Genomic DNA, 144,179 nt, shown 5'->3' with positions numbered 1-144,179 from the left:
GCGGCTGGTGAGACCTCCTTGAAAACGAACCAAGAAAACTAAAAATATTCCGAAATAAAAATAAAGAAAGAAGAGAGAAATCTTCTTAAAATGGCTGAAGGTAGAGTTGCTGACAGACCAAAATGAAATTGTTTAAAGAAATGTTGTAGGATATGTACATGAAGCATCCTATTAGTAATCCTAATATGGTTAGGTTTATCCATAGCAATACCATATTTAATGAGTATAGAAAGGAAAAATAATACAAAGACAGATGGAAAACTAGCTAACATAAAGGGAAATAGAGTAGAACTAGATGCATCAGATGAGTTAGAAAATCAACACACAGTAACAGATAATAGCACAGATCTAACTGTTTTCACAAAGTTATTGTTTGAATATGCATCTGCTCTGCTTAAGACTAAACTGTGTTTATACTAAATGCTAATACATAAATAATTATTTTGATTAAACAGGATTAGAGTAGACATAAGTGGTATACAGTGAAACAATTTTATTTGAATCTAACATTTTGTCTTTTTGACTTCTCTCTCAGTTTGTAATCGGGCCAAAAAATGAGAGACAATGTTAAACCCATGTGGCTAAAGTGCGCAGTCACAATAGAAAGAAACCCTGGAGTCATGATCACAAGTCTTGGAACCTGATCAAGGACAAACTTTTCTCATAGGCAGAAATATGACGGAACATCCTGAAGACTCAATGAACAAATTTATAAATGATATACAATGTTGATATTAATATGGGAAACGTGTGGGAATAATGCTCTTAAGAACAGTAATAAACTTATGGTGTGACGATCATTCCTTTGCTTGTCCAAATGGAACACACAATTTACACAAGTTGAAAGATCTGGGGTTGGAACAGATCACCAAAAGGTATAATTGGGATAGTTAGCTAAATGTAGTAGCCTGATCGCTGCCAGAACGCTGAAAGATCGCGAGATGCTGTCCGATTGCTGATCAATCCACTTGAAGCAGGCTTAGAATTTTCTAAAAAAAACTTAGGAACGAGATTGAGGAAGAGGACCGAGGAGGCGAGGGAACTAGGCATGTGATGCGAAAGATAGTCGGGAGGGAAACTGGTATCAGGGAGGGGTTTGACGCTGTTGTTAATCCAGAAGAGGTGATTCGTCCTGTCTTAATACTGTCCTGAACCTGTTACCTGATATTTCATGGGGTCCAAACTCTTGGCCAGAGGGGTCTGATCTCATACCATTCTAGGTAAATATAAATGTGTATTGTGTCAATGTGCCTTTTCTCTCTGTCCTCTCTTCTTTAGGTACTCGCCATTAAAATGTATAGTCTAATTTAGGTCACTGAACCGTATCTTTTCCGAATGATGGAGTTAACACTGTAAATTTGTACTTGATTCACTAATTATCTCAGATAAAATTTTAAACTTCAAACTGAGTCTGTGGTTATTCAATGAAATAAATAGCTAAAAGTTTTAATATCGTTAATTACCAACTCTATTTCAACAAAAAATAGATCCATGAGTAAGGAAGGCTTAGTAATCAAATAGGTTCAATTCATAGGTAAACGGACATATAGAAAAGCCCCAAATTGATCTCTGGCGGCGTTTTCATCAACCGATACAGTAAGTGAGAGTGGTTTATGGACCCGAATGTGTGTATTTTAGTGATACTTGTCAGCAGGTTCGTGTCTCGCTGGATCAATTGATCTGGTACCATGGGATAACAACTGTTTGATTGCATTCATGGAGCTGAGAAAAAAGCCTGTGTTACGCTCCAGCGCTAGGAATGCCTGCTTACAACAAATCCTTCTAACTATTTTGCTGTGAGCTAGAAGGTTGCTCACTCTCAGTACTCATACAGACTCATGGAGGTGTCCGTAGACCAGTTGCTTACTTCTCAGCTATCTTAGATCCAGTAGCTTCAGCGTGGCCCGGATGTCTCAAATCCGTTGCTGCAACATATGTCAGCATTGAAAGTTGTGAAAGTATTGTGATGGTTCATCCTCTTACTGTTTAAGTTCCACACTCAGATGAACTTCTGATGACAAGAACCAAGACACAGCATTTGACAAATAACAGACTCACACGCTATGAGCAGGTCATACTTGCCTCAGAGAATGTGACTCTAAAAAGATGTTCTGTATTTGTTAGACCTGGCATCCTTGGTGTAGTTTTCCCTGACTGTTTGCCTTTACCTCCTGTGTTTTTGATGCTGTGATGGATTTCGTTTTTGTTGGCTTAGATGCTTTAGGCACTTTGCCACTGCTGATTAATGTCAAAGTGCAAGTTCTCCCTGTGTGATTGGCATATTTAATTTACCATTAGGTCCCTAGTAAAGTGCTCTGAGTGTGCCAGTGCTGGTAAATCAAAGACTACTAGTGGGCCTGCAGCACTGACTGTGCCACCCACATGAGTAGCCCTGAAAAGATGTCTCAGGCCTGCCATGTGGTGTCTGTGGGCAGTTTGTTAACTGCCATGTCGACTTGGGAAGTGCACCCACTTGCCAGGCACTACCCTTCCCTTCTTACACATAGGACACCCCTATGGTAGGCCCAAGATACCACTCTGGGCAGAGTGCAGTGTATGTGAAAGGTAGGACATGTACAGGTGTGTGTAACATGTCCCAATAGTGAAATACTGCTGATTTCGTTTTTCTCTACTGAAAGGCCATCTTGCCCCATGGGTCTGAACGGGGAATGCTTTGTAACATTTTACAATCATATCTTTCCATAGGGATACGATAGGAAAATGGAGTTTGCTATCCCTGTATTCAGGACTTAATAACATATCTTTTATTAAAGATGGTTTTTAAATTGTGTGTTTAAAAATAGCACTTTCAGAAAGTGGCTATTTTCTTGTTTACCGTGTGCCTCAGCGTGTTTGTAGATTGACTGTCTGGTTTCAGTGTGACCGCGACAGAGGATGAGCATTCCGTGTGGACAGCCTCTGGGGGGGTTGAGGTGTGCCTGGCCCTTCCTGGATGACTCAGTCCTGAGCTGAATAGACCGTGGCTGCATATAGAGTGATTGGAGAAGATTTATCTTGCAGCTGAATGGAGCCTGTCTCCCTTGCACAATGCTGTCTCAAACTCCTGTGGTCATGCTGCACCAGTGAAGGTAGAACTGGTTTGAACTGGGCTCAGAGCCCCCTGCACAAAGAAAACAAAGACATTTTGGGTTATAAGTATCAGACCCAAAACCCCATACTGTTGATCATTCCTGGAATTCAAGAGGAACCTATGCCAAGGAGAAGAGCTGGAGAGACTGAGGAGAAGTACGGCCCTTACTGTGTGTCTAGGGTTGGACTGCAGTTGCTGTTTCAGCCAAAGAAAGGAGAAGGACTTTGCTGTATGCTGTGTCCCCTGCTTGTAGGAGATCTCCAAGGGCTTGCAGTGTGCTGGCCTCCTGTTCTAAAGACTCAGGGGCACAAAGACGTCACCCCCAAGTCCCCTGAACTCTGCTGGTGTGAGTTGTAGCCTGCCAAGAGTTGCCTGTGCCAGTTTTGGGCCTCTAGAGGTTGCTGCTGCTGTTTGAGAGCTGAAAGAAAGATGAAACTCAAAGGACTACCGGAATCTATGTATTGCTCTTTTTGCGGTTGTTTTTCCGATGCATCTCCACAGCGCGAACAGAATTTCCATGCATCGCTGCAGTGCCTGTCGCCGCTGCAAGAATCGACGCATCGAGGGATCGCGGCAGCAAAGGACCGATGCAGCGCCGGCAAATCCTGGATTTCCACGGATTGTACCTAGGCGGCAAGTTTGTCCGACGCATCACCTGGGGACCGGAACGGTCACGAAGAATTGATGCAACCCTTCCTCTGCGTGCAGCAGGACTGTCGCATTGCCTCCCCAAGGTCTCAGGAGTGTTGCATCTTTGTTTTCCGACTCTGTTTGGCTTGTGAACTTTGACGCATCTACAGGTACTTTGGTGAAAAGTCACGCATCCATAGTTTTCTATGGTACAAGTTCTTGAAACCTTTTGAAAGTCATATTTTTAACTGTGTATGTTGGATTTGTTTTTGTTTTGATCATGTTTAGTTTAGATAAAGATATTTTATTTTTCTAAACTGGTGTGGTGTCCTTTTGTGGTGTTTTCACTGTGTTACTGTGAGTGTTGGTAGAAATACTTTACTTATTTCCTTTGGGATAAGCCTACCTGCTCGTACCAAGCTACCAAGGGCGTGAGCAGGGGTTATCTAAAGTGTGTATTCCCCTTACCCTAACTAGAAGCAAGGGTCACTATTTGGACAAAAGTACCTACCTCTGTCAACTAGAGACCTCCATTTCTAACAGTATTGAATCCTGCTACTTTGATGCCACTTCCAAATGTTGATGATAAAGATTGTGAGGAGCATGACTGTCTCGATGTGACTGAACTTTGCATCAAACCGAGACCTGACATTGTTGATGAACCTCTGCCTGAATCTTATGAAATTTTCTTTGTAGATGGTTCATGCTTAAGGGACAATGTGGGTCATCTGAGAGCAGTGTTTGCTGTATGTACCATTTCTGAACTTGTGGAAGCTGCTTGTTTACAGGGAGTCCACACAAGTGGCTGAAATCATTGCCTTGACACGAACATGCCTGGTTGCTGATCAAATCCGAGTCACCACCTACACTGATAGCCAGTACGGATTTGGTGTGGTTCATGATTTCAGACAGCTATGATCACAGAGTGGGTTCTTAACGTCATCAGGATATTCCATCAGAAATGGGGACTATGTAAGACAACTGTTAGAATATTTGCAGGGTCCACAGGTGCAAGTGGTGAAGTGTGGTGCTCATGTGGTAAATATTTTACCGTATACTATTTTTCCATATAATTTCAGAAAGAAGAAAAGAATAGCTCAATCAAATGAGAGGCAGAGTCCGTGGTGTCTGAGTCATAAGGGCTTTAATCATCAAGAATGACTAAATGACTCGAGTCAATGGAGATCTAGTCCATCAATACAAGGGTTCGGGTATGCAATGATGGCAGGAAAAGATGTCAACGATTTATTCACAGTACATGACATATATAGTAAAATGACACAATAGTATTGAATACAGTAGGCGTGACAAGTGAAATGTATATGATAAGAACACATGTGCGTAACAAAAAGGCGTGTACGTGGGTGTGCACAGAGGCACAGAGGCGTGAACTAGAAACGTCACAGAAAAGTGTCATAAGTGGGTGGATGCTTAGAGAATTCTTGCGAAGTCAGCTGAAACCTATGGCCTGGATGCGCGCGCAGCTAATATGACGTGTGATTGACGTGTAACAGGAGGAAGCTAAAGGTCTGACTTTTAACACTAGTAGAAGAGACAGAAGTCTGGCATGTCAGATCGACCTGTCCCTATAATATATCTGATATCTAGTATTTGGAGGATGTTTAATCTAGAGGAAAAGGTCTCTTGGGCAGAGGCTACTCTATACTGAATGTTAGTGCGTGCATAGGTGTCTGCGTGTCTACGTGCGGAGCCATGGGCCCACTCTGGTAACGGGAACTGTAAATTACTTGCACGGAGACAGGGAGACTTGCTCTTTGCTCTGCAGCCGGGGATATGTTTACCTAAATCACTAGACAGGAATGTGTTTTCGAGGAGCTGAGCTGGCTACGCTGATAACTTGAAGGTAAAATACTGTTTTTGGCAGGCAGACCAGGCTGAGCCGGGCACCGCTCGCTTGGCAGGAAGTAAGGCAGAGGTCAGGGATGCATCTCCATGCTGCAGCTTTCAGAGGCAGAAGTGGCTTGAAGACAGAAAATCAGGGCCTAGCTCGGCAGAGCCAGGAAAACGTGAAAGTGCACCACACAAAGACGGTGGCACGGCACACTTAGGAACGGAATTATCGATCCATTCATGGTGGATCTGATAGAGGACATGTTAACGTTGGACGCAAATGTATTTGCGTCTTCAGATTCGGTCGTGGAGGGAAATTACATGTACTTGAAGTGTGTACATGGAGCCGTTGGGGTCTACGTTAGGGGACACAATTGACCATATAAATTCCAATTACCTCATTCCCTCCTTGTCCCCTACGGACCCTTCATGATATGTCTATTTTCATGAGACCATCAATCTGTTCATATAACACCATTTGCTCTTCTTTCTTTCTTCTGGAATGGGGACGTGCACTTGAATGGGGAACACAGGCTGTGGCGCACAAGCCGCAAATCGCTGGCCCACATTGTAAACATAGACAACAACTGAAGATTATGGCCAATATGATTCCTAGAAATGACAGGAGTTTCCATCCCCAGGCTGTTACTACACTCCAGAGCCAACCGGACCAAGTCCAGGAGCCTGGATTCTGGTGTATCAGATGAGCAATCTCGTGAAGTCGGGTAATGGCCTTATAGACTGATGGCGCATTATTTGGAATAAATACGCAGCAACTGGATCCGATGACTCTACAAGCCCCGCCCCTATCGGCCAGGATGACGACAAGGACAAGGCGGTTCTGAAGAACAACAAGTCTCATAGCAGACTGCTCCTCTGTTAAGTTGCCTAAAGCTGAAGTAGTCTCATTCACTACTGCTTCGAGTATTCTGGTTAATTTACGTATCAGTTTACTATTGGAGACAGTGCCTAGATAAGGAAAGAATCCTTTATTGAAATCTGTATATTGTTCCCATGTAGTTTCAGTCTGATCAACTATTGGGAGGTCTCTTCTGTGTCTGACAATATTAAGGCGGGAATTCCTGTGATAGTCAGATGGGGCTAGAAATACTGGTGGTAATAGGAATGCAATGAAACAGGTACCATCCCAGTCTGGAGGTAAACGGACATAAGCTGTCTGACCACATATAAAATAGGAATGTCGGGAAGTTTTGAAAGTAGACTTGCCTTGATCACTAAATTCGACCACAGTAGTACAGTCACTGTGACCTAGATGTACTGAACCATTCTTTCTGACACATAATACACCTTTCGCTGGTAGAACTGATATGGATAGCAAATCCGGGCTGGTTTCTGACTGAACATTTAGAATCATGAGGTTAAGTGTAAAATTGCCTAATCCATACACTTCGTTTTCTAGATCTGTCCCTGTCATTTGTGGAAGACCTTCTTCGTTCGGGAAACATGCTTTGTTCATGACTGTGTTCAGATTTCCCCATATCCAATTGCCTTGGGAAACCTTAGAGTCAGTGTCTATAGAAGATATTAAACTAAACCAGGCACCACAGGAACCATTATGTGTAAACGGGTATGGAAAGAGAGGCAGAGCTCCCTTGTAGTTCTGGTAGGGAGGGAGTCGGCCACATATCCAACAATCAGTAGCATTGTTGATCTGGTGTGAATGGTGTAACATACGAATGAATGTATTGTTGAGCAGCGCAAGTCGATAAGACAATTCGTGTGGGGGTAGAGCACTAAACGTGTGTTCTGCAGTGTTATTAGAAAAATGTGCAAGAGGAAAATACATATAAAGCATCCAACTTAAAGCAATAATCGTAAGACTCAGAAAAAACATAATAAGTAATGTGCAGACGCATCTGCTCCGGAGACTTTTACAATATTTTTGTTTCTTGGTCTCCTGTCTATCTCTCTCTCTATTTGGGTCTAACTTGTACATTGTCAGAACTGCCTAACCGCTTCACCCAGGGGGGGACTTAAACAATTAAACTGTCTGACTTACTAGACCTCAGTTTCTGGCGATACTCCTCTTGGGGAGTTTTCTCTAGAAGGGGAAGTTTGGTATCAGTCACTGGGACGTGGGAGTTCTGGGATTCAGATTTTGGCGGAAGTCCATGAAAGCGTTTGACGTGACTGGAGTGCACCCACCCCTTCCGCCCCTCGATTTTCACTGCAGTCCTTGTTGTTAACAAAACAATCTTCGGCTCCTTCCAGCGGGGCTCCAACGGGCTTGACCTGTCGAAGTTGCGCACGACGACTACATCGCCTGGTACCAGTTCATGGGGCTTCACCTCGGTGTTGTCTGGGAAGGCTGCCGCGACCTGTGAACGACATGATTGTAGTGCAGACATCAACGAAGCAAGGTAATCTGTCAGCATAGTACTATCAACATCAGTAATCTTTCGCGGCAGAGGCGTCCCCCACATATTAGGAGGTCTACCGAAGACCACCTCATACGGGGATAGCCCTGTCCTAGAGTGGGCTACCATTCTCATATAAAAAAGTGCAACTGGCAATGCTACTATCCAATCTACTCCCTTCTCTTTACACACTCTTGCAAGGCAAGTTTTCAGAGTCTGATTGTGCCGCTCCACGAGACCTGCTGCCTCTGGATGCCGGACACAGTGAAACTTCCACTGGTATCCCAATAGAAGAGAGACCTGCTTCATGAGTTCGGATGAGAATGGCTGACCGTTATCTGAATACACGACACGGGGCAAACCGTATCGAGGGAAAAACTCACGAACCAACTGCCTGGCAGTGGTCGGGGCAGTGTAATCTGGGACGGGATATGCTTCTGTCCATCGGGATAGGGCACAGACAACTACGAGGACATACTTAAATCCCCGGCATCTGTCCATCTGGATATAATCCATCTGGAGGACTTCAAAAGGATAGTCGGGAGGATGGAATCCACCTTGCTCTACGGGAATCCCTTTTCCTGGATTGAACTGACAACAGATCATGCAGGTACGCACTTTCTGTTTCGCTGCTGCTCGTAAATGCTTGTTGAACCAAAGATTCTGTACACTATCTAACATGGCTTTTTCTCCTAAATGTGCTGGACTATGTGCTGTATTAATGACAACTTGAACCATAGAGTCGGGAAGAAACCATGTGGTCTTTCCCTTCGTCATCCATCCTTGATCTGTCTGGACCCCTCCTTGTTCAGCCCATTTCTTTATTTCATCAGGAGTGGCATGTGTCTGTATGTCGATGACATCTTGTGTGGGGTCCCTAACTGTCATACAATGTGTCTGTGATGTTACATCTGTCTTGGTCATGTCCGTCGTTTGAGTATGAGTCAGTGCTGTATGCTTCGCTATTCGATCTGCAAAATCGTTGCCCTGAGAAATCTTGTCAGTGACTTTCATATGTGCCCTGCACTTCATGATAGCAATAGCTGTAGGCAAATGTATTGCTTCTAACAGAGCTTGAATGAGGGGGCCATGCTGTATCTTGGCTCCGTGAGAGGTCAAGAAACCTCTTTCTTGCCAGAGTACACCGAAGTCGTGAACGACTCCGAATGCATAATGTGAATCTGTGTATATATTTACTTTCTGGTTCTTGGCTCGTATACAGGCTTGGGTCAGAGCAATGAGCTCTGCTGCTTGGGCTGACAGGGTGTCAATGCGATGTGTTTCTATGACATCAGTTTCAGTGGTCACTGCATACGCGGCCACTAACTCTCCTGTACTCGTTCTTAGACATGAACCATCCACATAAAGTGTCAGGTCTGGATCGGGTAATGCGACATCTGTCAAGTCTTGTCTGGGTTTCGTAACTGTGTCAACTACATCCACGCAATCATGTGGAGTGGGGTCTATTGTGCTCGATGGTAAAAGTGTAGCAGGATTCAGTGTATTACAGCGTCTGATTTCTATGTGTGGCTGGAATAACGTCAATTCATAACCTGTCAGTCGTGCTATAGTCAAGTGTTGAGTCTGTGTTCTGTTTAAAAGAACCTCTACAGAATGTGGAAATTGATGTCCTAATACAATGGAGTCGCTTTGTCTGATTGCCAGAGCTGTAGCTGCAACTGACTTTAAGCACGCAGGCAAGGCCTGGGCTACTGGATCCAATGTGCTCGAAAAATAAGCACACGGTCTGTGTTTGTCTGCTTGTAACTGAGTGAGAACCGACAACGCTGTGCCATCGCGTTCTGTGACAAAAAGTGTAAAAGGTTTGGTGTAACACGGTGTCGCTAAAACTGGTGCTTGACATAAGGCTTACTTTAATTCGTCAAAAGCTTGTGTATGTTCATGAGTCCATGGGAGAACAGCCGAAGACGCTGCCTCCTGTGTTGTCAACTGTATGAGTGGTTTAGCTAGAAATGCATATTGTGGAATCCATTGTCTGCAATAGGAAGTGAGTCCAATAAAGGCTCGTACTTCTTTCTGTGTCTTGGGTTGCGGAAGATGTGCAATTAACTGAATTCGTTCAGGTGTCAGCTGCCTACCCCACTTGGTCAGCAAGTGCCCAAGGTACACCACTTGCTGGGCACAGAATTGTAGCTTCGAAGGAGACACCTTGTGTCCCTTGTCCGCCAAGAAAAGTAAAACTGTCAGTGATGCTTGTTCACATTCTGGTTCACTACGGGCGGTGATCAACAGATCATCGACGTATTGGAGTAGGGCAGTGTTGGCAGGCATACGAATACTGTCAAGTTGTCTTTTTAATGCTTGGCTGTAGATGCTGGGACTTTCTGTGAATCCTTGAGGTGCACGTGCAAATTTGAAGCTTCGGCCATTTAAACAGAATCTGAAAAGATATTGGCTTTCCGGATCAATGGGGACACTAAAGAAGGCGTTCTTGAGGTCAATTACAGTAAAGAACGTCGCTTCGGAATCAATAGCTGTCAATAGGGACGAAATGTCTGGGACCACGGGATATTGTGGTACAATGCATTTATTCAATTCTCGTAAATCGATAACTAATCGATAAACTGGAGGTGCATTTGGATCAGTACGTTTAAGAATTGGAATGATAGGGAAATTACAAACATTGGAGTCGGTTTCTACAACCACTCCTTGTGCAATGAGCTCGTCAATGATTCTCAGTAAAGCCACTACAGCATCTGGCGGCAACTTGTATTGTCGAATGCGTGGTAGTACTACTCCTGGCTTGAGTGTGACACGATATGGAGTAATGTGCATACAACCTACATCAGTGGGGCCTTTTGCCCATAAATGTGCAGGAACATTCTGTAACCTGGCATCAAAATCTCTCAATACATAATGGCCTTTGAAATCACGAAGGAACAATCTTACACCTTCCGGAGAACAACAAATTACAGCTCCTAGAGCTTTCAGGGTCTTTATACCAAGCAAGTTTTCTGGGCATGATTTCGTGAGCAGTAAATCTGTAGTACGGGACAATGGACCAACTGCAAGGGGAACAGGTTTCGATACTTCATTAACTATAGGCTTTCCTGAAAAACCAAGGGAAACATTCTGTGAGCCTGAGAGGGGTGCCCCTGGAACCTCGTCGTGACTGATGGTTGTCCTGCTTGCCCCTGTGTCAATTAAAAATTTTCTATCCTTCCCTAATACCTGACTGTGTACATAAGGGCCTTCTTGATCTACAGGAACCTCGATAAGGGGCAAGCCAACCTCCCTCTCTAGTCGGATTGCGCATACTGGTACATCTGCTGTGTGACATGTTGTGTTGCGGCAATGGGTTGTGGCTGTGGTACTGCTACGGTCTGTTGTGGAACCTGCATAGGCTGAACATTCTGTGGGACGTGTTGTTGGACCTGGTCCTGTCTAGGAGGACGCGGTCTTTCTTTAGTTTTACCTGTAGCTATGTTGTGCTTCAGGACTGCACAATCGTTTACATAGTGACCTGGCTGTTTACAATAGTTGCATATCCCTTTAACAGGAGCTGCTGAATTTGTATTATTGGATTGTGTCGTACCCCTTTTATGACTATCAAGTGGAACTGACTGAGCAACTAGTACTTTCATTTTCGTGTCTTTCATACGTCTCTGTTCGTGATCATGTTCTTCCCTGATTCTGTTCTGGTGGTACTGTAACATTTGTAACATTTGGGAAGGCGTATTAGCTTGCCATGTGCTCTCGACTTTCAGTACACGGTTCTTAACCTGGGGCAGGGAATTCTCGACTAATTTGGATACAAAAAGGTGTGGGTATGACTCGCTACTTGTTTTCAGGCCACTATTAATAATAAAACATTTCTCAAATCGGGAATAAAAATCACTAGTGTCTTCGTCGGGTTTTTGTTTGCAGGCTGAGATTGCATCCCAGTCCTCCTTTTTAGTTGCTAACAATCTTGGCAAAACCTGTACTAACAATCCTGGTAATGCTTTAGTTTTATCCCCAAGTCCTACACCTGGGGTTCGAGTCGTTTCTTCAGCTTCTAATGCAGCCCAATCAATCTTTTTGTCTCCCACCTCCCATTCTTTTTCCTTGAGTTTCTCGTAAATACCTGCAGGCAATAACACTTTCAATATTTTCATAATGTCGGGATAAGTGTAATCTCCCATGAGTAACATGTCTTTTATTTCACGATGGAAACCTGCAGGGTCTTTATCATGACTGGGCACTATTTTCTTCATTTCTAATAATTCCATTTTAGTTATGGGCGTGTATACATACACACGTGCAAAGGTATCATCAGGGTTCCGGATTGGATGTACTTCTCGTAAAGGATTCTGTTTGTCAAAGTGATATGGTTGCCTGACTGGGGGTGGAACGGAAACAAGATGTGGAGTCAAGAAAGTTCTATATTTGTGACGTTGTTCTAAAGTTGTTTCAATTAGATCGGTACCTAGACCTCTCCATCTTCTCAGGAGTAAGTCCTGTAATAAACTATATAACGGACCTGGATCAGATGCTTGGTTTTCATACTGTATAATGAGGTGTTGGGTCATGCATATACCAGCTAGTCGCTGTTCTTCTGGAGTAAGACTTAAAAATGTTTGCACTACTGAATCGTCTTTATATATGCTGTCATCTCCGGCCCACTGTACTGCGGAACGGGCTAGTTCCTGATCACGTAGGGTATTGAGTTCGTGATAACCTACCCTTTCTTTCAGTACTTTGTCAGTGATTTGGAATACATGTTCAAGGGTACATCGCTCTGGTATCGGGCAAAGGTAACGTTTCTTGTTTTCTAAACGAATGGGTCTATCGAAGGGCCTATCAAGAGGATACGGTCTAGGGAGTTTCTCTCTACCTACATATGCCACCATGTCTCTATTTGGTAATTGCGAGGTTTCTGCTGGATTCTCTGGTTCTTCCTCCTCTGAGGAGTCCTTATCCTCTGACCCAGAATGTCTTTCAGATTCTCGACGGGCATGTATTGCTATTATTTCTTTACGGATCTTTCTAACCATAGCATGTACACATTTCTCTTTATCATGTTTACCCTCCGAAATATTCTGGCTCCATCTGTTCAATCTATCCATTTCATCTTGTGGAAAGCCTGTCTGATCTTGTTCCCTTATCAAACAATTAACCAAAAATCGCATAATTAAACCTTTGTTCTCAACTTTCTGACGTGACATGGCTTCACCAACACATTCCTGTCTTTCTCCTGTTCTAATGAAATGATACAAATTGTCTAGATGGTCTGGCATTTCTGGTAGCAATTGCAAATAATCTGTAACACGTCTTAAACGTAGGGATGCTAACAACATGGGTCCTGTTTTACCAGGCACTGTGTCATATCTGCAATCTGTGAGCTGTTCTCTGAGCTTTTCCGCTGGGGCACCTTTAGGTGTTCGCGACATTGCGAATTCTCTCATTGTCACTCGTTGTAACTGTGGCGGGGTGCGATAACCTCCTGTAGCACCTCCTGAGGCGGAGGCTTGAGCATAATCTGGCTGTAGGGTCGGTATCTGCTGTGACGGGGTTGGAACCCGAACCGTGCCAGACCCAAAAGGATTAAGCGGGTGAATAGGGGGACCAACAGATACGGGTGCAGGAAGCGGTGCAGGAGGGGTCTGCTGTTGCAGACCCGGGGGCAGATGATCATGGGGTAGGTTATTGTCAGCAGGTGGTACATGGGCCGGTACATTGGTATATGCGGGAGCTACATCGTCTAAATAGGAGGAAAGAAAAATATCTGCTGTGGTCCTGTGACGTAATTTAGTCGGAACCAAGGGAGGGGGCAGATTTTTCGGTGTTTCCGGAGTCGCCTTGGGCAGGCCCTCGGCCAGGACTGGATACAGTCCCGTCATAATGGCATTACTCTGTCTGTCGTGTTGTTCCATTCTAACTCGTTCTCCTTCTTCTAGTAGTTCTTTTTTTCTTTGGCTTTTTCAGAATCCTCTTTACTTTTCTCTGCTTTTCTGAGTGCTTTCTCTGTCCGTGTATGTGATTCTTTGTGCCATAATTCAATGGCATCTTTCTGTGACTGTCTGGCTTTCTTTTTCCACAACGCTTCCTCTACTCTCATGATGCACTCGGCATCCCATGTCCCTGTAACGGGCCATCTCTGATTTTCTGCTAAGTCTTTCGTGTATTCCACCCACAAGTCGAGAAATAATATGGCATCTAAGCCGTGCTTGTGGTACATAAAATAACCAGGAGTGTCCCTGGGTGGGATGGGAACAGCTTCTTCAAGTATCCCTTTCCTAGTTCCTATCTGTCGCAATTTCGAGAATAAAGGCATCGCTACCTCGGTCTAGACACTATACACAATGAACACTGAGAAAAAAAAAATTGCGAACAATCACTCATACTACGACATTAAGACACATTGAAACATTATGAAAACAAACAACAATAACTTGATACCTAGATACTAGATGCACTGCTAAACAGTACAGATACACTGCTAAAACAGTGCAGACCGGGTCTGTGTACCCAAACCTGTCTTGACCGGACACAAATTAATGCACCCGTCTAGATGCGTCCCCAGCAACGGTACTCACCGGGAAGCACGGAACGGAAGGCCTCGGAAACTCGACTGGACTGGCGTCACTGCTTCTGCTGCGCACTACGCATGCGCCTCAACACTACTGGTGGGTCTCTCGATACCTCGGACACTGCTCTCTCGGCTGTGCTCTGGTTCGGATCCTCCGCACTCCTCACCGCCTCGTCTGGATGTCGGCCGCAGTCTCCGTCACCTCCGTAGGCCTGAGGGAGATACAGGAAATCCTGCAGATGCGCATGGGGTCCGTCACAGCTGTAGTCAGGGGCAAAGCCTGCGACGCATCGCCGGCGCGTGGGGTGGGGGAGGGGTCCCTTTTCGGGCGCCAAATTATGTGGTAAATATTTTACCGTATACTATTTTTCCATATAATTTCAGAAAGAAGAAAAGAATAGCTCAATCAAATGAGAGGCAGAGTCCGTGGTGTCTGAGTCATAAGGGCTTTAATCATCAAGAATGACTAAATGACTCGAGTCAATGGAGATCTAGTCCATCAATACAAGGGTTCGGGTATGCAATGATGGCAGGAAAAGATGTCAACGATTTATTCACAGTACATGACATATATAATAAAATGACACAATAGTATTGAATACAGTAGGCGTGACAAGTGAAATGTATGTGATAAGAACACATGTGCGTAACAAAAAGGCGTGAACGTGGGTGTGCACAGAGGCACAGAGGCGTGAACTAGAAACGTCACAAAAAAGTGTCATAAGTGGGTGGATGCTTAGAGAATTCTTGCGAAGTCAGCTGAAACCTATGGCCTGGATGCGCGCGCAGCTAATATGACGTGTGATTGACGTGTAACAGGAGGAAGCTAAAGGTCTGACTTTTAACACTAGTAGAAGAGACAGAAGTCTGGCATGTCAGATCGACCTGTCCCTATAACATATCTGATATCTAGTATTTGGAGGATGTTTAATCTAGAGGAAAAGGTCTCTTGGGCAGGGGCTACTCTATACTGAATGTTAGTGCGTGCATAGGTGTCTGCGTGTCTACGTGCGGAGCCATGGGCCCACTCTGGTAACGGGAACTGTAAATTACTTGCACGGAGACAGGGAGACTTGCTCTTTGCTCTGCAGCCGGGGATATGTTTACCTAAATCACTAGACAGGAATGTGTTTTCGAGGAGCTGAGCTGGCTACGCTGATAACTTGAAGGTAAAATACTGTTTTTGGCAGGCAGACCAGGCTGAGCCGGGCACCGCTCGCTTGGCAGGAAGTAAGGCAGAGGTCAGGGATGCATCTCCATGCTGCAGCTTTCAGAGGCAGAAGTGGCTTGAAGACAGAAAATCAGGGCCTAGCTCGGCAGAGCCAGGAAAACGTGAAAGTGCACCACACAAAGACGGTGGCACGGCACACTTAGGAACGGAATTATCGATCCATTCATGGTGGATCTGATAGAGGACATGTTAACGTTGGACGCAAATGTATTTGCGTCTTCAGATTCGGTCGTGGAGGGAAATTACATGTACTTGAAGTGTGTACATGGAGCCGTTGGGTTCTACGTTAGGGGACACAATTGACCATATAAATTCCAATTACCTCACTCAGGGAAAGGGAATTGATTTAGTGACTCTCTGGAATAGGTACGCCAATGTGGTTGCATATTTCGGTACTGAACAAGGATGCATTTTCACTGGAGAGAGCACAGAAAGAACCGAGGTCAGCATGATGTTATCCACAGCGAACACTTGGGCTGAGATCAAGCGTCTGCAGGGAGAACTATCAGAACAGGAAGAAGCTGTTTGGATTAAAGCAGGTTGTGAGAAAAGAGATGATGGTATTTGGGTTTCGGCTGATGGTCAAGCAGTGTTACAAGATGATTTATGAGCCCTATGGCAAGGCATATTCATAGAGCAGTGCACATTGGACAGGATGCCATGGTGCGAGTGTTCAGACAGACGTGGTTCAATCCACAGTTAGGTGCGTTTGCTGAAGCAGTGTGTCACAGATGTGTTACGTGTCAACATATGAATGCTGGAAAGAAAACTGTGGTTGCACTGAGTCACATTGGGAGATCTGGGGACCGGTCAATAGGATCCAGCTTGGTTTCATCAAGATGCCCAGGTGCAATGGACTGAGGTACAGTCTGGTTGTGGTGTGTGTTTTCTCTCGGTGTGTGGAAGTATATCCAACAAGGAGGTGTGATACAGTCACAGTAGCAAAGTTGTTACTTAGAGAGCTTGTACCTCTGTTCGGGTTTCCAACCTCATTGGAGTTGGACAGAGGAACACGCTTCCATAGCGAGATTACGAATTTGCTTTATGCTGCCTTACAAATTGATCAGAGACTGCACTGTAGCTACAGACCTGAGGCATCTGGCATTGTGGAGCAGATTAATGGAACTCTCAAGATGCGAATGGCAAAGTTGAGTTCATCCACATCTCTGAAATTGCCTGATGCATTTCCCCTGGTGTTGATGAGTACCAGTAGTATCCCCGATAGGAGGACAGGTCTCTTTCCACACGAGATCCTGATGTGGAGGGGGATGCATTTGCCAGCAGTGCCATCTACAGCCTTGATAAACAGATAATTTGATACTTGATTATTGCAAGGGACTGGCTGATGTGGTCCATTCTGTGTTTTACCAAGTTGAAGCTGCAACTGCACCGACCTCGAAGGACCTGTGCCACGACTTGTGCCCGGGTGACCATGTGCTCGTTCACAAGCACGTGATGAAGAGCTGCCTTGCTGCTCGGTGGTGAGGTCCATATCAAGTGATTCTGGTGACTAATATAGCTGTGAAGTGTGGAGGCTTGCCGAACTGGATTCATGCCTCCCATACCCACAGAGTTTTAGGACCCTTGGAAGAAACAGTTTGTCTCCCAGAAGAAAATACAACTGTGGTTGCAAGGCCACAGGAGAGGACAAGCCAAGCTGTGAGGGTTGCTGATGAAGCTGATTGCCCACCAGAGCAAGCTGAGGGGATCACAATACACAAGGCCCAGGTATTGACTCTGAGGGAGACGGTAACGTTGCGAATGGTACAGAGTCAGACTCAGCTGAAGGAACTTGTGTGGAAGATGGTTGGTGCAGAGAAGAAAAGAAGGGCTTGCAAGTGAATCGTGGCTTGTGAGATAGAGAAGGCTACACTTGAGATTGGCATCACAAAGAAATCTTGCCCCTAACTCTGAAACATCTGATTCAGAGCCGAGTGATGCAGAAAAAGCACAAGGGGAGCCGAGGTGGTCAAGAATAGCAAGAGTGCCCTGTCAGAGGTACGCTGTCCCAGAGTGGACGTATTTGAATATTTTATCACAGATGCCAGGAGCAGTGGGGACCGGGAGACTGAGGTCATCACGATTGGTCAGCAGAATCTCAGAACTGAAAATTGATATTAATCTAGTACTCCGTGGACTGGAAACAGAGGGGGTGCCTATAGTGACTGTACCAAGATCTCAAATATTGAGCAGAGTGCGAGTTTTGATTCTGCGAGATTTGTCCGTTCCAACTTTTGGAGACCAGACACCAGCACAGGACATTGCAGCTGTTCTTCTAGAGATTCTACAACATGTTATTATTGAAATTGGTTCTGAGCTCATGAGACAGTTGACTGAACTGCAAATTGTAACTAAAACTTGCTTTAACCCCTTTGCTGCGCCGCGAATTCCACTGCGGCGCGGGGGGGGGGTGGTGAGCGTGGTGCTTTGGTGCTCATGATGGCTCAACGCCATTCTGATTCACAGGCGACGTGTGCTTATGACAGCGTGGTTCCATCATGATCCCGCCCACTCATTAATTTGCCCGAACAGTCGGGGAAATAGTGCCGCCTGGGCGGAGCGGCAGAGGCATGACGGAACCACGCCGTCATGAGCACATGCCGCCCGTGACTCATGACGGCGTGGTTCCGTCATAAGCACTTAAAGGGCTAAAAGAAGATAACCTAGGCCCGAGTGTAGGAGGAACAAATTTAGGGACTTTCTGTATAAGACGAAAGAGGGCTAAGGAAGACTTTTTGAACTGTGTTAATAAAGGTGTAAGGAACTGTGAATTAATTTCCCGGACTTCAATGAACTGTGTGCAAACTGGTTGAACAGCAGTCAGAGGCAGAGAAAGGCACTTTGCGTTGATGCTCTTGCTGTGCTAAACCTACCATTTGGACATGGAGTCTGGAAATTTGACAGCAGTTCTAAGTGTGTGATAGTTATACTCATGATAGGAGTGATAATAGTGATAGCAGTAGTCATTATTGTGTCTGTAAAAATTTCACATGATGCAGTAGTTGAAGGGGTGGGAGTGCAAGGGACAACCAAACTTGTTACTTCTAGAACAAAAGAGGGTATCGTAGGAGCTGAAAAGGCTATGCTAGATCAGACTAGTTGTGTGGAACAAGTTACTTACCTTCGGTAACGCTTTTTCTGGTGGATACAGTATCTGCCTGTGGATTCCTCACCTTGTAAATATCTCACTGCGTCAGCAATGTTCGGAGAATTCTTTTGTAGCACACCGGCTTGGACGACGTCGTAGGAGCGCGGCATCACGCGCGACTCCGACTGACGTCACTGATTCCTTATTAGGCCTACGTCGGCATGATGACATCAGTTCCGTACTTTTTCCGTGCCTTCGAGGCACCCGGACGGACCAATGACAGTAGATATATACATATACAGTGTACACAGTACATGATAATCAAGATAACACACATAGTGTGAAGACAATGCATGAAAAACACAATATATATATACAATATAATATATCCTCACTATTAAGAGACAAGACATTTGGAATGGCCGATAAAGACAGGCGACAATCAGGAACTAGTTTGAGTTCTGACGCAATCTCCATGGATGGAAATGTACATCTAGGGTCGGATGTAACGTTTTTTTCCGATGAGATGCGCCTTATGATAGAGGCCAACGAGCAATCCATCAGAGGGCGAACACGATATCAAGGCCGAGGAGGAAGGGGAAAAGCAAAAGGCGAAGAGAGCGGCGATGGAAAAGCAAGCAATTCTGGAGTGGGAAACAAAAGCCAGATGCCCAAGAACAAGTAATGGATGCACAAAATAAGGAGTTAACGGTAATGAACTTATCTAATAGACAGTTATCTATAGATGAGGAAAAAGTTTTGCGAATAGGATTGACATTCTGTCCAGATTTACAATTTGATTATACACAAACACGTATAGACATGTACATGTTTGTCAGAAAGCTGAAGCTACATAAGATACAGTCAAATAGAAAACCTAGTCACCAGATACAAGACATAGTTGAAGTACAATCTGAAGTAGGAAATGATTTGCAGAATGCCCTAGAAAGCCTTCATGAAGAGGGTGCAGTAGATCTAACACAAACACATATGTTAACACCTATCACCCGGGAAAACACCCTAACATCCATAACTGGGACCCAACCCAACACTATAGTGACCCCTTTCAAACCTAGGTCTAGATATAGGCCACAATTGCCAAGGGACAATATTGATTTATTTCATGATCTGGTTGCGAACGACATGCTCAAACTTTTACATAAACCTCCAGCAAAGCATAATATACCATCAGAAATGAGAAAAGCCCTAACAAACTTAAAGAAGGATGACTCAATCCTTATCAAGCCCTCAGACAAGGGCGGTAACGTAGTCCTATGGGACAAGAAAATGTATGTTAAAGAGGCGATGAGACAATCGTCAGATGTTGCATGTTATGTTAAGGTTGACCATACCTATTTAGCCAAATTGCAGAACAGGGTACACCAACACATTCGTGAGTGGAATAATGACAAACTACTGAATTGGGACGAAACTAAGTTCCTAAATAATGAAAATCCTACCACGCCCACACTGTACCTACTTCCTAAAGTACACACGAACCAAACAGAACCCCCAGGAAGGCCCATTGTGTCCTCCATTAATAGCTTACTGGAGAATATATCTCACTACGTAGATTATTTTCTTAAGGACTATGTTAATGAACTTACATCACACATAGAGGACACTAAAGACTTCCTTCAAAAAGTAGAAAACATCAATTGGGAGTCCCATTTCTGGTTAGTATCCCTGGATGTAGAGAGTCTTTATACATCAATTAGACACACGGATGGTTTGAAGGCATGCAAGTACTTTTTTACAGGCAAGAAGTAGACATTTGGAAGCCCACTCTAAAATGCTGCTACAAATGATAGAGCTCTGTCTTGAAGAAAATGTGTTCCTATTTGATGGAACCTTGTACAAACAAATACAGGGCACGTCGATGGGCACCTGCTTTGCCCCCAGCTACGCCAACCTCCTGGTAGGCTGGTGGGAGGAGCAGGTGCTCAGGAACGACACCCTAGAACAATGGACAAGTAAGGTGAACATCTGGCTTCGTTTTATTGACGATATTTTCATTGTTTGGGAGGGAAGTGAAAAGGAACTACTGAAATTTGTGAATGTACTCAATTTGAACTGTTTAAACTTAAAATTCACAATGAAACACAGTCAGAGTACCATTTACTTCTTAGACATAAAACTAGGGATTGTTGAAAACCGAATTGAGACTGAAATCTTCAGGAAGGAAACAGCTGGGAACTCGGTACTACATTCAACCAGCTGTCACCCCCCGGTTTTAGATGGGCAATTCCCTTTGGCGAATTTTTACGTGCCAAAAGGAACTGTAGCTCCCAAGAATCCTTTGAGAGACACAAGAATGCAATGCGTGAGAGGTTTACTGTGAGGGGCTATCATCCTAATATGCTCAAGAAGGGTGAGGTGAGAGTTTCTCAGATTGACCGGAAAGATGCTTTATTCAGACCACCCATAAGTACGCAAAATACATCCAATGCCCCCATAAGACTTACACCACATACAATACTCGATCCCCCGAGTTCAGCAAGATTGTAAGGAAAAGATGGGATATCCTTTTACAGGACAAAACCCTGACAGAGAGATTAGGTCAACACCCATCAATAACCTACAGGAAGGGCAAATGCATCAAAGACTTAATAGTACAGACTCATATGGAAAAGAAAAAGCCATGGCTGGAGGCAAAGGGAGGATTCCACAAATGTGGAAAATGTAAGGCTTGCAGATACAGTACCAATGTGAGGGAGGTTTTACTCAGCAGGGTGAACAAAAAATGGAAGATAAATAAGAAAATCCTCTGTACCACAGACTTTGTAGTCTATGTAGTAACATGCCCTTGTGGCAAATGGTACATTGGGTCAACAACTTTTCCAGTCAAGAAGAGGATCCTGGAACATTGGCGTGCAATTACCAACAAGGATTTTTCTTACAGCCGGCCAAACACTTCCATACCCATCATGATGGGGACTGGACCAAGGCGAAATTCTTTGGCCTTGACTCAATTCCCAAACATGTGAGAGGAGGAGACAGACTGACAGCACTACATAGAGCAGAGTCCAAGTTCATCCTTCAGGCAGGCAGTATCGCCCCTATGGGGATGAACATTGATGAGGAAATGTATGTACATTTATAAAACAGCTTTTTCTGACCAAGGTCTTCCTCTGCCCACTTCTGGATACTCAGATTCCATGACAATCTGATTTTAAAATTTTATAATTTTTTGTTTATGTACTATTAAATGGATGTATTTTGGTGTATTGAAAGCAAACTGAGTACTTGGAAGACGTAGACCTAGATTGTAATTTGAGATACTGAGATGAGATTGTATTATATGTATATATTTAACCACTATGGTTACTTATGAAACTAATCATAACTCTTTTACCTTTACCTTTTCTAGAAACCGGGCTGTTGTTGGAGTGATAATGTGCATCACAGATAGAAGATATGGTTACGAGCACAACAACTCCACAAAATATATACATTAACAATAAGAGCACGGGCTAAATATTGACACTGATATAGATATTTTATTTTATTATCGTTTAATTTTGGAACTCTTAGTAATGAGTACAAAGGGCGCATCTCTACAGAAATGCAATTTTTTTTATATATACTGGAATCTTTATAGTTTATTGACTATTAGTCTTTACAATCTCAAAAGTTAATTTTGATCAATCAGACAAATGGTGGACATAGGAGAATATATATATACAGGGATATGGGACAAATTGTTTATTAGCTTGGATAAAAGATTGATTCACTATGGTACTATACCAGAATTAACCAACTTTATTTTACTCTCCATTTCCCTTTCCCTCTCTCAAAGACTTTTCCCCTGATCGTTCCCCCTTTCTCTCCGCCCCTCCCCCCCCCTTTCCCACCTTCTCTTCACCTCTTCCACTTATAACTTACGTTTTCTCTACTCTCTAAAAGTACTCTGTCCTCCAGACTGTGTATCTTGAGTTCTCAGAAGTGAAAATGAAATTGGGTACTACACCCGTTATTTCTTGTAAATAAAATGTAAACTTATCACAGTTCTGTTTGCTAAAATACACCACACACCTTGGAAATGTGCCTTATAAATTAATATGAAATGTATTTAATTTCTTAATGAAAACGGCACAATTGGGAACCCTGTGTGGAATTTAACACGGAGTCTCTCTTTCTTTTTTATTTCTTTGCTACCTACTTTAACTGCAAAATGTCCGTGGTGGTCATGTGACCAAGAGCCCGTTGGCTCGAAACGCGTCTGTTTTTTTGCCCAATAAACAAACCTTGAACGTACTGGCTGGTGTGGCTTGACATCTCTTCGGGAAACGAGTGGATTAAGTGGATATATATATATATATATATATATATATATATATATATATATATATATATATGAATGAAGAAACACTCCTGTTCCGTCAATAATCGGCAGAACCAAACAGGTCTGGACCTCCAGAAGTCTCTTACAATGTAGCGAACGTAGAGCAAAGAAGAATCACTCCTCAAGTGAGTTGCAGGATGACGATTTATTCAATAAAAAGACGACGCGTTTCCCTCCACTTGGGAGCTTAATCACATAACGCGCTCTGAAACTTAGGAACATTTATACTAAAAATAAAAGTGGGACAATACAAAAGAGTGCACGCCCTCCCTGCATAATTAATAGAAATGGTGGACAGACTAACTCATATGCAAGTGCATGAAAACGCAAACAGACCAATATTTACAGAGTAGGCTTACAATAAATCAGTGAATATGGCAATCAAATTAAGACAAAGTTTTTCCAATACATTTGTAATTAATTAAAAAACAAATGAAACTTTCAAGGAATAACGACATAGTGCCAGATAATGGAAAGAATCAAGAGTTATCATAATAATTAATTATAAAATACATTTCAAATGTTGCGACATAGTGTCTAAATAATCAATAGATAATATACAAGTGAAAAAAACACATATCATAGGCTGAACTGTCAGATTATTGTTAAAATCAAATTCATGAAATATGTACCGCATAATTGGTAGACTACCTCTGCAATAGAAAACCCCAAATTAAAGTTCAAAAAAATCCCCAAATGGATCAATGATTCCAAAATTCATGAAGGATTGCGTTTAAATAAAGAAATATGCTGTCTACACAAACAATAACGTAGAAAAAAGTGCAGTGCTGAATCATACATGAAGAAGAACACAAAAATTAAGGCTCTGACCCAAAACATAAAAAAATCTGAAATATATACACAAAGTGCACAGCAAAGTATGGTGACATGTTAATGACAGCTTGACTCGATCCTTTCAAATAAAATGTAGAAATGGCAAGACAAATCAGTGTATTGTAATATTCTTTCTACATTACTGAAAAATTACAATAGTCACCAGCCGGCGACTAAATCTGAAAAATCGCACCCAAGCTGCAGGCTAAGATGTGAAATAATGGAGAGTATATCAGCAGGCCTACCACCCATAGGATATTGGGGGACTCAAATTTAGACAATTACAGAAGCAAGTCTATAGAAAATTACTTAGGTCTTCCGTTAAGTTAAGGCCATTAGGGGCCTTAGTGTCTAAGGATAGTATGAAGTGGGATTCTTTCTGCCTGAGTAGCTTCATGCGGTCCCCACCCCGGCCGGGCTGAGGTACCGAACACAAAACAGTGTACTCAAAGTCTTTAAGTTTTTTGTCATGCACCGCCTGAAAATGCCTAGCTACAGGATAGTTGTTATCACTGTTGATGATTGCGCAAATATGTTGGAGAATTCGTTGGTGTACAGGGAGCTTGGTGCTCCCAATTCGTTCGAGATTACAAGTGCATCTCAATTTATATACGACGAATTCAGACCTGCAGGTTAGATATTCGCGAATAGGTATCGGTGTCTCACTAAATGCGGAGACATAATGCGTGCTGTTTTTAGCAAAGGTACAGGCACGGCAAGAGGTGCATTTAAAGAACCCTGTTTTGTTGACAAAAGTTTTTTTTAGGTGGAACTTCAGGCATCGGCCTATCTAGTGCATCCCGCATGGAAGGCGCTCTTCTAAATGTTATTGTGGGTGTGCTGGACAATAATGGTCCAAGGATAACATCCGTCAGGATTATGGGACATTCTGTACAGATGATACGTCTAATCTTGCGCTCCTGTGTACTAAAGGTAGTTATAAGTCTCACAGTGCATTCAGAAATTGGTGTATTGGAAACCTTAGGTGCAAGGAGTGTTTTGCGATCTATTGAGCATGCTTTCTGGAGGGCCTGTTCCAGAGTGTGATTGGAATAGCCTCTATTTTGGAAGCGCTGTTTTGAATCTTTAAGACAAAGATCTAATGAGTCTTTGTCACTGCAAATCCTGCAGATGCGTACAAATTCCACATAGGGGATACTACTGATGGTGTGGGACGGATGAGCGCTCCGAGCATGCAAAATTGCATTGCCCGCTGTAGATTTGCGGTGAAGACGGGTTTCGATTTTGTTGTTTTTGATAAAGATTTGGACATCAAGAAACTCATATATAAATATACATTTAAAGATTGCCATAAACTTAGATATAGAAGAGTGGACAACAGGAAGGCGGGTGGGTCAGTGAGGAATCCACAGGCAGATACTGTATCCACCAGAAAAAGCGTTACCGAAGGTAAGTAACTTGTTCTTCTTCTGGATACATCTGCCAGTGGATTCCTCACCTTGTGAATAGATTCCACAGCAGTCCACTCTCCTATATCAGAAAATCCTGGAGGACTGAACACGCAAAATGGCCGTCCCTCCTCACTTCGGTATCCAAGCAGTAATGCTTCGCGAAAGTGTGGATGGAGGTCCAAGTTGCCGCTCTACAAGTATCCTCTACAGGAACACCCCTAGACAAAGCAGATGTTGATGACTTTGCTCTAGTAGAGTGAGCTCTTATACCTTCAGGAGGCTCCTTACCCGCTAGGGAGTAGCAGATCTTGATGCATAGTATAATCCATCTTGAAAGTGTGCGCTTGTGCACAGCTCTTCCTTTTCTGCAGCCAGCAAACCCAACAAAGAGCTGGTCATCCACTCGATAGTCTTTTGTCCTATCAAGATAAAAGCTCACCGCCCTCTTAGGGTCCAGGCGGTGAAGTCTCTCCTCCTCCTTGGAAGGGTGAGGGGGGAGGATAGAAGGTAGGGAGGATAACAGACTGTCCTAGATGGAAGGGAGTTACCACCTTAGGCAGAAAAGCAGCCCTGGTCCTGAGAACCATTCGTTCAGCATGAATGGTCAAGAATGGGGGCTTTGAACTAAGAGCCTGAAGCTCACTTACCCTCCTTGTTGAGGTAATCGCGATCAGGAAGACCGTCTTAAAAGATAAGTCTCAAGGGACAGCTATGTAAAGGTTCGAAAGGAGAACCCATCAGAAAAGTAAGCCCCAAATTCAAGTCCCATTGAGGCACAATAAAGGGAGTAGGAAGAAATGCATTTGTTAGACCCTTTAGAAACCTCAAAACAACAGGAGATTTAAACAAGGACGGCTGATCCGGCAGACAGAGAAATGCCGACAAGGCTGAAAGATAACCTTTGACTGTAGCTATAGCAAACCCTTGCTGACCTAGGAAAAGAGCAAACTGAAGTATATTAGACAAAGAGCCTTCAAAGGGTCACTGGACTTCTCTCCACACCAAGTAACAAACTTAGACCATCTGTAAGAATAGATTGACTTAGTGGAGTCACGCCTAACCGATAAAATGACATCCACCACATCATGTGGGAGAGAAAAGGAATTCAGGTTGCCCCGTTCAATCTCCAGGCATGAAGGTGTAAGGTCTGAAGGTGGGGGTGTAGAACCTGCCCCTCCATCTGAGAGAGGAGATCTGCCCTGAGAGGGAGACGGAGCGGCGGGCACGAGGAGAGGTGGAGAAGATCTGTGTACCACACCCTTCTTGGCCAATCCGGGGCGACCAATATGACTTGGGCCCGGTCTTGTCGTATCTTCCTCAGAACCCGAGGAATGAAGGGTATGGGAGGAAACGCGTAAAGGAGTCTTGTGTCCAAACTCAACTGAAACGCGTCCCCCAAAGCTTCCTGCATCGGATACTGGAGACTGCAGAATGACAGGCAGTGAGCATTCTCGTGAGTGGCAAACAGGTCCACCTGAGGAGTTCCCCACGTCCGAAAGACGTAACAAACTACCTCTGGATGGAGCCTCCACTCGTGGTCGGCTGAGAACTGCCGACTGAGACTGTCTGCACATACGTTCAGACATCCGGCAAGATGATTTGCCATCAGACAAATCCGATGGTCCTGAACCCAGGACCAGAGACGCAGAGCCTCGCTGCGACCCTACTCCTCCCTGCTTGTTGACATACCACATTGCGGTGGTGTTGTCCGTCAGGACTTGAACCGACCGACCGCGAAGGGAAGGGAGGAAGGCCTTGAGCGCCAGACGTATCGCCCTCAATTCTAGAAGGTTTTTTCTTTTTTTTTTAAATCTTTTTATTATCATTTCATAGAAAAAGAACAACAAAGCTGTATTTAAACAACAGACAGAAACCAAAACGGACCATTCCACTACCGCATTCATCGTCCAAGTGATAATACATTATAATTATACAGTTTCTGCTCATACACACGTCACAACAATGAAGGTGGGGACTGGAGGGGAATACAATTCATCAATCTCATTAATCAGCAGTATGCTTACTTAAATAGTCCGTTAAATACTTCCAATAGTCTTTGGTCTAGAACGAGCAGGTAGTTATTCTTCGTACGTTCTTAATGTATCTTGACAATGAGTCATAACACATAGCCAATGTTTGGTAGTTGGCACATTTTTGCTTTCCCAGCACATGGAAATCCTACGTTTGGCTAACAATAATGCCACCATACAGTACTTTTGTTTTACAGCTCGGACCCCATCTAAGAGCCCCAGGAGACACACACGGATGTTACATTCAATATCACTTCCCACCATTTCTAACAGTGTTGACGTGACTTCCACCCAGTATGTATGAATTTTCGCACAGTACCATGCCAAGTGGATGAAGTCTGCCTGTTCAAAACCGCATCGTGTACAATTCGCCTCTGCTCTCAAACCACACTTATGAAGTCGCACAGGTGTATAATATACCTGATGTAAATATTTAAAATGTATGATTCTCAAATTGCCATTAGGCGTAAGCATTTGGATCATGGTGCAAGTAGTTTCCCAATCCCTCTCCGTGAGGGGAGACTCCAACACAGCATTCCACCTTTCCATTGCCCTGGATGTATTGCAGTTTATTTCAGCTTGTGCCACCGTATATGAACGGGAGACCAAGTGTTTGGTGTTTTGTGAAGTCAGAATGAGCTGCAGTGTATTTAAGTGCGGTGGCTAATTTGGGTAATTGGGGTATAGCTGCTTGATCGCCCTTTGTAGTCTGTGGAAAGTGAAACGGAATAGCAATGTTTGATTCTGTATGTACGCTAAGTCCTGCGTTGATATGAATACTCCGTTACAATATAGGTCACCCATTATTCCCATTCCCAGCTGTCATAGCAGACCCATACGCATATCTTCACCGGTTACTGATAAGTCAGGATGATGATGCAGTGGTAGAGCCGCGGCATCGAGCGGCAGCTTGTGTGCTAGTTGGCCCAATTGGCACCACGCTGCATTGGTAGCATCAATTGTGTTGATGTCTCTGTCGTGCAATGGTGGTCGGCGATGTGTGATTATTGCAGTCAAAGGTATTGGCATAGCGTCCCCTTCCTCAATAGCTGTGTGTGTCATGTATGGAATGTTGTGATACCAGTAGGTTGCATACTGCACTTGGGCACTTAAGTAGTATAGTAAAAGATTGGTACAGCCAAACCCCCTTTGGAGTAAGGTCAGAGTATTCAAGTCGACCCGCGCCTGTTTGCCTGACCATATCAATTTTAGTACTACTGATGTTATTCATTTGAATACTTCCCTGGAATGCTAAATGGGAATGTTATCGAATAAGTAGAGTAGTTTGGGAAGCATTACCATCTTTACTATCGCTATCCGGTCAGCGAGTGATAGTTGGAGTTGTATCATCTTTTAACTTTATCTCCCAGCGCATCAATTGCTCTACCGTAGTTTGTTCTGATGACCAGATCGGGATCCCTGTGGAACCACACCCCTAAGTATCGAATGGGATCTGTCTGCCACTTAATGGAAATTCCGCTGTGTGCAGCATGGTAGTGTCTGTTAGTAGGATAATGGATGATTTATCCCAATTTATTTGGAGTCCCGAGTGCCCCCCAAATTTAATGTATGTTCGCAACAGCGGGTCCAGATGCTGTTCCGGATCTCGGACATATAGCAACATGTCGTCAGCGTAAAGTGAGATATGTAGGGGACGACTTGGAAATTGCAGTGCGGAGGGTGGTGATTCTGCCTGACCTTACAAGCGAGTAGCTCGAGGGCGAGGGCAAACAGTAAAGGGGATAGAGGACATCCCTGCCTCGTCCCGAGTTCTATATTAAATGCCTCTGAAATATAACCATTCACTCTAACTCTCGCCATTGGTTGTGTGTATAGCAATTGTATCCATTGTATGAACATCCGAGGGAACCCCATCCTATGGAGCACTGTTATTAAGTAGGACCATTCGATAGAGTCAAAAGCCTTGGCGGCATCTAGCATGACCGCCACCGCCTTCGTGTTCGGGATCTGATAATGAGAGACTGCAAACAGTGTTCTGGTGTTATGTGTGGTAGCTCTAGATGGTATAAAACCAGATTTGTCCGGGAGGACCAAATTTGTCATAAGTGGTTGCAACCGTGTGGCGAGTATTTTGGCCAGAATCTTGGAATCTACATTTATTAACGATAGGGGCGGTGCGAGTCACACAATTCAGGGTCTTTCGCAGGTTTAAGAAGCGCTATTATCATCGCTTCTCGTAACGTGGGTGGGAAAATGTTTTCTTCAAAGGCTTCACCAAACATCTCGACAATATGTGGTGCTAATATGTCTCTATAGGCTTTGTAAAACTCACATGTGAACCCGTCTGGGCCTGGGGCCTTGCCATTTGGTAACGATTGGATCACCTCTGTAAATTCCTCCACAGTGATTGGGAGTGATAAATAGGCTCTTTGAGTATCTGAAAGCCACACAATGGCTACATCTTCTAGGTAGCGGAGTATTTCAGATGATGAGGCAATCGATTGTGATTTATATAATTTACCATATGTTCGTACAAATCCCTGCATAATGACCATTGGGTCTGTGCTTACTGTCCCATCTTCATCCCGTATCTGCAGTACAGTTTGGGATTTGCGGCCTTCACAAATTTTGGATGCTAGTACCCTGCCAGGGCGTCCTCCCTCTCCTTATGCTCTAGCTATGGGGCGTTTATGTATATATTTAACCTCATCTTTTGCAAAGGATTGGTGCTCCGTAAGTGTTTGCCTAAGTTCACTAAGAATTGAGGGTCTTGTGTTCTTTCATATTGATGTTCCAGCGAACGAAGGTTTGCCTCACACCGTGTTAGCTGCGTTCTGATATCTCGCAGAATCCCCACCGTAGTGATCATACAGACCCCTCGCAGTGTGGCTTTGAAGGCCTCCCACAGGAGGCACGCGTTATCCGTGGAGTGTTCATTCAACTGGAAATATTTTTTGATTGCCTGCTCTATGGTGTCTGCATAAACCGAGTCTGTAAGCGCAGTAGCATTAAGGAGGTGGTGTGTAATTGGGTATCTGGAGGGATAGTTTAATGGGGTTATGGTCCGAAAGAGTTTATGGCATGTGTTTTATGCTCATAGCCCATAGCAGCACATCCCTGGAGCCTAGCCAATAATCAATGCGAGACCAGCTGCCATGTGCTGCCGATGCGTGTGTCGCTTCATTAACACCTGGATTGCGCGTCCTCCAAATGCCTTGGAGTTGCATTTCCGTCATAATGTCGAGTACTTTTGCTTGTGCTTTTCTGTGTGGTTCGGTGTTTATGCCCGATCTGTCCAAGTGATCGTCGAGCGCTAGATTTAGATCCCCACCCCAAAGTAAAATTCTAAACTGGCTCCCTATGTAAGTGTTGCCAGACCTCATGGTAAAATTCCGGTGCATCAGTGTTTGGACCGTATGTATTGACAAGTGTCAGCCGCTGCCCGCGTAGTGTCCCCTTAACTATGATATAGCGACCTTGATCGTCCAGCACTGCATTCTCAATTTTGAAATTTGTTCCTTTTTTCACTAAGATTGTGACCCCCCTGGAATAAGAAGAGTACTTGGCGTTATGGACAGATTCCGCCCAACGTCGGCCTACCTGTGTGTGTGAATGCGGGGCGTTGTGCATTTCCTGCAATAACACAATATCTATGTGCCATCTGTCTAGACATGCAAATATTTGTCTTATTTTCTTAGGATTAGCGAACCCCCGTATGTTCCATGTAAGTAGATTTAAAGACTGTTTACTCGGTGTGTTCGTAGCCATGGTTACCGAAAGTGTACGTGATAGATTCTAATTGCATGGTCCCTATTTCAGAGCATAGTCTACTGTGCGCATAAGCAGATATTTCGATAAACCAAGAAAATTACCAATATTGCCACCTTACTTACTTGATGGATCACGGGTGATCCCTCGAATGACTGAATTAAACAGTGATTCTCAGTGAGCCAAGTATCAAACTGAATTGATTTTGTTTTTATTTTTTACTTAGATGCATTAATTTCAGTTCAATATGCAATCTTTTTGTTTTTTGGTTCAAGATACATAGGAACAATTCATTAGTTCCACAGTGAGCACAGATTTTTAACAAATAAGGACATGTACGAACAAAACTTTAAACGACAAAATAACGGCTAGCACTCGTCATTCATACCACACAAAACAATCAGGATATGATACATTTATATACAATCTAAACAATGTCACAATTCAGGTATGTACACAGCATTGGAAAACAGTAAGTACACAATGTAATCCTTTTTTAGAAAGATCAAAAAAGATCCTAATGCTGAATGGAGGTCTACGCGTTTCGATAACCCCTGATTGTGGGGAAATCTCATCAGGACCGTGTGCCTGTGAATGGAGAACGAGAAACGATCAGAATTGGGGGCAGAACCGACTTCTTCGCAACACTACAGAGTGAGAAGAGAACTAATCATACCTCTTAGTCGGTGACTTTGCTTTTGTGGTTGACACTGTTGGTAAAAAAGAGGTTAGTGTTAAACCTCTAAAAAGCCAGTGTCCAGGGGGCAATCTTTCAATCACACCAAAGAACACAATCACTCGTGTCTACTTACATCTTATTACGCCTACAGCGGCTGATGGTTGAACTTGAAAGGAGGTTAAGTTGGTACGGATAACTGTGGGGTGAAAGAATTGGGTTTTACTTCACGGAAGAAACAACTTTGTTTCTTGTATTGTTTGTAAGACAACAAATGGGGGACTTACTTTAACTCTTTTTTGCGCAGAAGTATTACGTGTCCCAAATCTTGTTTTTGCTCAGTTGCGTGCTCCAATTTTCTATGGATGGAAGCGGAGCGAGAGACAGTTGTTTGAATCTAATAAAACGGATCGTCTAGCTTGAATAGTGAACTAGCTTGTGCAGGCGTCTTACCTGAAAGCGTTGAGTACGCTGTCTTACTCGGGGGGTCTGCGCTATCGATCGCTGTTAACTTAGTCCAGTGACCGGCACCTTCCAGTCGGTAACTGAGCTCTCGTGTTTGAGCCGGTTTAGAAATCACTTCCTGGATCCCCGAGGGTTCTGGGGATTGTAGTTCCTTCACCCGTTGTTATGGAGACGGGCTGTGTTATAAGTGTAAATTACGGTGAATCTCGGTCTCTACGGGAAACAGCACGTTGAATCTCAGTTTTTTCCCATCAGTCTGTTACAAACGATAAAGTTCGGAGAGTTCATTTAGACCATTTGTTGCGGAGTTGAATTTGACTATCAACATTGCTTCCATATGAGATAGTTTCTCTTCCATGTCCCCACCTCTGGGGTCTTTCTCAATTTTGGCAATCACTGTCCATCTTAGCTCGTCAGCGGTATGTTTGTGTTTTATCCAGTGGTTCACCAGTGGGGCCGTTAGAACATTCTTTTTAATGCGAGATTTGTGCTGGGTGATGCGACATCGCACTTCTTGACTTGTTTTGCCGATGTAGATTTTATTACAGGGGCATTTGATCCCATATACTACAAACTTGGATTTACAATTTGTAAATTTGTCATGTTTCCACGAAATCTGTTTGTGCTGGAACAGATTCCCTTCCTCAGTGCTGGCACAGCAGATACAGGAGCCACATCTGTGGTGGCCTTGGATTGGTGGTAATCCAAGCATGGTGCTGATTGTTGGAGCGTTCGTTTTTACTGCCGCTCGGACTAAGTGGTTGGCTACGCTTTGGTCCTTTTTGAAGGCAAATAAGGGTTTGTCTTTTAGTGTCTCATCGATATTTTCTACTAGGTGCCAATTCTGCAAGATTGTTTTTTTGAATTCATTTGAGTTAGGGCAGAATGTGGAGACACATACCATCCTATTCTGGGGTGGTTTAACCTTATTCGTTAGAAGTGTATCTCGAGGAATCCACCATACTCTTTTCATTGTTCGTCGGAGCAGTTTGATGGGGTAGCCTCTTTGGGAAAGTCTTTCAGTCAATGTACCAGCATGTAGCATATATGCATCTTTATAAGAGCAATTTCTCTTGATCCGCAAGTATTGGGAAAAAGGAAGATTCTCTTTCAAGTTCCGCGGGTGACTGCTAGTGAAATGTAATGCCTTGTTTCTATCCGTGAGTTTTTTGAACAGTGTTGTGACCAGACCATCATCTGTCGGGTACACTTCGACGTCCAAAAATGCCATTTTGATTTTAGAGTAATTAATGGTGAATTTGATCTCTTCTGTTCTTGCGTTTAGCCAGAGGTGAAATTCTTTTAGTTCCTCTTCCGTCCCTTTCCATGTCATAAAGACGTCGTCGATATATCGACTCCAACTTGTAATGTTGTCTATGTATGGGTTCGACTGATAAACAAACTTCTCTTCATATAATGCCATAAAAAGTATGGCTAGCTCGGGCGCAAAGGGGCATCCCATGGCTACTCCGCTTATTTGGAAGAAGAAATCTCCATTGAAGTTAAAGAAATTCTTCCTTAGTGCTAGTGTGGCCAATTGCATAATGAATTCCGTTGGAACTCTTGGTGGTCTTGGTCGTTGGTCCAGAAAAAACTGTATTGCATCCAGTCCGTCACTCTGGGGGATCTGTGTATATAGTGAGCATACGTCCATCGTGACTAGGAAGTCTACATTTTGGTCAAATGGAATGGTTGGTAATTTGTTCATAAAATCAGTTGTATCTCTGAGGAAAGATTTGACTTCTGTCATAAAAGGTTTTAGAAAAAAATCAACAAACTTAGACACTGGTTCGAATAGTGACTCGCATCCTGAGACTATCGGTCTGCCCGGGGGATTTTGTTCATCTTTATGGATTTTAGGCAAAACATAAAACAACGGTATTCGTGGGGTGTTGCATTTTAAATATTCGAATTCCTTTTTGCCAATTATACCCTCCGTTTGTAACAGACTGATGGGAAAAAACTGAGATTCAACGTGCTGTTTCCCGTAGAGACCGAGATTCACCGTAATTTACACTTATAACACAGCCCGTCTCCATAACAACGGGTGAAGGAACTACAATCCCCAGAACCCTCGGGGATCCAGGAAGTGATTTCTAAACCGGCTCAAACACGAGAGCTCAGTTACCGACTGGAAGGTGCCGGTCACTGGACTAAGTTAACAGCGATCGATAGCGCAGACCCCCCGAGTAAGACAGCGTACTCAACGCTTTCAGGTAAGACGCCTGCACAAGCTAGTTCACTATTCAAGCTAGACGATCCGTTTTATTAGATTCAAACAACTGACTCTCGCTCCGCTTCCATCCATAGAAAATTGGAGCACGCAACTGAGCAAAAACAAGATTTGGGACACGTAATACTTCTGCGCAAAAAAGAGTTAAAGTAAGTCCCCCATTTGTTGTCTTACAAACAATACAAGAAACAAAGTTGTTTCTTCCGTGAAGTAAAACCCAATTCTTTCACCCCACAGTTATCCGTACCAACTTAACCTCCTTTCAAGTTCAACCATCAGCCGCTGTAGGCGTAATAAGATGTAAGTAGACACGAGTGATTGTGTTCTTTGGTGTGATTGAAAGATTGCCCCCTGGACACTGGCTTTTTAGAGGTTTAACACTAACCTCTTTTTTACCAACAGTGTCAACCACAAAAGCAAAGGCACCGACTAAGAGGTATGATTAGTTCTCTTCTCACTCTGTAGTGTTGCGAAGAAGTCGGTTCTGCCCCCAATTCTGATCGTTTCTCGTTCTCCATTCACAGGCACACGGTCCTGATGAGATTTCCCCACAATCAGGGGTTATCGAAACGCGTAGACCTCCATTCAGCATTAGGATCTTTTTTGATCTTTCTAAAAAAGGATTACATTGTGTACTTACTGTTTTCCAATGCTGTGTACATACTTGAATTGTGACATTGTTTAGATTGTATATAAATGTATCATATCCTGATTGTTTTGTGTGGTATGAATGACGAGTGCTAGCCGTTATTTTGTCGTTTAAAGTTTTGTTCGTACATGTCCTTATTTGTTAAAAATCTGTGCTCACTGTGGAACTAATGAATTGTTCCTATGTATCTTGAACCAAAAAACAAAAAGATTGCATATTGAACTGAAATTAATGCATCTAAGTAAAAAATAAAAACAAAATCAATTCAGTTTGATACTTGGCTCACTGAGAATCACTGTTTAATTCAGTCATTCGAGGGATCACCCGTGATCCATCAAGTAAGTAAGGTGGCAATATTGGTAATTTTCTTGGTTTATCGTTGTTGAGTTGAGGCTTGTCCTTATTGCCAGTTAGCCCAGACCCTGTTTTTGGTATTATTAAGCAGATATTTCAGCACAGTTACTGTCATCATCTTGGATTTCAGCAATACATCTCAAGTGGTTTGGTCCTTTGAATAAAACATAACCCCAACCCCTCCACCCCCTCCCACAACAGCAGCCCAATCCTGCTGAAGCCATACCCTATTTTTAACACCCCAATAGTACATAACTTGTGTGGGGAACACCCATGTAAGGGTCCGCCTAGGATGCACATCTCCATCCAAACGAATGGATGTGGACGGACTAACTTATCTGGAAACAACCTTTACGCCATTCTCAGCAATATAATTTGACTTAACTGTGACATGTGCTACACATCACGACTGACCAACGCATATCTCATAACGTCTCGTATTTAAGAACAGCTTGATACTATGACTTTCCTGCATCAACCCTACAGTACTCCATCCTCGCATATCTGGATGATAGACTGGACATTTTCGGTACTGTCGCTGAGGGCAATCTACTACATCGTTTTAAGTTTAGACAGTATGTAACCCCATCAGGACGTTGCCGCACATTCCTACAAATCCTAATAGCCTGAAACGGCCTCTCTGTTCCGAGTCCGTGAGGTATCTGCATTCCACCAGCATTTGTCGACAGTCATCCAGCAGATGGCAATGTCAAATTCAGCAGATCTGCAGCCTTTTTAATTACCACATGGTAGGGAGCCACATCTTTAGAAGGAGCATCAGACACCGTGGCTAACTCCCAATCAGTAGCAGATCATCAAAATAATCCTCCTGTTCTTGACGCTCACCTTCCTCAAATTCAGCTTCCCTATAACTCTGCTCCTCCAAAAGGTGCTGTGCTTCACGCCTCGACCTCTCTCTTCGAATCAACGTCGTCGGATCCGGTATCGACTCCGAAGGCGCCAGAGCCAGCGTCGAACGTGAAGCTGGAGCTGGCATCGAACATGGAGCTGGAGCCGGCTTCGAATTTCGAGTTGGATCTCGAGGTCGGTCCGGAGAAGGTGAAGCCGTAAACGGCGTCGATGATTTCGGCGGCGCCGATAGATGCCAAGGTAGAGCCGGAGCTGGCACAAACGGCAGAAAAGGCGCTGGAGCATAAACTTGGGGAACCCCCAAATTGTATGCCAAAGGACCCATGGGACTAGCCGGTGCTCTAGAGGGGTACATGGCTCTCGCATAAACACCATACATGGTGTTTAAAAAATGCAAAGGATGCTGTCACGGACCTGGAAAAGGAGGAGACGAACCCACCGGCTGCTCCTGAGGAGGCTGCACTGGAATCGACTCCTCTTGTTCCTCGGGTTGGTGTACCGGAGTCGTCGAGCCTTGAGGAACAGGAAACTCTTCCTCCTCATGTTCAGAAGACTGAGACGGACCCGGAGACGGATTCGACACCGGAGCCGGTGAATGCTACTGCAACTCCAAAGGCAAGGCCTCACCTTCAGGATTCAGATCTGGAGAGGGAGTTACCATGTCCCTCAGATGCCTTCTAGGAGACGACTTCGAATCCGACTTCGTTTTCGAATCCAATCCTGTTCCCGAATGGTGCCTTGAACTATGCTTCCTTCTCTTAGATGATCTGGAAACATGTCCTGAAGTTGACTTCGAAGCCGATCTCGACCGGGACCTCGACCTCGACTTTGACTTCGGGCGTCTCGATCTCGGCCTCGAACTCTTCCTGGCTTCCTTACCCTTTAATTTAGCAACAAGGAGGTTTGCCTCACGTTCACGAAGAGCCTTCGGATTCATCTTCAAACAGGATCGGCAACCCTTATATACCAAACAACAGCAAAGATCTGAAGAGGTATATAAGTAACATCACTGAGATTCATTATGTGGTGCATGATTTGGCCATAGAGGGCGTTTGGAACAAGGTTGGGAATGGTTTTAGAAAGATTGGAAGCTGGTTTGCCAACCTTGATAAAGGAATCCTTGGTTACATATGGAAGTCCATCATCATATGGGTGGAGTGATAGGTGAATGGGAGGGATTGTGAGAAGAGACAGTAGTGCAAATATGTACATCAGAAATCAATAATAACTACCTATCCAGCCAGATTCCGGGCATATACATCAATGACAAATCATAACATAATTGCAGATACACACTCTATGTCATTGATGTTTGACAATAAAACAAAGCAGTGTTGACGTTTCGACCGGTATATAAAACTGCAAACTTTGCGCCTTGGGGTTGGGGGTCTTTATCAGGACCGATGTGAAGGAGGGTAGTGGGCACCTAAGGAAAATAGGATGAGGTTAATGGGGTGGTGCGGCAGAAATTAACCTATCAATGGGTCATGCTATTTAAGATCATTTACCAGTAAAAGACAGCGAAAGAACTCCAGACTGGGTATAAGAATGCTGGGCCTGGAGAGCTCCTTTGAGAGAGAGAGGAGATAATGACGAAACTACTAGGATCTATATTCCAAAATGCGGATTGTGGAGTATAAAAGCAGAAGCTCACATAAAATGTACTCCAACTTATTCACAGATGATCGTGGTTAGTGGTATGTAGGCCAAGGTTGATCAGTAACCTATGGATGAAAAGAAAGTATAAATCAATGCATTACATTGTAAATGAGCAACTTCGTTAATCAATTGCAAACAAATGTTAAAGGTTACATTATTCAAAACACAACTGCCACGTTTACTTCTTTACGTGGCATGTAATAATTCGATAATTTCACTTTCACATGTTATTACCAAGTACATCCTAATAACCAAATGTTAACACAACAAAGGAATAAATATAGGTGCAGACTACTCGTGATTATGATGCACCCACTCATGAAACAAGTCTGACCCTGATATACTAGAGGTAATCTGACATAACGCTAACCTTAGATATATGATGGTATTAATTGCAAAATTCTGACAATGGGGTATTGTAGATACATTTTAGCATCAGGGGACACGCACAGCATATACGGGTCACCAATGACAAAATGCCGACCTAGCTCAATTGAGGTGATTTTTAACATAAGGGAGTATCCATAGCACAGTCTGAAAACAATGGGGTGTACTCCTCGAGAGTGTTAGGTTTCATTGGCTTGGCACACCTTGAAATATGAATGAGTGCCCATTTTTATCAAATTTATGTGAAAATTATGCCTTTTATTACATTATTTGCTACCATTTAAAAAATATTTCTGTGTAAGAGAACTCCCCATGACCCATGAGCCCACCGCAAAGAGGTCTGACTCCCAACAGTTCACGGTAAGCATTATATTCCACCTACCTTCAAAGATTATTCTACCACCCTAATATAGGTGGTTTCTAAAATGGCGATTTATCTGTGCTGCGTTCTACTAAGTATGCAGTTATAACAGAATTTCAGTGATGTAAATTACTGTAATGTCTTTAGGGTTAAGATAATAAGTTTGGGTGGTGAACTCCGCTGCACTCATGGAGTTCGCAGAGTTTTCCACACTCCGCGTTATGCTGTGCTCTCTGAGTTTTTTACTCGCTCATGCTTGGAAATATCACGTTGGCGAACGCGGAAAATCCACCTCCCGGTGTGAATTTTCCTAATTCGCCTTCGTCAATGTCAAGTTGGCGAACACAAGCGTGGGAAATCAACCTAACGGGGAGATTTCTCAACGCGGGTGGGTAGATTGCTCACTGTGGGTGGCCGTGTATGCTCGCGGCGAGAAACGCTCCGTTCGCGTTGAGAAAGCTCCACCTGCCACTGAATATTACAGTGATCAGCATTTTTCTAATGCACTCCGTAGCACGGCGGAAGTGTTTTTGCACTTCGTGGAGTTCCCCTATGCGGAACTCATCGAACTCTGCCATGGCACATCTTCAGGGGATATTCAGTAACCCCGGGTGGAGACCTCCACTCAGCCCAAGGTGATTTGCCCATGGAGATTTGCCTTCTCCGCGTTCCGTGTAGAAGGCAAATCTCCGCACAATCCGAAGCGGAGCGGAGTTGGCCAGCCCCTGCCTCCACCCTCCCAATGAGAAGTAAGATAACAGTAATAAAAAATAAACTTAAAACCACTGACAACTTTACCTGGCGTCCCTTGGCTGCCGTCCTCCTCTTCCTCGCTGTACTGGTAATCCTTAAGAAAACTGCGCATGCACATGCACTTGTGCATTTCTCTCAAGAAATTCGCAGGCACGCACGTAAGCGCATTTTTCTTAAACATTATTAGTATGGCGAGGAAGAGGAGGAGGGCAGCCCGGATACGCCGCGGTAAAGAGGTAAGTGGTTTTAAGTTTATTTTTTATTACTGTTATCTAACTTCTTAATGGCGGGTGGAGGCGGGCGGCATAGCGGAGCTCAATGGAGCTGCACAGAGTTTGTTTGCAACTCCGTTGACCTGCACGTAGCCCTGCTACACACACTACACCCAGAGGTTAATATTTAGGACCAAAGGTCATCCCATCACTGCCTCTGATGTAATTAAAGTCAAAGAGTTTGTGATGTCACTTCCGTTACCCCTAACATTTTGTTAAATAGACGTCCATGGGAAGAACACCAAAATTAGCTGTATAAGAGTGTCTGAACATATCAGAAATCTTTAGAAAGATAAAGCATTCGGGGAACGTCCCCCAATAGAAAAGAAGAAAATCAAATCAAATTATATCAAATGAAATGCATAGAATCCTAGCAGGTAGCATTAGCCAATGACACAAAATGTTTCTGGAAGATGGTGACCTGAGGATTCGCAGGGGTGTTGTTGGGGGATCGAGGGGGTGTCGCAGGAAAATAAAAAATTAAAGAAATAAAATTAAACTTACCTTTCTGCCGGTCCCGTGTCTTCTCTGCTCCGGCCCTCCTACCTCCGACAGGAACAGGAAGCAGGCAGCTAGGGTCCCTCCCCTAAGCCTATTACAACGCTGCAATGCAGTATTGTGATTAGTCGGGACGGCGCCCAGCCAGGGGATAGTGTAATGGGCATGTTCTCAGATGGGCAGAGTGCGCATGAAGGGTTTGGGAAACCCCACTGCTTTCTCACATTGCGAGAAAGCAGTGGTGTGACGCTCCTCCCCCGTAGTGGTAAAGAAACACGTTTGTCTATATTGTCTAGAGTGGAATATAGCATTAAGGAGATTCAATTCTCTGCATTAACTTCTACTTGTGCAAAGAGCAAACCTTTTTGAAAATTTACCTGCAGCTGTTTTCCTTCAACTTATATATAATAATCATCATGAGTCATTCCATGCCCTACTTGAAGTGCTGGAGGCACTATTATGGTTTGACACCACGTGATGACCTTTGACTATCATCATTTTAATTGACTTTGGTGTTTCATTTACGACATCCTGCATATGCCTTTTTCCCATGAAGGTTTAATTTTGCAGTCTTAAAATGGGAGCTGTCACAGAGTAGAACAGCTTGCCAAGAACAGAAAATGAGGAATGTGCATTTGAAAGCGTTAGAGAGAGGTGTGGAATGTACTTTTTGGTCTCAAAGTGCAGGGTTATGAGTTGTGGTGCTCAAATGTGCATTATGTTGTACATTGGGAAGAATTATGAAGTTCTTATTATTGGCTTTGACATGGCCTCATGTCATCTTGATTTTTGACTCTGTTTTGCTCTGTGCACCCAGACAGGCCCCCAGATGGCCATTGTGATGCGTGGCTGTTTATGTGTGCATATTCAGTTTCCAGTGGCTATGGTCATTTGAGGTTTTTTCTTTGTGAGTCCGAGTGCACAGCCAAAGTAATTATTTTATGTATTTAGTGTATATATCTTTCTGATTTCTTGCAGGACCTCCAGTATTATTTGCTGCTTGTTTATTTATTATTATTATTCATGCAATTAACAGTTGCATCTGCAAAGTGTGTTGTTACTGATACATAAATATATATATACATGGCTCCCCCTCACAAGATACCTCAAGCGCACATTCGAAGCGCAAAAACGTACCCTACTACGATGTTTTGTCCTGCTGCATTCTGGTAGCTGTGGTCTCACATTGAAGAAAAGGAGGGGGTTCGCGATTTGCGTCCCCGTCTGCTGCACTGCTTTTTAAATGAGGAACCATTCCTCGTGCGTGAAGTTATTCCAGCTGAAGTTCAACAGTATAATCAATAGTATTCCACAATTTTTTCAACGTTCTCATATTTCAAGTGTACTTCAAAAGTGGATCACTCCGGAGACAGCCAGGTGGTGCTTAAAATGTTTTATTTGGCATTTTCAAATGTCTGATGTTGCCGAAGCTTTTACACAGACATGTGCTTCCAACATTATTACGAACAAACCAGTATTATCACCCAATGCATTTCGAACTTTTAGTTCTTCTTCAGGGGTACTGAAAAAAAGAAATAGAGGGCCACATCAACCAATATATAAAAGTAACAAATTCAATTCATTGAAAAAATACAGATAAATTCATCACCGTTCAAAAAAACATCTCTTAACCCACAGTAACCTTTACCGAGTATGCAGTTTAATCACACAATGTTCGCAGCGGCCCCTTCGATTTAAACTTACCCTCGTGTATACACATAGCTGAATTCAAAGACTTAATCCGAATAATGTACTCTCCCCACACCCCTAGTTGGTCTTAAAGTCAAGCCGCTAAATATAGGTGTAAAATGTACCTGGTCATACACAAAAAGCCGGCGGCTTGTAGCGAGTCTTTTTCCTTCATGTGCCATGAGCTTAGCAAAAGTACCATCAACCCAAGGTTCCCCTCCTCACTTGTTCTTGAATCCTCAACCCACGTGTTTACCCGCCTATTCCTTAATTACCATCACGTGATCTGGATCGGTCTCCGTGTGTGTTTTTTGCTAGAAAAACTACCTTTCCCACCATGCACCAACGTTTTTCAACAAAACCCGCATGCTCGAAATTAACAAAAAAGATTTTTGAACAAACATAATCACCAATTTGTGAAATCATAAATATAAATGATCGCTATATACTAAACAGTATGTTTACGGACATGCAAATGAACCATAATACAATAACACGTAAGTTCAACGAAAAATAAATGAAATGCAATATCAGCTCTAACGTAGAGTAAACGTGGTCCATATTTGATGTTATCATCTGCGTTGTGTTTGGACGTATAGCTGCCTCCTTAGCGAAAAAGTCCTTCCGAAGATTGATTTTCCAGAAATGAGTCAAACAATTGGGGTGCACACAGCTTGTGGGACAAAACTGTTTGCTGAACGAAATTCATAAATATATATATACATGGCTCCCCCTCACAAGATACCTCAAGCGCGCATTCAAAGCGCAAAAACTTACCCTACTACGATGTTTTGTCCTGCTGCATTCTGGTAGCTGTGGTCCCACATTGAAGCACAGCTGCTGCAGGTCAACAGGGTTAGCTGCTCCGCTATTAATGGGAGGGTCTACTAACTTTTGAGGAGGGATACGGTGCATTCTGTTGGTGCACAGCGTCTGAGGAAGGCTTTTGTAACTGAACTGCGCCGCAACGTGAATTAAAGGTCTCTGATGGAACCCCAGCTGTGTCCTTGGTCTACTTCAAGTAAAGTGGTCTTTCTATTCATATATATGTCGGGATCCTTGTCCTGATGGGTCGCCCTAGCATGAGTGTGGCAGGACATTTTCCGGTGGTGGCGTGCGGAGTGGTCCGATACGCTCTTAGTACTTCGTTCAAAGCTATTTGCAAGTCTTTCTTTTCCAATGTGGCCTGTTGAAAGGTCTTTTTCAGGGTGGCCATGAACCTCTCAATGGTGCCATTGGCTTGGGGCCACAACGGTGTAACCTTTCTATGTCGAAAGTTTAGATGCTTCGCAAATTCACTGAATTCATGGCTATTGAAAGGAGGACCATTGTCTGTTTTGAGTTCCTTGGGCACGCCCCATGCGGCAAATACTTCGTCCAATACAGCAATTGTGCTGGAGGCGTTGGTGGAAGACACAAACTGAGCTATATGGAATCTTGAGTATTCGTCCATGATAGCCACCACGTACCGGCCTGATTGGAGGGGTCTATAGAAGTCCATGGCGAGTACTTGCCATACCCCTTCAGGCAATGGAGTCATTTGAAGAGGAGCTGGAGGCTCTCCCGACTTCACCAGTTGAAATTGGGGACAGTCTTTCAAGGTGAGCTCAACCATTTCATCGAGTTGCGGGAACCAGACTCTCTCCCTTAAAGCTCTCTTTGTGGCAACCACTCCCCGATGACCTTCATGCGCGAGGTTGACCACTCCTTGACGTAGCTGCCTCGGGATGACAATCCAATGGTCCCTCAGCAGGAGCCCCTCTGAGGTGGTTGACAACTCGTCACTGACATGTCAGAAAGCTTGTATTTCCTGACGTATTTGTGGGTCACTCGTTTCGTCCTCGCTCTCATGTCTCCAGCGATGTGTGCGCAGTCGGCGCACTACCTTCTGAAGGATATTGTCCTGCGCCATAGCGTCCTTGATCGCTTCTAATGGGACTGCCGTGGTCGGGCTACACCTACCACAAACTGTATATATTCCTCAGCCATCGATGGATGTGATTCATGGGATGCTTGGGGATGTCTGGACATGTAGTCCACCGGATTCTCACCTTTCCCGGGTTTGTGAATAATGGTAAATGTGTACTCCTGCAACCTCAGACCCCATCTTTCAATGCGAGGCGGCATCTTGGCTTTGGGATTGCTGAAAATGGTGACAAGGGCCTGGTGATCCGTGATCAGGGTGAAATGTTTGCCGAAGATGAACACATGGAAATGTTCACAAGCCCACACGACCGCTAGGCTCTCCTTCTCGGGCTGAGAATAGGCCTTCTCAGTGTCAGAGAGGCTGCGGCTGGCGTATGCCACGATGTGACGCCGCTCAGTGTCGTTGTCATATTGAGTTAAAATGGCACCCAGACCCACTGGACTGGCATCCACTGTTATCTCCGTCTTCCTTTTGGTGTTCAAATAGGCCAGATTGTTCGCTGATTCCACCGCTTGCTTAATTTCTTGGAAAGCCCGCTCACACTGAGGGCTCCACACAAACGGTTGTCCTTGCTTCATAAGGGCACGTAGGGGGTGACTGGTTGTTGCATAGTCCTTGATGTATCTGGAGCAATAGCTGGCCATGCCCAGGAATGATCTGACATCGCTGACATCTTGAGGGCTCTTGGTGGTGTTGAGCCACTTTCTCGGGGTCGGGCTTCATTCCAGCCCCTGAAAACACGTGACCGAAAAACTTGAGAGTGGACTGATGGAATTCACACTTGTCCTTGTTCAAAGTTAGATTCGCTTCCAGGAGAGCATGGCACACTCGATCCAGGGCTTTGTCGTGTTCTTGTGTGTTTGATCCATACACCAGTATGTCGACACTGTAGTTTAGGGAATTCGGGATATGCCTGATGGTTTGGCGTATTACCTCTTGAAATATTTCCGCTGCGGAAGAGATTCCGAAACTCAGTCTTTTGTAACAAAATAGGCCCAGATGGGTAGCAAATGTTGTAATGTATCTTGATTTTTCATGCAACTCCAACTGATGGTATCGCTTGTTGAGATCTAGCTTTGAGAATACCCTGGCTCCATTCAGTGCCGCTATCATGTCACTCAGGTGGGGCCCTGGATGCCGCTCCCGTTCTATGGCTGTGTTGGGAAGCCTCATGTCCACACACAACCGTACCTTCTCAGGGGTACCCTTTTTGGGGACAATTACAACTGGTGACACCCATGGTGTGGGACCGTCCGTTTTTTCGATAATGTCCGCTTGAAGCAGTTCCTGAATCTCGTCCTCTATCACCTGCTGAAGGTGGAAAGGTACTCGCCTTGGGTGCTGAGCAATAGGGCGCACTTGGTCGTTTATGTGTAGGCGAATCAGGCACTTGTTCATCTTGCCGAGTCCGCTGAACAGCTTGGGAAACTTCCGGACAATGTCTGGATTGTCATGTACCCGGTATAGTATTTCAACCAGTCTGAGTCTCTCTGCCGTGGGCAAACTGAGGAGGCAATCAGCTTCCGGTCCCTCAATGACGTGGATATTTGCCGGTACTGCTGTGGACTCATGTTTGAGCGTCGTTGCAAACTTGCCCAGACAGGGAAGTGGTTTTTTCGCCATCCAGGTAAACAACCTGACATGTGCGGGACTCAGTACAGGCGGGGGTCTCATCTTGTTGTATTCTGTCACGGGCATGTAGTTTAATGATGCCCCACTATCAAGTACAAATTTGGTGGCATGAGTCCCCACTTCGATATCTAGCGGAGGATACTTTTTTAGTTGATCCGGGTCAGCCACCATACATATATATTCATCCGTGTATGTCGTCTCTCGAGAGTTCCACCTCGATTCCCTCGACAGTGACCTTCTGGTCCATTGAGATCTGTGAGATTCTTTGCTGGAATGTGACGAGCCAGACGACGACAGTGCTCGGTCTTGCACAGCTTTCACATGGTGTCGCTTTCCTTCTGGTCGAGATCTGGTTGTCTCGCTCCTTCTCTCCTTGTTGTACACTCCACACATAATTTCAAAATGGTTCATACGCCCACATTTCCGGCACTGTTGGCCCATTGCTGGACGCTTGTGCCCACGCTTGTGCCTACGCTTGCCTGCACTTGTTATCCAGCCTAACGCTAGCGCTATTGTGCCTGCGCTTGATTAGTATTATTGGTGTGTGCGCTAGTATTGTATCCTCGTTTGGTGCGCTTGCATTGATAAAACGTCTCGCTAGTTGCATATTTGCTGCCTTGTCTGTATTTTGACTAGATCACATCTGCCTGACTGGACCGGCGACTCTGCCCACCCCAACCCCATCGTCCTTGCTTCCGCTTTGGCTGCTATCTTGTTGTTGTTGTTATTGTCCCAGCCTGCAGCTCCACCCCGCATCCCGCCTCCCAGCTGACCACCCCTCGCAGCGACGTGCAGCGGTCACGCGCAGTGATCGCGCCCCATGCGCGCCGAAGGTGCGCCAAAGGTAAGCCCGTCTACGCCCATCTACGCCCGTCCGCGCCTGGACCGCGCCCAGCGCCAGACCCCCTGGCCCCCGTCCCACCCACCCCACCCGCATTACATACGCCGCCTCCACCCTCCTAGCCCTTAACCCCGGCCGACTCTCCGACTGCGCTCAAGCCGCCCCCGGACACACCCATGGACCCTTCACGTGCAACTCCTGCAAGTTTGACGGCACCAAGACCAACTCCACATCCACTAACACCAAACAGAGACCTGACACCAACCACCTAAAATGCATCCTGCTCAACACCCACTCGGTCCACAAACACGCCATCGACCTCTGGAATCTACTAGACACCATCTCCCCAGACGTCGCCTTCCTAACTGAAACATGGATGAACGCCTCCTCATCCCCAGACATCACCATTGCCATCCCGGAAGGCTACAAGATCATCCGAAAAGACCGCAACAAGCAAACAGGAGGAAGCATCGCTATTGTCCACAAGAATTACATCCGCATCTCAACCAGCTCAGACGTCAACCTCTCTAGCGCCGAGCACCTTCACTTCCAGATCCACACCGACCCCAAGACCACACTCAGAGGCACCCTCCTCTACAGGCCACCAGGACCCCGAGCACAATTCAGTGAAGACATCACTGACTTTATCACCCCACACGCCCTCCCCTCCAAGGACTACATTCTACTGGGAGACCTCAATTTTCATCTGGAAAAAAGTAACGACAGCAACACCACCGCCCTTCTGGACAATCTCGCCAACCTCGAACTCAAACAACTTGTTAATACCCCCACTCACCTCGCAGGTCACACACTCGACCCTATCTTCACCTCCAGCAAACATATCTCCTTCAGTCACACCACAGCTCCCTATTGGACGGACCACAGCTGCGTTCACTTTATCTACAAAAAGACCACAACCCACAACCATCCTCAACCTACTCTGCGAAGAAACTGGAACAAAATCACCATCGACCAGATCTCCTCATCGCTTCTTCAAAACCCCCCTGCCCACTCATCGAACGCCAACCAAGCAGCCATTAACCTCACTCAATGGCTAACCAACAGCGCCGACAACCTAGCACCCCTGAAAAAACGTCAAATCAAACAAGGCAACAAAAACGCCCCCTGGTTCAACGATAATCTTAAGAAATCCAAGAAACTCTGTCGCTCCCTTGAGAAGGCCTGGAAAAAAGACCCAAACACCAGCACCTGAGACGCCTTCAAAAACGCCACCCGCATACACCACCAACTGATCCGAACTGCCAAGAAAGCCGCTTTCAAAGACCGACTTGACAACAACGCCCACAACAGCAAGGAATTATTCAACATCGTCAAAGAATTCACCAACCCCACTGCCAACTCCAACGACATCACTCCCTCTCAAGACCTCTGCGACTCCCTAGCTTCGTTCTTCCACGACAAAATCGCAGACATCCACAACAGCTTCGACAACCAACCCGGAGACCAACCCACCCAACCTTCTGCCACACCTTCACCCCCCTTGAACATCCTTAATGACTGGAACCCAATCTCCACGGATGATACCATCCGCCTGATGAACTCCATCCACTCAGGATCCCCCACAGACCCATGCCCTCACCACATCTTCAACAAAGCAGATTCCATCATCGTACCCCACCTCTAGGGGTGGGCGGAAAATCCGTTCCGCTCGCGGATTTTGCGGATTTTCGGGAAATCCGCAATCCGCGAGATTTGCGAATCTCCCGCAAAATCCGCAAATCCGCGAGCAGCGGATTTGGCTCGCACTGCTCGCACTGTTCGCGTGAGTTCGCGCCCCGCGAATAAGTGCGAATAAGTGCAAAATTGCAGAAATACGCTCTTAGCAAAACTGAAAGTAACTACTTACCAGGTTCAAAAGTTCAGGCTCATCATTAGTAGCCATTTTCTGTAGTGCTTCCTGAGGGGCCCCTCCAGAGTTCAGTTGCAGGTTGCAACTATTATGTGACCCTGCTCTGAACCTCAGAATAGTTACATATATGCCACAAAGGTCCTGAATTACAGCTAAGGGAGACAAGCAGGAGCCAGGCTGGAGGTTCAAATCCATTATTCAGCCCCTAATTCATTATTGTCAGTTGGGGCAGGGCAGGTGTTGTAACTAATTTTGCAACAATGAAAGCACTTAGCAAGTTCAAAAGATCACTAATCAGGAAGCACTAAGGAAGCAGGTGCCAGCTAAAAAAATATTCTGTGACACATTAATCAGCCCCAAATTAATTCAGGTCACTTGAGGCAGGGAAGGTGTGCTTGTTGCCACAATAATGTACACTGACTGGACAACCAGAGGGTGCTGTGATGAAACAGAGGGTGGCATGGGTGGGCCAGAGGGTGGCATGAGTAGTCAGAGAGTGGCAGTGGTGACAGAGAGTGGCAGTGATGAAGAAGAGTGTCCCAAACAGGCTGGACACGTAGAAACAACAAGTTCGCGAAACTTGCGACCCGACAGGTAAGTTCGCAATTTGCGACATTGTACAAAACCCTCGCGAACTGGCAGAAACCCGCGCAAACACAAAAAAAAAAAAATCCGCAAATTCGCGGAAATTCGCGGATTTTGCGGATTGCGAATCCGCAAATCCGCAAAATTCGCGAACGCGAGATCCGCAAAATTCGCTCATGCTTACCCACCTCCGAGATGTCATCAACTGCTCCCTCACCTCCGCCACCTTCCCTGATAGCTGGAAACACGCCGAACTCAGCGCCCTTCTGAAAAAACCCACAGCTGACCCCACCGAACTCAAAAACTACCGCCCCATATCACTCCTTCCATTCCCGGCCAAAGTCATCGAGAAAGCTGTCAACAACCAGCTCGCCGCCTTCCTCGAAACCAACAAATCCCTCGACTCCTCACAGTCCGGCTTCCGAGCCAAACACAGCACTGAGACCGCACTCATCGCAGCAACAGACGACATTTGAACTCTACTGGACAATGGTGACACCGTCGCCCTCATCCTCCTCGACCTCTCCGCAGCCTTCGACACAGTGTCATAGCACCCTGTTACAACGCCTCAGAAACATCGGAATTCAAGGAAAAGCACTGGAGTGGATCACCTCGTTCCTTGCCGGAAGAACTCAGAGAGTCCGCCTCCCACCATTCAAATCAGAAGCCACTGAAGTCATTTGCGGCGTGCCACAAGGATCTTCACTCAGCCCCACCCTCTTCAACGTATACATGAGCCCCCTCGCGGCCATCGCACGTCAACACAACCTCAACATCATCTCCTACGCTGATGACACTCAACTGATCCTCTCACTCACCAAAGACCCTAACACCGCCAAAACCAACCTACATAAAGGAATGAGAGAAGTAGCCGAGTGGATGAAGCACAGCCGCCTGAAACTGAATTCCGACAAAACAGAAGTCCTTATCTTAGGTACCTCCCCCTCCGCCTGGGACGACTCGTGGTGGCCAGAATCCCTTGGAAAAGCACCCATCCCAACAGACCACGCACGAAACCTGGGCGTCATTCTGGACTCCTCACTCTCGATGACCAGACAAGTCAACGCAGTTTCATCATCTTGCTTCAACATTCTTCGCATGCTCAAAAAAACATTTCGCTGGATCCCCACTGAAACTAGAAAAACGGTCACCCACGCACTGGTTACAAGCCGCCTGGACTACGGAAACACCCTATACGCCGGTACCACCGCAAAACTTCAGAAAAAACTCCAACGCATCCAGAACTCATCAGCCAGACTCATTCTAGACATTCCGCGTAAAGATCACATTTCTGGTCACCTGAAAAACCTCCACTGGCTCACCATCAATAAGAGGATAACATTCCGCCTTCTAACCCACGCACACAAAGCACTTTACGAACTTGGACCCGAATGCCTCAACACACGACTTTCCTTCTACACCCCCTCCCGCCAGCTACGCTCCTCCCACCAAGCCCTTGCTGCTGGACCTCGCATCAACAAAACCACCATGGGAGGAAGATCCTTCTCCTACCTGGCGGCTAAAACCTGGAACTCACTTCCCACTCACCTTCGCCTCACTCAGAACCACCTAGCATTCAGAAAGCAACTTAAAACCTGGATATTCAACAAGTAACTCCCCACCCTTCTCCAAGCGCCTTGAGACCCTCTGGGTATGTAGCGCGCTATATAAATCACTGAATTGAATTGAAATTGAATTGTGTGGAAAGTCACATCTGTAGCATTTCCGTGGACGTTCTGGCTTTTTGACGTAGTTCGATTTCTTTTCTCCTCTTCTTGATTCATAGCGTCGGTGACTTCGGTGTGAGTGTCGGGACGCTGGACGAGACCTTCTCTGATGATCACCTGATCTTCTCTGACTGCTGGAGCTTTGAGTCCAATATGCTTGCTCTTTTTTTTCTCCCCTGCCTGCCTCCATGTTTTTTGCGTGCTCTTCCGCCTGGTCATATACCCTCATCATTTCCTCAATCTCGTCGAGATCATGGCTCCTTCTTAGCAATCGCCTGCGGAAGGTCTCTGAATGACAGCCTTCAATGACTCTCAGTCGGATGGCATCTTCCGTTGAAAATGAGTCAAAATTGCAATACTGCGACAGTTGGCGCAGTGGTGAGATGAAGGTGCTCATCATTTCACCTTTGTCCTGAAGTGCCTGATGAAACACGTACCTCTCGTAGTCCACATTTCTTTTGTGCACAAACTTCCTGTTGAGTGCATCACGCACCTTATCATAAGTCCCTTTGTCATCCGTCGGTAATTCTTTGATTACCTTCCCAATCTCTTTGCCAACAAGATTGCGGAGTGCAATTAGTTTGTCTCTGTCTCCTGTGACTTTCGACCCTTCTAGGTAATCTTCAAAATCCTCCAGCCACTCTTGCTACCGAGGACCCATACTTCCGCCCACCACCAGGGTCAATGGTTCCGGGGGGCGTAGATGTGAGACGATGGGCGCGACAGGGGCAGCCGCAGCTGCACCACCTCCGTTCTGGGTGGTGAATTCGACATGGCTGGGCTGAAATGCTAACAACGCACTTGTATTCTGACTAGTGCTCGCTTTTGCAATGTTCACTGCTTGTTTCTGCAACTGTCACTTTTCTTTCTTTTTTTCACTTGCACTTGCCAATGCTTGTTTTGCACTTGTCAATACTTGTCCCATACACTCACCAGTGCTTGTTTGGCAATCATCACTACTTGTCCTTGCACTCACAAGTGCTTGTTTTGCATCTATCAATGCTTGTTTTTGCCTTTTCAATGCTTGTTTCAGCCTCAAACTTGAGATGCCTGACTTCAAAATGGCCGCTCTTGCACTTCACAGGGGTGTCCTTCACAAACCGCCTGCCTCTAAGATGGCTGCCACACAGACTCTCCGCTCTCACGAGGTTTAGTTGCAATCATTATTTTGCTCGCCGGGCTTCATTCAGGACTCACCACTGCTGCTTCCACAGGCCCCAGGAGTTTCTCGGCCTTCTCCACACTCCTTGGCTCCCACGAACATCCAGGTGAGCTCAGGGCTTTTTTCCGACTCGTGTCGCTGCACGGGTGCTATTCCTCACGCATCGGGGGTGAGCTCCGACATCGGCGTTTTCCTTTGTGCGCCTGTCTGGGGTGTCTACGCTTCTCCCCGCATTCTCCCCTCTTCACAGCTTCAAGGTAGGATCGGGGTGCGCTCCCGACTTCCTCCTTTGTAGCGCACGGCTCGGTGCGCACCAGGAATGCACTCCCGGTTTTTTGGCGCGAACTCGCGCTCGATTTGAATTCCTGGCAGCTCACGGCCACACTTTCAGCAAGGCTCCACGCGATCACTAAATCGCGGAGCGGGGCACTCACCGCTGGCCTTTATTTGCAGGCGGCGGCTTCGTCAGGGCTCACGTGTCCTGCAGACAATCTTCACTTCGTGGTGCCCAGGGACAGGACGCTTCTTCTGGGGTTCTGGGGTGATTATCTTCACATCCCACCCTCGTCGCCAGTTGTCATGTCGTGACTGCAATAACGACATACAAATATATCTTGTTTGTAGGAGCTTTATTACTTGCTTCCTATCGTGTCCCTGTCCCTACTCTAACTGCCCCTTTCCTGTTACTGCTCCTCCTCTTCCTCCAACCCTGAAACTCCTCCCATCCCAACTACTAGAACGTGTACAACATCACAACATCTAGGGTCATAAGTAATAGATCAGGACCCCACAGCAAGTTATCAATTTTCCGAATGAAATCAGCAGAATCCTGCACATAAGAACCCAGTCCTTTCACCCAGTCTTGCAGAAAGTAATCGATATATTTGGAGACATTTTCCAAGGAACTGTTGATGGCTGAGATTATGGGGCGACCAGGGGGATTTTCACAGCTTTTATGGATCTTCGGGATCAAGTAAAAGGAGGGTACCACCAGGTGCTCTTTCTTTAGAAACCGAAATTCATCCTCAGTGATGACCCCCCACTTCTCCAAGCCTGGAGCTTTGCAATTTGATCCCCCCCATGCTGTTCTCAAAATATTCATGTTGCTCTTCCTATAGCATGTAGTGTCCCCAAGTTGGGCTTCAGCCTCCGCCAAATATTGATCACGGGGCCATAGCACCACATTGACACCCTTGTCAGCTTGTCCCACCATTACCGCATTATCTGAGTCCAACTGCTAATCTCCTGAGGCTTGAGCCGGGAGAAGTAACTGCACTATCAGTATTTTGCCTATCTATTTATAGAATTTTGAGGCTGACAGCATATTCCGATTTGGGAATTGTATTTTAAAAATCGCCAAATTTTAAACTGTGGTTTGGAGGGGACTGGGACCCAATTACAGTATACTATTACTTACAAGTTGTTGAAGGGCACAAAGGGGCCTTTTGGTGTGATGTCAAAACATTAAGGGAGTGAATTGACTCCAGTAGCTGCCCGGACGGTCGCCATCTTAGGTGGTCCAGAGTCAGCGCTCTAGCCTTTTTCCCGGAAACACATAAAAACGGGGCTGGCGCGACCGCGCAACCCCTGCTAATCTCCTGAGGCTTGAGCCGGGGGAAGTAACTGCACTATCAGTATTTTGCCTATCTGTTTATAGAATTTTGAGGCTGACAGCATATTCCGATTTGGGAATTGTATTTTAAAAATCGCCGAATTTTAAACTGTGGTTTGGAGGGGACTGGGACCCAATTACAGTATACTATTACTTACAAGTTGTTGAGGGGCACAAAGGGGCCTTTTGGTGTGATGTCAAAATGCTAAGGGAGTGAATTGACTCCAGTAGCTGGCCGGACGGTCGCCATCTTAGGTGGTCCAGGGTCAGCGCTCTAGCCTTTTTCCCGGAAATACACATAATCAGAGATGGCGCGGACGCGCCGCCAGCGCGCCAAAGACGGGCCCGTCTGCGCCCGTCCGCGCCTGGATCGCGCCTAGGGCCACAACACCTGTCATTTTTAGTACAGATAAGCTACCCACCATTGCTTAAACTAAAGACGAGCTACTACGGATGAATAACGTGGTCAGAAGCTCAGATTGCTCCTGTCTCTCGTTATACGAAAACACGATAGACAACCCTTTATATTGCACACACTGTAAGATTCCCCTCCCAATACCCATGTTCAGTAAAATAAAGATTAAAACAGGGAAGGAAACTAAGGTTCGGAGGATTAACTCGACCCAGACTATTACAGGGATCCTCATAAATGCGCGATCTATGATCAAACATAGTACGGAATGCGCTACCCTGATTGAAGATTCAGGGGCTAAAGTAGCATTTATTACAGAATCCTGGACGGATGATGCTTCCAGTCCGGATATAGTTAAAGCATCACCTCCTGGCTTCCTATGCCATCCAGTTAATAGGCAAGGCAAGAAATGTGGGGGGTTGGCAATAATCTATCACAACTCCATTAAAGCGATGTTTAAAACTATTACTAAAGGGGGCTGCGAAGCTGTGAGCTTCCTCACAAGGAGAATTTTAGAGGAGTTCTGTTATATCGGCCACCTGGACTGAGAAAAGCCTTTATTGATTTAGTGTGCAACCTGATGGAGGAAGGTATAAGTGACAGATCCTTCTCCATATTGGGTGATTTCAACTTCCATCTGGATGACCCTACAGATTTGGACACAAAGGAGCTACCCGATCTCATGCTCGGACTTGCTCTCCCACAAATAGTAAAAGGAGCCACCCACATAGCGGGTCACACGCTGGATGGGATCTTCTCAAACTACTCACAGCTAACGATGATGGATGTACACCCTGTAGTCTGGTCGGATCATTCAGCTATCCGTGTCTGTGTAGAGAGTAACAATAACATAAAAACAACAACTAAAATCAGCTACTCCCGTGCATGGAATAAAATTGAAGCAAAAGAACTGTCCGATTTACTGGAATCTTCTCTGCCTTCTCTATTAGGTGAGGTAGATGTAGTTATTACCAGCTTCAATGATTGGATTAATAAAGCCTGCGACAAGCTCGCCCCCATAAAAAAATTTGAGGGTAAAAGAACCCACCCCTCAGCCCCTTGGTACACCCCTAACTTAAAGACGCAGAAATGTTTATGTAAACACTCAGAGCGGGAATGGAGAAAGAGTTATAAGACCGAGGATAAAAATAAACACAAAATTTGCCTACGGGTATATAAGCAACTGCTGATGACATCGAAGCAAGAATACTTCGCAGCACAAATTAAGTCAGCAGAAAACTCAGAAAAGGCACTCTTCAAAATAGTCTGTCAATTAGTTAATCCCTATTCTTCTAAAATACCTGAGAGCCAGGAACTCTGCGATAAAATTGCTAACTACTTCCTGGAAAAAGTTGAATACATTTTCTCAACTTTTAATAATGCTAATAAGTCGTCCCACGACTCAGGTACGGATTTGAATTCAACTTCACAAACAGACCACTTACTAATGAAATTCCCATTGCTGAGTAACACAGATATGACTACCCTTTTGCATAACTTAAAATCTGGCTCCCCATACGACCCATGCCCGATCAAAATTGACAAAATGACCCCTCAGGCAATTACATCAGTGCTGACTCCCCTCTTTAAAAGGGTTTTGGAGGAAGGTGTCTTCCCAGCACATTGGAAGACGGCCTCCTTGATCCCGCTACTAAAGAAACCAAATCTGGATCCTACAGATGTACGGAACTTCCGACCCATTTCCCGGCTACCTTTTCCTGCCAAAATGCTAGAGAAATGGATAAACAAACATTTGAGTAGCTATTTGCTAGAGGCAGAGATGCTTGACTGTACCCAATATGGCTTTCGGGAAGGCCATAGTACAGAGACTGCTCTCCTTAAATCAACAGATGAGATTAGGAAAGCACTGGATCAAGGGGGCAAAGCAGCAATGATTGTGCTTGATCTCTCCGCAGCGTTTGACACGGTCCATCACTCATTGTTGATGGACCGTTTGTCAGCCTGCGGAGTAAAGAACTCCGCCTGGAAGGTTTTAGAATCTTTCCTCTCTGGGCGTAAGCAGATAGTAGCTCTCGGAGATTTCTGCTCAACCCCTTTTCATCTGCTCTGTGGGGTCCCTCAGGGATCATCACTAAGTGCAACCCTATTTAATGTGTATGTATCACCCCTGGCCCCACTAATAAGATCTTATGGGTTCCAGCTTACATTTTATGAGGACGATACACAGATAGTTGTCTCCCTCCTCCCTGGTTCAGAAGGAGTGGTTTGCCACAAGCTACACGATTGTATGGAAGCAGTCGGACTTTGGATGGCCAGCAAATGTCTGAAACTAAATTCAGATAAAACTGAGGTCATCCTATTCGGTAACGACATAAGCACCTGGACCTCAAATTGCTGGCCTAACTCCTTGGGTCCTCTTCCTGTTCCTTCTACACAGGTGAAGAACCTTGGAGTCTAACTGGATGATAGATTGTACATGAGGAAACAAATCAACGCAGTGGTTTCTTCTACAATGTTCACTATTAGAACCACTAAGAAAGTTCTCCCTTTTCTGCCTAAGGAAAGTCGGCAGACGGTGGTCACGGCACTGGTCATGTCTAGACTTGATTATTGCAACAGCCTCTATTTAAATATCCTAGAGAGGCTGTTGCAGAGGCTACAGCTGTTGCAGAACACAGCTGCCAGGCTGATCGTGGGCCTACCTAAAGTCTCTCCCATCTCTAGTGAAATCTGTAAACTTCATTGGTTATCGGTACGACAACGGATACATTTTAAATCTTTGTGCCTTGTCTTTAGATCGCTTCAGAAGCAGGGTCCATTATATCTGCAGGACCAATTGCAAAGGTACTCACCATCCAGATCTTTGCGCTCATCAGGGCAAAGATTAGTAACCGTACCACCGGTGAAAAAGGCTCGCTGGGGTGGTAAGAGATTTGTGGTCGGAGCAGCAAAACTCTGGAATCAGCTCCCCACACATCTGAGATGCTGTACCGAATTACTACCCTTCAAAAAATGCTTAAAACCTGGTTATTCTAGACTCTTCCTCCCGATAGTGTATGTTACCTTTTCTCATGGACAGCAGACAGCGCCAGGACACCCTCGGGTAACAGTCGCGCTTTACAAATTAATTAACATAACATAACATATATATATGTATGTATATATATATATTTATATCAATTACCAGATCCTCGAACCACCTACGACCAGAAAAGCCGGCGAAGCAGAAGAAGAGACCACAAATAATTGGCAAGATGTTCCGTTTTATTTCTTTAGCCAAGTTTGTCAAAGATGACGCATTTCGGGCGTGAAAAGACCTTTATCACACAACCGCCACAGCAAACAATTTTCTTTTTAAATGCTTAGTTTGTGTACTCCCCCCCAACACCATGTGACTGCATCATGTGATCATCAACAGTGAGGAAATACTACACTTAAAACGACATATACAACCATTTTTTAAAAGGCATTTGAAGGTATGTGAAATTGGTTACACTCACACATTGTATATAACTCTCAATTATTGCTGTATAAATACAGATATTTGATACAATATATTTGTAAATATATAAATGTGGGGCAACAAAATTTTCAATCTCTGGAATTACTGTATAAATACATATAATAACTTGAGGCATTACAAAACGACCAGACATATGAATAAAATGTATAAATCCAAATATAAATATTAATATAACCATACACAATATCCATGTCTTCTGTATAAATACAGTATTCACTTCATTACCTCATGCTATCTTAAAACCAAAGAACCAATAACACGTTTTAATTTACCAAGTCTAACAAATTTGTGTATTTGTCATATCAAGTGCAATTTTCAGCTAGACATTGATTTACTGTGCAAAGAACTGTGCAAAATATCTATGTAAAATAATTATTCTAAAGTGCAAACAGTCTGATAAATAACATCTATTAATCACATATTCAACAACAATGAATCCTAATATCCAGGATAAAATATTGTTAAAAATATAAATAGTGTTTTAAAACTTTATCATTTACGGTAAAAATGGTACAAAAAGAGGAGATAAAATATGTAGTACAAAAAGGATTCTAATTTGATTATTTACATAATTTATATTTACAACAATATAGAAAGAAATTTGTCAAAACAAAATTCATTAATGTGTATTCTCCATATCATTATTAATCTTTTATCATGAAATTAGGGAACCTATGTTTCATGAGGAGAATTACAATCAATCCATCAGTACCAGTAATTCAGTAACAGCATTACTTATATCAATCGAAAAACATTTGTTATTAGAAAATCTCAAACTGACTAAGAATCTATGAGCTAACAATAAAATTAAATTACATAAAATTGTGCAATTCTTCTGTGTTGTTTAACCCGTTAGGCCACATGCTATCAAACTCTAATATCATTTTAGTTTCAAGTTGGCACAATTGCGCTCACAGTTCCCTCCCCTACGAGGTTTGGGGATAGCCCCCACCACAAAATATTTGAGGCACGCTACATTATGACATCTTTTAAAGTGTCGTGCAACGGGGTAGGCTGGGTCAGAATGAAGAATTGCCCGGAGATGCTGTAAAATCCTGATGTGCACCTGTAGCTTGGTCAATCCACAGGTGCACGTCAGGACATACACAGCATACTCCGTTTTACAATCATAGCTCCCAGAGATTGCCACATTCTGTAGACTGAACGGGGTTCCAAAATGAGTGGTATTAATTCCAAACTTGCAGGCTCTGCAACTGGAACATTTACGGAACCCTTTAGCAGGCATTAACCACATATTATTAGAGATCGTGTCTGGGCTGCTTTTATCTAGTATCCTCCCCATGTTGTTAGTTTTTCTAAAAGTTACAATAGGGCAACTAGATAATCTAGATCCAAGTACACTGTCAGTTAAGAGAATCGGCCACTTTTTCTTGACAATGGCTCGAATCTTCTTATCCTCATTGCTAAAAGATGTTATTAATCTACAGTTCTTTTTACCTGGAGAAGTGTGGCTCACTGGTTAGAGGAGGCAGACCTGGAAGCAGAGGTCAGCCCGGGACCAGGGTTCAATTCTCGGCTCAGCGGGGTCTTGAGCCCTAAAATGTCCATGAACTCGACAATTCTCGCTCCGGTGCCTACTCGATTCACGGGTTCACACTCTGCGACTCTGGGCAATAGCTTGCTTAATCTCCACAACGGCCCCTCACGGCGGGATGCCTGGCTTTCACCTTGCGGATACCCTGCTGGGGTTATCTCACAGGGGAATACCAGGACGGGTTCCCTAAGCAAGCGCTTAGAAACCGCTCGGTGATTTGCGCTATATAAATTCCTGTACATTTAACCAACTCTTCTCTCGTGGCATTTTCTATTGCAGGGGTCACATTGATAGGATATTTGATATCAAAAAGGCTTTCTCTGGATCTTAATTTTGCCTTCTTGATTGCTTCTTGCAATAATTCCTCAGAATACCCCCGTGCTCTTAGCCGTGCCATCATTTCTTTGAAGCAACCTACAAAGTCTCTCTCAGTACTACATATACGCTTCAGTGTTAAAATCTCTCCGTAAGGGATACTTGCAATTAGATTCTTAGGGTGCAGACTTGTGGCATGGAGAGTGGCATTTCCAGCCGTGGATTTCCTATGTAATGTAGTCTCAATCTTTTTATTTTTGATATAGACTTTCACATCAAGAAATTCTGCACAGGTTTTATCAATGTGGGAAGTGAATTTAAGATTGAGATCATTTTGATTTATGTCCTCCACAAAAACATGGGCTTCTAATTCATCTCCCTGCCATAAAATAAAAATATCATCGATATAGCGGAGATAACAGATAATTTTTTCTGGATACCGTGTCCTTTGCTGTTTTTTTAGGACCTGTTCCTCCCACCAGCCAACATGAAGACACGCATAGCTGGGGGAGAAACAAGAACCCATTGCCACACCTCTAAATTGTTTATACAACTCCTTTCCAAAAAGGAATAAGTTGTTATGTAGGCACCACTCAATAAGTTTGATTTTTGCTTTGTTATGTTCATAGAATTCGACTGATCTTTTTGCCAAAAAGTATTCAATAGCCATCATTCCCTGTGTGTGATTAATACTAGTATAAAGTGATTCAACATCGAGTGTTATCAATAACATGTCATCACTCCAGCATAGATCATCAATTTTAGTTAAAAAATCACTTGTGTTCTTTACATAACTTGGTAAATCTTTAACAAGATCTTGCAAGAAAAAGTATATATACCAACTCACTTGTTCCCCGGCACTCTTAATGGCAGATTTAAAAGGCCTCCCGGGAACTGGCGTAATTTTCTTGTGAATCTTCGGTATTAGGTATAGCACAGAGAGGACCGGAAACTCATTATTCATGAACTTAAATTCGTCATTAGAAATTAAACCCTCCCTGCGCCACAGTGATAGTTGTTTAAACAGGACTTCCTTAGCTTTAGTATACTCCTTGTGAGTCGTTTTCTCGTAGCATTCGTTGTCACCCAATTGTCTAATGGCCTCTTTAATGTAATCCTTCTTTGGCCAAATCACCAAATTTCCTCCCTTATCAGAGTTTTTTTTATTACAATCGCAATGTTGTTGCAAAGTTTCTTCATCAGGTTTGCATATTCCAATTTTTTAAAATTAATTTTCTTACTCTTTTTGCTTTTAGTATGTTGATATAGATGTTTAATATCATTGATCACACAGTCATTAAATATATCAACTGCGTCCTTAGGCATCAAAGGAAAAAACTAGATTTAATTTTGTACGGACTCAATCCTGCTCCTTTTTGAGTCATGTTAATTTTATATATATATATATATATATATATATATATATATATATATATATATATATATTCAAACACAAGTTTGCCTGTTAGAGAGGGGACCACACGCAGGAGAGTGATTTTCTTGCTTTAATGGTTGACAGGAGGCCTTTCTTACGACTCGTTGCACAGCAATAAAATGAGGCAGTCCATCCCGACGCGTTTCGTGCCAGGTCGGCACTTCTTCCTGGGGTTGTGGGCTGGAAACAGTGGAGAAGGCAAACGATGACCAACACTCCTTTTCAGGTGAATGATGATTCGTACCGCCCCAGTGGGCGTGGCCACCAACATGGCCTGATGGTACATGTAGTGCTGTTTGTTTGTCTCAAGTGAGTCGTTGCTTTTCACCACAGCTTGTAAAATAATTAACTCCCAAGTGGGTTTGTTGTGTCAAGTTCGTCGCACAGAATGCCGCTTACTCCCATCAGCCGCGCTCTCCTGTCCCAAGGCTGAAGCGACGGTTGGCGCTTCTGCAGGACTGCGCGAAGCGCAGCGGGATCCTCTCGTGACCCAGGCAGAGCCACAACAAATTCAAACACAAGTTTGCCTGTTAGAGAGGGGACCACACGCAGGAGAGTGATTTTCTTGCTTTAATGGTTGACAGGAGGCCTTTCTTACGACTCGTTGCACAGCAATAAAATGAGGCAGTCCATCCCGACGCGTTTCGTGCCAGGTCGGCACTTCTTCCTGGGGTTGTGGGCTGGAAACAGTGGAGAAGGCAAACGATGACCAACACTCCTTTTCAGGTGAATGATGATTCGTACCGCCCCAGTGGGCGTGGCCACCAACATGGCCTGATGGTACATGTAGTGCTGTTTGTTTGTCTCAAGTGAGTCGTTGCTTTTCACCACAGCTTGTAAAATAATTAACTCCCAAGTGGGTTTGTTGTGTCAAGTTCGTCGCACAGAATGCCGCTTACTCCCATCAGCCGCGCTCTCCTGTCCCAAGGCTGAAGCGACGGTTGGCGCTTCTGCAGGACTGCGCAAAGCGCAGCGGGATCCTCTCGTGACCCAGGCAGAGCCACAACAAATTCAAACACAAGTTTGCCTGTTAGAGAGGGGACCACACGCAGGAGAGTGATTTTCTTGCTTTAATGGTTGACAGGAGGCCTTTCTTACGACTCGTTGCACAGCAATAAAATGAGGCAGTCCATCCCGACGCGTTTCGTGCCAGGTCGGCACTTCTTCCTGGGGTTGTGGGCTGGAAACAGTGGAGAAGGCAAACGATGACCAACACTCCTTTTCAGGTGAATGATGATTCGTACCGCCCCAGTGGGCGTGGCCACCAACATGGCCTGATGGTACATGTAGTGCTGTTTGTTTGTCTCAAGTGAGTCGTTGCTTTTCACCACAGCTTGTAAAATAATTAACTCCCAAGTGGGTTTGTTGTGTCAAGTTCGTCGCACAGAATGCCGCTTACTCCCATCAGCCGCGCTCTCCTGTCCCAAGGCTGAAGCGACGGTTGGCGCTTCTGCAGGACTGCGCGAAGCGCAGCGGGATCCTCTCGTGACCCAGGCAGAGCCACAACAAATTCAAACACAAGTTTGCCTGTTAGAGAGGGGACCACACGCAGGAGAGTGATTTTCTTGCTTTAATGGTTGACAGGAGGCCTTTCTTACGACTCGTTGCACAGCAATAAAATGAGGCAGTCCATCCCGACGCGTTTCGTGCCAGGTCGGCACTTCTTCCTGGGGTTGTGGGCTGGAAACAGTGGAGAAGGCAAACGATGACCAACACTCCTTTTCAGGTGAATGATGATTCGTACCGCCCCAGTGGGCGTGGCCACCAACATGGCCTGATGGTACATGTAGTGCTGTTTGTTTGTCTCAAGTGAGTCGTTGCTTTTCACCACAGCTTGTAAAATAATTAACTCCCAAGTGGGTTTGTTGTGTCAAGTTCGTCGCACAGAATGCCGCTTACTCCCATCAGCCGCGCTCTCCTGTCCCAAGGCTGAAGCGACGGTTGGCGCTTCTGCAGGACTGCGCAAAGCGCAGCGGGATCCTCTCGTGACCCAGGCAGAGCCACAACAAATTCAAACACAAGTTTGCCTGTTAGAGAGGGGACCACACGCAGGAGAGGGATTTTCTTGCTTTAATGGTTGACAGGAGGCCTTTCTTACGACTCGTTGCACAGCAATAAAATGAGGCAGTCCATCCCGACGCGTTTCGTGCCAGGTCGGCACTTCTTCCTGGGGTTGTGGGCTGGAAACAGTGGAGAAGGCAAACGATGACCAACACTCCTTTTCAGGTGAATGATGATTCGTACCGCCCCAGTGGGCGTGGCCACCAACATGGCCTGATGGTACATGTAGTGCTGTTTGTTTGTCTCAAGTGAGTCGTTGCTTTTCACCACAGCTTGTAAAATAATTAACTCCCAAGTGGGTTTGTTGTGTCAAGTTCGTCGCACAGAATGCCGCTTACTCCCATCAGCCGCGCTCTCCTGTCCCAAGGCTGAAGCGACGGTTGGCGCTTCTGCAGGACTGCGCGAAGCGCAGCGGGATCCTCTCGTGACCCAGGCAGAGCCACAACAAATTCAAACACAAGTTTGCCTGTTAGAGAGGGGACCACACGCAGGAGAGTGATTTTCTTGCTTTAATGGTTGACAGGAGGCCTTTCTTACGACTCGTTGCACAGCAATAAAATGAGGCAGTCCATCCCGACGCGTTTCGTGCCAGGTCGGCACTTCTTCCTGGGGTTGTGGGCTGGAAACAGTGGAGAAGGCAAACGATGACCAACACTCCTTTTCAGGTGAATGATGATTCGTACCGCCCCAGTGGGCGTGGCCACCAACATGGCCTGATGGTACATGTAGTGCTGTTTGTTTGTCTCAAGTGAGTCGTTGCTTTTCACCACAGCTTGTAAAATAATTAACTCCCAAGTGGGTTTGTTGTGTCAAGTTCGTCGCACAGAATGCCGCTTACTCCCATCAGCCGCGCTCTCCCGTCCCAAGGCTGAAGCGACGGTTGGCCCTTTTGCAGGACTGCGCGAAGCGCAGCGGGATCCTCTCGTGACCCAGGCAGAGCCACAACAAATTCAAACACAAGTTTGCCTGTTAGAGAGGGGACCACACGCAGGAGAGTGATTTTCTTGCTTTAATGGTTGACAGGAGGCCTTTCTTACGACTCGTTGCACAGCAATAAAATGAGGCAGTCCATCCCGACGCGTTTCGTGCCAGGTCGGCACTTCTTCCTGGGGTTGTGGGCTGGAAACAGTGGAGAAGGCAAACGATGACCAACACTCCTTTTCAGGTGAATGATGATTCGTACCGCCCCAGTGGGCGTGGCCACCAACATGGCCTGATGGTACATGTAGTGCTGTTTGTTTGTCTCAAGTGAGTCGTTGCTTTTCACCACAGCTTGTAAAATAATTAACTCCCAAGTGGGTTTGTTGTGTCAAGTTCGTCGCACAGAATGCCGCTTACTCCCATCAGCCGCGCTCTCCTGTCCCAAGGCTGAAGCGACGGTTGGCGCTTCTGCAGGACTGCGCGAAGCGCAGCAGGATCCTCTCGTGACCCAGGCAGAGCCACAACAAATTCAAACACAAGTTTGCCTGTTAGAGAGGGGACCACACGCAGGAGAGTGATTTTCTTGCTTTACAGGAGAGCGCGGCTGATGGGAGTAAGCGGCATTCTGTGCGACGAACTTGACACAACAAACCCACTTGGGAGTTAATTATTTTACAAGCTGTGGTGAAAAGCAACGACTCACTTGAGACAAACAAACAGCACTACATGTACCATCAGGCCATGTTGGTGGCCACGCCCACTGGGGCGGTACGAATCATCATTCACCTGAAAAGGAGTGTTGGTCATCGTTTGCCTTCTCCACTGTTTCCAGCCCACAACCCCAGGAAGAAGTGCCGACCTGGCACGAAACGCGTCGGGATGGACTGCCTCATTTTATTGCTGTGCAACGAGTCGTAAGAAAGGCCTCCTGTCAACCATTAAAGCAAGAAAATCACTCTCCTGCGTGTGGTCCCCTCTCTAACAGGCAAACTTGTGTTTGAAATTGTTGTGGCTCTGCCTGGGTCACGAGAGGATCCCGCTGCGCTTCGCGCAGTCCTGCAGAAGCGCCAACCGTCGCTTCAGCCTTGGGACAGGAGAGCGCGGCTGATGGGAGTAAGCGGCATTCTGTGCGACGAACTTGACACAACAAACCCACTTGGGAGTTAATTATTTTACAAGCTGTGGTGAAAAGCAACGACTCACTTGAGACAAACAAACAGCACTACATGTACCATCAGGCCATGTTGGTGGCCACGCCCACTGGGGCGGTACAAATCATCATTCACCTGAAAAGGAGTGTTGGTCATCGTTTGCCTTCTCCACTGTTTCCAGCCCACAACCCCAGGAAGAAGTGCCGACCTGGCACGAAACGCGTCGGGATGGACTGCCTCATTTTATTGCTGTGCAACGAGTCGTAAGAAAGGCCTCCTGTCAACCATTAAAGCAAGAAAATCACTCTCCTGCGTGTGGTCCCCTCTCTAACAGGCAAACTTGTGTTTGAAATTGTTGTGGCTCTGCCTGGGTCACGAGAGGATCCCGCTGCGCTTCGCGCAGTCCTGCAGAAGCGCCAACCGTCGCTTCAGCCTTGGGACAGGAGAGCGCGGCTGATGGGAGTAAGCGGCATTCTGTGCGACGAACTTGACACAACAAACCCACTTGGGAGTTAATTATTTTACAAGCTGTGGTGAAAAGCAACGACTCACTTGAGACAAACAAACCGCACTACATGTACCATCAGGCCATGTTGGTGGCCACGCCCACTGGGGCGGTACGAATCATCATTCACCTGAAAAGGAGTGTTGGTCATCGTTTGCCTTCTCCACTGTTTCCAGCCCACAACCCCAGGAAGAAGTGCCGACCTGGCACGAAACGCGTCGGGATGGACTGCCTCATTTTATTGCTGTGCAACGAGTCGTAAGAAAGGCCTCCTGTCAACCATTAAAGCAAGAAAATCACTCTCCTGCGTGTGGTCCCCTCTCTAACAGGCAAACTTGTGTTTGAAATTGTTGTGGCTCTGCCTGGGTCACGAGAGGATCCCGCTGCGCTTCGCGCAGTCTTGCAGAAGCGCCAACCGTCGCTTCAGCCTTGGGACAGGAGAGCGCGGCTGATGGGAGTAAGCGGCATTCTGTGCGACGAACTTGACACAACAAACCCACTTGGGAGTGAATTATTTTACAAGCTGTGGTGAAAAGCAACGACTCACTTGAGACAAACAAACAGCACTACATGTACCATCAAGCCATGTTGGTGGCCACGCCCACTGGGGCGGTACGAATCATCATTCACCTGAAAAGGAGTGTTGGTCATCGTTTGCCTTCTCCACTGTTTCCAGCCCACAACCCCAGGAAGAAGTGCCGACCTGGCACGAAACGCGTCGGGATGGACTGCCTCATTTTATTGCTGTGCAACGAGTCGTAAGAAAGGCCTCCTGTCAACCATTAAAGCAAGAAAATCACTCTCCTGCATGTGGTCCCCTCTCTAACAGGCAAACTTGTGTTTGAGATATATATATATATATATATACATATGAATGTTGTTTTTTTTTTTTTTAATTTTGAAAACCTTTATTGAAGTCAGAACACACAGCTATTCAGCCTGACATCCCGAAGGCAAGGCAGCAGAAGTAACAGGAGAGAAATAGTGTCAAACAATTGAGACATAGTCATTGAAGTTTAATTTTATATTAAGGTAATTGCAACAACAAGGCGCCCGCGGGCGCGAAAGCGGCATTGGGAATAGTGCGACGCTGGGTGTCAGGGATGGGTAGGGCAAAAAGGCAGGGAAACGTACATCAAGGATAGGTCGCAGAATGGGAAGGAGGAGGGAGGGGGAAGGTAACAGGAGAATACAGTACAATAGAGCTCAGTTGGCATCACAGGCTAGGGAGACACACTATCATGCAGGCTGACTGATTCAGGCGGTAAGCACACATCTCCCCTGTACTCATTCCATGCTCCCCAAATTTTAGTCCAAGTTCGAGGTTTCCCCCTGGCCACATAGACTGTCTTCTCCCTGAACATGCACCAGTCCATGTTGGCCTTCCACTGTACCAGCAGGGGGGCCTCAGACGCACCCCACTTCTGGGCTATGTCCCTCTTAGCTACCATGTTCCCAAGGGTAACCCACCTAGTCTGCGCAACGTTGTGATCAGAAGGCTCCCATACGTTCAGAAGGCATCGACGGGCTTCAGCGTGAGCAGCCACGCCAGTCACCTCCTCCATAACGCGGTGCACTCTCCTCCAGTAGGAGGCGATCACCGGGCAGTCCCAGAGGATGTGCAAGAAAGTGGCAAGAGCTCAGCAGCCCCGACGACATAGACCATCAGGCGAGAAACCCATACGCATTAATCGGGGTCCTGTCATATACACCCGGTGCAGGATCTTAAATTGCATGAGGCGAAGACGGGAAGAAATGGCAACCTCCTTAGGGGAGGAAACTGCGCTCTGCCAATCCTCATCATCCAATTCAAGACCATCCGCCACCCACTGGTCTCTCAAACTAAGGAGGAGGTCCGTGCGCACGTTGATAAGTTTTTTATATGAGAGGGAGATTGCGCTGTCCGGCATGTGCCCATCTAGTATCCTGTCTTCCAGGGGGGAGCTCTCAGGAATGACGCCGTCCGGCGGAGAGGCCGAGAGCAGCGCGTGTCGCAGTTGAGCGTAGCGAAAAAACTCAGTCGCGCCCAGCTGGTATTCTGTTTGCAACTGGGGGAAGGTCTTAATTGAGCCCCTGGAGAGCATATCATCAACCCTACTGATGCCGATAAGGTCCCACTTATCAAATCCCTTGGTGTGCCATAGTCTACCCAGGATGTCCGAATCAAAGAGGGGAGTGAACCTCGTGAGTCTGCCCTGCCACCCTTGTGCCTTAGTAATCGCCCGCCAGGTGCGGACCGCAGTCCGGGTGGGGCCCGTCAACCGTCGGTCAAAGGACTTCGAGTATAGGGCCCGATAATAGTTACCATCGCCCATCAGCCATCTGTCCATGGCATAGCCGGCTCCCCATTGGGCCATAGAATCCGTGGTTGAGGGCAGCTAGCTGAGAAGACCAGTAGTAGCGGCGCACATCTGGGAGGGCGATGCCACCGTCGTACCAGGGGAGTGTGAGTTTGTGGAAGGTGACCCGGGGCCGACCGTCCCAGAGGAGGGTCCGGAGAAGGCCCTCAAGATCACGAAAATAGCGCGCCGGGACCGGGTCCTGAGCGTTTTGGAGCGCGTATAGGAACCTGGGCAGGGCCATCATTTTGAATAGAGCGGCACGGCCAAGAAGGGAGAGCGGCAGTTTACGCCAGCTGTCCACATCACGTCGTAACCGCTGAAGAGGAGGGAGGAGGTTGTTATCATGCCTCAACTTGGGATTACCAGAGATGTAGATGCCCAGGTATTTGAAGCCGCGCGTGGCGATCTGAATCCTGCAGCCTCTGGGGAGACGTGGAGTATCCCCCTTGAGGACATATAGGGAGGACTTGGCCCAGTTGATAATCAGGCCAGAGTACCGCCCAAAAAGTCTGATCACATCACAGGCCACAATAAGGGACCTGCAGGGGGAAGTCAGATAAAGCAGGATATCATCGGCGTACAGGGAGACCCTGTCTTCGAAGCCAGGGGCCCATGTAATGCCTCGCAGGTCAGGATGCACACGCAATAAAGCTGCAAGTGGTTCAAGGGCCAATGCAAACAGAAGGGGCAACAGGGGGCAACCCTGTCTAGTACCCCGACGTAGGGGGAAAGGCGCCGACAGGCGACCGTTGACCGTAACATTAGCCATCGGGTCCACATACAAGAGCTTAACCCAGCTCACAAAGACGGGTCCGAACCCGAGTTTGGTCAGCACTGCCCAGAGGTAGGGCCATTCGAGCGAGTCGAAGGCCATAGTGGCGTCGAGAGATGCCAGGACAGCCGGCTCTTCGAGAGTGTGGGCCCTGGCCATGACACCATGGAGGCGTCGCAAATTGAGGGCGGTGTTCCGGTGGGGGATGAATCCCGACTGGTCGGGATGAACGAGGTCGCTAATGACGCCAATCAGTCGGTTGGCGAGCAACTTGGCGAGGACCTTGGGCTCCACGTTAAGGAGAGAGATAGGACGGTACGATCGACAGACGTCCCGTGGCTTACCCTCCTTGTGGATGACCACGATGGTTGCTAGTCGTTGATCCAGGGGGAGACAGCCTCTCTCAAAAGACTCTAAGAACATTTTACGGAGGAGCGGGGAGATCGCGTCCGAGCGGATTTTATACAATTCCACCGGTATGCCGTTAGGCCCGGAGGCCTTTCCGGTACGCAGGGAGCGGATCGCAAGGTCAATCTCATCAGCGGTAATGTCTCTATCCAGGTCCGCTCTCTCCTCCTCGGAAAGGCAGTGCAGGTCAATATCCGAGAGGAAGGCCGATGAGTCCGCCTCCGAAAAATCCAAGGCAGACTCATAGACCCCCTGAAAATAGCCAGCGAATGAGTCAACGATAGCACTTGGGTCCGTAAGAACTACACCGTCATCCCCGAGGAGTTCGGGTACCACACGGCTGGCCAGCTCCCGTCTGTCCAACCAAGCCAGCAACTTCCCGGCCTTATCGCCCACGTCGTAGATGCGGCCTTGCTGTTCCTTGGCTAGAGCGAGTGCGGCATTCGTGGCCAAGGCATGGTATTCTGCCTGTTTCAGCGAGAGGGTATGCAGGACAGAGGGGTCCGGCTCGGGCCCCAGCTGGGCCTCGAGTCGCAGGACCTCCTGCTCAACAACCAGCATATCAGAATCCCTAGTACGGCGGGTCTCAGCGATGAGCGCCTGGGCCTCGCCACGGAGCACCGTCTTGAAGGCTTCCCAGAGTGTCACGGCCGACCTCACCGAGCCCACGTTCTCGGAGAAATAAAGATCAATGGCTTTGGCCAGGAGGGAGCAGGTTTTGAAGTTCCGGAAATACCACGGATTGACCGCTGCCGGTCGCTCCGACAGGACCACCCCAAAGTCAAAGGAGACCCATAACGGGGAGTGATCGGAGATGCCCCGCGCCAGGAAGCGGGCTTCGGAAACGGCCAGCGCATCCGAAGCCAATGTGAGGACATAGTCGATGCGAGAAAGGCTCCCGTGTGCACCCGATAGGAAGGAAAATTGGCGGAGCGTAGGATGTAGAAGTCGCCACCCGTCTACCAGACCCATGGACTCGAGAAAGGACGGCAGCCACATCTGCGGGCTACGTAGGTCGCGGGGCGGTTGGCGATCAAGCTGACCAGAGCAAACTGAATTAAAGTCACCCCCACTATCAACCGGCCAGCCGGCATAGACAAGATGGCACCACCAAGGTCCTGAAAGGTACTAGATTGGAGCCCCGGAGGGACATACACAGAAAACAACGTGAGGGAACGCCCTTCCCATCTACCAGCCACGGCGGCGTACCGCCCCCTGTCATCAATCAAGGTGGTCTCTATCTCTAGGGGAAGGGACGCGCGCACAAGGATGCCCGCCCCTCGGGAGCCGGAAGAGAACCCCGAGTGCGCCACCATTTTGTAACCCTTACGGTTCAGAGCTTTACAAGCGTTGCCCACCAAGTGCGTCTCCTGAAGAAGGACAATATCTGGCATGTGCCGTTTAATCAGTTGAATCACCACCCCTCTCTTGATTCGGTCACCCAACCCGTTAACATTCCAACTGAGAATTCTTAACATCCTACCCCCCATCCCCCCACTGCCCGTCCCACCCAACGCCCAAAGACACCCGCATCAAAGACAGTTCAGGAGCACCAGTGTCCCATTGCCACACAAGAGAGAGAAAGGAAAAAACAACACACAAAATAACTGTACCCAACAAACCCCCCACCCTGCACCCCTGCAATAGACTAAAAAGCCCCCCAACCAGCAGTGTGCCTGTCGCCCCATTAACTACTCTACGAAAGACCCAGAGGAGTAAGGAATCCCCGTGAAATCGTCCCGCCACCCACCATGTAAATGAAGGAGAGATCATTAAGTAACAAGGCACCAGTCCGGCGGTCATTCGAGGCGGGAGTAGCATCAGCTCCTAGTTCAGTCTTGCTGCTCCGCTCCACCCGAGGCGCCTCCAACTTCATCTTCTTGCTCATCGCGAGCAGGTGAAACAGTGTCCAGCCATTCACTGACATTTTCAGGATAGTCAAAAAAGAGGGCACGTCCCTTGTGTTCAACACGGAGTTTCGCAGGGAACATCATTGAGTACTTGAGACCCAAGTCTCTGAGGCGTCTCTTCACCCCCGCGTAGCTTAGGCGCTGACGCTGCCCCATCCTGGTGAAGTCCGGATAAAAGTGCACCTCCGCATTTTGGTAGTGAAGTGGTCCGTGCGATCTGGATGCTTGAAGGATCGCGTCTCGGTCCCTGAAGTTGAGGAGGCGCGCCACAATCGGTCGCGGCGACGCTCCTGTTTTCGGCGGTCCCCCCGGTACACGATGGGCACGCTCCACTGAGAAAAAATCACTTAGTCCAGAGGGAGCCAAATGAGTCTTGACCAAGTTCTCCACAAATAGGTCAGCTGCGTCATTCTCGGACCCCTCCGGTACCCCTACTATGCGGACGTTCTGCCGCCTGGCTCGCCCCTCAAAGTCCTCCAGCCGCCTTGAGAATAGATCAGCGGTCGTCCGCAGGTTGCGGACCTCAGTTTGTAGCTCGGAAACATCCGAGGTTAGGCTGGAGGTCTTGATGTCGAGAGCCTTCACACGCTCGTTGGTCCTGCCCAAGTCGGCCCTAATGAGGGTGATATCAACAGCCATGGAGTCCACTTTATGAGTCAGGGTCTCGTGCTGCTGCTGCATGTCGGCACGGAGGCTAGTAATGGCACCCATGATGTCCACGAGGGTGGGGTCCGATCCATCCGGCGGGCTCGTCGATGGGGTCCCTTTAGAGACGGCCCCTGATGTAGGTGGCGACTTAAGATTCACATATCGCTCCATGCGATTGTTCTGGGTTTGCGATTTGCCCCGACCACCTTTATTCGATGCCCTGTCCGGATCACCTCTGCCCGCCATGATGGGTACGTGAGAACAAAGGCGAGGTGGCAACAGGTCCGGGTCCACAGCCGAGAGGCAGACAGATCAGGAAGGCAAGACCAGGGTGCCGAAGGCTCAAGCAAGAGCTCAGTTACTTCACCAACGAGGGCGGCAGGCGGGCACTACGCAGTCTGATCGTGCGAAGTGACGAAGTCCGGAGGGACAATGGCACCGTCACGGAGCGGATTTCAGCTCGACGTAACTTCGCTCAGGATCCACCGATTCGGAAGCCGATTGCAGTTCCCACCTCAGCAGGCCACCAGCATTGCAATTCCACCAATGTGGACCAGGATTTCAGGCAAGATAGTTGCGGTGGGTCGGACGGTCCACAGAGCTCCGAGCTTACGCGGCCATCTTGGTCGCCCGCGAAGCTCCTCCCCATATGAATGTTGTTAATTCGACATCAGGAAAAGCCTATCTGTTAGATAGCATTGCATAAATAAAACCCCAAGCCTTATTCTAAAAAGAGAGTCTTTGATGGGTTCCATTTTGTAAAGTGAAACCCCTTTCTAGGTGTTGTCGTGTTATATGTCTCCTGCTTCTACGTGTTTGAGCAACCGTGTAAAAGTGGCATTTTGGGAGGGCAGGGCAAGACACTACTCCTTCGTCTAAATGGGTTATCTCTACTCTTCTACTACATCTTTGACCTTAGGGAATTCTTCTTAATTGGTTGTATTAATTGTTTTCATTACTTCAATCTCTTTTATTTCTTGGCTTTAACACAATTAATCACTTATCGATGTAGCTGCTTTCAGTTTCAAGTTTAAATAATAATGATTGTCAAAGTGTCAATTGTAATATTTATTTAAAATATTTAGTTTTAATCAATGCTGTATGTCAGTGTGGATGTCATACAAGTTCAAGCAACTTAGAGGTCAATTCATCTGGACTTTGATCTGAACCATTTGGCACACTTCTCACATAGCAAGTCCATTCAGGTGTTGAATACCTTCTACAACAGAGTTCTTCAATCTGAGGGGCGCGCCCCCCGGGGGGGAAGGGGGCGCGCCACCATCTCAGGGGGGGTGCGCACTCCAATGCAATCTGACCTTCATGCCCATGCTTTTGTCTTGCTAACTCTCCCAGGAGGGGGTTAATTGATAGCGCTGAAATCATGCTTCAGCTGCAGTGGGAGGCAGGATGTCTCCTCTGCTAAAACCGAAACTGTTCCTTCACTCTTTCGATATTATAGCAGACTACTGCAGCTGAAGCATTTCAGCTCTATGAATTAACCCCCTCCTGGGAGAGTTAGCTGTTCACAGAGAGGAGACAAAGTTTCCAGCAATGTTTTAAAGCATGGGCAAGGTGGGCTCCGGCCCAGGGCACCAGCCTTTCAAAAGAGGGGGGGGGGGGTGACTGAAAGAGCCAGCTCTGTTCTACAGAGTCTTGCCCTCATGACCTTGACATTTTTTTAAACATGTTGTAAATAGCATTTTAACATCTTTCATTTTTAATGTTTAAGAGTATATCACAGACATTTTGCAGACAAAATGTGTTTATGCGTCATGCAACATCCATATGAAAAGTTAATTTTAGATCAATACACCATGTGACTGCATCATGTGATCATCAACAGTGAGGAAATACTACACTTAAAACGACATATACAACAATTTTTTAAAAGGCATTTGAAGGTATGTGAAATTGGTTACACTCACACATTGTATATAACTCAATTATTGTTGTATAAATACAGACATTTGATACAATATATTTGTAAATATATAAATGTGGGGCAACAAAATTTTCAATCTCTGGAATTACTGTATAAATACATATAATAACTTGAGGCATTACAAAACGACCAGACATATGAATAAAATGTATAAATCCAAATATAAATATTAATATAACCATACACAATATCCATGTCTTCTGTATAAATACAGTTTTCACTTCATTACCTCATGCTATCTTAAAACCAAAGAACCAATAACACGTTTTAATTTACCAAGTCTAACAAATTTGTGTATTTGTCATATCAAGTGTAATTTTCAGCTAGACATTGATTTACTGTGCAAAGAACTGTGCAAAATATCTGTGTAAAATAATTATTCTAAAGTGCAAACAGTCTGATAAATAACATCTATTAATCACATATTCAACAACAATGAATCCTAATATCCAGGATAAAATATTGTTAAAAATATAAATAGTGTTTTAAAACTTTATCATTTACGGTAAAAATGGTACAAAAAGAGGAGATAAAATATGTAGTACAAAAAGGATTCTAATTTGATTATTTACATAATTTATATTTACAACAATATAGAAAGAAATTTGTCAAAACAAAATTCATTAATGTGTATTCTCCATATCATTATTAATCTTTTATCATGAAATTAGGGAACCTATGTTTCATGAGGAGAATTACAATCAATCCATCAGTACCAGTAATTCAGTAACATCATTACTTATATCAATCGAAAAACATTTGTTATTAGAAAATCTCAAACTGACTAAGAATCTGTGAGCTAACAATAAAATTAAATTACATAAAATTGTGCAATTCTTCCGTGTTGTTTAACCCGTTAGGCCACTTGCTATCAAACTCTAATATCATTTTAGTTTCAAGTTGGCACAATTGCGCTCACAGTTCCCTCCCCTACGAGGTTTGGGGATAGCCCCCACCACAAAATATTTGAGGCACGCTACATTATGACATCTTTTAAAGTGTTGTGCAACGGGGTAGGCTGGGTCAGAATGAAGAATTGCCCGGAGATGCTGTAAAATCCTGATGTGCACCTGTAGCTTGGTCAATCCACAGGTGCACGTCAGGACATACACAGCATACTCCGTTTTACAATCATAGCTCCCAGAGATTGCCACATTCTGTAGACTGAACGGGGTTCCAAAATGAGTGGTATTAATTCCAAACTTGCAGGCTCTGCAACTGGAACATTTACGGAACCCTTTAGCAGGCATTAACCACATATTATTAGAGATCGTGTCTGGGCTGCTTTTATCTAGTATCCTCCCCATGTTGTTAGTTTTTCTAAAAGTTACAATAGGGCAACTAGATAATCTAGATCCAAGTACACTGTCAGTTAAGAGAATCGGCCAATTTTTCTTGACAATGGCTCGAATCTTCTTATCCTCATTGCTAAAAGATGTTATTAATCTACAGTTCTTTTTAACTGGAGAAGTGTGGCTCACTGGTTAGAGGAGGCCGACCTGGAAGCAGAGGTCAGCCCGGGACCAGGGTTCAATTCTCGGCTCAGCGGGGTCTTGAGCCCTAAAATGTCCATGAACTCGACAATTCTCGCTCCGGTGCCTACTCGATTCACGGGTTCACACTCTGCGACTCTGGGCAATAGCTTGCTTAATCTCCACAACGGCCCCTCACGGCGGGATGCCTGGCTTTCACCTTGCTGATACCCTGCTGGGGTTATCTCACAGGGGAATACCAGGACGGGTTCCCTAAGCAAGCGCTTAGAAACTGCTCGGTGATTTGCGCTATATAAATTCCTGTACATTTAACCAACTCTTCTCTCGTGTCATTTTCTATTGCAGGGGTCACATTGATAGGATCTTTGATATCAAAAAGGCTTTCTCTGGATCTTAATTTTGCCTTCTTGATTGCTTCTTGCAATAATTCCTTAGAATACCCCCGTGCTCTTAGCTGTGCCATCATTTCATTGAAGCAACCTACAAAGTCTCTCTCAGTACTACATATACGCTTCAGTGTTAAAATCTCTCCGTAAGGGATACTTGCAATTAGATTCTTAGGGTGTAGACTTGTGGCATGGAGAGTGGCATTTCCAGCCGTGGATTTCCTATGTAATGTAGTCTCAATCTTTTTATTTTTGATATAGACTTTCACATCAAGAAATTCTGCACAGGTTTTATCAATGTGGGAAGTGAATTTAAGATTGAGATCATTTTGATTTATGTCCTCCACAAAAACATGGGCTTCTAATTCATCTCCCTGCCATAAAATAAAAATATCATCGATATAGCGGAGATAACAGATAATTTTTTCTTGATACCGTGTCCTTTGCTGTTTTTTTAGGACCTGTTCCTCCCACCAGCCAACATGAAGACACGCATAGCTGGGGAGAAACAAGAACCCATTGCCACACCTCTAAATTGTTTATACAACTCCTTTCCAAAAAGGAATAAGTTGTTATGTAGGCACCACTCAATAAGTTTGATTTTTGCTTTGTTATGTTCATAGAATTCGACTGATCTTTTTGCCAAAAAGTATTCAATAGCCATCATTCCCTGTGTGTGATTAATACTAGTATAAAGTGATTCAACATCGAGTGTTATCAATAACATGTCATCACTCCAGCATAGATCATCAATTTTAGTTAAAAAATCACTTGTGTTCTTTACATAACTTGGTAAATCTTTAACAAGATCTTGCAAGAAAAAGTATATATACCAACTCACTTGTTCCCCGGCACTCTTAATGGCAGATTTAAAAGGCCTCCCGGGAACTGGCGTAATTTTCTTGTGAATCTTCGGTATTAGGTATAGCACAGAGAGGACCGGAAACTCATTATTCATGAACTTAAATTCGTCATTAGAAATTAAACCCTCCCTGCGCCACAGTGATAGTTGTTTAAACAGGACTTCCTTAGCTTTAGTATACTCCTTGTGAGTCGTTTTCTTGTAGCATTCGTTGTCACCCAATTGTCTAATGGCCTCTTTAATGTAATCCTTCTTTGGCCAAATCACCAAATTTCCTCCCTTATCAGAGTTTTTTTTATTACAATCGCAATGTTGTTGCAAAGTTTCTTCATCAGGTTTGCATATTCCAATTTTTTTAAATTAATTTTCTTACTCTTTTTGCTTTTAGTATGTTGATATAGATGTTTAATATCATTGATCACACAGTCATTAAATATATCAACTGCGTCCTTAGGCATCAAAGGAAAAAACTAGATTTAATTTTGTACGGACTCAATCCTGCTCCTTTTTGAGTCATGTTAATTTTATATATATATATATATATATATGAACAGAACCCCTCCTGAGCAGAGAGCAGAGGCCACAACAGGGAAAACCTTTGGAAGCAGCTTTATTTTCTCTTTTTCTCTTCAAATGGCGAATGCATTTCGGCTGCTGAAACAGCCTTCCTCAGCGCCCAATAGCAGGAGGTTCTTGGCAAGCTGCTGGTAAGTCCTGCCTCCTTAGTTATAGTCACAGGTTCACTCCGCCCCTTTGTGTGTCAGCTCACCTGGTGTGATTCCGGTATCCTTGTGGACTGCATTACCCAGAATCCAACATCTTGTTACCAGGTAGGTGACGTGAGGGTTATGTTGCAATTTGAATCTTGGTATTGCACGGAGGTGCACGGTCTAAATATCCGCACAAAAGAACCAATGTCCCGCTACAAAATTCTTTTGGAGTGCGCTTCCTCCGGTCCCCGTTTGCCACTTCAACCTTTCAGTCCGGACATGTGTAGAGGGGACAGCTTGCCGTTGCGCACCGTCCTGGATGAGGTCTGAATACCTCAGCACTCCTGCCCTCTTTAGTTCCGTGCTTCAAGGCAGACTCGGAAATTCCATTACCATGGAAGTAAGACGAAGGCACAGCCGTGTCAGTTTTTTCTCCGAGTCTTTTTGGGAAGTGGAGGCCTCTGTAGAGCGTCCCTGACAAACGCTGAATTTATGAACAGAACCCCTCCTGAGCAGAGAGCAGAGGCCACAACAGGGAAAACCTTTGGAAGCAGCTTTATTTTCTCTTTTTCTCTTCAAATGGCGAATGCATTTCGGCTGCTGAAACAGCCTTCCTCAGCGCCCAATAGCAGGAGGTTCTTGGCAAGCTGCTGGTAAGTCCTGCCTCCTTAGTTATAGTCACAGGTTCACTCCGCCCCTTTGTGTGTCAGCTCACCTGGTGTGATTCCGGTATCCTTGTGGACTGCATTACCCAGAATCCAACATCTTGTTACCAGGTAGGTGACGTGAGGGTTATGTTGCAATTTTAATCTTGGTATTGCACGGAGGTGCACGGTCTAAATATCCGCACAAAAGAACCAATGTCCCGCTACAAAATTCTTTTGGAGTGCGCTTCCTCCGGTCCCCGTTTGCCACTTCAACCTTTCAGTCCGGACATGTGTAGAGGGGACAGCTTGCCGTTGCGCACCGTCCTGGATGAGGTCTGAATACCTCAGCACTCCTGCCCTCTTTAGTTCCGTGCTTCAAGGCAGACTCGGAAATTCCATTACCATGAAAGTAAGACGAAGGAACAGCCGTGTCAGTTTTTTCTCCGAGTCTTTTTGGGAAGTGGAGGCCTCTGTAGAGCGTCCCTGACAAACGCTGAATTTATGAACAGAACCCCTCCTGAGCAGAGAGCAGAGGCCACAACAGGGAAAACCTTTGGAAGCAGCTTTATTTTCTCTTTTTCTCTTCAAATGGCGAATGCATTTCGGCTGCTGAAAGAGCCTTCCTCAGCGCCCAATAGCAGGAGGTTCTTGGCAAGCTGCTGGTAAGTCCTGCCTCCTTAGTTATAGTCACAGGTTCACTCCGCCCCTTTGTGTGTCAGCTCACCTGGTGTGATTCCGGTATCCTTGTGGACTGCATTACCCAGAATCCAACATCTTGTTACCAGGTAGGTGACGTGAGGGTTATGTTGCAATTTGAATCTTGGTATTGCACGGAGGTGCACGGTCTAAATATCCGCACAAAAGAACCAATGTCCCGCTACAAAATTCTTTTGGAGTGCGCTTCCTCCGGTCCCCGTTTGCCACTTCAACCTTTCAGTCCGGACATGTGTAGAGGGGACAGCTTGCCGTTGCGCACCGTCCTGGATGAGGTCTGAATACCTCAGCACTCCAGCCCTCTTTAGTTCCGTGCTTCAAGGCAGACTCGGAAATTCCATTACCATGGAAGTAAGACGAAGGCACAGCCGTGTCAGTTTTTTCTCCGAGTCTTTTTGGGAAGTGGAGGCCTCTGTAGAGAGTCCCTGACAAACGCTGAATTTATATATATAGTTCTCAGGAACTTTCCGTTCGAGAGCGTCTTAGTCTATTTCAGTGCGGATTAACTGGCCCAATTCACCATGTCGGCTGCCGTGATAAGGAATAGGGAACAGGCAGCCGAATCAGTATTTGTCACCCCGGCTGGGGGGGCAACGGCATCGACATCTGCAACTGCCAATGTGGGTAATACTAACCCAAATGCAAGAGAGCTTTTCCGCAAAATTGAGAAATTATCTAAAAAGGAAATGTCCAAGTGGTGGGAAAACAAATCTCTTTCCATGTACCTGGAGGTGGGACGAGTTCCACGCGGCCTCCGGATCACCCTCGCACCCAGCTATGAAACGCCTGATCCCCGCATGCTAGAAGAATGGGCCAAAACAAACCTGGAATCGTCAGCTAAACTAATGGCCATTCTAATTAAGTATGCGGAAAGCGACAGAATAAAAATTCAGGCTGAGATAGAAAACGCTGAAGCCGATTTGTTAATGCTGGGTGAAGATGAAGCAACAACCAAAAAAATGAGAGAGGAAATGGAAACAAGATTAAATAAAGAGGAGGAAATTATATAAAAAAACGCAAAGCTTTTAAATTTGAGAGGGATAGGCTTGACTATTTAAACGGACATATTTTTACATTTGCACGGAGGTTCGAGAAAACTAAGAGCCAACAAAAAACTATAAATGAAACTCCTTCAACTATGAGGGGAGGTGCAAGCTCGGCTTCATCTATTAGCCTGAGCTCGACAGAAGGCAGTGATATGGACCAAAGGAATACTCCATTGGGGTTTACAGCGCTCACGCCAGCCCAGGAAGTAAGCCGCCTGTGCGAGGATCGACGAGACACACTGAGGCCAAGAGTAAAATTTTCCCAAACAAACAATATGCAAATCGGAAACGCCGTGAACGGCGCCGCTGCCACAAAATCAACTGGCTCAAACAAAACAAAACCGAAAAAATGGAACAAAAAACGGGGACAACAATAGGGGCTCCCTCTGTGATCAACTTGACAGATACCCCATTGACTGCCGATGAAACCAAGATATTAAGCCTAGGCCTCTCATTTTGCACGCCAAGAAACTTTGACTATGCGGGCACTCGTATGGATACTTACCGCTTTGTAAGGAAGCTAAAACTGACAAAACATTTTCGACTACAGCCTTGTCGGAAAGATGCTGAACCCATCACTGCAAGTCCCTCTCTCCTAACACCCTCTTTTGAAGAAATTTGGGCATTGCAAAATGAAGGACAAACCCTGGCTGACAATGATTTGGCTGGTCCAACCAGGATGACTCCCTTCAAACCCAAATCCACATTCAATCCTCTCTCGCTTCATGATAACCTGGACATTTATCAGGAATTAATTGTGGAAGATCTTAAAAAACTATACACCAAAACAAATAAAAAAAGTCAAGTAATTGCACGCCAAAATCAACGCTACAATACTCTGATTAAAAAACTCAAATCAGATGAGAACCTAATAGTAAAACAAGCGGACAAGGGTGGGAATATTGTCCTGTGGAGACGTGAACAATACATTGCTGAAGCAGAAAAACAATTGGGAGATAAAGCCTGCTATCGCAGATCTAACATTGTGACAATCAAACTGGCCTGGAAAGATATGAATGAAAAACTTATGGCCTGGCGAAGCAGTGGACTATTATCTATGGATGAATTTAAATTCCTTAAAACAGATTTCCCAATAATCCCGACATTTTACCTGCTACCAAAAGTCCACAAGGACCCACTTAACCCCCCTGGGAGACCCATAATATCTGCGATTGGCAGTGCAACAGAGAATGTATCACGGTATATAGATTTCTTTTTGCAGGAATGGGTAAAGAGTTTGGACTCATATATCAGGGATACAACTGATTTTATTTGTAAATTGTCCCAATTGGAATGGAAAAGTGAGTACCTGTTGATGACATTAGACATTTGCTCCCTGTATACTTCGATTAGGCATTCTGATTGGTTGAAGGCTGCACAATTTTACCTTGACAAGCGCCCCCCACAACATGCAAACCATACTAGAATGCTCATGGGAATGCTGATCACCTGCCTAGAGCAGAATTTCTTCACATTTGATGGCCAGATCTACCAGCAACTAAGGGGTGTGGCCATGGGATCCTGCTTCTCCCCCAGCTTCGCGTGTCTACACATGGGGCTGTGGGAGGAGCAGGTCCTCATGGGGCAGCACAGAAATACGGCCGAGCAACACATTGTTCTCTATCTGAGATACATTGACGATCTCTTCCTCATATGGAGGGGCTCTCAAGATAGTGCAAGGGCCTTTATTGATAATTTAAATGTGAACGAACTGAACTTACAATTCACCTCATCCATCAGTGATGTATCTGTGAACTTTCTTGATGTTGAGGTATATGTTGAGCACGGACTTATTCAAACTAAATTGCACAGAAAAATAACAGCAGGCAACACAGTGCTGCACGCCTCCAGTAACCACCCCTGCCACCTTATTCGTAGCATCCCCTACGGGGAAATGCTACGCCTCAAGAGAATCTGTAGCACTGAAAGAGAATGCACTCTTGCACAGAGCCTTAGCAAGAAACGATTCCTAGAGAGGGGGTATGGCAACAATATTGTTGATGAAGCAATTAAAAAAACTACTAAGTTCACAAGACAGCAAACTCTAGAGCATCATCCAGTCTCTACCACAGAGCAAGGTGAAACACAATGCAGGGCCATTATCACCTACAGTCAGCAGCATGCCGAAATCCGCAGAATATTCACAAGAAATTGGAATCTTATACAGGGGGATCCTGTTATAGGCGGGTTGGTAAAAGGGAGACCTGAAATTACCTTTAGAAAGTCACCTTCACTAGGCAGTGCCCTGGTTAGTAACACTCTTGAGGTCCCAAAGAAATGGTGGGAGAAAATTACAGGCTTTAAGAAATGTCAAACTTGCAAGGCCTGTAAACATGCAATAAACAAAACCCACTATCAAAGTCCTTTTCAGGAAAAGCCTACTACGATAAAACAAAAGCTAGGATGTAAAACTGAATTCGTAGTCTACATTCTGTTATGTCCATGTGGTCTACAGTATGTCGGCAGCACTCGGCTGCCGGCACACAAACGCATCCTACAACATCTAAGAGCCATCACGGGGAAGGACCAATCCTATCCTGTTGCCAGACACTTTGAAAGTTTACACAACAGTAATCCAGACCTTTTACAGTATTACCTGATAGATTCAGTCCTGCCCCTCAAACGAGGAGGGGACAGAGATGGCAAGTTGCGCCTCCTGGAAACGCGCTATATATTAGAGCTTAATAGCAAACAGCCAGGAGGGCTCAACAGTAGTGAGGACCTCTACACATGCTTATGAAACAACATCAAGGGTCCACTATTAGTTGTGATACATGTATGCATATCTTAAATACTGATTCGAATACCTGAAAATCTAAAATTTTGTCTATTATGATTTTGTTGATTTCTGACACTAGCACTTTATACACTATTTAAATACAACCCTATAGGAGTTTCCATATTTTGTGCATTATTCATACTTCTTACTATGGATGATTGATAGATATTTTTCGCTCACTTTGGGCAAGATAACAAATCACAGTGTAATGTTTACATCCAATCTTTCCCTGACTTATGTGCAATACCAACGTAATAATGAATTCCATACTGGCTTTTAGACAACACAATTTTATTGTTCTAAATGAAATGGTTTTTATAACAGTTTTCCTTTTTTTAATTTTTTAAGGAAATTAACAATATTTATGCTATGTATATATATTAACTTCATATTTATGACGTGTATATATATTTATGTCTTTTAAGAAAAACGACTTTTTCTAGATATAGACTGTATTATATTTATGTGTTTGCATATTTTGCACATCAATACGACCTTCGCACTACAATTTAGTGTGGGAAGCAGGGATCCTTTTGAATGTTTTAAAATAGGGCACTATGCCCAACATTACTTCCTGTATTGCTACTGTGACTTTAAGAATGTATGACTGTGCACTGGTCACATGACCACCCAAACTATATATGTCACCTCCTATTTTCCTTGCATGACATGTGATCAAGCCTCGGCTGAGGCGAAACGCGTCATGACGACTGGTGGGCTGCACATTCACAATAAATTGCACTGAAACTGGAAACGCGCTTATCTGGTGGCTTTATTCTCCTTTTCCGAGTTGGTTCGTATGCATCGTTTGAACTCTGGAAACTCGTAGAAAATATATATATATATATATATATATATATATATATATATATATACATACATATGAATGTTGTTAATTCGACATCAGGAAAAACCTTTCTGTTAGATAGCATTGTATAAATAAAACCCCAAGCCTTATTCTAAAAAGAGAGTCTTTGATGGGTTCCATTTTGTAAAGTGAAACCCCTTTCTAGGTGTTGTCGTGTTATATGTCTCCTGCTTCTACGTGTTTGAGCAACCGTGTAAAAGTGGCATTTTGGGAGGGCAGGGCAAGACACTACTCCTTCGTCTAAATGGGTTATCTCTACTCTTCTACTACATCTTTGACCTTAGGGAATTCTTCTTAATTGGTTGTATTAATTGTTTTCATTACTTCAATCTCTTTTATTTCTTGGCTTTAACACAATTAATCACTTATCGATGTAGCTGCTTTGAGTTTCAAGTTTAAATAATAATGATTGTCAAAGTGTCAATTGTAATATTTATTTAAAATATTTTGTTTTAATCAATGCTGTATGTCAGTGTGGATGTCATACAAGTTCAAGCAACTTAGAGGTCAATTCATCTGGACTTTGATCTGAACCATTTGGCACACTTCTCACATAGCAAGTCCATTCAGGTGTTGAATACCTTCTACAACAGAGTTCTTCAATCTGAGGGGCGCGCCCCCCGGGGGGGAAGGGGGCGTGCCACCATCTCAGGGGGGGTGCGCACTCCAATGCAATCTGACCTTCATGCCCATGCTTTTGTCTTGCTAACTCTCCCAGGAGGGGGTTATTTGATAGCGCTGAAATCATGCTTCAGCTGCAGTGGGAGGCAGGATGTCTCCTCTGCTAAAACCGAAACTGTTCCTTCACTCTTTCGATATTATAGCAGACTACTGAAGCTGAAGCATTTCAGCTCTATGAATTAACCCCCTCCTGGGAGAGTTAGCTGTTCACAGAGAGGAGACAAAGTTTCCAGCAATGTTTTAAAGCATGGGCAAGGTGGGCTCCGGCCCAGGGCACCAGCCTTTCAAAAGAGGAGGGGGGGGGTGACTGAAAGAGCCAGCTCTGTTCTACAGAGTCTTGCCCTCATGACCTTGACATTTTTTTAAACATGTTGTAAATAGCATTTTAACATCTTTCATTTTTAATGTTTAAGAGTATATCACAGACATTTTGCAGACAAAATGTGTTTATGCGTCATGCAACATCCATATGAAAAGTTAATTTTAGATCAATACACCATGTGACTGCATCATGTGATCATCAACAGTGAGGAAATACTACACTTAAAACGACATATACAACCATTTTTTAAAAGGCATTTGAAGGTATGTGAAATTGGTTACACTCACACATTGTATATAACTCTCAATTATTGCTGTATAAATACAGACATTTGATACAATATATTTGTAAATATATAAATGTGGGGCAACAAAATTTTCAATCTCTGGAATTACTGTATAAATACATATAATAACTTGAGGCATTACAAAACGACCAGACATATGAATAAAATGTATAAATCCAAATATAAATATTAATATAACCATACACAATATCCATGTCTTCTGTATAAATACAGTTTTCACTTCATTACCTCATGCTATCTTAAAACCAAAGAACCAATAACACGTTTTAATTTACCAAGTCTAACAAATTTGTGTATTTGTCATATCAAGTGCAATTTTCAGCTAGACATTGATTTACTGTGCATAGAACTGTGCAAAATATCTGTGTAAAATAATTATTCTAAAGTGCAAACAGTCTGATAAATAACATCTATTAATCACATATTCAACAACAATGAATCCTAATATCCAGGATAAAATATTGTTAAAAATATAAATAGTGTTTTAAAACTTTATCATTTACAGTAAAAATGGTACAAAAAGAGGAGATAAAATATGTAGTACAAAAAGGATTCTAATTTGATTATTTACATAATTTATATTTACAACAATATAGAAAGAAATTTGTCAAAACAAAATTCATTAATGTGTATTCTCCATATCATTATTAATCTTTTATCATGAAATTAGGGAACCTATGTTTCATGAGGAGAATTACAATCAATCCATCAGTACCAGTAATTCAGTAACAGCATTACTTATATCAATCGAAAAACATTTGTTATTAGAAAATCTCAAACTGACTAAGAATCTGTGAGCTAACAATAAAATTAAATTACATAAAATTGTGCAATTCTTCCGTGTTGTTTAACCCGTTAGGCCACTTGCTATCAAACTCTAATATCATTTTAGTTTCAAGTTGGCACAATTGCGCTCACAGTTCCCTCCCCTACGAGGTTTGGGGATAGCCCCCACCACAAAATATTTGAGGCACGCTACATTATGACATCTTTTAAAGTGTCGTGCAACGGGGTAGGCTGGGTCAGAATGAAGAATTGCCCGGAGATGCTGTAAAATCCTGATGTGCACCTGTAGCTTGGTCAATCCACAGGTGCACGTCAGGACATACACAGCATACTCCGTTTTACAATCATAGCTCCCAGAGATTGCCACATTCTGTAGACTGAACGGGGTTCCAAAATGAGTGGTATTAATTCCAAACTTGCAGGCTCTGCAACTGGAACATTTACGGAACCCTTTAGCAGGCATTAACCACATATTATTAGAGATCGTGTCTGGGCTGCTTTTATCTAGTATCCTCCCCATGTTGTTAGTTTTTCTAAAAGTTACAATAGGGCAACTAGATAATCTAGATCCAAGTACACTGTCAGTTAAGAGAATCGGCCAATTTTTCTTGACAATGGCTCGAATCTTCTTATCCTCATTGCTAAAAGATGTTATTAATCTACAGTTCTTTTTAACTGGAGAAGTGTGGCTCACTGGTTAGAGGAGGCAGACCTGGAAGCAGAGGTCAGCCCGGGACCAGGGTTCAATTCTCGGCTCAGCGGGGTCTTGAGCCCTAAAATGTCCATGAACTCGACAATTCTCGCTCCGGTGCCTACTCGATTCACGGGTTCACACTCTGCGACTCTGGGCAATAGCTTGCTTAATCTCCACAACGGCCCCTCACTGCGGGATGCCTGGCTTTCACCTTGCTGATACCCTGCTGGGGTTATCTCACAGGGGAATACCAGGACGGGTTCCCTAAGCAAGCGCTTAGAAACTGCTCGGTGATTTGCGCTATATAAATTCCTGTACATTTAACCAACTCTTCTCTCGTGTCATTTTCTATTGCAGGGGTCACATTCATAGGATCTTTGATATCAAAAAGGCTTTCTCTGGATCTTAATTTTGCCTTCTTGATTGCTTCTTGCAATAATTCCTTAGAATACCCCCGTGCTCTTAGCTGTGCCATCATTTCATTGAAGCAACCTACAAAGTCTCTCTCAGGACTACATATACGCTTCAGTGTTAAAATCTCTCCGTAAGGGATACTTGCAATTAGATTCTTAGGGTGTAGACTTGTGGCATGGAGAGTGGCATTTCCAGCCGTGGATTTCCTATGTAATGTAGTCTCAATCTTTTTATTTTTGATATAGACTTTCACATCAAGAAATTCTGCACAGGTTTTATCAATGTGGGAAGTGAATTTAAGATTGAGATCATTTTGATTTATGTCCTCCACAAAAACATGGGCTTCTAATTCATCTCCCTGCCATAAAATAAAAATATCATCGATATAGCGGAGATAACAGATAATTTTTTCTTGATACCGTGTCCTTTGCTGTTTTTTTAGGACCTGTTCCTCCCACCAGCCAACATGAAGACACGCATAGCTGGGGGAGAAACAAGAACCCATTGCCACACCTCTAAATTGTTTATACAACTCCTTTCCAAAAAGGAATAAGTTGTTATGTAGGCACCACTCAATAAGTTTGATTTTTGCTTTGTTATGTTCATAGACTTCGACTGATCTTTTTGCCAAAAAGTATTCAATAGCCATCATTCCCTGTGTGTGATTAATACTAGTATAAAGTGATTCAACATCGAGTGTTATCAATAACATGTCATCACTCCAGCATAAATCATCAATTTTAGTTAAAAAATCACTTGTGTTCTTTACATAACTTGGTAAATCTTTAACAAGATCTTGCAAGAAAAAGTATATATACCAACTCACTTGTTCCCCGGCACTCTTAATGGCAGATTTAAAAGGCCTCCCGGGAACTGGCGTAATTTTCTTGTGAATCTTCGGTATTAGGTATAGCACAGAGAGGACCGGAAACTCATTATTCATGAACTTAAATTCGTCATTAGAAATTAAACCCTCCCTGCGCCACAGTGATAGTTGTTTATACAGGACTTCCTTAGCTTTAGTATACTCCTTGTGAGTCGTTTTCTCGTAGCATTCCTTGTCACCCAATTGTCTAATGGCCTCTTTAATGTAATCCTTCTTTGGCCAAATCACCAAATTTCCTCCCTTATCAGAGTTTTTTTATTACAATCGCAATGTTGTTGCAAAGTTTCTTCATCAGGTTTGCATATTCCAATTTTTTTAAATTAATTTTCTTACTCTTTTTGCTTTTAGTATGTTGATATAGAGGTTTAATATCATTGATCACACAGTCATTAAATATATCAACTGCGTCCTTAGGCATCAAAGAAAAAAACTAGATTTAATTTTGTTCGGACTCAATCCTGCTCCTTTTTGAGTCATGTTAATTTTATATAAATATATATATATATATATATATATATATATATATATATATATATATATATATATATATATATATATATATACATACATATGAATGTTGTTAATTCGACATCAGGAAAAGCCTTTCTGTTAGATAGCATTGTATAAATAAAACCCCAAGCCTTATTCTAAAAAGAGAGTCTTTGATGGGTTCCATTTTGTAAAGTGAAACCCCTTTCTAGGTGTTGTCGTGTTATATGTCTCCTGCTTCTACGTGTTTGAGCAACCGTGTAAAAGTGGCATTTTGGGAGGGCAGGGCAAGACACTACTCCTTCGTCTAAATGGGTTATCTCTACTCTTCTACTACATCTTTGACCTTAGGGAATTCTTCTTAATTGGTTGTATTAATTGTTTTCATTACTTCAATCTCTTTTATTTCTTGGCTTTAACACAATTAATCACTTATCGATGTAGCTGCTTTCAGTTTCAAGTTTAAATAATAATGATTGTCAAAGTGTCAATTGTAATATTTATTTAAAATATTTTGTTTTAATCAATGCTGTATGTCAGTGTGGATGTCATACAAGTTCAAGCAACTTAGAGGTCAATTCATCTGGACTTTGATCTGAACCATTTGGCACACTTCTCACATAGCAAGTCCATTCAGGTGTTGAATACCTTCTACAACAGAGTTCTTCAATCTGAGGGGCGCGCCCCCCGGGGGGGAAGGGGGCGCGCCACCATCTCAGGGGGGGTGCGCACTCCAATGCAATCTGACCTTCATGCCCATGCTTTTGTCTTGCTAACTCTCCCAGGAGGGGGTTAATTGATAGCGCTGAAATCATGCTTCAGCTGCAGTGGGAGGCAGGATGTCTCCTCTGCTAAAACCGAAACTGTTCCTTCACTCTTTCGATATTATAGCAGACTACTGAAGCTGAAGCATTTCAGCTCTATGAATTAACCCCCTCCTGGGAGAGTTAGCTGTTCACAGAGAGGAGACAAAGTTTCCAGCAATGTTTTAAAGCATGGGCAAGGTGGGCTCCGGCCCAGGGCACCAGCCTTTCAAAAGAGGGGGGGGGGGGGGGGGGGGGGTGACTGAAAGAGCCAGCTCTGTTCTACAGAGTCTTGCCCTCATGACCTTGACATTTTTTTAAACATGTTGTAAATAGCATTTTAACATCTTTCATTTTTAATGTTTAAGAGTATATCACAGACATTTTGCAGACAAAATGTGTTTATGCGTCATGCAACATCCATATGAAAAGTTAATTTTAGATCAATACAGGACCTCACATATGAGAAATGGGAGGGTGTGACAGAGATTATTTGCAGTAATGTTAGTGAACTCCTGTTGTGTTACATTCTGAAAACACACATCACTATCCCTGAATATCAGATGTACACACATTTACTAATTGACCAAAGAAGGCATGAAAGAGCTGAGACTGAATCATAAAATCAAAGCTGGTCAGAACTGGGGCCCCCAAAATACATTTGGCCCAGGGCCCCCCAAAATCCTTAAAACGTTACTGAAAGTTTCTCTTAAAATTACAAAGGCAGGCGCTCAAAATGCCAACCAGCCACGTGCTGTTTAAACAGCCTGCGAATTGCTTGTCTTGATACTAAATAGTATGTATTCATGCACTACTATGTATTCAGGGCTGGCTTTAGCACTAGTGGCGCCTGGTGCGAGAATCATTTTTAGTGCCCCCACACCCCAGGACTGCCTCCTCGGATTCTCTCACTACCACCAGGCATATGTGCTATTCATAAGTTAATTAATAAGTTATTGCTAAACACAGTGCCTCCCCATGAGGTCGGCGCCGCATCCATAGGTCAAGCATTCTAGTAAAAACCATTTGCGCACATTTTATTTTGGAAAGTGGTGTTTTGAGCTGTGTAATAAGCCTCTGTAATTTCACCACACCCACTCACAAACCTGCAGTTTACTAAACACTCTTATTGTATTGAACATTATTTTCTGGATATACCCGGAATATGCGCGTGGCGGGTGGATTCCAGAAATTTACGTCAGTTGGTGGGGGGCCCAACATCTAAAAGAATTCAGCTAGGGGGGCTCCGCCTACAAAAGTTTGAAGACCTCTGTTCTACAAGGTACTTTTGCTCTCTTGGATCTCAATTGTGTCTGCAGATCTTCTGTTTCACTTATAATGCTGGATTCTGTTTCTTCGATGATTGCTGGGGGTATACGTTTGTTTGACACACTTGATCTTAATCGGATTCTACCACTTGCTTATTCAAATCTCCAAAATGGTCTTCCTCCTCTCACACTCATTCCTTCATCTGGGTCGTTCAATTGCTCTTGTAATACATTTTTTCAGTTAGTATTTTCACACCACTTTGTGATATTTCAGGAGCTTGTACTTGTGTGCAATCTTGCTGTTCTTCAACCCTCTCTTGTTCTTCTGAATGTACTGTCAAAGGTGCTCTCTGATTTAGCTCAAAGAACATTATTTCTTCATATCAAAACCTTACTCTCGGAGTATGCGATGCATGCAACCAGTTAGGTATCCCAGCACATTTGTAAGCAGTGTTTGTGATTAGTATGACTTGGAAGGGACCTTTCCACCTTGGCTCCAAACAGGAGTTCACACATTCTTCTATATCAAAACGCAGTCCCCAGGGCTAAGGTCTCTGCTACTGGTTTGGCAGTGACAGTACCAACCTGGTGAGAAACAGAGCACACCACTTCAGTATCAAGTCATCTGTAATGTTCACAAGCGCATTTGAAGGTACAGCAGGCAGTATCATTGCATGACCCATGATGATTTCATGAGGTGTTAGTCCTGTTCTCCTGTCAGGAGTACTTAGAACATTCATCAGAACCAATAGTAATGCATCTGGCAATTTCAGAGAAGTGGAAGCACAAACTTTAGCTAATCAGGACTTCAAGGTTCATTTTACTTGCTCCACTATCCCAGATTTCTGTTCCACTTGAAGAGCCACACACAGCATTCTCAAGACTGTATTATTAAAATGAGTCCCTTGGTCTGACTCCAGAACACCTGGAAATGCCTCATCAGCTCCAGACATCACCATAGCCATCCCGGACGGCTACAAGATCATGCGAAAGGACCGCACCAACCAAACAGGAGGAGGCATCGCCATCGTCCACAAGAACTCCATCCGCGTCACGACCAGTTCAGACGATAACCTCACTACCGCCAAACGCCTTCACTTCCAGATCCACACCGACCCCAAAACCACACTCAGAGGCACCCTCCTCTACAGGCCACCAGGACCCCGCACACAATTCAGCGAAGACATCACTAACTTCATCACCCCACACGCCCTCCCCTCCGAGGACTACATTCTACTGGGAGACCTCAATTTCCACCTGGAAAAGAGCAACGACTGCAACACCACCACCCTTCTAGACAATCTCGCCAATCTCGGACTCAAAGAACTTGTAAGCACCCCCACCCACTATGCAGGGCACACGCTTGACCCTATCTTCACCTCCAGCAAGCACATCTCCTTCAATCACACCACAGCTCTCCATTGGACGGACCACAGCTGCGTTCACTTCAACTACAAAAAGACCATGATCCACAACCGCCCTCAACCAATTCTGCGAAGAAACTGGAACAAAATCACCACCGACCAGATCTTCACATCGCTACTCCAAAACCCTCCTGCCAATTCATCGGACCCAAACCAAGCAGCCATCAACCTCACACAATGGATCACCCACAGCGCCGACGAATTAGCACCCTTGAAACACCATCAAATCAAGCAAGGCAGCAAAAACGCCCCCTGGTTCAACGATGACCTTAAGAAACCCAAGAAGCTTTGTCGTACCCTTGAGAAAGCCTGGAAAAAAGACCCAAACACTATCAACCGAGCCGCCTTCAAAAACGCCACCCGCAAACACCACCAACTAATCCGGACAACCAAGAAATCAGCATTCAAAGATCGACTAGACAACAACGCCCACAACAGCAAGGAACTATTCAACATCGTCAAAGAATTTACCAACCCCACCGCAAGCACCAACGACATCACTCCCTCCCAAGTCCTCTGCGTCTCCCTAGCTTCATTCTTCCACGACAAAATCGCCGACATCCACAACAGCTTTGACAACCAACCCGGAGACCAATCCACCCCACCCACCTCCGAACCAAAACCCCCCTCGACCAACCTCTAAGACTGGGACCCAATCACCACTGATGACACCATTCGCCTGATGAACTCCATCCACTCAGGATCCCCAACAGACCCATGTCCCCACCACATCTTCAACAAAGCAGACTCCATTATCGCACCCCATCTCCGAAACGTCAACAACTGCTCCCTCAACTCCGCCACCTTCCCGGAAAGCTGGAAACACGCCAAACTCAGCGCCCTTCTGAAAAAACCCACAGCAGACCCCACCGAACTCAAAAACTACCGCCCCATCTCGCTCCTCCCATTCCCTGCCAAAGTCATTGAGAAAGCCGTTAACAGCCAGCTCGCCGCCTTCCTCGAAACCAACAAATCCCTCGACTCCTCACAGTCCGGATTCCGAGCCAAAAACAGCACCGAGACCGCCCTCATCGCAGCAACAGACGACATTCGAACACTACTGGACAACGGAAACACAGTCGCCCTCATACTACTTGACCTCTCCGCAGCCTTCGACACAGTCTGTCATAGCACCCTTATACAACGACTCAGCAACATCGGAATTCAAGGAAAAACATTGGACTGGATCATCTCGTTCCTCGCCGGAAGGACGCAGAGAGTCCGCCTCCCCCCTTATAGATCAGAGGCCACCAAAGTCATCTGCGGCGTACCACAAGGATCATCACTCAGTCCCACCCTCTTCAACGTATACATGAGTCCCCTCGCATCCATCGCGCGCCAACACAACCTCAGCATCATCTCCTACGCAGATGACACACAGCTGATCCTCTCCCTCACCAAAGACCCAAACACCGCCAAAACCAACCTACACGAAGGGATGAAAGAAGTAGCCGAATGGATGAAGAACAGCCGTCTAAAACTGAACTCGGACAAAACGGAAGTCCTCATCTTAGGTACATCCCCCTCTGCCTGGGACGACTCTTGGTGGCCACCGGCCTTAGGAAACGCACCCATACCGACGGACCACGCACGTAACCTGGGCTTCATCCTGGACTCCTCACTCTCGATGACCAGACAAGTCAACGCCGTATCATCATCATGTTTCAACATCCTACGCATGCTCAAAAAAAGATTCCGTTGGATCCCCACCGAAACAAGAAAAACGGTCACCCACGCACTGGTCATAAGCCGGCTGGACTACGGAAATACCCTGTACGCCGGAACCACCGCCAAACTTCAGAAAAAACTCCAACGCATCCAAAACGTCTCAGCCAGACTCATATTAGACATTCCCCGCAAAGATCACATTTCCGGTCACCTGAAAGACCTTCACTGGCTCCCCGTCAACAAGAGGATAACGTTCCGTCTCCTCACCCATGCACACAAAGCCCTCTACGAACTTGGATCCGAATGCCTCAACACGCGCCTAGCCTTTTACACCCCCACCCACCAGCTGCGATCGTCCAATCAAGCCCTCGCCGCTGTTCCGCGCATCCACAAAGCCACCATGGGGGGAAGATCCTTCTCCTACTTAGCGGCCAAAACCTGGAATTCCCTCCCCATCCACCTCCGCCTTACACAAAACCAGCTATCCTTCAGAAAACAACTAAAAACTTGGATATTCGATAAGTAAAATTCCCCCCCCCCCCTTCCTCAAGCGCCTTGAGACCCTCTGGGTATGTAGTGCACTATAGAAGTGTTGACTTGACTTGACTTGACTTGAAATCCATACATTGGTATAAGTTCACACAACAGCAGTGTAGCTACAGTGAGACTATAATTTCTCCGTGTTGGATAGGCTTCACCCATCAGGAGAAAATGCACACTATGACCAGGACGTATCTCAGCCGGTTACATACAGGCATGTCGGTAAAGTCTAACTGCATTGTATTAATGGTCCACCCGATCTTTCTACGTGATACATGGTTACTGGTGTTCTCCTTCCTGCATTCATCTGTAAACATGCTACTCATCTGTGGCACAATTCTTATGCTAGGATTCTCAATTGAGGATTGAACCAATTTTTATCTAAACAACCTAATCATTGCTTCTCTTCTGATGTGTAGGGCCATGGAAATGTTATGTCATGGGAAACAAACTGTCAGGCAACACTGGTCATCATCAGCTGAAACCAAATGGCATGTTCTTCCTTAACACAACTTGCTTTGACCCAGCTTTATTGTTCTGCTTCTGAAACCTCCTCTTGCAACCTCTTAATCTCTTCCCAAGTGTCAGCTACTGACAACAGCATAGAAAATGCAGTGTCCTCTTCAGATTCAATTGCATATTCTCAGTTAAATGTGTAAGCCACAAGTGTACAACACGGGCAACTTTCTCTGTTAATTAATTAATTTCGAATTGTGACATAATCGTTGCTGTTTCTGAGTGCTACACACATGACTCTTGGAGAAACTGCCAAGCATCCAAAAATTCTTTCACATATTCCCCATTTCTAATGTGGGAACCTACTTATGTCACGAACCCCCTTTGTAACTATAACAGTCCAAAGTCATGGAACACACCAAAGCCACACTATCTATAAATATAGTCACTCTCATTTGTGCTGAAAGACAACATGCTCTCTCGTAAGAGCAGTCAATTCTGCCCCTTGTACAGAGGTAACACCTTGAAGCCATGAAGCTTCTACCACTATTTGAAATGTGCAGACTGAATAAGCTGCTCTCAACGGTCCCTCATCGTTTTGTAATCATGAGCTGTCCACAAAGATGACATATTTGGACTCATGCAGAGGTTTATCGTTTATGTCTGGTCTCGGCTTGGTGCAGAAGTTCATAACATCTAGAAAATCACGCTCAACCCTAGCCTCATCAATTTCATTTTCATGTAATGGCAACAAGGACGCTGAATTCAGCATGTGACATCTTCTGTATATTACATTTTTCTGCTGCAATTATCTGTTGTTCATACTTTGCATGTCTGCTGTTAGTCAAATACTGTGTTTTCGTTCAAGTAAGCAAAATGTCTAAAGAATGAGGTACCATCACTTTAAGAAGTTGTCCGATCACTATGCTCTCACACCTCTTAGTACTGACACCAACTGCTGCAACTGTTTTAAGACATAGATTAAAAGGTGGCACTCTTAGGAAAATTGCATTTGGATTTACTGTAATTCAGACTGCTACCAAACCTTTGATCAGTCTGATGTCCTTCCCTGAACAGTCACATATCTCTGGGTTCACTGTATCTTTCAAATCAGAACGCTAATTCTCTATTTTCCACACTGGATACAATGCTGCAGCTATCCCTTGTCAGGACATTTTAAATTCAACATCTTCATCATGCGATTGGAATTCAACACCAACCGGTGTGCAGTAAATAGCGCAATTTAACTTGCACAAAAGATACGAACAGATTTACAGGACTTCAATCACAAACTACAAATTGATGATTCTCCTCAAATAAACCTATTTTACATGCATTTTCTCTAAAACAGGATTAGTTATTTGCTTATTTGTAACACTTACAACTTGGATCTTCTTTCCAGAGAGGGTTAGGTCTGGTACTTCTGCTGTTCTAACAATGGATCCGGTAGCTTTGGTGTCAATAAGAAATGACACTTGGTGGCCATTACCTTCTCCTTCTAGAAATGGTCCACTTCAGTCTACCTCTAAGACTATGCCAAATATGCAATCGTCTCGCCCCCTCAGGCACCTTCATTGGGAATTGTGAGAAAAAAAACTCTCGTTTTCCATCATGTGGAACTGTAGGAATGGGTTCTGGTTTTGAAATGGATTTGGAGTTGCTCTTGGTACTTGAAGCCCTTGGAGCTTGCTGAACCTGCCTCATAGGAACTTCCAATTGTGCTGCCATCTGTATCTGTTATACAGGCACCTGAACTGGAAACATCTGTGTCTGTGTTTAGTTTACTGTCTGCATTTGCCCCTCTCCACTCACTCTAGTCGGATTCAATCTACATTCCCTCTTCCAATTCCTGATTTTGTTAGAAAAGTGTTAAGTCGTTGACTTCTTTAATGTTGCAATGTCTATCCCAGAAGTCGGATCATTCAGAACACCTCTACCTCTACCCTGTGAAACATCAACTCCTCCGTGAGCAACTTCAACTCCAGCTTGAAAACCAACACCTTGTATTCCACAAATGTTTCCTCCATGTGACTGTTTCTGGAATATTTTCTGAGCTAACTTAGTCTGTCTGAGTATAAACTTCTCCTTCAGTCTTTTCTGCTTCATTTCTTGCTCATCAATACAGTATTTTGCATACATCAGGATTTCGTCTAAAGGTTTAGTCTGCCAGCAAATCACATTTTGCTTTATGTGCATACTGATCTCTGGTCGCAACCCAAGAACAAACTGTGACACAAAACTACCTCAGGGTTTTCTTGTCCACTCTACTTTTTAAACAACTGTAACAATATCTGGCAATAAGAATGCACAGATTATTGTGCCTTTTAAGTAGTTCTCTTGATTTTCAGCCAATTAATGTCTCTGGCTGAAACTTTTACTTTCAAAAAGTTAATCACCTCATCGTACTTAGACATGACTACAAATGAGGATACACGAGTATGGGTATCTCTCTGAGGTTCTGCACATGGCCTTTGTAGAGCTATTTTACACCCGGCCCACAAATCTCTCGGTACTACAATGTCAAAGAAAGTATTCAAAACTGTCCACAAAACCTTTGAAGTTTTAACAAATCTGTCAACTTCTGTATACCAATGAGCAGGAGTTTTCCTCATGTTCAAAAACATTGTCTGTAAATATTGCAAGATCCCCTCAACTCCGAAAAAACACGCAAATACCCACCATCTGGTAACTCCCTCATAGAAAATGTAAATGCTTCATCTTTATGTGGGGGTGCAGGTGGTGGTTTACTATCTGCTACTGTTGCATCTGAAGGTTTATTTTTCTTTTACAATTTCTTTGGTCACTTGTTTCCTAACCTGCAAAACCACTCCATTTGCAGGTGCATTTTACCTATTCCGCATTATGAAACCTCATCCCTGAAGATCGCATTGTCATAATTGCTTCATGATTTAGTAATGCCCCAAAGCTTCTTTATAATGGAACACTCTTTGAAAGATCCACTGTAGCACTATAAGTTGTATCACTGTCAGTATTTGTTGTATTGACCACATATGGTGGTGGACGCGAAGCCAATAAAGCATCCAGAATATCATCCTCTGAATCACTATCAGTGTCTGCTTTCTTTACAGATTCTTCTTCATTTCCCTGTTTCTGATTCTTTTTTGTCTTTTCTGTGGTTATAACTGGGTACAATCTATCTCCCTTGATTATACATTTTCTCCACCTCTGCTGCACAGCTCTCTTTGTCCTATTCTGATATTTCTCTTTAGCATATGCTGCTTTCTCCCATGCATTTAGTGCTTCATTTGTAAGGACTTAGCAGGGAGTTTCAACCCTTAAAATTTCTCCCTTAAATGTTTAATAACATTTAAATCAAATGTACCATATTGTGGAAATGTAAATGGACCCTCATTCTCAGTAATCGTGCACCATTGACAAAGCCACGAACATGTATGAAGCCCTACATTTGTTGCTATACATTCAGCTGACATACCTTCCGGTAGTGCCTCTTCACCTTCCTGAACTGGAATTCTTACATCACCCCTCATCAAATCTTTAAGGGTTTTGCAATATTTCAACAAATAATGTGCAGTGATCAAATTCAAATGTAAATGTTTTAGTCCTGTTTTTAATTCTGTATATGTGAATCAGCTTTCTCCAATCCTGTTACAGCTTAATACTTGATGACTTCAAGAACTTTAAAGGATGTCTGAGAGGCATAGCATTATGGATGAATAAAAACAAGCTAAAACTAAAGGTAGGAAACACAGAGGTGATGCTCTTTAGAAAGGGCCCAGCGCCAGCACCAGATTTATTGTGGCCGTCTGAAGTGGGCCCACCTCCTACTCCAGCCACAAATATTAAAAATGTAGGCGTGAAGTGGGAAGCTGATCTTTCATTTTCGGCCCAAATTCAGCAGGTCTCTGCTACTTGCTTTAGCAAACTGAGAATCCGAAAACTTTTATATTTCCCCCCAGAAGACTGCCGCAAATCCGTAGTCCATGCCACAGTGACATCTAGGCTAGACTAGACTACGCAAATGGACTTTATCTTGACCTACCTAAATATTCGATTAAACTCCTCCAGATGGTGCAGAATGTGTCTGCGAGACTGATTAGACGCGAACCTTTTTGGCATCATGTCTCTCCGCATCTACTCGAACTTCACTGGCTTCCAGTAGCCAAAAGAATCAAATTCAAGACCATGACTCTGGCCTACCGGGCCTTAAACGGAAAGTGCCCTGGATACCTTAAACATAGGCTATGTTGTTATAAGCAAAATCGGTTTCTACGTTCAAACTCACAAAATATGCTTTGCACCCCCACTTTGCGAAAGCCTGCCTGAGTGGTAGATCGTTTGCAGTGAGGATGGCCAAAATGTGGAACGCCCTGTCTGGGAATCTCCACAAAGCTGATTCAGAGAACTGCTTCAGAAAAGCGCTGAAGACATGGCTCTTCAGGCCCGACTAGGCTAGGGAGTAATGTTTGGACTTCTATGCGCGGAATGCCTGCTGGTAAAGTGCCGGGACACCTCTAATTGAGGTAGCTGTTTGCACTTTATAAGTTTCAGTATTATTATACTCGCCAAACAATCTCAGCACATTGCATCACAACAACAGGACAGTCCTAGCGCAGCTCTGTCATCATCAACCAATAACAGCCCAACACTAATAACAGACCAAACGCAGCGCAATACATTAGGACACACTTCTCACTCCTCGTGGCAGTTCACACTCCTTTAGACTTTTTCTTGTACCCAAATTCTACAACTCTAAGCAAGCATAATACACAAATAACGTTTCTCTGCTCTACTAAAGAAATTCATTCATATAAGAAATAGGATTTTTACACCCTCCGACTTCCCCACTCCTATGCACACACACACACACTATTGAAATGCCGACCAGCTGGAAATCACTCTAATTGATATAGCTTCCCCTTTGTGGAATAGGCTCCACTAACACCAATCAATATTAATACAATCACAACAAATGTTATATTCCTATCTCAATTGTGTATCTCATGAATCTGTACCACAAATCTTAACGGACAAATAACACCACAATTTTAACTGTTAATCCACCACTTCAACCGCCTTTAAAACTGAGACTCCATCAATTTTTAAGTTCAGTCTTTGGGCTGAAGGACATGATCATTTCTAAACGAGGACGAATTGTTTCAGCTCCTCTCTCGCAAAAGAAACCATACTCTACAACCCCTACTGAAGCACGGGTTCTCACGTTCACTTACACTTCAATCATCAACTCTGCATACATGTCAATGGGTCTTTGATGTTGACAGAAATGTAAGGAGCTGAAGTCAATCTAAAGAGGTATCAATTATTTAATTCAGTTCAGTTAATAAAGAGAGTTAGTGCGAGTTAAAGGTCTTTTATTTTCAAATCTTTTAGTTATATATCCTTTTAGTAATTATTATTTTCCAAGTCGCTTCAAAGGTTAATATAATGAATCAATATTTGATCAAGGTAATCAATATATAAATTAATAATGCAATCAATACAATAATGCAGCAAGCTAATTCCACAAAGAAACTTCCTAATTCTTAACAAATCAATTTAAATGCAGGAAGGAATAAAAGGTGGCACGCATGAAGGCTCCCGACAAGAGAATCATGCATACAAACAAAGCTTTAGCATAATAAGCTGGAAAGTTTTTTCAGATCAAATAACAGCAGATCAAGAAAAAACCTAAGACTTCTCACAAAGAGATGTCTAATAAAACTCAGTAAAGAGTCTCCTCAAAGGGAGTATGGGATAAGGGACACACACCTACTGCTCTAACTAGTCTAAAAACATGCACTGATATAAATACATATTTTCTATGTTCCAACATTAATATTCTATCTTCTTCATGTTGACCAATCAGATTTCAGCATGCTCCTGGGAACAGGTTTAATCCCCATCTTCTCACTGGAGTACAATTATCTTTTAACCTTTTCCTTTAATAATGTGGCACATTCTTTCTTGTTTTCCAAAAACGTCCCATGAATCAACCCTTCTATCAGTCATTTAATACAAACAAGTGTCTATTCACTAGCTAATAAAGAGTAGCTTCCGAAATTGTCTTCTTATTCTTAAATGGCATCCTCGGTTGTCAAATTAGGAATCAAGGCTTCATTTCTATGTTACATGCCTATAGTTTTTAGGTATGGTTGCCTTCTACAAATTATGCATTTATCACACTTCATGTTTAAACGTACGCTTTGCACAATATTTTTTAGAAAAGCATTTTGCAAATAACTAAATTCGTGGCAGCACAATAATCAGTGTAATAGACACCGAAACCAACATTTTAACCAGTAAAATCTTAAAAAATATCAATGAGAGGGAACATCATGAAGTCACCCTTCTTATGTATCAAGGAGGATTCACAGCCTCTACCATCTACCATTCTCTACCATGGGCCAAGTCTTCATTTTTCTGGTGTCGAAATACACAAAAACCAAGAAAGGTTACCTCTGCGCCACTTTTCTGGTTTTTGCTTCAACATTTGACCATAAGGACAGGAACATTCACTAGGCCAAACGCTGGAAAAACAAAACCTATACCCTTTCTTTATCCTACTCATCAAGAAGCAACACAGACAAAAATGCACAAGTGAGAAGGTTTAAAGGGATAGCTGGCTCCAAAATTTCTATTTAAATCTGGGCTCAAGGTTGCTTCCTGGCTCCATTTTTGCTCATCATATACATAAACGACCTATTGCACTCACCTATAAGGCATGCTGTAGATGCTCCAAAATCCGAGCCTCCTGAAGAAATTGAGATGGACCAATATCAAATAGAAAAACAAATCATTAACTGCAATGTAGCGCAATAGCATCAGAATTTGGTGCTCATAAAAGAATCATAACTTCTCGTTGATACATTAATAATCTAAATCTTCGAAGCACAGTCCAAAGCAAATGATGGTTCGGTTATCTACAGAGTCTCAGAAAAGTTTGATGTAGGGAACAAGGACAAGATAAGGAAAATTAGGGAGAACAAGGGTTAGCATCTTAGAAGCTCAGCAAAGTGTCTTCAGTGGGTCAGGAATAAGCATTTGCCTAAGCCACACTTAGGACAAAATTCAAAGTAAACACAGAAGTCTAAACCTCAAAGTCCATTCCAATTACAACAGATTGTCCCACACTGGACATGGGAACAACATCTTTTTCACACACCCAGGTCCGTAAAGAATAGTCCTTTCATTTGCTCTTTGGTGTCCCCTGTACTTTCATCAAGGTCTGCTTCTCAGGTTATGTATCTATCTCTAGTACAGAAATGTCTCTATTCTAAACTAACAATGTGTGTGACTACCTGCAAGAAAGTAATGTTAGCAGAAACCGGAAAATAGTATTTTATGAAATGCAGCATGATGAAATACAGGCCTAAACTATAAAGTCATTTTGGGTGGAGACAGCATTAACCTCACTGGTAAGGGCTGCTAATCTACTCCGTACCTTTGGTGGTGAACGCACCAGAAGCTGAACTTAGATGTTGGGCTCCACCTTTGCTACTTCAGCCATGGCCTGAATCTCACAATATGCAGCTATGGTATGCCGACGGGAAATTTCTGCCCAGCCTGTGCATTTGTAATTCCGATTCCACAGGATCCAGAGAAAATGCATAATTCTGTCATTAGGACCCAGAATTATCATTCAGAATTGGAATTACCGGTTGTAGAGTTTCCGCACTTTTTTATTTTTACTTTGGAGACCATTTTAACCTTTGAAAACATTCTATAGATAAGTAAAAATTAATTCCTGATATTTTTATTTTTCCCATTTCACAGACGACATTCATTGTCCAAACTCTGAACCCACCCTGTTGGCAGTAAGTTTTTTACAATTGTTACTGAATAAGGATGTATGCTGCAGAGTAGGGTGTTTTCTTAAAACAGCTTTATATTGTTGTAAATGTTGACATTTTAAATAATTATTTTTGCGCTTATTGTTTTATCGATATTTGAATTTATTTATGTGATTTTATCACTGACTTGGGCTTTCAAATAAATAAAGCTGATGATAATGAAATGCCATTGATGTTATCAATGATGTAATAGACCATGTCATGAGTGTAGTGATATACATTATCATAAGCATGATAAGGTAATTTGATGGAATATCAAGTAGTATTAGTTAAGTGGATATTTCTATTCGAACTATGCATATTTCAGTATGAATTCAAAGATACTACGATCAGCACGGGATATGAAGAAATAAGCCATTACTATACAAGTAATCATGTGATCAATGCTTTCCAAAAGAATTTGCAAATGTGCACTGAGATATAAATGTGTGCAGATAAAGGGAGTACAAACAGCAAATTGAAATAAAATGTGAACCAACACAATAAGACAAATAATGATGATTTAAAATTGTGGACATTATTCATGTTGCATGCACTAGTTTAATCAATGCACATGGGTCTTACAGTGCACCACAACCCTGACATGAAACATGCACTAGTGTATTGGTACACACATGTCTTATAATGCCCCACAACCCCGACATGTTACATGCACTAGTATTATCAATACACACAGCTCTTACAGTGTACCACAACTCTGACTTGTTGCATGAATTAGTATGTTAATACACACAGCTCTTACAATGCAACACAACTCTGCAGTTATGGCCGGCTTAGGTAAGCACGCTGGGGTGGAACAGGGTGCAACAGGAGGGAGGTAGGGAGGAAGACAACGGAATATGGTATTATTTACTTAATTATACCTTTTCCGTCGTATGTCGACTTCCAACACACCTCCCACCCGCTCCACCGTGTTTACCTGTACCGGCCGCCACTGGAACTCTGACATGTAACATGAACTAGTATATCATGACACACATCTCTTACAATGTCCCACAACCCTGATGTTTAGCATGCACTAGTATATCAATACACACTACTCTTACAGTACAACATTTTACATGTTCTAGTATATCAATGCACACGGCTCCTACAGTGCACTACAACCCTGACAAGTTATATGCACTAGTATATTGATACACCAAGGTTTTACAGTGCACCACAACCCTGACATTTTACATGCACTAGTATATCAAAACACACAGCTCTTACAGTGCCCCTCTACCCTGACATGTTACATGCACTAGTATAATCAATACACATGGGTCTTACAGTGCACCACAACACTGTCATACTACATACATTAGTATATCAATACACACACATCTTACACTGCACCATAACACTGACATGTTACATGCACTTGTATAATCAGTACACACATATCTTGCAATGCCCCACAACCCTGACATGTTACATGCACTAGTATTATCAATACATATTGCTCTTTCACTGCACCACAACTCTGACATGATAAATAAATTAGTATATCAATACACATGGCTCTTACAATGCAACACAATTCTAATTTTACATGCACTAGTACATCATTACACACACTTGTCTTATAATGAACCACAGACCTGACATGTCACATGCACTAGTATATTGATACATACTGCTCTTACGACTAGTATGTCAGTCAACACACATCTCCTACAATGTACCACAATCCTGACATGTTAGATGCATTAGTATATCAATACACACAGGTCTTACATAGCACCAGAACCATGAAATGTTTCATGCACTAGTATATTAATACTCATGGCTCTTACAGTGCACCACAACCCTGATATGTAACATACACTAGTAAATCAATACACACAGCATTAACACTGCAAAATAACCCGGACATGTTACATGTAATATTGTATCGATACATACAGGTCTTACAGCTGGCCACAACCCTGACATGTTACATGCACTAGTGTATCAATGCACACGGGTCTTACAGAGCTCCACAACCCTGACATGTTACATACACTAGTATATCAATAGAGATTTCAGCTCTTAAAGTGCACCAAAGCCCTGACATATAATATGCACTTGCATATCGATACATACAGCTCTTACACTGCACAACAACCCTCACATTTACATTCAGTAGTGTATGTTACATACACTAGTATATCGATGCACACAGATCTTACAGTGCACCAGAACCCAGACATGTTACATACACCAGTATATCGATACACACAGCTTTTGCAGTGCACCACAAACATGTTATATGCACTAGTATAATCAATACACTCTGGTGTTACAGTGCTACTCAAACCTGCCATGTTACATGCACTAGTATAATCAACACACATGGGTCTTTCAGTGCAGCACAACCCTGACATAGTGCATGTACTGTTATATCATTGCACATGGGTCTACAGTGCACCACAACCCTGACATGTTACAGACACTAGTATATATCCTTACATACGGCTCGTGCAGTGTACCACAACACTGACATGTTACATACACTCATCGATACACACAGCTTTTGCAGTGCACCACAAACATGTTATATGCACTAGTATAATCAATACATTCTGGTGTTACAGTGCTACTCAAACCTGCCATGTTACATGCACTAGTATAATCAACACACATGGGTCTTTCAGTGCAGCACAACCCTGACATAGTGCATGTACTGTTATATCATTGCACATGGGTCTACAGATAAAAAGAAAAAAAAACTGAATTCAAAGATACTACGATCTGCATGGGATATGCAGAAATAAGCCATTACTATACAAGTAATCATGTGATCAATGCTTTCCAAAAGAATTTGCTAATGTGCACTGAGACATAAATGTGTGCAGATAAATGGAGTACAAACAGCAAATTGAAATAAAATGTGAACCAACACAATAAGACAAATAATGAAGATTTAAAATTGTGGACATTATTTTCTATTGAGTGCAGGAGAAGTGCACGGTCTAGTTGTTAGGTGACTGAAATTGACGAGGAACTAGCTTCACTATATGTATGTGAAATGAACAGTGGAATCATGGTCCAGTTGAATGCGTCAACCAAAACGCGTTGGGCCATGTCAGTGTAGTTGCTATAATTATGTATAATTTTTATTTAGTATTTTCTTTTTACCCACACAATGTAACTAATTAGGAAAGTCTGCTAATCATCATACCCCTGAAGTGCCGCTGTTCTATATCCAGTCTGCTCATCAGGGAGATAGGTATATATAATTATATGCATATATTTAGAGAAGTTGGTTACAATACATATATTTATCACTTTTTTGGTGATTCAAAAACATATATAAAAAATATTCACTAATCATATGTTTATGCTTAATATATATGCATTGAAGTATAAAAAAATGTTTAAATTAATCTCAGCCACTGATAATCACTCAGATCGCACCGTGTCCAATGTTATTTTGTACACCATGCAACCTCAGTTTGGACTCAACCATTTGCAACTTGTGGGTTTATGGATTTTTTCTATGATGATACATATTTATTGTTGTGTCTAAATAGGACTATAGTTATGGTGAGGCTTTTCCACCCCAGTGATGAGAACTTTTGTGGCTATTTGGAGTACTTAGATCTTCATAACTTTTTCCGCATAAGGGATCCATGTCAAATTTACATCCTTTTACCTCCCAACATCATGTGGATTCTAAAGGTACCCAGTGTTTGTGAATTCCCATCAAGGGACTCAGAAAATAGTCTAAAATATATCTAAATTGTGGGTTTTTGGGTGACAAAAGTGTTTTGCAGGTGTCTGGATTTTTTACTAAAAATGGCATCAATACAAGATTTGCTATGCTAAAACCACGATCTACCCAGCTTTCAGGAACTTGAGGAGCTGTATAAAAATATAATTTTTTTAGCAGAGTGTTGGCTTATTTCTAAAAGGTAGCACATTTCTCCTAATTCTAATGTTGTTGCTTTCATCCTACTTTCAGTTTGTGGTGGAATCAGGTGTGAAAGTTATACGTTTCTAAAAAGTAGACAAAATTCTGAATTCACAAAAAGGAAATTTATGAAGCTTCCTTAAGGCTTTCTCAAAGAAAGTTTCTGTTGAAATAAAAATAAAAAATTGAAAAATGGGCAGGAAAAAAACATCAGTGTGTGACAATGTATTCATGTGTAACTTCGCTTTAACATGGCCACTTTGTGAAAGAAATACACTGGTACGGTAATGCACTAATCACCCGTGAGGATATCCAGGCCCTCTCCAGCAGGTGTGTGAGGTCAGCCCCGGGGGTCTTACTGGAAAAGCCAGGTCTTCATCTTCTTGGGAAAGTCAAGGAGAGGAGGAGGCTCTGTTGTGTAGTGGTAGGTCATTCCAGGCTTTAGGGGCCAGGTATGAGATGATGCATCCCACTGCCAGCTTTTGTGAAAGCTTGGGGTGTGTGCTAGTGATATACCGGCAGAACAGAGGTGTCTGGAAGGGTAGCGGCAGTGAATATGGCCTTTTCAGGTTGACAGGGCCAGTGTTGTGGAGAGTTTTGTAGGTGTGGGTGAGGAGTTTAACATGTGCGTGCTTGCATATCAGGAGCCAGTGGAGTTCCCTAAGGTGTGGTGTGATGTGTGATGTTTGCTTGACATGGAAGGTTGAGGACTAGTCTGGCTGCTATGTTTTGGACAGTCTGCAGTCTTTTTGTGAGCTGGTTGATAATCCCTGTGTTCAAAGTGTTTCCAGTCTAGTCTGCTGGTGATGAGGAACTGGGTGATAGTTTTCCTGGTGTAGTCTGGTAGCCACTTAAATATTTTCTTTAGTGTCCTTAGTGCACTGAAGTAAGCCAAGACCACGCGCTGCCTTGGGCGGTCATGTCCCATTTGTTGTCTATGATGATTTTAATGTTTCTTGCTTGCGAGCAGGGCATGGGTCAAAGGTATGAGTGCCATCAAGTGGAGTCCCATATTAAGGCATTCTTCTTGAAGACTACCACCTCGGTCTTGTCGAAGTTCGAGTTGAGGCAATTGGATTTCATCCAGGTGGCTACCTCTGTCACGCATGAGTTTATTTGTTTTGTCTGAGAGGAAGTATCAGTTCCGTGACATCAGTGTAAGTGATGATGTTTCTGCTGTGAGTTTGTGTATCAGACTAGTATTGTCATGTAGATGTTGAACAGTGTTGGGCTGATCGAGGAGCCCTGTGGAAATCCACAAATAAGATCTCTTCTAGTCGTGGGGATATATGGGGTTTGTAGGTTTTCCAAGAATCAGAGGTACACAGAGCCAACAACTGAGGCGCACCTTACAATGGTTTTCCATTAAGTATAGACCAATTCATATGCTAAAATATAAATAGTGAAAAATGGGTATGAAAGAAACCTATATTTTCTGAAATGTACACCAGATGCGGAGTTTAGTAGCAGTGATTATTTTAACATCTCTGAATTTGTGAGTACCCATTCTAGCTTGTGATTCATTTGCAAGAGGACTTCTTTCTTACACACTTCTTTTACAGTGCCTTACATTTGGAAGGCACATCTACAGAGAAATCCAACAGGTAATAACAAAAGTTCTACTATTTTGTGTTCTTGCACAACTCCCATTAAAAATGTTACCCGACTTGCAGGGCTGGGCCTAGCATCGGAAACACAATACACACTAAAAATCAACCTGGAGATTTATTTTACCCAGCAGAATTCATGTTTTTGGTTTCATTTTTCAAATTGGGTGGCTGCGGATGCGGAGTATTCGGGAATAGCTTTGCCACCACCCAAGAAATCCTACCAATAAAGACTTTTCTGAAAACTAGATACCAGGGGTGGCTATGGTGGTGTAACTTATATGGCTCCAACGCTGTGTTTTTCCCTGAACTCCTTGCAAACCGAAAATGTTGGTTAAAAACACACTTTTTCCTCATATTTGTGAGATGGAAAATTTTTGGAGGGAGCACAAATTTTCTACCACCCAGTGTCCCACCCCCAACCCCAGAACCACTGTCTAACAATAAAACATGGCTCTTCACTTGTGTGGGTGGGCTTAGCATCCAAGACAGAAAAGGACCCAAAAGGAAACATGGACATATCAACTTATTCCACTGAAAATAGAACAATTTTCTGCGATTTGGGTAGCTGTGAATTTTGTGTCCTAGCTCAGCCGGCATCTAGGGAAACCTACCATATCTGCACAGTACTGAAAACAAGACAGCCGGGGAAGTCCAGAGTGGATACCTTGCATGGGTCTCACAAGGTTTTTTTCCTTTACACAGAAGCTTGGCTAAAAACACACATTGTCCTAACCTCCCTGTGAAAAAAAGTACTGTAATAGATAGGGAGCAAAAGATTTCCTACGAGTCCCAAAATCTAGAGGTACCTTGTTTTGCGGTGTAGAGCTACCTACACCGCAAAACAAGGGGGGGTTTCAGTAGAAAAACGTGGTGTGCTGTTCTGTGCCCTTTGCTTTCGCCGGCACTAGGCCCATCGACAAAAATTGGGCTCCCCTTTTATGTGGAAACATGTGGGAATAGGGGGTGGTTATAAATAAGTTATCTTAGCCATTGACGCAAACTTTGAAATTTTACAGGGTATTGTAGGAAAGAGAGTAGGATCAATGCAAATTTGTTCAATCCTCAAAAAAGTGAAGAGTTGTTTCTGTACCTTTAAATTGAAACTACTACTTAAGTACAGACTTACACAGGTTGGTTTTGGCACCTCCAGAGATGCTAGCTTCTAAGTGCAAATACTAAACGCAGTATCAGTATATTGAACACAAGACTGCTGAAGGCAAGCTAGGAAGCCACAACAGGATGAGCAATCACTTTATGGGCCCTTCACACACAGATCGCACACTAAGATTTCATACTGTCCGCAATAGGCCAAATACAAAACAGTAGTACACTCACATCAACACCCCCACCATTCAAGGGACCATCACATTCATATAACACAGGACAGAATCTTCAATCAAATCACTTCTCACCTAGTCATCAACCAGCAAAAATACACCTTAACCAGAAGCAAACCGCTACACAGACCTTACCAGACATTTTGTCGGTTGGTGCTTTAACAAACTTCACAACATCACAGATGAAAATAAACTTTGAATAAAGGTTTCACTATCTGCAAAGTATCTGCTCCCCTGGGTGCATTAAGCCATACCAAACAGGTGGTCCTTTACTATCAGCTCCCAATAGAGCAACACGAGGCTCAAGAAGACTGGTCTTTCATGCACCTTTTATAAACTCTTTGCACTAACTCCAACTCCTTCCAGTTTGTGGATGTGAGTTGAGGGGTGTTTGTGGATGCCTCAAGGCCTAGATTCCTCGAACCTAGTGGATGCATCTACCTTTGAAACTAAGGTGCACATATTGGGAGAAGACCATCCCAAGTTCCTTAAAGAGCATGTCCCAAACTATAAGGACGTTCGTTTTTTGTCCCACAAGGTACTCTGTGACAACGTGGCATGTATCCCACACACCATTATGTGCAGTGCTGTGACTGTAATGCCCTTTTTATATTGCAAACATTCTTGTTCTGACAGTGGATAAAGATGTCAAGGAGGCCATACGCAAGTCCAATATTTTCTCAACTATCAATCAATCAGGGGAATTGTAAGCGCACTACTCCCCAGTGAGGGTCTCATGGCGGCGATCGGAGGTTTCACTTGGGTGCGTGGAAGGAGATTCTCTTGTTGAGGTATTTGGGTACAGTGTTGTGAAGGCATTTGTAGGCGTGGGTGAGTATCTTCAAGGTGATTCTCTTTTCTATGGAGAGCCAGTCGTAGTTCTGCAGGTGTTGGGTGATGCATTCGTGTCGAGGGATGGCAAGGACGAGCCTGGCTGCGGTGTTCTGTATGGTCTGGAGTTTGCGGCGCAGGGACTTGCAGATCCCGGCGTAGAGGGCATTTCTGTAGCACAGGCTGCTGATTATGAGTGCGAGGGAGACTGTTTTCCTCATTTCGGGGGGATCAATTTGAAGGTCTTGCTGACGATGCAGAGGGTTATGAAGCAGCTGGAGGTGACGGCGTTGACCTGTCGGGTCATGGAGAGGGAGGAGTCAAGTACGATGCTGAGGTTACGAGGGTGGTCCGTGGGGGTGGGAGGGCTGCCGAGGGTGGTGGGCCACCAGGTGTTGTCCCATGCAGAGGGGGAAGGTTCGAGCACGAGGACCTCTGTCTTCTCAGAGTAGAGCTTCAGGCAGCTGCTGCTCATCCGTCCTTGTGAGGAAGAGGAAACAATGTGAAAAGCTGCTTGTCTAGTGTAGTAGTGGGCCATGGAAGGTGTTTATCCATGTGCAGCCATTGAAAGATATATACTTGGGCAGCTCGACCATCCCAATATCCCAATACTTCACCTTTTGTATGGTACAACATGAAGCAAATTGGCTAACATAGGGCTGGCAGAGATGGGTCCAGGGGACAGCAACAAGAAACCTCTTACCTCTATCCTTGCTTAGAGCAGACTCTGCAACAACACAGTCAAGTCTTGCTCGCTGTTGCACTAATTCAGTTCTCAAAGTGCTGTTTATGAAGCCTTGCTATTTTCTTCACAGCATATTAAGTGGAGGTAACTGCTTCTGCATCAATAAGACTTTCATTGATTTTCAACTAAAAGTCAAGGTTAGGCATCTGTCTTCATGTGGAGACCTGAAAGTAAACATCATATGCATTGTATGTTGCCAACTGGATAAGCTGGGAATATTGTTTCTTGTTTTACAACTCGTGTTGTATGGCTGAAATTCCTGGCAATTTTTATTCACTCTGCCCTTGTACTTGTGGCAGTAAAGTATACAGGTGGGCTTGTAAACTTTGGCCAACTAACCCCAATTTGTGACCGGTGAGGTGCTTTAATCATGGACTGTAGTGAGCACGAACACATCCGGCCTATCGGTGAATTTGACTGCGAGCAGTTCATTGGAAAGCAACACAGTGCTCTGGGATTTTTGGAGTTTCTTGCAAACAAGCTCCTGCGGGAATACTTTGTGGTTTAATCAAACTGTACTACATGCCACAGTGCCAGCTCTGTACAGCTCACTGAACAGCTCTAAACCCATACAGAAGTTGTCCATCTAACGGTTAAAACCTTTATGAAGGAGTGGTTGCACAAGTTCCCAAACAATCTCTGTTGTGACTCCTAGCGAGGAAGGGCAACTTGCAGAATTTAGAGAGGATTCCTTCCCTATATACAATATAAGGCTGTATAGATAATCGGTAGAGCTCATATATAACAAGTACATTTGGACGCGATAACAAACTCTTTTGATTAGTATTTACTGCCTGAACAGCAGCCGCCCTTTGGCAGACAAATGCTCCACAACAGGTCAAATGTTGAACAACCTGCCATGGTCAGGATGGTTTCAGGGCAATGCAGCAAAATTATCACTGAAATGCAGCATACACTACTATACACAAAGCTGACCACTGCGCAGTTGGGTATTACCCAAAATATGCAAGCAGACCAGTAAGATTGTACGCATGGTTTGTGGGCTGTCTTAACTTTGAGGCTAATGCCGAACAATTTCTCTAACTCTCCAAGTGATAGGAGAATCCACTGGTGTGCTCTAGAATAAGACCAAAGAGTTCCTTCGTGCTCCCTCAGAATCTGTTTGACATGCAAATTTGTTTGGTGCACATTTTCCTCAAGGAAATCAACTTCCAAAAAGAGATGGACACTGTCAATAGGCAAAACATTTGCTGTATCGGCTTCACATCCAGCATCTCGAGTGAATGGGGAAAATGTGGGTTGCAGTAAATTAAGGGGGTGCCAGAGAGCACTCGGTCTGTGCTAGCTGCAGCACGGGTTGGTCCACTTTGCTACTGTCTCTCCGCTGCACAGATTGTACTTGCAAAGGTATCGCGCAACAGCCATGACCATGTTCCTCAGATTTACTGGACGAGTCATCAGATTGAACTCTGCTGACTGAAAAAACAATTCAACATTCTATTCCATTTTTCTCAACCTCTGATGTGGTCTCAGTATCAGCTCTTGCAGTAGAGCTGTCCTCCAATACTGGGGTTAGGGCCTGGAGGGCACTAAGCCACTGCAATGCTATCTCTGTTGACTGCCTAAAACCATCCTTCTGAAAAACTATGTCTACATAGAAGGCTACAACATACAGGGGTAGCTATGTGAAAGTGAAAAAGTCAAATAACACTTATTTGCAGGATGATGCAAATTGAAGAGCTCTTTCAAAGACACTAAAAGAGACAAAAAAGAACAAAGTATTGCTTTGCCTTGCTACATTCCCAATACCCTTGCATACCTCAAAGTACAAGGAGTGAACCTACTTTAGTTACTGTTCATTTATTATGTGACTCAAATGCAACAGAGACAATATCAAGTTGGAGACAACTAAAAAAAAAACATTTCAGGGTCAGACAAAGCCAAAAACAAGGTCTGGGAACAACAATAACAATGTCCACCTAAGCAAACCAGATAGCTAAACAACCATTTACAAAGCCAATAGGTGTGGCGTTCACTGCCAGTCTTCTGGCTTTGCAATGCTTTTTTTGTCTTGACTTAAGCAAAACTTTATTGTTGAGTGAGCTGTCGGGCCACTGCCAGTATTAAAATAAGTGTGTAAAGGGAAATATCTAGCTTTGATCTCACAAAGCACACATCCACATAGCACTCCCTGCAACTGAATACTGATAATGAAGTTAAGCAATGGCAAAAGTAGCCTGACACATGCTTTAGTGGATGGGGGTGGTAGAATAAAATGATTGGCACAATAAACCAATGGAAGAGTAATAAAATAAACACAAACACACATACACACAAAAAAACATCTTGTGTTGCTAATAACTTCGCTGCCGTTTGATGAATCTCCACAAAACTTTCCAAAAAAGTGCTACTTTTTCACTAGTTTGCACGCAGAAAGTTTCAGAGGATCCATCAAGTGAGGGCTGAGAAAAAAGGCGGAATCCCAAAACACGTATTCCCCATTCATTTTTTCACAGGAACTTAAAACACGGCTATAGCTTCAATTTGCTAGAAAATTAGATATTGGTCCAGAAAGAGTACGTTTTAGAGGGAGCGTGAGCCAGCACGCAAGCGCAGCTCTGCGAAGAGCTGTGGTTGTGGAGTATGGAGAGAAGCTACGCCCACCCCCCCCCCTTATTTTTCATTGGCTTGTGTGCTTGTCCTTTGTAAATGCTGGCTTCTGATTCATTATGAGGCTGGTTAGTCTCTCCTTAGTACAGCTATGTCATTTGTAACCTCCCATGGCACTGGCTCCTTTACTTGGTTGTTACTGTTTCCTTCGTAGAGTCAGGCAGCTCGGCCCATACTTCTTCCACATCCCCCGCCCTCCCTCCCTACTGATTTCCGTGCTTTCTCTCTTCTCTCGCACCCTGCCCTCCCGTTGTCTGTGATGGCAAGTTGCCAACTCTTTGCAATGCAATAGGTCTTGCGTAAATTGGAGACCTATTGCATTGAAAATGCTTGTTTTTAACAACATCCTCTTCTAGAATTCCTGCCAGCACTCAGTTGTTTTGCCCCTGAAGGAGAAGAAAGGGTCTTAATTTCTTCAGGATGCTTCTCTATGCTAATAATGCATAAATCAGTTGCCGAAAAAAGAGAGAGGTGTTTATTTTAATGTTTCAGTTTGGCTCGACATTTCAGTGCAACATCAGGGGAAATCTTGACAGGAGCTGTAGAGCTTGAATAAACAAGCTAGCTTTTTATTCAGATTGTGTATGGTTTAGTGGTACTTGAACTACCAGACAGGGGCTCTGGGTAAGGACAGCCAGTACAGCAGACTTCCGATTACAGGTCTGCTAATGCACCTCAGTTTACTCAGATCAATATTGACTGTGCCAGCTCTGCACAGCTTCTCAACTGAGCAGTGTGTGACAAAGCAGTGGCTGGATTACTGGCCCTGCACTGTATGCAGCAGTTTAGATTTCATTAGAAAAACTGAACTCCAGTAATGCAAGGGTGGTGGTACTGTCCTATCCTCACATACTGATTAGCAGTGTGGCCCTGGACTGCAATTATTTACTAACTGCGCCCAATCAAGTATTATGGGCGAAGCGGTGACCTGTTTATAGGATGTGTAGTGCGGTGTTCATGACTCGTGCTTTTCAAGCGAGGCTGCTACAGCGACTTGTCAACATATGATGTGGTTTACAGTGTTGTAAAAGGGAGTTTGTGTATGACATTCACAGCTAGACTCAAAACCCCGATTTTCTTTGGCTATTATGTCACAACAGTGATACAAATGTTTGCCGTTGTTGTTGTGATCTTCTAGGACCCTAATTAAATATTCCCGATTTATGCCCTCATGTGGTTATAACAAATCATATCCTTCTAAAGGCATAAGAATCATATCCATATTTAGTAATAGCCAATGCAATCCAAATACGGCAAGGCTACTTCCTTAGACTCCTAGAAAGTACAACGAGTTCTTTAAACAAACCAAACCTCCAGCAACCTGGGAATTCCCCATGCTTTTGTTTTGATTTGTCCTAAAACTCCTGCGAGCACTGAAAGAACGGCCAGTTCTTAGTGACATCTTTTATTGACGTCTTATGTCCAACCTTACGTCAAACACGGCACCTTCCAGGTATAAATATACCAGCGTTTGCCTTATGCAACACATGGTGGTTTGGAGCAGAGCGGCTATCTACTTATCCGAAGCCCAAATGATGCGAGTGCCGAAGGAAACCGTCCCTCACATTTGACGCATTGAGAAAGACGCTGTCTTTTTCTCCTACTGAGAAAATCCAGCTCCAGTGTTTCCAGTCACCCTTGCGGGTTACTGGGAGATCGAGTCCTGAGAGCGAGATACAAGACCTCCTTCATTCTAAATCCAAGGTACGGAGCTGATTAGATCCTTAGAGAATTCTTGAATCAGATTCTTGGCAAAAACTAACTTAACTTAAAAACTCCCTTACTCCTTCCCACATACTAGGCTTAGGTTAGGTACACTGGGGTAGGCGTATTTAGAAACATCAGTTGAGTACGTTTAGTCAACTTTTATCATTGTATGTAATTGTATATATTTTATACATTTTAAGTATCATATGGCTCAGAAACCATATCAATGCTTTTACAGTATTATTTCATAATACTCATTTTACTGTACGCACTTTACTTTATAACAAGTATTGCAATAGTGGCAATTCATTTCTCTTGCATGAGAAAGAAGACTGCTCAATAAATAACACCTTTTATTGAAAACGCCTGTCTCTCTATTTCTCTGCACTCTTGTGAAACTAAGTATGCACTATTGACTGAATTGACTGGAGAAGTGTGGCTCAATGGTTAGAGCAGCAGACCCTGATGCAGAGGTCTAGCCCGGGACCAGGGTTCAATTCCCTGCCTCGGTGGGTCTTGGACTCAAAATTCCACGGACCTGATAATTATCGCTTCGGTGCCTATTCCAATCATGGAGTCCCACTCTGCAACTCTGGGCAATAGCTTGATTAATCTCCACAACGGCCCCCACAACGCTAAGGATGCCTGGCCTCCACTCTGGGGGTGCCCAGGAGTGGACGCCTCACAGGGAAAGCCAGGACGGGTTCCACAGTGGTATTCATACAAGCGCCTTGAGACCCTTGCGGGTGAGTAGTGCGCTATACAAGTATCAATTTACATTACAATTTACATTACAGTAAAATAGATATCTATTGTTTTCACACGACTCTGGAGATATACTCCTTATTCTGGGGGAGCAAAGTTGTCATGTTTATGCGGTTGTCAGAAGCTAATCCCTTCTTTTCTAATCAGGGAAGTTAACTCCTCCCTGTTCATTCGAGAAAGTTTCTAGTGACCTCTGAGCTAGCTGGCAAACATAATTAAGTCTAACATATTCAATAGAGACCTAGTCGACCTCAGTCCTACGTCTAAACTATCGTTTATGTTATTCTAATGCACAGAGCCTATTGGGAAAAAAGGAACTACACTACATGGCGCACAACGTTTGGTAAGGCGGTAATCTAAACTAAGATACTAGAGTAACTCAGTCGTGCTTTTACACACAGACCCCTTTTTCCCGTAAAAACTCCAATGGACGTCTGGAGTGGGTGAAAGGTTAATATCCGCCAAAACTTAGTAGGAAGAGATTCCTATGTATTAGTTTACGGTATAGTCAACGTTGAAGGATACAGTGTTCCAAAATATTGTGCACCTAATCTTTGTTTCCTCAAAACTTGCTAGGCAAGAAACTTTCATTAAACAATGTCCAATCACGGCGACAACAACGAAACCGGTGGAGCCGCAGTAGATGCGAATCAACCGGGTGCAGACCTTACAGGTTCTAATGAAGACGACCATGATGCAATAATCATCCTGGTCAATATAAGGAAACCCATAACTATAAAACTTATAGAAAATAGAGTAACATCAAGAGGTGGTACAGTCATATTTGTGGTAGAGGCACATGAATTTCGGCAGACAGAGGTATTCTATTCCTGGATAAATTTTCCAGCAGCACATGCTGTAACACATGAGTTCCACTACTACAAAATAGCGGAAGCTCCAGAGGAATACTCTCCTTTCGAGGAAGTTGAAACTCCACTAACATACCAACATACCAAGAGCACCTGCTGTGGTTTAATGGTGCCCTAAAACATCAAAATCACATTACCAGGCTCGGTCCACTAGGTAGACTAGGAGCCATATGGCTGAGATACCCGCCACCCCCTCTCAACACAATCCCCAAGGATGGGAAACCGGAAACGGTTCTGAACTTTTGGAAGGCGGGAGGGAGTGACCCTCCCGGCCGTATTTATTAAAATATGAAACAAAATCAAAACATTAAAATAACAGTTTCATATTATGTACAATTTCATTTCCACATTACGATGTTTGGCTAACCTTAACAGATCTCTAATACAAAGGTTCTCCTAGCCGAACTAACATCCTACAAAACATTTGACTTGAAATTGTACATCCTAACGTTAAGGGCCCAACGGCAAGGTCGTAACCGGTGTCAGATCCCTAAACCAGAAATACCACCCTCACTTGTGAGGGGACCAACCGCACAGAGGCGTACCTCAAGTGCATCTACCAATTTCCCTTGAACTTGACGGGGGCCCCAATGAACTCGACGCCATTTAACGGTCGTCCGAGGACTCGTGTGAGGTGTCTAAAAGGTAGCGTAAACCCCCTCCCGAACCCCACACAACTTACCCATCTGCCGTCGCAGATGTCCTGGCCCCGGGAAATTCCCCAGGAGGGCCCGTAGCCCCTCCTATCCAGGAAGGGGCCTTGACCACCTTTCCTTTCCTTCCGGCGGCCTATCCTTAGACGGGACCGCCTCCCCGTTGAGGGGCCAATGGCCACCTCCCCCGAGCGCTCCCATCCGTAATGGGTGACGCCCCCCCCATAGGGATCTTCCAATTACTGCTCACCGATCATGACCTTACCGCCCGACAATAAATACGACAAATCTACCTAAATTACTAAATTACAAGAATAATTATAACTTATTACAAGCATGATTACTGATCAACACTAGTGCAAAATACTTTATTTGCAAAACATACTGAAAGTGACCATCTTTATTGCATATTCAAAAATATCACGACAATCATCACAACCTGCAAGAAATAGAGTTACCACATCAAAACTTTATTCAAAACAACTAGCTGTCCTCAGGGGCTGGTGGGTGGGTCAAAATTGGCTCTTCGTTCCGTCTCGAGCTCACGTGCAGCGGGGAGGTGCAGCTTCAGAGCACAGGAACAAGAGGATGCTTTCTTGGCTTGTTGCTCCTTTTATCCGTCTTCAGGGCGGGCGTAAACCCGCCCCCGCCTGCCTCCGAGGGCGTGGCCGGTCGCGTCAGTGTCTAGGACAACCCACTCCAGGGCGGGAAAAGGCGCGCCCCGGCTACGCCGCTTCGGGCATACCAGCCGAGACTCGCCTCCCGCCCAAGATGGCTTCCCGGGGGCATCGTGGTACTCCACCATACGTTCGGGGGGACCGAATGGTCGCCCCTTTCCATATGGCTGAGATACCCGCCACCCCCTCTCAACACAATCCCCAAGGATGGGAAACCGGAAACGGTTCTGAACTTTTGGAAGGCGGGAGGGAGTGACCCTCCCGGCCGTATTTATTAAAATATGAAACAAAATCAAAACATTAAAATAACAGTTTCATATTATGTACAATTTCATTTCCACATTACGATGTTTGGCTAACCTTAACAGATCTCTAATACAAAGGTTCTCCTAGCCGAACTAACATCCTACAAAACATTTGACTTGAAATTGTACATCCTAACGTTAAGGGCCCAACGGCAAGGTCGTAACCGGTGTCAGATCCCTAAACCAGAAATACCACCCTCACTTGTGAGGGGACCAACCGCACAGAGGCGTACCTCAAGTGCATCTACCAATTTCCCTTGAACTTGACGGGGGCCCCAATGAACTCGACGACATTTAACGGTCGTCCGAGGACTCGTGTGAGGTGTCTAAAAGGTAGCGTAAACCCCCTCCCGAACCCCACACAACTTACCCATCTGCTGTCGCAGATGTCCTGGCCCCGGGAAATTCCCTAGGAGGGCCCGTAGCCCCTCCTATCCAGGAAGGGGCCTTGACCACCTTTCCTTTCCTTCCGGCGGCCTATCCTTAGACGGGACCGCCTCCCCGTTGAGGGGCCAATGGCCACCTCCCCCGAGCGCTCCCATCCGTAATGGGTGACGCCCCCCCCATAGGGATCTTCCAATTACTGCTCACCGATCATGACCTTACCGCCACAGGCCGGATAGTTGACCGGCTATCCGGACCCCCCACAACCACTCCTGCCTAAAGGTCATGTTATAAACTCTTTAACCAAGCTATGAGGTCTCCTATGAGTAACTCATTCCCCACCCGGGACAAATGAACACCATCCCCCAAATACATACTGTCCCCTTTGATACAACCATGCGAAACAGAATGCAGTGTACTTGAACGAAACAATCTACTCACTTTGTTATTTATTTTCCTTACTGAATGATTCAGAGCAGAAACCGAAATAGCCCCCCGCCACACTTTTCGTGGGATCATATGGGACCATGCAATTGTGCACCCTGGAACTCTTCTTGCCAACCAACTTACTGTGGAAAGCATTGCCTCAAGAAGAAGTCGTCTACCAGTGGCCACCAAATCGTTGCCCCCAAGATGGACTATGATTATAGACGGCGGTGACCTTGTCCGCCCTAACAAACCCTCGAAAAAGGATTGAAACTGGTCAATACAGAGCCCGCCCTTTCCGTAGAAGGACACACCGTACCCGTATTCCCCAGCCACGTGAATCATGTCACCTGCTTTGAATACGTCCGCGGCACGCCTCACGTATGAGTGGCCCACGACCCACACCTCCTTTTTCACAGCCGGTGATGTCTGACCGCTGGTCCCCAGGTGTCGGGTCGACTGCACAGTCCGCCCCGCCTCGTAGGCTTGCGCAACTGAAAACCAAACAAAAACAAGAAGCGTGAGTACATCATAACAGCTTCACAACATGTGCAACCGCACATACCTTTTATAACAATTCGAGGACCAACGCCCCACACGTTTTACTTCTTCTACACTCAGACCCCTGGCTGTAGCCTCTGTAGCAGCCCCTATCCGAAAGGAATGGGTCCCAAACTCGCCGGGGTTCAAGCCCGCGGCAGAAATCGACATCGCAAGCACCCGCTGGAACTGAAACCTCGTCAGTGGGGTGGCGTCAGCGTGTCTCAACAAGGTCCCCCCCCATGATGCCACCCTTTGCGCTAAATATTCCTCTACGCAAACCACAGGGCACATGGAAGACCCGGGAATCCTTTGTATGATTATGCAGTCCCCAATCGCACCCTGATCGGTTTTGGACCTAACAAACGAGACAGTCATCGTCTCCCCCTTGACCTGAATGTGCTCTCGGCACAGTCCCCCCATCGTATCCTGCTTGTTCTTCGCCACTAGTTCGCTTACCCGCATAGCACCATGGAATGCTAGCGCAAAAGCGGCTCGGAATAACACTGTTTCATACTGTGATGAACACGTTGCAGGGAGTACGGATAATAACAGGGCCAACCTATCCAGACCTATCGGGTGCCTCTCATCTGCTCTGCGACCCTCAAGGCGTTGCCACCCACGTAGCGCTTTCTGCACCACAAAAGACGCTGTCGGGTCCTGGATCCCATGAGCCCTTGCCATAAAGGAAATAGCGGCCCGATGCCTCTGGGCCGTAGCTACTGATTTGCCTGCCTGATGTAAAGACAGCAAAAATTTTACGACAAGCTCCTCCTGGCCCCAAAGCTTCCCCCTGGCAGAACCCAAAAAGGACCAATAGGAACGGAACGCCCCTTCGTATGCCTTCCTTGTCCTGGGTGCTAAACTCTCTCCCACGAGGTTCTGTAGTTCGGGGCACCGAGAGACCAGAGAGCTTCGGGAAAGGGTGCCGCCACCGGGTCCGCTGTGGGCAGAAAACCCCAAAAGGCCTGCATACGGAAACGAGAAAGCGCATCAGCCGCTTGGTTCAGTACCCCCGGGACATGTCTTGCCCTAAAGAGCACATTCAACTGCATGCACAATAACACAATTTCTTTAAGCAGTCTCAGCATCCATTTGCAACGTGCTGCCTGACTATTGATACTCTCAACCACGGTCATGTTGTCAGACCAAAACACCACAGAGTGATCCCGGAACCCCTCAGGCCAAGTTTTCAGGGCCACCAAAATAGGGAAAAGTTCGAGAAAAGCAATGTTACTCGTCAATCCGCACTTGTGCCACCATGACGGCCATTTTTGAGCCGACCATTGTGTGCCGAATATGGCACCAAAACCTATACTCCCCGCCGAATCTGTCCACAGCTCCAGCTCCTCAGAGGACACCGCTGGTTTGTTCCAGACAATTCGACCATTGAAATCCGCCAGAAATGCCAACCAAATGCGCATGTCCTGGCGAACCTCTGCCGAGAGCCTCGTGCGGTGATGACCCTCCTTCAGGCCGACCATGGCTTGTGCAATCGAGCGGGAAAAGGGGCGGGCCATCGGCATTACTCTCAGGGCAAAATTCAACTGGCCCACCACTTGTTGCAATTGATGCAGTTTTACCTTAATCTCCCTAATACATGTTTCAAGGGATGCCCTGAATTTCAAAACCTTTTCTCTTGGTAATCGAAAACAACCCTCTACCGAGTCGAGCTCGATCCCCAGAAACTCGAGGGAAGTCGAGGGACCCACGGTCTTACCTGGCGCCAATGGCACACCAAATTGGTTCATTAAGACACAAAATTCATTTACAGCCTGTCCACATTCTGGATCCCCGGCTGCCCCCAGGAACAGAAAGTCATCGAGATAATGCATAACATGTTGAAAACCCGTCTTCTTTGTGAAGACCCATTGCAGAAAACAACTGAACTTTTCAAAATAGGCACAAGATATAGAACATCCCATTGGCATACATCTGTCCATGTAATAGCGACCCTGAAACCTGAAACCAAGGAGACGCTGATCGTCTGGGTGTACCGGGAGCAACCGGAACGCTGACTCGATGTCTGATTTTGCCATCAGCGCCCCGGGCCCCAGGCGATTCAACATGGCGACGGCCTCATCGAAAGATGCGTACCGCACCGAACACACTTCCGGGTCTATCGCATCATTCACGGAAAGACCACGTGGGGCTGACAAGTTATGTATCAGCCGAAACTCCCCCGGGTCCTTCTTGGGGACCACCCCTAGAGGGGAACAAACAAAGTTAGCAACCGGTGGCAAATCAAATGGACCGGCGACACAACCTCGAGTCACCTCCTTCCCAATCTTTTCCTGTACCACCGACGTATTCTGCAAGACCGACAGTTGATTCTTACAGTTTGCTACACCCTGAAAATCCCCCACTGGGATGCGGAAACCATATGAAAACCCGTTTCGCAACACCCCAGCGGAAGCATGATCCGGGTATTCGTTGAGCCAAGGAATCATTGCCATGGTATCGATCGGAGTAGGTAAAGGCGCCCCTCGGACTATTTCAGACCTGTTTGGCGCTTCCCCTACCACCGTTATCACCCGTTTTGGCTCTGCACATGGACTCAGGATGGGATGGCTGCCCACACCCCCCACATTCATGTCTGAACTTGCATGACCCCTGGGGCCTCGTACATTTCCCTCTGTTAAAATTCCAACAAATCCCCCTTTTACCTGCGTTGCCACTCGGCTTCGAGTGGTGCTCGTTACCTGTACCCGTCCGAAAGGGTGTCCCCGAGAATTGGCGGGAATATTCACCCCCGTTACTCCCTGACAATGGCACTTTTAACATTCCTGAACTCTCCATTTTTTGCCATGAAACGGAGTCGTAACAATCCCAAGTCAGAACTGGGTCGTGTTCCTTAGCTTTTCTAAAAATATTGTCATAACAGAACCACTGATTGCCCCCGTACGATACCGAATACTCCATGATACGTGACTGATAAATAGGCAACTCGGTCAGTAACTCGGGCCTGCGCTCGCCCATGATGGAGGTAAAAATGCCCCACGCTCTGCCCCAAGTACCAATGTTTTCATCAACCTTAAAGGCGGCCATTTTTGCGCGCCAAACACTCGGATGCATGAGCTCCTTTTGGCTCTTAACATGCTCCATCTCGTAATGGTCGGTAAGCAAAGAAAAAATGTTCACATACTTATTCGCCCAAATCTTTTCCTTAATTTCCAGTGGAACATGCTGAGCCACCTTCTCCCTTCGTGAAGGTACAGACCCCTCCCCCGCGATCGGCAATGGCCGCTTACCTGAACCAGATTCTGCATTTGCCGCCGAACTTGGGCCTGTTGCATTTTCCGCCGCCGGAACTGGCGGGGTAACAGAAGATGGTGCCATCGCAGCCTCTCTAGATTCCCGCAGTTGTCTCATTACTGCACGGGCGTCGTCAGCCGTGGTGCCCTCACTATCCTTTCCCAACCACGCTGCCAATTGTGCCGCTAACTCGGGAGGCATATCTTCCCCGGTCACGGGGGTGACCACCACGGGGATCGGATGCCCCTCCTTCGGAACCGGGGTTGGCTCCTCGAGTGGGGTATCGGGAACCGGGGTTTCCCCCCCAAGTGCCCCCCTTTTGGACCTCTTGCCTCTTCCACCAGGGATCACTCCTGGCAAAGCTGGTCCGATGACTCGCCTCGGTCCTCCCTCCCCGTTCTTAGCCGCCATCTGCTTTTTCAAATCGGCTACCTCCTTTATGAGCATGCGGAGCATCTGATCGGTACCGACCCGCTTTCCGACCTTCTTGCCTGGCATTCTCAAACGAAGATATCTGTAAAACAAAAAGAAAGATTACAACGCTCAAAATTGGCTCTTCGTTCCGTCTCGAGCTCACGTGCAGCGGGGAGGTGCAGCTTCAGAGCACAGGAACAAGAGGATGCTTTCTTGGCTTGTTGCTCCTTTTATCCGTCTTCAGGGCGGGCGTAAACCCGCCCCCGCCTGCCTCCGAGGGCGTGGCCGGTCGCGTCAGTGTCTAGGACAACCCACTCCAGGGCGGGAAAAGGCGCGCCCCGGCTACGCCGCTTCGGGCATACCAGCCGAGACTCGCCTCCCGCCCAAGATGGCTTCCCGGGGGGATCGTGGTACTCCACCATACGTTCGGGGGGACCGAATGGTCGCCCCTTTCCACATTGCCAGTTCTAGCCAGCTACACACCACATCCGGACATTGAAACAATGTCAGACAGAGAACTTTTAGTTCAGTTAAAACAACTAATTAAAATACATAGACAATTGGTCCAATATGTCATGCGGACTTCAACAGTACAACCTGCAATTAAACTTCCACAAAACACCCCTCACCAGGGGAACACAAACAAGATTACACCACAGAATATACAATCATGTCTTGGTAAAACACCCGTAAAACGGGAACAAATTCCATTCTGGTTAGCTCAAAAAATTACTCAGATAGAGGCATTATTTCCTGATACTACCCCTCACGAAAAAAACACAGAATTCTGACTATCTGTCTCCCAATGGGTATCGCACCACATGTGGAGGACTGTGACACTTGGGGCACAGCCTTTGCTTCTATCTACACAAAAACACATGGTGTTCCGTCTATGCCGGTGATACCAGACGTACTAAGACAGATTCAAAATGAATACGGTCCAGAACCTGCTTTAACTCTGGGTATGAAATGACTGAAAGACTTTAAGCAGATCTCGGCTATATTATTAGCCAACATAAAAGGAGAAGCAGCATGTGTGGCGATCCGCCAAAAATTGAAAGAGACGGATATAGCAGACCAACCTTTTGAGCTTGCTAAAATAATTGAAAAATCCTATGAAGAATTAGGTAGAGATAGCTTGGGTGGTAAACCAGTAAAACCCCAACTAATTGAAAATCCTGAAAAAACTTTTATTAAAAATAATCTCAATTCTCAAAAGAAGAAGTGGGAGGGTAATAAACAAACCACACCCAGAGAAAAACCTTTTCAGACCAGAGGAATGTCTCCCCAACGAAGAGATAAATCTCCAGAACGGGGGGGGGCAAGTCTCGCCAAAGGGAACCCTCTGAAAAAAGATACACCTTAGAAATAGGGACAATTTGAGAAAACCTGACAGATATTAAGATATTGATACACGTCCCTCTCGATCTTTTCAGACTTCATCAAAGAAATCGGAAAGAAGAGGACGGTCAGAACATAAAGAAGAGCTCATCAAAGTAAAAAATTGCAATTTCCCAGAAAGAAGGTAGCAAGTATTAAAATAAAACATGCCGTGAATTCTGAGGACACAACTGGAAAACGGAGAGTGGACCCAGACAATGCTAGAAAGCGAAGCAGAAGTGAGCATAGCTCGCAAGATCCTGAGGAATCTTATGGAGACAGTGGACACGAATGAATACATTCAAGTGGAAACTGCAGATACACGAGTCAGCGTGCCCCATAAACTATATGAAATAACATTACGTATAGAGGGAGATAAAAATAGGAAAATAAAAGGTCTCTTTTGGGAGAACCTATCTAAAGGTTATGAGTGGAGAAGTGTGGCTCACTGGTTAGAGGAGGCAGACCCTGATGCAGAGGTCAGACCCGGGACCAGGGTTCAATTCCCGACGCGGCAGGGTCTTGAGCTCAAAATGTCCACAGACTCGATAATTCTCGCCTCGGTGCCTACTCGAATCATGGGTTCACACTCTGCAACTCTGAGGAATAGCTTGCTTAATCTCCACTACGGCCCTACCGCGATGGGATGCCTGGTCTTCACCTTGGGGATGCCCAGTAGGGGTTATCTCGCAGGGAAAGCCAGGTCGGGTTCCCATAGCAAGCGCTAAGAGACCTGTCGGTGATTTGGCGCTATATAAATCGAAATTAACATAACATGATATCCTTCTAGCAGAAAAGGACTGGCCACCAGAGTTTGTCAGGGAGTGCCCACATGGCGAAGAAATGATTATGCCTGCCTTCTCAAATCACATCCAATACATAGAAAATACACACTTGCTAGAAAATTGGCGGTGGCCCAAGCCCTGCATTGTATAAAAACCATGTAGGATGGGATGAGGATTCTCCTCACCATAAAATCCAATTAAAAAATCAGCCAACTGCACAGAGGCAGTATCCTGTTAAGCAAGAAGCTAAAAAACAAGTTAAAGAAATTTTAGACCAACTTGAACATCAGGGGGTGATTGAAACATGCACCTCACAAATGAACAATCCTTTGTTTCCTGTCTCCAAGCCAGATGATTCCTATCGTCTAGTTTTGGACTACAGACATCTAAACTCCTGCTGTAAAACATTTGCAGTACAAAACTCACACAGTGCAGCACTAATGAATAACATTGTGCGCAAAAAATATAAAACGGCATTGGATATTTCAAATAGTTCCTTCTGTCAAAACATAGCACCTGAAAGCAGATATTTGACCGCTTTCTCCAGCATGGGGACCCAAAAACAATTTTGTTGTCTCCCACAGGGATTCAAGGATAGCCCAGGATTATTCTCAGCCAGGGTAACAGAGTTACTACAAATATATGATGATGAGGCATTATCCTATGTCGATGACATCTATCTTACAGACGATGACCTGGAGACTGACTTGAAAAGAGTGAACACCATAATACTTGGGTTCGCAGCTGAAGGGTACAAATTTAACTTTAAAAAAATTACGAATTGCCCATCTAACTGTCCCATTTTTAGGATATGAATTATCAAGTGAAGGCAAAAACCTAGCAGACAATTTCTTAGAGAAGTATGCAGTACTCCAAGCTCCAAATACGCTGAAGAACTTACAATCAATACTAGGTTTCCTGAATTTCGGAAGAACATACATTCTAAATTATGCAGAGAGGGTTAAACCTCTCTACGAACTAATAAAACCTGATTTTAAACCAATCAATTGGACTCAAAAACACACTGAAATTTTAAGATCATTACAGACAGACATGTTAACTAAAACAAAACTGCAAACACGCGCAAACAAACGCAACCTTGTAATCCGAGTCATCCCAGGAAGATGCGGATTCACATACCTGACCTCTAATGAAGGAGAAACGGTACCAATAGCTTACAAATCACATTTGTACACACAAGCTGAAATGAAATTCAGTTCTACTGAAAAAATTCTAACTACGGTTCAAACTGCTGTAGCAAAAGAAAGAGCCCTCGCACAAGGTAAACAAATAATTATCGTTACACCAATACCTGCTTTAGAAGCAGTAACAAGGGCAAGCATCCCCAATGCTAAAGCTTTACATCCGAGATGGATACAATGGGTTAATTCTCTTGCTGCCCCAGACGTACTATACAAATTTGATCCTAACTTAAAAACACAGAAATTTCTACAATATGAATATGAATGTCCTCTGCCGACCGAGATTCTGCCTCGGGAACATTACGGTTGTTTAATATAAACAGACGGCTCAGCACAACCCGCGGTTGGGGGTAAACAAGCCTACAGTGCTGTGTGCGCGATTGTTAAAGGTCGTCGGCACGAAGGAAAATTTAAACCTTTGGTAATTAAAACTCAATCACTCGGAGACTGTACAGCTCAGCGAGCTGAACTACAGGCTTTTAAGAAGGCACTTGAAAATAGCGATCGCGAATTCCCCACACTAATAGTGTGCGATTCCTATTACTGTGTCCAGTTTTACAATGAATACTTGCAGAACTGGGTTCAAACCGACTTCAAAGATGCAAAATGTGGCACAATTAAGCATAAAATGCTTTGGGAACAGGTAGTTCTTTTACAAAAAGAACTACAAAAGACTCACGTGATTCATACACTGAGTCATCAACGTGATGGCGTTCACGTTGCAGGGAATTCATTGGCTGACGAAGCCGCGAAAGCAGCTGTACAAACGGCTTCCGTAGCTACCATTACTCGGTCAAAAACAAAAATAGACCGCGAGATAATGCAAGCTGTCAGTGCTTCAGTAAAAGACAGCGGTAAGACACTCCCGAAAGGCTTTTCAGTAAATTACTCATACAAAACTGATACAAAACAACGTTCCGTTTGCTCAAATCCCTGGAGTGGGGGATAGAGTAATTCCAAACACGGAGCACAGATTAGGACTAATTTTAGCGGCACACGAAGAACTCGCCTCTGCACACGCTGGTGTTTCCGACACAGTATCATTATTAAAACAGAGATATTGGTAGCAACGAATGAGAAAACAGACTAGGAACTATGTTCTAGAATGTGAAATATGTCAGAAAATGAAAGTATCAACAGTGAAGTGAAACAACCAGCGCAGACGCCCCTTCTGATCTCAGACAAACTATTAGCATGTGTTTACCTGGACCACTGTGGTCCCTTACAAAGGGACGGCAACTATAAATATATCATGGTTGCAGTGGATTCCTGTACGGGATTCATTTGGATGTGGCCCCAGCGCTCAGCTGAAGCCAGAACTATTATAAAAGATTTGTGAGTCTTTATAGGCACATACGCAATTGGCATGCTACATTCTGACCAGGGTCCTGCGTTTAGCTCTCTGGCTTACAAGGAGGCCATGGCCAGCATGGGCATTGCATTGCGGTATTCTAGTCCATTCCATCCCGAGGGAAAGGCGGTAGTGGAGAAAAAAACCGGGACATAAAGCAATCTATAACAGCGAGGGTGTTAGGTTCGGGTGACGGGTGGGTCAAACATCTAATAAGTGTCCAACGTGGTCTTAATAATATGCCAAGAAATTCTCTAGGAGGTATCAGTCCGTACAAACTTTTATTTGGTACTAGAATGATCATTTAGGACTTGGATTGTCAGACTTCAGTGGTGCAACAATAAGCCTTTGATATCAAAGATCGTTTGGCTGTTTTACAGGACTTAAATAAAACAAGAAAAAGTCTGAGTAACGAAAAGCTAAAGCCAACTACCACTGAAGAAAAACCACCTGTCCCAGCAAGATTCCAAAGATTGGGGATCTGGTCAGAGAAAAGATCGCGGTGAAGAAGGAATCTGGGCCTTCTTACAGAAAAGCAGTACCTGTCTTGGCTGTCAGCTGAACAAGATCAGTTGTAGTACCGCCCCTTGCTGGTAAAAAGGAGAACCGAGTTGTATCAATTGACCTGGTGAAACCACAACCATGTGGCCAATAATAAGTAGTAGGCCCAGAGGACTCCCAAGAAATAGCAGAAGATCAAATCTTGCTACAATCCAAGAGGTTCAAACTTAGAGACTAATTACATTTGACAAGCCTGCAGTGATTAAAAAAGGACTATGCAACAAAGCCATGAAACTTGTGCCTCTTGAAAACCAAATTGCAACAGTTCATCAAGAAACTCCAGTCTACAACGATGTAGCCTCGGACTATACAAATGTAACAAAAGAAAATGAAAAGGTCAATGGAAATCCGGAAACAATCCCACCAATTGACAGAACTGCATCTGGCTACTTTATCAACTTTGATGACTTTTCCGATGATCCAAGTGAACATGGAGACAAGCCAGCAACAAGAACTTTCAAAAAAAAAATCACAGAGCTCTTTCATCAACTGAGAGAAACATATCTAACTTCACCATGGATTAAATTATGGATTGTGTCAGGTGTACTTTTCCTCCTTCTATGGCTCATCTTGGTTTTAAGTTTGGGTAGATTTATTGATGGAAAATATAGTACAATGGACACAGCAAGTCAGAACATCAACTTGGTCCTGAAACCACACAGATCCTCACACATCGAAAAAAGAGAACAGTCAACATCACAGCAAAGCCTATACCTGGTGGTATAGCATGGGACAAAATTGATTATGAAATCTATGGCCCAGCTGAGCTCTTGAATTTTACACCAATTTAAGATTTCCTTAAGTGACTTTGTATCACCTAGTACCTTCCCTGATGATTGGGACTTTGAAAATATTAAGAATATGATGTCAGATTTAGAAATGTCAGCAAAATTTACAGAACATGAATATTTACAGGGTTCATCGAATTATGAGGAAATGTATTGTTACAATCACTTAGGACATCATTATCTGCATAAATCTGCAAATCCTAGAAATATTTTCAGTTATAATTAATGGGAACATTGTCCAACTCCGCCAAAAGGCAGTTCGAAAACATTTTATGAGAAATTCCCATACTTCTCAGGGTTTAATGTCACTGATCCTGAAACATTCTATTTCAAAGTGTTAAATAAGACAGGAATGAAAAACATGTTGACAAATACTAAACTGATTTATTGTGAAAAATTTTATGAAAAAATGTCAACATTTGGTTTGGAATTTTGGAAAAAACATTGAGACGAAAACCATCTGGGGTACAAAAGAATGGCAGGTACAAGGTTTAGAAGCATTGTTTAAAGCCTGCATGATCCCAGAACAAATAATGTTCCTGAATGACACAATTCAGCAAACAACCTGACTTGGTTTAGCCAAGATAAAAGATTTAAACAACCCGGGGGGGTGGAGCTAGCCGGCAAACAAGATGGTCGGGTAGACAATGAGCTCCGCTCGGTGGTTTTCTAACATCCTGCACCAAACGGAGAAACAACAGTGTTAAAGCGGCTCCCTGATCTTATGAGGGGTGGAGGACTCCGGGACTGCCCGTTCGATGCTGCTGCGTAGAGGAGATTGCCCTGGGGACGAGGGCAGATCGGATCTGACGTGTTAGGCCGCAAGCCGCGACCTGAAGCTGGGACACGGGCCGTCTGGCATGACGGAGCGTGCGGCAGATTAGCCCCGCCCACCACGGGCCTGCATCGGCCTGGGCTCGCTGACGCGGCACGCCCGCAGCTGGAACTGCGGACGCGATTCCGGAGGATAATACCTCTGTTGTGGGACCCAGCGCACTGCCTGGATACTCGGCCGCGACCGTCTCTCCCCCTGCAGGCCCGATCCAAAAGGGACGATAGAGTGCGTGGTGGTGACGGCCATTACGGGTCAGCACGGGAGGATTGAGCCTGTAGAGCAGCGATCTACCGGTGAGTGAGGGCTCTTATTTGCAACTTGTGGAGCCTGGAGCTGGAGCACGGACACAGTCCTTGAGTAGAGGAGCTCCATTGTTGTTCGGGGTTCTGACACGGGGGCGGTGAGGACCCAACCCATAGGGTAACAAGTCTGCAGAGTGATTACAGTGCCCCAGGGGAATCCAAGAGAGACTGTCTATCGGAAGACTGTGCAGGGGCGGAATACCCTTCCATATGCCCTACGGGAGTGGGCAGTAGAAAGCAGGTGCTGCCTGGGAGCTCACCTGGGAGAGCACGCTAGTGTCTTGGGGCAGCTCGAGAGCCCATAGGAGCAGAATCGGAGGGAGCGCAAGCAGAACAGCGCTGTTGTAGTGGGGCTTCACCACAGACCCTCCACTGGGAAAGTGCATAGCGACTTAGGATCTGCGGACTACGAGGGGAGTGGTGGCACCCCCAGGAGATTGGTGGGGGCAACCAGCGAGAGGCACAGAGCCATCAGTGGCAGCGGGCGACGGAGGTCAAGGGGCACCCAGCGCTTCACGCGGATCTGAACACACGACAGAGTGCCCGGCAGGATGGGGCAAGGGGATAAAACCCAAACGAAGCTATCTTTTGGGCAGCGGCGGGCACAGCCTCGGGGAGCTGAGAACGCATAAAAAGAGGACCTGCAGGCTGACGATGAAGGTGCGGACTCCACGGATATCAAGAAGATGCTAGTAGCCATGGAGAAGGGTTTACAATCTAGCATGTCCTCCTTGGGTTCCAAAATTGACGCACTAACCTATAGGATGGACAGGATGGCGGAAAGGATAGATAAACACGCAGAAAGGTTAGACATGGCGGAAAGAAGGATAACGGAGGTGGAAGAGGCACAAATGGAGCTGGGCACTGACCATAAGAAGCTTGATAGCTTGATGCAAGCCCTGCAGGACAAAACCGAGGATTTGGGGGCGCGTTCACGTCTATGCAACCTCAGCATCACTGGCCTTCCGGAGACGACTCAGACCGGTAACATGGAAAGATACATAGAAAACTTGCTCGCCACTCTCCTGGGGAGAGAGTCATTCTCACGGGTATTTGTGGTGGAAAGGGCTCACCGCTCCCTGGCTCAGCGCACGCACCCGGGCTCCCCACCGCGGCCAATCATAGCTAAGCTACTCAACTACAGGGACAGAGATACCGCCCTGCGCTTGGCTAGAGAAAAGAAGCCGCTACAGCATGAGGGCTCCAAAATTTAATTATATCCGTACTTCACTGCCAGGGTGCAGGAGGCCGGAAAACCTTTTGCGCCTTACAAACCACAACTCAGGGAGCTGGGTCTGAACTATGCCATGCTGTGTCCGGCCAAATTGAGAGTAAATAGACAAGGTCACTCCCATCTGTTTACGGACCCCAGAAACTTGCAGGTAGCCCTGAAAGGGTGGGCGAAGGAGCAACGCAGAGATGTTGAGGAGCTGCACAAGGATGTAGAGGGAAGCAGTCGCCTGGACGAGCAGGAATGATTGGACTCTTGAGGTCTGACACTTGCAATTTATGGGGAGAGATTCACACTCCCCCCTCCCTCTCTGGGATCCCCACACCGATACTCTGTGTAGAAGTCATCACCTACCTGAAGTAAGAATTCTCCGAACTGGAATGGGGGTCTGTTGTTACGGGGAAGGGGGAGGCGCAGGACTCAGAGACTCTGCTTACAGATTTGATATTCTCTTTACATAGCTGCTTTAGTTCTGCTTACGGTACACACTACGCTGTTTGGTGCAACTCTTAAACCACAGAGGGAGGCAATTGGGGCAACCCCTATGCAGCGCTAGCTAGCGCTGATTGCTGGTGGCACGGCTGCCTCGGCCCCTGTGCGTAACGCTCCCGAAGTTCTCTTCTGTGTTATTTAAGTTGAGAGGGAAGATGAAGGTGGGGGGGAGGGGGTCTGGGAACTGGCAAGGCCAGGTTGGGGGCGGTCGCTGTGGGAGGGGGAGGGGGGACGTTTTTGTTGTATCATACTGCAGAAGGAGGGGGGAAGGGTATAGTTCTTCGCTTTCCCTGCAGAAGTTGGGGGGAGGGTTGGGTTCTGCTCCATAATGCACGCACAGGATAGGTTTGCCTTAGGAACATTCACGGCTCTTGCACAACACACCCTTAAACATAATGGCCAGTATACCTAGAGTGGAGAACCACGGCCAGTGGGCCTTGACCCGCATCCTCACATGGAACGTACGAGGCCTTAACAACTTCCGTAAACTCAGGAAAGTTATAAGCTACCTGAACAGGCAAAAAGTAAACATAGCGCTTTTACAGGAGACACACTTGCCACACAACAGTAGAATGTTACGTAGTAAGGGACTGGAGGGTAACATCGTAGCCGCAGGCTTCACAACACATGCAAGGGGAGTGATAACATGGGTGAAACCTGGGTCCAAATTCACACTGACCCCCATGAGAATTGACCCAGAGGGGCGCTTTGTGATTGCACACTGCAAGGGCCCGGGAATGAACATAGTGGTGGTAAACGTCTATGGTCCAAACTACGACTCCCTGGACTTTTATCAGAATTTGGCTCAAACGGTCAGCACTCTAAATGCTTCACAGGTGCTGTGGGGTGGGGATTTCAACCTTACACTCCACCCAGATTTAGACAGATCAGCTGGCCCTCCGCGGCGGCCTTTGGCCGCAGCCCAGATGCTGAAGGCCTGGATTACCAGATTAGACCTGGAGGATGTATGGAGACGCTGACATGCTACCACGGGGGATACACACATTACTCTGCCTACCACGACATTCACACCAGAATAGACTATTGGTTGGCGACCTCATCGGTAGTACGTCGGATCAAAGACTGTACAGTACTTCCGCGTACTTTATCGGACCACTCGCCACTCTTGTTGATGCTGGAAGCCCCCACGAGGGCGATCCCTCCCTTCACTACTGGATCCTCTCTTTAGGGGGGAACTTGCTGAAGCTATAGATATCTTTTTCAAGAGCAATGTGGGCTCGGTGGAGGACTTCCAAACGGTATGGGAGTCCTTCAAGGTCTACATACGGGGCGTCGCATTATCCAAATACTCCAGTGTGCTGAAGTTCATTAGGCAAAGGCTAGCTGTGCTGGAACTCCAACTGTCGACCCTTGAGAGTCGACAGTTGAGGGAACCAGACGCGGCCATCTCGGAAGAGATTAAGGTCACTCTGGCGGATTACCACGAAGAGGCGGATAGGGAAGTAAAACATATGGGCAAATATGCTACAGCCCGAATTTACAGGGAGGGTGAAAGGCCTGGCTCGGTCTTTGAGCAGATTTTGAAGGGTAAGAGAGGGAAACCGCTGGTCGTGGAGCTGAAAACCACCAATGGCAATACTACTACTGACGAAACGGAAATCGCTAACACATTCAGAGGCTTCTACTCAGATCTGTATTCTTCGAAAGGCGGGATCTCTCAGCTGAAAAACAAGAATATCTGGAACACATAGAGCTCCCCATGATCCCTGATACAGATAGGGAATTTCTCATGCACCCAATCACTAAGGATGAAATAATAGAAGCACTCGCCTCTATGCGGTCGGGCAGCGTCCCCGGAATCGATGGTCTTACTGTGGAATTTTACAAGGCCTTTCAAGACCAGTTGATTCCCCATCTCTCCGCACTGTTTGACGAAATCTGTGTAGCGGGGTGTATGCCTCAGCCCATGAGGGAAGCACTGATAGTCACGCTACCGAAGCCGGGGAAGGCACAAGGCGAGTGTAGCTCCTACTGACCACTATCCCTGTTGAATGTAGATACGAAGTTATTCGCAAAAGTCTTAGCAACACGACTGGCGCTACTTGCCCCGGAACTTGTGGCACCAGAACAAGCGGGCTTTATACCCAGCAGGAACTTGACATACAATATTCGCACCGTCCTGGGAACAATGCAACATGTCAAGCAGGATGTGAAGGCTATAGCTGTGTTCCTGGACATGGAAAAAGCCTTTGACTCGGTGGAGTGGCAGTTCCTGACTCAGGTGCTGCAGAGGATGGGTTTGGGCGCCCCTTTTCTCCAAATGATTGGTGCCCTATACAACAAGCCCACGGCCAGGCTACGTATAGGCAACATAGTGTCGGATTCCTTTTTTATTGGACGAGGCACGCGACAGGGATGCCCACTCTGCCCTCTGTTATATGCACTGGTGGCAGAACCTTTGGCATGTGGTCTGAGGGAATACCATGGCAATGAGGGTATACGCTTTCCGACCTAACAAAATAGTGGTCTCCACGTATGCCGACGACACCTTGGTCTACGTCCACGACCCTGAAACTAACCTAGCTCCAATGCTTAGAGAGATTGTACATTTTGGAGCACTTTCGGGTCTAAGAGTCAATTGGGGGAAATCATTAGTTTTTCCTCTCACCCCAGTTACTACGAAGTTCATGATGGAGTACCCGCTTCAATGGTCGGATGACCCTATTAGATACCTAGGGATACGACTCCATACTGATCCAGAACTCCTCCTCAGAGAAAACTACGGCGTTGCGATGAGCAGACTGGAGGACGATGTAGCCACTTGGAATAGGCTCCCTCTCTCCCTTATGGGTCGCATAGCCATTATGAAAATGGTGGTGCTGCCACGTCTCCTCTTCTTATTTAACGCCATCCCTATTGTCTTATCCAAAGCCTTTTTCCAAAGACTAACTCAGCTCATGCTTAGCCTTGCTTGGGTCGGAAAACAGCCCAGAGTTAGATGGTCACTACTCACCCTGCCATACAGTGCAGGGGGTTTAGGAGCGCCGGACCTAGAACTCTATTATCGAATTGCACAGGCATCACACTTACACACATGGATACATAGAGACAAACAGATACCACACCTCCATATGGAACAACTATTTGCACACCCTCTTGCGCTACCGGCCACAGTGTGCCTTCCCCCGGATCGCAGGACTGGGATCCTGGATTCGATCACAGCTACTAAACATGCCTGGCATTCGTTATTTCACAGGGGGGAGGGGCGCTGCTCTACTCGCCTGCCATGCCTATAGAATGGATGCTATGGCTTCCTCCAGCGGGGGAGAGAGGAGTGGTCCGGGCGTTGCGGCTACACGGTTTATCGCAGGCGGGACATATCTTCGTGGACGGAGTAGTTAAAACCTGGGAACAGGTGGTGGGCAATAGGAATGACGTTTCATTGCTGTCCCGCTTCCAATTTCACAGAGTTCGTAGTGCCTTCTTAGAGCTGCTGGGCCCGGACCTGGCGGAACCTCCCGAGGTACCGGAGCTGACCTATGTCATAAAAACTGTCTCACCCCGTAAACTACTGACTAATATGACAGACTGGCTATGTCCCGAGGAGAGCACCAGCTCAGGAAGGCCAGAGTGGCCTGGCAAAGGGATTTACAGACTACTATCGATGACGATATGTGGCGCTACTGCTGTACTAACCCAAAGCGCATTTCCCTAAACGGGATACATAGATTGATACATTTTAAATTTCTCCAAAGGGTGTATTACACCCCGGAGAGGCTGCAGAGATACGGCCTACGCCAGACAGTGGCATGTGAGAGATGCCGGGCATCTATCGCTGATTTCCTGCACATGGCTTGGAATTGCCCATGGATACAAAAATACTGGAATGACATTTTTGCAGAGATGAGCAAGATATTAGATGTGGAGCTGACTCCCGATCCGGCCCTTGCGCTCGTCAGACACTCTAGAACACTTCCGGAGGCCATTCGAAGGCTTGCTGATATGGGCTTGTTGATCGCTAAATGGGTGGTGGCGCACTGTTGGATGAGAGGGCCACTTCCCACTACTGCCAGATGGGCGAGAGATATGTTGTACTGCAGTACCCAAACTGAACACTATAGCGAACTCCTCCCACCCAAGAGCCGTCCTAAAAATTTCTGGGGCTTATACCAAACATACCTACGTAACGTCACGCGAGAAGGGGCCTCAGATGTGGAAGATGGGCCCTCCGGCACACATGTTAACACTGCTGATGGATCGGGAACATACACTGGGACAGAGGGGCGATGTGTGAGTGAAAGATGTACCCCCTAGAGATGCTCAGGGTTAATCAGCGTATTGGAATAGAGCGATTTATTGATAGTGCGCGAGCCACTTTGTACTGCGCAGGACTGTATGGAACCGGGTGGACGCGACCGCTGCACCATAATGAAGCAAGCTTATTAGATGGATTGGCATAGATAACTCCTTACATGTGTAATTCTAAATGAATCTAAGGTGTTGTGTGGATAATCTCCTGAACTCTGTGTGTGCATAGGGGAGAGGGGGGGGGGGGGGTTCTTGGTTGATAAGTTGTTTGGTTTCAGGGACTCCAGAGCGCATATGACCGCTGTAGTATAGTCGCTTAGGAGCGACGGGTGGAGATAGAGGGGATTATGTACAGAACTGGATAATATCCGAAATTATGTTACACTCTTGGCACTCCGCAGGGACTGATTGATTTGTGAATGCCTTCTTAGGTCACGCCGCCAGGCCCTAGGGTTGTCGGCTGATGGGCTGTGTTACTTCGGAAGAGATGAGTGAAAATTAAATCTCACGAGCCAGCCCGCTGGGTTGTAGGCACGATGCTGTGTTTTTTGGCGGAAGTGCATAATAAAGGTCTTTGAAACTTTAAAAAAAAAAAATATTTAAACAACCCGTCTGTACCAAAGCCTATGCCTGATAGAAACACCACTACAGACGAGTGGTTAGACGTGGCCTATATTTTAAAACAAAACAGAACAATTCCCGATTGGAACAAATGGTTGATCTGGCCCACAGACACTAATAACTGTCAAGATAGTTTCCTGAATAAAGTACAGGGTTTCAAACAGACAAGGCCAGACCCAAGATATTCCCAAAGACAACATCCAGGGATAGTTACAATATACAGTGTAGGAAAACTATGCCTCGACTGGCTACAGAAATCCACATTTCCTGAAATTAAGCAACACAACTTTACTTAAAGAAGGTGCTGACTTGCGAGATTTCGTACTGGGACCTCGCAAACAGCGTCAAAAACGTGTCATATACGCCGGTATATATACGCAGCTTACAATGAAGCTTGGAAATTAAATCAAATTGAAACTGCAGAAAAAATACGAGAAATTGATTGTATTAATTTGGAAAAAACACTTTCTGTAGTGGACAATGGGTTAACGACTCTGTCCTCCAGAATCTATTCACTGGACAGCATTGTATCATCTGCTATTGATATAAGAGAACAGGATATGATAATTTTACAACATGGTCAGTCCCAATTGCGTTCTATTGTACAGCTAGGCTGGACGTTACAAAACCTGCGTTCAGGTCACGTGCCATGGCGTCTAATCAACATAACGTCATTATTTTCTATCTTTAACCTTACTGATAGACAAATCTCGTTGGCACAAAAAGGAGCAGACTATACGGTGATGAGCATTGAAAAACTTGAGAGATTACCATTGACAATGTCAGAAAGACCTGTCATTGAATGAATAATACATGGCACCGTTACAATCCTGATAACAACTTTTCAGTTTCAATACTGCCAAAAGTATATACCAGCAGGCCTGTATGAAAGGTTGGGTAAAGGATACATCAAATCAACCTGGAATTTACCTTATACATATAGATGTTGGAGTGGGGGCAAGAAGGAGTAATTTCTGTCCTGTAACTCCAGTTCTGTAGTAGGGGTATCTCTGTTATAGTCATAATCTAGTGAATAGTCCCGCCCATGTGCGTGGACCCCAGCAATCAAAAATAATCTCTTAAATTGTCAAATCATGCAGAAACTGCAAAGACACTTAAGAGAGAATTTAAAGACAAATAATGCAGCCTATATCCACAGGCTACACTGTCCAGTACTTCAACTAGAAATTCCACCAAACAACACCACACACAATACAGCCTGCCCAGTTTCTACCATAGAGAAACTTGCCTCCACCAGTAAAAGACTCTGGAATGATAGAGAGGAAGGAATGGACAGACAAGCCCCATAGGCTGCCATTATGTGGCTTAAATAGGATACTGTGCCTTTAAGAGAACTTTCCAGAACTTTCTCCCAGTATCCCAGAATGCATAGCAGGTCCCTCTTACTTTCAGTTCTTTTTGAAGGCGTAGCACGCCAGACCTGTAGCATTCCTTACATGAAGAAAATATCTCCACCGGGGAGGAGGGCGGGCGCTTATGACTATAACAGAGATACCCCTACTACAGAACTGGAGTTACAGGACAGAAACTACTCCTTCTGTAGTAGGGGATCTCTGTGTATAGTCATAATCTAGTGAGTAGAATGGCAAGCCCATCCCCACACCAAAGCGGCGGTGGAGAAAGAAATTAACACGACTATTGTGCGAACAAATTCCGCAGCGAAGCCTGTCCAACCTGAGCATCTGCCCTGGCATCAGTGTCCAGACAGCAAAGGTATGAACCGACTTCCAAGTGGCTGCTTTGCAGATTTCAGCAATCGGCACGTTACGGAGCAAGGCTGTCGTGGCAGCTTTGCCCCTGGTGGAATGAGCCTTAGGCTTACCTCCTAAGGTCTTATTAGCTTTTTGGTAACACAATTGTATGCAGGACACAATCCACCTAGAAATGGACTGCTTAGAGGTAGCAAGACCCATCCTGACTGATCCATAATTGATAAACAACTGGTCAGACCTACGAATATCTTTGGTTTTATCCAGATAAAATTTCAACACCCTCCTAACATCCAGGGAATGGAGAGACCTTTCTGCTGGAGACGAAGGATTCTGAAAAAACGTAGGCAAAGTTATGGTCTGGTTGACAAGAAAATCAGAAATAACCTTGGGAAGAAATTTAGGGTGAGTACGCATAACAACCGTAGCAGCATGAAATACAGTATAAGGTTCTTGGCAACACAACGCCTGAATTTCACTCACCCTGCGGGCCGATGTAATGGCCACGAGGAACGGCGCCTTCCAGGACAGGTGCTGCAACGAAGCCTTATGAATAGGTTCAAAAGGCTCCTTCATCAACCTGGACAGCACCACATTCAGTTCCATGAAGGCGAAGGAAGCCTGACAGGAGGGAATACTTTCTTCAAGCCTTCCAAAAAGTCTTTGATCACAGTGATCTGGAAGAAGGAAGTCTGTGAAGGGCATTTCCTGTAGGCAGTCATTGCAGCGAGATGAACCTTAATGGAATGAACATTAAGTCCAGACTGCGCCAATTGTAGAAGGTAAGGAAGGATGACATCCTCCTTGCACGTCGTAGGGTCATGGTTCTTGGACTGGCACCAGATACAGAACCTCTTCCACTTGTAAGCATAGGAAGTCCTAGTGGAAGGTCTCTTAGACTCCTTCAGTATGTCCATGCAATCATCGGGCAGATTCAGATGGCCATATTGCACTATCTCAGGAGCCATGCCGCCAAACTCAAAGATGAGAGGTTGGGGTGTAACATCCGTCCCCCGAACTTCGTGAGAAGGTCCGGCCTGCTCGGCAGCCAAATGTGAGGAAGGAGAGACCGGTGAAGCAGGTCCGTGAACCACCACTGTCTGGGCCATTCCGGGGCAATGAGTATCATCCGAGCCTTGGACCGGGCCAGCTTGATGAGCACCACCGGAATCAGGGGAATGGGCGGAAAAGCGTACAGAAAGCTGTTCGGCCAGTTGATTCATAACGCATTCTCCAGCGTCCCCTGCTGGTAGTACCTGGAGGCGAAGTCTTGGCATTTGCTGTTTTCGGCGGTGGCGAACAGATCTACGCCTGGAGTTCCCCACCTTGCGAAGACCTCTCCTAGTACTTCGTCATTTATGACCCACTCGTGGTTTTCCTGAACCAGTCAGCTCAGTGCGTCTGCCTGAACATTCTGCACACCTGGCAGATGGGTAGCCGTTATTGTCAGTCCTCTGGCCAGAAGCCAGTGCCAGATCGTCTGCGCCTCCTGCGACAGAGTGCGTGATCTCGAGCCCCCCTGCTTGTTGAGGTAATACATCGTGGTGGTATTGTCCGTCTGTACAAGCAGAGAGTTGGTCTGAAAGGACGGAAGAAAGGCCTTCAGTGCCAAGTGAACAGCTCTGAGTTCCAGGAAATTGATGTGATACGTGGCCTCCATCGGGGACCACGTTCCTTGAATCTGTAGGTTCCCGGAGTGCGCTCCCCACCCCAGGAGAGAAGCATCCGTCACGACAGTCTGCGTGGGAATGTCCTTGTGGAAGGGAACCCCTCTGATGAGATTCTCCGCTGAACACCACCACTTCAGAGACTGAAGAGCATGCAGAGACAGTCGTATCCTGTCGTCCCAAGATCCTTTCCTCTGATCCCACTGGTCTTCCAAGCACTCCTGCAGCAGTCTCATGTGTAGCCGTGCGTGTGGTGTCAGGAAGATACAAGAGGCCATCGATCCCAGTAGAGAAGACACCGTCCTCACTTTTGTAGATGGAGTTGTCATAAGAGCCTGAGCCTTCCGAAGGAGTGATAATCGTCGCTCTTCCGAAGGAGACACGCTTGCTGACAGCGTATTGATGGAGGCTCCCAAGTACTGTATGCATTGGATCGGAGTTGGAACCGACTTGGACATGTTGATGTGCAACCCCAGCTTGTTCAAGAGAACGCACGTCTTCTGGAAGTGTGCTCGCGCTTCCGAGAAGGAGGATGCCTTGATCAACCAATCGTCCAGGTACGGGTAGACAAACACCTTGTTCTTCCGTAGGTGTGCTGCTACCACCGCCATGCACTTCGAGAACGTTCTCAGCGCAGACTTTAGTCCGAATGGGAGTACTGTGTATTGATAATGATTGGCGCCGACTTGGAACCGCAGGAACTTCCTGTGTTTGTGTGCAATGGACACATGGAAGTACGCATCCTGTAGGTCTATAGCACATAGCCAGTCTCCCTGTTGCAACTGAGGATAAATCTGATGCAACGACAGCATGCGAAACTTTTCCCTGCGAATCCATCTGTTTGCCTGTCACAAGTCCAGAATGGACCTGAACTCGTTCTTGTCCTTCTTGTGAACCAGGAAGAACCGGGAGTACAGACCTCTTCTTCTCTGAGACAGAGGTACGTCTTCTATCGCCCTTTTCCTTAACAGGATATCTGCCTCCGTCTGCAGCTCGTGCAGCTGAAACTGCGAGCTGACCGGTAGAATTGCTGGAGGCGGGCTGGTGAACCGAAGACTGTATCCATTGCAAACAATATTCAGGACCCATTTGTCCTGAGTAATTTTTCTCCACTCTGCCAGAAAAAATTGAATGCTTCCCCCTACCGGAGTGGGTAACAGATCCGGGGGAAGTAAGTGCTCAGGGCCTAGACCCGGCCGGGCCTTTGGTCGCTGGAGCAGACTGTTGGCCTCCTCTGCCCTTCTGGCGTTTCTGGAACCGCTACGGAACTGTTGATGTTGCTGTGACTGTCCCGAAGGTTGGCCACGTCCTCTGCCCTGCCCACCGAACCGCCGTTGGAATGGGCGGTGCGATTTCTTCGCTTCTTTGGGCTTCTCCAGGCCCACAGCCGTGAGCGTTTCGGCGGAGCCAGGCGAGACGTCGCTGGTTAACCCCATGGCAAAAACCATGTGCCGCTAATAGGGATGAGTCTGCTGCAGCGCTGATAATCTGATTCGTTACCAGCATCCCTTCATTCAGCACTTCCTGGAAGTCTTCCCGCTTCTCCCGAGGCAAGTGTTCCGCAAACTGCTGGAGGGAGTCTCAGAGGGCGCGGTCGTAGCGTCCCAACAAAGCCGTGGCACTCGCAGCCTTCATAGAGGTCGCCGATGTTCCACATACTTTCCTTCCAGCTGAATCCATCCATGTAGACTCTTTATCCTGGGGAACCGTGGATGACGGGGTGGTGGCATGTTTGCGCGCCGCCGTCACAATTACAGAATCCGGAGGAGGTTCCGCCCTTAGAAAGGCCGGGTCCGAATCGGGAGCCCGGTATTTTTTCAGCAATCTCGATGGGGCCGCCTTCGTCACCGCAGGGGTGAGGAAAAGGTCCATGGCCGGTTCCTCCAGGCCTGGCACCAGAGGCAGCAGTGGACGAGACAGGTGTTTCTGGTGCAGTGTCTCGAAAATGACTGATGTCATAGGCGTGGGCACCGTAAAAGATATGCCCAATTTTGCAGCGCCTCTCAAAAGAACATCATGGAACGCCACCAGGTCATCAATCGGAGACACCCTCGTGTCCGGTGATCCCGACAAGGTCGGAGAGTAGTCCCTGGTCCCTGAGGACCTCGTGCGAGAGCGAGATCTGTGCCTCCTATGGCGGTGTCTCGACCGCGTGGACGACCTTTCGCGCGATCGCTCCCTCCTCCTGGAGCGAGAGCGTGATCTCCCGCCCCGTGGACGGTCCACAGGTTTCCGTGGGGGCGTCTTCCTCGGTTCCTCCTGGGGTCGAGGTTTCGGAGTCCCCTTAGGAGGTATCGGCAGAGGTGGTAATGACGTCGACCTCGGCGGAGAGACAGGAGGTATCACTGACCGAGGGGCAGGCCGATGCGGTGGAAGTGGTGGTAGTGGTCGGCCTGGTGGAAGTGGAGGGTTGGTGGGAGGGTCCTCCTTAGGTACAGGAGGAGGGGGCGACCTAGGCCGAGTTGGTGTGTACACCACCGAGTACACCGAGCCCGTTGACTCCTTCGGCGAAGGGGACTGTGACCCAGCCCCTTCAGCAGGCGATCGCTTCCTCTTGCGGCCTCCACTAGATCCAGCCTGACTTCTGGCGCCAGAACTCCTCTTGCGCCGCTTAGGAGAGGTGGAGCGACTCCTAGACGCAATCTCTTCCTTCTCGACGTCGAGCGTCGCTTTTCCGGCGTCGAACGCCGCCTCCGCGACTCCGGTGTCGAACGCCGCCTCCGCGACATCGATCTCTTCCTCCACGACGTCGAACGCCGCCTCCGCGACGTCGACCTTTTCTTTCTTGATGCCGAACGCCGCCTCCGCGACGTCGACCATTCCATTCTCGACGACGAGCGTTGATTCCTCCTTCTCGAGGTCCTCGACGTCGAGGAGCCCCTCGACGCCGACCGTTGTCTCGACGGTGATCGGCGGTGTCGCCTCGACGGCGAGCGCTGATGCTTGTCGCTCCGTCTTAGACGTCGATAGGTCGACTCCGGTATCGACGATGACGATGAAGATGCAGTCGACGGTGGTTTCGACGGCGGCCTATCCAGGGCCCTTTGACGTCGAATCTTCACGCCGATCGACCCGGAGCCCCGGGGAGATGAAGAACACACCGTCGTCATCCCTCTCGACGTCGTCGTCGATGCAATCGACGTCGACGGAGACCGGGACCGTTTGCTGGCCTTCCTGCCTCTGGGGAGCCCCCCAGAGGCCTCAGCAGAGGCAGAGGGAACCTTCCCAGCCTGCCCAGACCCACCTGCAGCCTGCAGTTGTCTTTCTTCAAGGCCTTGAAGCCTAATCTTCAGCCTGTCCCTCAGGGTCCTTCCTGAAAATTGCTGGCAGATGTCACAGTCTTCAGGAACATGTGTGTCAGGGAGACAGACGATGCAGACGTCCTGTGGATCCTTCTTGGCCTTCTTCCTTCCACATGCTGGGCATTTGTCGAAAAGACCAGGCATTTTAGAGCCCTAAAAAGCCTGAACCAACACACAGGAGAGAAGAGAAGCACCAAGAAAGATATACTCAAACACTTTTATACAAAAAAATGACAAAAGTCCAATAAACCCTTGAAACAAGGGGGAGCTCAATGCCAGGGTCCTGTTAGCAGGAGCCGGAAAAAAGAACTGAAAGTAAGAGGGATCTGCTATGCATTCTGGGATAAAGTTCTGGAAAGTTCTCTTAAAGGCACAGTATCCTATTTAAGCCACATAATGGCAGCCTATGGGGCTTGTCTGTCCATGCCTTCCTCTCTATCATTCCAGAGTCTTTTACTGGTGGAGGCAAGTTTCTCTACGGTAGAAACTGGGCAGGCTGTGTTGTGTGTGGTGTTGTTTGGTGGAATTTCTAGTTGAAGTACTGGACAGTGTAGCCTGTGGATATAGGCTGCATTATTTGTCTTTAAATTCTCTCTTAAGTGTCTTCGCAGTTTCTGCATGATTTGACAACTTAAGAGATTATTTTTGATTGCCGGGGTCCACGCACATGGGCGGGACTATTCACTAGATTATGACTATACACAGAGATCCCCTACTACAGAAAGAGGTATTTCTTAGTGGTTATAATTGTAAAACATCACTGAGCGGTACACTTCTATGTCAAGGTATAAACTTGCATGGAGCCTGCGAAGGTTCATCAAACAACCTTTCATGTCATCTGCACGGCACCCCAGCTACACAGATAGAGCCCTTTTTCAGACAACTTTCCAACGGTAGCTATGTTATATTAAGTGACCACAGCTGTTGTGGCATCATGCCAGGAAAGCCCTATCTCGTGAGCGTTACTTCCAGGGTCATTTGTTGTATGCAAGTATTGTATCCAAACAACAATCCAGACATGGAAGCAGCATTATGGCCTTCCGTGAATAACTCTTCTATTCGAATTGATACTTTTAGCAGAATGAAGTCTATTCTTTTACAGACAACTGTGCCTTTAACCTCGTCCAAAGAGACGTATGACCTGCAAGCTGCAAGGACAGCGGCAGAGATACATACCCTATTATCGACAAATTGCCCCGTACATTTCGTAGAAATGTTAAGCCAAATTTTTAACATGTCAGATACCAGTGGCATCGCACATGTATTTAAGACAATTTTTTCGGGACTGTTAGCACCCTTTGAAACAGTCCTGCGCATCTTCCCGAACTTTG

The sequence above is a fragment of the Lissotriton vulgaris genome, chromosome 2_1 (assembly GCF_964263255.1).
Source record: "Lissotriton vulgaris chromosome 2_1, aLisVul1.2, whole genome shotgun sequence".
NCBI lineage: Eukaryota > Metazoa > Chordata > Amphibia > Caudata > Salamandridae > Lissotriton > Lissotriton vulgaris.
This window is presented reverse-complemented; position numbering follows the sequence as displayed.